The 122,295-nt window shown below is 34.0% G+C and overlaps 14 protein-coding genes, 1 non-coding gene and 2 pseudogenes across 18 annotated transcripts; 10 read left to right on the forward strand and 7 right to left on the reverse strand.

Moving 5' to 3' along the window:
- Positions 1–2,380: 2,380 nt before the first annotated feature.
- On the reverse strand, positions 2,381–5,600 carry LOC142542760 (protein HOMOLOG OF MAMMALIAN LYST-INTERACTING PROTEIN 5). The gene is made up of 6 exons (XM_075649581.1): positions 5,367–5,600; positions 5,112–5,212; positions 4,592–4,701; positions 3,876–3,951; positions 3,578–3,718; positions 2,381–3,268 (listed from the first exon to the last, which is right to left on the reverse strand). The coding sequence occupies exons 1-6, from the start codon at positions 5,458–5,460 to the stop codon at positions 2,534–2,536; spliced, it is 1,257 nt and encodes a 418-aa protein (XP_075505696.1). The 5' UTR covers positions 5,461–5,600; the 3' UTR covers positions 2,381–2,533.
- A 2,130-nt stretch (positions 5,601–7,730) lies between these two features.
- Positions 7,731–12,686, reverse strand: LOC142542761 (65-kDa microtubule-associated protein 1-like). The gene is made up of 9 exons (XM_075649582.1): positions 12,546–12,686; positions 12,217–12,420; positions 11,863–12,111; positions 11,541–11,756; positions 10,884–11,039; positions 10,478–10,789; positions 9,576–9,663; positions 8,309–8,457; positions 7,731–8,208 (listed from the first exon to the last, which is right to left on the reverse strand). The coding sequence occupies exons 1-9, from the start codon at positions 12,669–12,671 to the stop codon at positions 7,903–7,905; spliced, it is 1,806 nt and encodes a 601-aa protein (XP_075505697.1). The 5' UTR covers positions 12,672–12,686; the 3' UTR covers positions 7,731–7,902.
- An 8,478-nt stretch (positions 12,687–21,164) lies between these two features.
- LOC142542762 (ethylene-responsive transcription factor 3-like) lies at positions 21,165–22,414 on the reverse strand. The gene has a single exon (XM_075649583.1). It carries the CDS (start codon positions 22,299–22,301, stop codon positions 21,630–21,632), a length of 672 nt encoding a protein of 223 aa, XP_075505698.1. The 5' UTR covers positions 22,302–22,414; the 3' UTR covers positions 21,165–21,629.
- A 5,207-nt stretch (positions 22,415–27,621) lies between these two features.
- On the forward strand, positions 27,622–29,797 carry LOC142542763 (small ubiquitin-related modifier 1-like). Its single transcript, XM_075649584.1, has 3 exons — positions 27,622–27,827; positions 29,236–29,385; positions 29,464–29,797. The coding sequence occupies exons 1-3, from the start codon at positions 27,747–27,749 to the stop codon at positions 29,527–29,529; spliced, it is 297 nt and encodes a 98-aa protein (XP_075505699.1). The 5' UTR covers positions 27,622–27,746; the 3' UTR covers positions 29,530–29,797.
- Positions 29,798–31,796: 1,999 nt separating this feature from the next.
- On the forward strand, positions 31,797–35,461 carry LOC142542764 (endoglucanase 11-like; annotated as a pseudogene).
- Positions 35,462–43,153: 7,692 nt separating this feature from the next.
- LOC142541482 (alpha-1,3-arabinosyltransferase XAT3-like) lies at positions 43,154–44,933 on the forward strand. Its single transcript, XM_075648011.1, has 3 exons — positions 43,154–43,337; positions 43,430–43,540; positions 43,651–44,933. The coding sequence occupies exons 1-3, from the start codon at positions 43,232–43,234 to the stop codon at positions 44,847–44,849; spliced, it is 1,416 nt and encodes a 471-aa protein (XP_075504126.1). The 5' UTR covers positions 43,154–43,231; the 3' UTR covers positions 44,850–44,933.
- Positions 44,934–47,976: 3,043 nt separating this feature from the next.
- On the forward strand, positions 47,977–48,049 carry TRNAF-GAA (transfer RNA phenylalanine (anticodon GAA)). Its single transcript has one exon. It is a non-coding gene; the product is annotated as a tRNA-Phe (tRNA).
- A 1,939-nt stretch (positions 48,050–49,988) lies between these two features.
- Positions 49,989–51,735, reverse strand: LOC142542765 (autophagy-related protein 8C-like). The gene is made up of 6 exons (XM_075649585.1): positions 51,617–51,735; positions 51,381–51,583; positions 51,118–51,173; positions 50,866–50,918; positions 50,375–50,493; positions 49,989–50,254 (listed from the first exon to the last, which is right to left on the reverse strand). The coding sequence occupies exons 2-6, from the start codon at positions 51,415–51,417 to the stop codon at positions 50,160–50,162; spliced, it is 360 nt and encodes a 119-aa protein (XP_075505700.1). The 5' UTR covers positions 51,418–51,583; positions 51,617–51,735; the 3' UTR covers positions 49,989–50,159.
- Positions 51,736–62,955: 11,220 nt separating this feature from the next.
- On the forward strand, positions 62,956–66,764 carry LOC142542767 (NEP1-interacting protein 1-like). Its single transcript, XM_075649586.1, has 5 exons — positions 62,956–63,272; positions 63,595–63,746; positions 65,697–65,780; positions 65,942–66,106; positions 66,497–66,764. Exons 1-5 carry the CDS (start codon positions 63,125–63,127, stop codon positions 66,617–66,619), a joined length of 672 nt encoding a protein of 223 aa, XP_075505701.1. The 5' UTR covers positions 62,956–63,124; the 3' UTR covers positions 66,620–66,764.
- A 3,168-nt stretch (positions 66,765–69,932) lies between these two features.
- Positions 69,933–72,423, reverse strand: LOC142542768 (uncharacterized). 2 transcript variants are annotated; one of them, XM_075649587.1, is made up of 3 exons: positions 71,897–72,423; positions 71,569–71,670; positions 69,933–71,326 (listed from the first exon to the last, which is right to left on the reverse strand). In XM_075649587.1, the coding sequence occupies exons 1-3, from the start codon at positions 72,299–72,301 to the stop codon at positions 70,742–70,744; spliced, it is 1,092 nt and encodes a 363-aa protein (XP_075505702.1). In that variant the 5' UTR covers positions 72,302–72,423; the 3' UTR covers positions 69,933–70,741. The 2 variants fall into 2 exon arrangements, with proteins under 2 accessions (XP_075505702.1, XP_075505703.1); XM_075649588.1 differs by having other exon boundaries at positions 69,933–71,323; positions 71,897–72,422.
- A 4,422-nt stretch (positions 72,424–76,845) lies between these two features.
- On the forward strand, positions 76,846–80,458 carry LOC142542769 (uncharacterized). 2 transcript variants are annotated; one of them, XM_075649590.1, is made up of 5 exons: positions 76,846–77,330; positions 78,371–78,941; positions 79,038–79,260; positions 79,883–79,945; positions 80,112–80,189. In XM_075649590.1, the coding sequence occupies exons 1-5, from the start codon at positions 76,982–76,984 to the stop codon at positions 80,151–80,153; spliced, it is 1,248 nt and encodes a 415-aa protein (XP_075505705.1). In that variant the 5' UTR covers positions 76,846–76,981; the 3' UTR covers positions 80,154–80,189. The 2 variants fall into 2 exon arrangements, with proteins under 2 accessions (XP_075505705.1, XP_075505704.1); XM_075649589.1 differs by lacking the exon at positions 80,112–80,189 and adding an exon at positions 80,241–80,458 and having other exon boundaries at positions 76,847–77,330.
- Positions 80,459–82,021: 1,563 nt separating this feature from the next.
- Positions 82,022–84,983, forward strand: LOC142542770 (purple acid phosphatase 18-like). Its single transcript, XM_075649591.1, has 5 exons — positions 82,022–82,340; positions 82,780–83,448; positions 83,750–83,938; positions 84,015–84,103; positions 84,531–84,983. Exons 1-5 carry the CDS (start codon positions 82,047–82,049, stop codon positions 84,748–84,750), a joined length of 1,461 nt encoding a protein of 486 aa, XP_075505706.1. The 5' UTR covers positions 82,022–82,046; the 3' UTR covers positions 84,751–84,983.
- Positions 84,984–86,476: 1,493 nt separating this feature from the next.
- On the forward strand, positions 86,477–87,222 carry LOC142541759 (fatty acid desaturase 4-like 1, chloroplastic; annotated as a pseudogene).
- Positions 87,223–104,263: 17,041 nt separating this feature from the next.
- Positions 104,264–104,968, forward strand: LOC142541760 (fatty acid desaturase 4-like 2, chloroplastic). Its single transcript, XM_075648226.1, has one exon. It carries the CDS (start codon positions 104,264–104,266, stop codon positions 104,966–104,968), a length of 705 nt encoding a protein of 234 aa, XP_075504341.1.
- Positions 104,969–105,640: 672 nt separating this feature from the next.
- LOC142541483 (NAD(P)H-quinone oxidoreductase subunit L, chloroplastic) lies at positions 105,641–107,206 on the forward strand. 2 transcript variants are annotated; one of them, XM_075648012.1, is made up of 5 exons: positions 105,641–105,840; positions 105,974–106,078; positions 106,152–106,259; positions 106,554–106,648; positions 106,930–107,206. In XM_075648012.1, exons 1-5 carry the CDS (start codon positions 105,709–105,711, stop codon positions 107,075–107,077), a joined length of 588 nt encoding a protein of 195 aa, XP_075504127.1. In that variant the 5' UTR covers positions 105,641–105,708; the 3' UTR covers positions 107,078–107,206. The 2 variants fall into 2 exon arrangements, with proteins under 2 accessions (XP_075504127.1, XP_075504128.1); XM_075648013.1 differs by having other exon boundaries at positions 105,974–106,063.
- Positions 107,207–108,202: 996 nt separating this feature from the next.
- Positions 108,203–113,446, reverse strand: LOC142542771 (uncharacterized). The gene is made up of 10 exons (XM_075649592.1): positions 112,828–113,446; positions 112,583–112,720; positions 111,243–111,431; positions 110,286–110,423; positions 110,059–110,180; positions 109,816–109,948; positions 109,233–109,362; positions 109,066–109,145; positions 108,695–108,829; positions 108,203–108,598 (listed from the first exon to the last, which is right to left on the reverse strand). Exons 1-10 carry the CDS (start codon positions 113,269–113,271, stop codon positions 108,371–108,373), a joined length of 1,737 nt encoding a protein of 578 aa, XP_075505707.1. The 5' UTR covers positions 113,272–113,446; the 3' UTR covers positions 108,203–108,370.
- A 2,578-nt stretch (positions 113,447–116,024) lies between these two features.
- Positions 116,025–117,900, reverse strand: LOC142542772 (putative serine/threonine-protein kinase PBL19). Its single transcript, XM_075649593.1, has 2 exons — positions 116,954–117,900; positions 116,025–116,611 (listed from the first exon to the last, which is right to left on the reverse strand). Exons 1-2 carry the CDS (start codon positions 117,503–117,505, stop codon positions 116,099–116,101), a joined length of 1,065 nt encoding a protein of 354 aa, XP_075505708.1. The 5' UTR covers positions 117,506–117,900; the 3' UTR covers positions 116,025–116,098.
- Positions 117,901–122,295: the final 4,395 nt, after the last annotated feature.

Raw genomic sequence — 122,295 nt, forward strand, 5'->3', positions numbered from 1 at the left:
CCCTATAAATCGTGCTTTAAATAGGGTAGCCGTTTTTCCGGCTATCTCGCTCAGAGATTCTCCGGCCAGGACTGACTCCTTCATTTCTAATGAAGTCATGTCTCAAGCAATTTTCACTGATCCCATAAGACTCATTTCTAAGAGTTTAATGAATCCTTCTTTGTTGAGATCAAGTGTTCCTGCTGCGATTCTCATAGCAGACGTCCAATCATCTATGAGATCTTCTCTATTTTTAATATCTAATATATCAAGATTAAGCATAACCCCATAAGTATGTATTGGATCTAAAACAGTATTCCCGTAGGGTGTTTGGTGCAAGAAAATTTGACTTCTCCTTGTCCTTGTACCCGCTGGGTGTGATCCTCCACCAGTATGGAAATCAGATTGGGATTCTCTCATGTTAATATTCTGAGATCCCACACTTTCCCTCGGTGGTTCCTGGGTAGATGACCAGGTTATAGCAGGTATTTCACCTCCTGCTGTGTTCATCTTTAGATCTACTACTTTGAGATTTGCGAAAGATTCTGCAAGCTCTTGTAGATCCTCCAAACCAATCCTTTCTAAAGTTGTCATCAGATAAATTTTTTTTCTGAGACAGATTTAATTAGATTGATCATTTTTTCTTCTTCAGTCAATGGTTTTAACACCACTCGAGCCTTCCCTTGTTGTTGTAACAAAGGTTCGGTGCCAAATGATGGTGGTAACCAACCTCCTGAAGTTCTTTTACTAGAACCTGATTGTTGTTCTAGTTTTTGAATTCTTGTTTGAATATCCTTTAATATTCCAAGAATTTCTTCCTGGTTTTTAAGGATTTCTTCAACTCGTTGGGGTAAAAATATAGCATATTGCCATAATTTTGTACGGTTTTCTGGATTTCTCTAAGATTTAGAGAGAGCTTAGAGGAGTCTGGTACTATCTCCAGAAACTTATTTGCTTGAATCATAAGTTTACCTGAGAATTTACCTGAGGATGCTGTAGCGTCCCTTTCTGCTTCTGATATCTAGCAGTAGTTAGATGAACTTGTGTATATTCCAAAATATTGGAATAAATCTTGTCAATTGTTTCCTTCGAACATAAGTTCGGATTCGTACTTTTTCGAAATTCTCCTCCTCAAACATTTTAGTTTCTCTTGTAATAATAAATCTTGTGTTTGAAATAAATTAACTATGCTCTGATACTATTTTCGAAAGCGCAGGCATCAATTAAAATCAAATAGGAGACAAGGGTAGTTTTGGCATATATTTAAAAGTTTTCTCTTTCCAGGTACTAAAACCAAAGTTCTTATTCAAAATGTACTGATACACAATTTACCCAAAAAAAACTATTTTGTGAAACTATTCACGAGACGAAAAAATAATATTTTTATTCAAACAATCATATATTAAACAATATAATTTTAACATAAAAAATAACATTTTTAACTCAAATCAACATATATTATTCAATATTTCTTGATACCATATTTAATAAAAAATAATATTTTTACTTTGAAAAACAATATTTTGGACATAAAAAATAATATATCACGTGAATCGAAAATCAATGTTACAAAATTAACTCGTAAAAAAATCTTTGATAAATTTTTTAGAATAATTTTCCCGTCAATATCATAATTTTACCAATTTTGTTTATATATTTCACCTCTAAATATGCCCCCTGATTTGTTAGGTTCCATTTCCCCAAAACCATACGACCAAACTTATGTAGAAAATCCTTTGTTTAGTTTAATTAGTAGGTCGCTTGTGAGAAGTCTCATGAATCTTTATCTATGAGACAGGTCAATCTTACCGATATTCACAATAAAAAGTAATACTCTAAGCATAAAAAGTAATATTTTTTCATGGATGACTCAAATAAGATATTCGTCTCACAAAATACGTCTAATGAGACCGTCTCACACAAGTTTTTGCCTTGTTTAATTTAGTTATATTGTTCCCGAGTTCATTTCTTTTGCTCGAAAGTAGTATAAATTTTTTTCATTTGATTAGTTTCCAAGTCAAATTCGATATAGTTTATTAATTTAAAATGAATTTGATACATTCATTTCGAAAATTTAAAATTATTACAATGATTGCAACAATAAAACTGTGAACTCAATTTTACTGTGTGACATACCGTACTTATCAGTCTCGTGAAAATTTTAATACTCACGACTTCTATAAACCTGTTCACGCAATATAAACCCAAAAGAAAAATTTTTGGGAAGCAAAATTAATTTGAACCAATTTATTGAATTTCGAAAACAAATTCAAACTCACTTCTTAAAAAAATCACATATTCTATATGTCCATTGGCTTCTGGAAACAGATTATCAAACGGGTTTCAAACTTAAAAATCACTTTAAAAAAACCAATCGATTTTGAAAGCAGAAGAAACGACATCGTAACAACACTACTAATTGTGCAATCAAACAGAACTACTCTATGGTTTCACAAGTGTTTTGGCAGTTTTCAAATATATGTTCAATTCCAAGCATCTGGTTCACAGACAGAACAAGCAAACTTCAGTACTAGATCATAAAATGCAACATGATTCAGTTCCCAGATTGTGGATTTGTCAACAATTCAAGTGACTTCTTAAGGTGCTCAACGGCAGTAACGACGTCATCAAATGCCAATGCCCCAACTGCAAACCTTGCCGCTTTATGTGCCTCAGCAATTTTCTCTGGTGGAGGCTGGTAATTGCTGTCATATTGGTATTTATGTGGTGAAGTTTCTGAAATACTACCATTTCTCCCACTCGAATTGTATTGAGCATTTGAGTGATAGTTTGCCGTGCTAGAAGGTGGAGGCGAATTGGTATATGTAGCATCAGAACCTTGATAATAAGAAGGGACATGAGATGGAGCAGTAGGAAGGCTGCTCTCTGCAAAACTTGGGTATGACTGGAAGTTTGGATAAGAATACGAGGGGGCATCATGTGAGGGGTAGTGTTGTGGCAAGTGAGGTGGTGGTTCTTGCTGATACGGTTGATGGTGATATGTTTGAGGATAAATAGAATGATCGGGACCATTGTTTGAAGGTGGTTGATGAAAATTCTCTGATGGGTAAGTGTCAGTGGGATATTGAGGTGGTGGTGGTGGTGGTATGTTCGGGGATGGTTGAGTTGCAACATTAGAAGGTTGTGGTGAGATATTAGGAGAATGATTAAAATTATCTTGAAGGTGTTGGTGAGGTGATGAATCGGAATCTGGTGCAATGCTTGTACTGTGATCTCTTCTGATTGGGTCAGGTCTGATGATGGAATCACTCCTGTTTAATTCTAGATCCTGCGCCACAACAGAGCACTCAAAACAATTATAAAATAAATATTTTTAAAAATAAACGATTACATAATCAAACCAGATTGATATGTAGCTTATAAATGCTATAGTTTGAGAAATGGCAGACAATCTGATTAGAAACGAAAATGCAAAAGAACAACATTGCTGGAACAGAAAAAAGAAATTGTCATAAAACTGGCAGGTAAGTATCTTCAATTTTCTTTAGAATTGACGAAAGAAGAAAAATATCTTCATTTTGTGACGTGTTAGGAAAGAATGGGCGACAAAACTGAGAGGATATATAAATTCACATACGAATTCACTGCTGGATGCACCAGATGGCACTGATAGATCGTTATTCCCACCAGGAGGACCTGGCACAGGCTTCCTCCCTTCTTTTATAGCCTTCCTTATATCTGCTGCTTTCCATGCTGCATACTTCTGTTTCTGTTCGAGCTGGGGAAGAGGGGAATCATAAAGAACAAGAGAAGCTTGAAAGGTTAAAAAGTGAGAAACATGAAGTAGAAGAAATCTACGTAAATAAAGTGTCTGAAACCCCATGCTTCTCAATAACTAATAATGCAGATATTCAGAAATGCAGTGGAAAACTTACATCGGGCTGAAGTTCACCAAATTGATTCAGGATTTCAAAGAAAATGCTTGCAGCATAGAAAGTTTTTGCTGTATTCCTGCAACAAATGGAAGATAACAACTAAGAAGAAAAAGAAATATCCAAATCAATTGCATTTAATATGGAGATGGAGATTCAATAGAAAATAGTTCAAACAAACCAAAAATATGAAGTTAGGTAAACTACTAGTGAGCTAACTATTATATTTGATTTCATTGCTATATCTTGGTGCTTTGGTGTGCCAATTACATGTATGACACATTAGAGCAATCGCACGCGAGCGCGCGCACACACACACATGGATTCATCGTAATTATGTGAGATGTTTCAAGTGATTAAACTGCAATCACAGACCCCGACCAACATGAACTGATGGAGTGCAAAAATCATTGAACTGCACACCATTTTCTAATTTTTAACAGATGCAAACAAACTTTTATTTCAAAATCTAACTATGAACCCACAATATTGTGTATCCCAAAATAAATGATGATGAAGGAATCATCTATGCATTACTGTATACCAAGAGCATTGACTTGATGCTAGACCTGAACTCATCAAACAACACAGAATTGGGTACAAAGACAACACAATTTTGTCCATGGGAAAATGAGAAAAAAAATTTCAATCAATTTCCATAATAAATCCAAAATATAACAAACATATCACAAATTAAAATAAAAGTGGAGGTTTCATACAAATCAGCTCGGTTTGCTCTATCTTGCTTATCTGCCTTTGCAAAAACATTCAAGCCAAATCCCTCCAGATGTAGCTGATCATCAGGGCCCAGATCCAACGACTTCTTATCCTGAACAAGAACGTAGGTAAAAGATAACAAAGAATGAAATCCTTGAATGCATAGTTTCAAGCATCACTGAATTGATATTTCAGCGATGTATCATATTCATATATACCCCCTCAAGGCATAGTTTCAATCATCTAGCACGAAACAGGTTGAGAAAAAGCCAAGTCACAACAACCGAATGATATAAAACAAGCAGATGAAATCTGAATGGAAATTCTAAATCCTATAACACATACACAACACAACTACACCAACACCCAAATGCAAAAATATTAAAAATTGACTCTGTATCTCCATTTCGATCCATCACATATGATAGACAGGTCTTCCATAGCCACTGCAGTGATCAACCTCCAAAAACTATAACATAATCATTCGGCAACTAGCAAATTAGCTCAAACTAAGAATTGAACCTTTTCCAGCTGTTTCATGAGGGAAACAAGGAGAGCGTTGGTAGTCTTAGTACGCCCGCTCTGAGGAATCTTCAAACCTCGTTCCATCGCGTACAACCGACCTGTTCCAAAAACATTCAACCAGAAAAAGAAATCAACAAATTAACGAAATCCGATGTTATCAGGGAGGCACAATCGCTCAATCAAAACCTCGATCATAAACTAAATTAAGGTGGCTCAAAAGAGGAGAGCGTGAGAGGAATAGACAGAAGTTACAGTAGTAAGCGACGAGTGGTTCGTGTTTCTGCAACTCATCGGCCCGCTGTAGGTAAGGCAGCAGAAGCTTCGCCGGTTCGTTGTCGCTCTCCATCGGAAATTCAGTTCCCCGATCAGGCAATACGACGTCGATGGATTATCTGTTGTGTCGCAAAACAAATTGGGTATTTTCTTTGTTAGCTTAACTGTTAAGTAGGCATAATCTCGATTTTGCGTTGTACGAATTTTATCCTAAGATAATTTATAATACAAGCATAGTTGTTGACAATTGACAAAATATTTCTTGGGCCAAATTTGGATTGTTTGTGTCATTCAAAAAAACAAGTAAATCGAGAAAGTTTTATAAGTTAATTTTGTGATAGTATTTTTTATTTAAGTTATTCGAAAAAAATTATTTTTTATATTAAAATTGTAATAAATATTGCTTGACAGAGGTGAATGTATATATATCAGTAGTAATATAAGATTATAAATTTGTGTTTTATCATAATTAAGTGTTATGCTGAATGTTACAACATTTCAGATAACATGCAGTAGAATATTAAAGTTTGTAACACAAGTTGACTTTAAATAAATACAATGGACAAGATTAAATTTGAGTATAAATACTTGTGCGGTGCTTTAAGGGCAAAATAATCAATAAAAAACCAACGAGTTTACACGAAAACAATATCAATAGTGATCATTACTAAAATCAATTTTCTCAACAAGTTGAGAAAATAAATATTTTCTAAAATAAATAACCAGAATAAAACTTATTCAATAAAGTAATCAAAACGTGATGTCAAAAACATGATGTATATCTTGTTTTATTTTAGGAGATATTTGTACTGGGCACCAATGTCACGTTATATATATATTTTATTGCTATATTAATGGTATACGAGATTATTTGAAATTTTGCAATATATCGTTTATATTAAAACAATATAATAAAAGAATATTTTTGGAAACTAGAAAAAAATTGTATTAAATGTAATAATTATGGTGAAAAGTATAACCCTAGAAAATAGAGTTTTATATTAGTGTCTCGAAAATATGTTTACATTTGGCTTTATTTTAAGAAATTTTAAAAATAATATCAAATCTCCCCTCCGAATACTATGGAATATATACCCAGAAAATCACAACACAGGCGCACAAAATAAATTTCAGGTGGATTGTAGAAAAAATGGCTTTCCAAAAATGACAATTGGATTTTTATTTTATAGAGTAAAATTCATTTTGGTATAAGAATTATTGAAAATTGGATACATGAATTATTGTAAATTGCTTAATTGGTATATGAATTATAAATTGACAAATTGGTACATGATCAAACTAAAAAACCAATTTAACCCTCAACCTTTGTTGCATTTAAAGTCGGTTATCATTAATAAATTCAATTAGAAGTGCATTTTTATTTTCAAAATTATTAAATTTATTTTATTGATTAATTTTGTTAAAAATTTATATTATAATAAGTATTTATCAACTAAAATATACAAGTCAATTTTTTTATCATATTAATAAAAACATAATAAATAAATATTGATAACTAGAGCACGAAGATATTATTTTCAGACGATTGAAGCAAAAATAATCATCATTTTAGTTTTCCACAATCTGATAATATTGATCCGTTGGAAATTTGGACATGAAAGTTATAAATTGGAAATGAGTGAGATTTTTCTTGTTTTGTCATATCAGTGCTTTGGCCGTTTCACGCCATCGAAAAGCTTCGGAACTTAATTTAAATTTAACTTAAAGCATAGTAAAAAAAACCACAAAATTTAACATAAATGTCTAAATCAAATGCCGAAATTTTTCGATCATTGGAGTAACGTAAATCAGGAATGAATGAGATTTTTCATGCACTGTCGTAATAGTGCTTCGGTCTCCAAGTGCCATAGAGTTTACAAAAAATTGTCTTTTCATGAGTTATAACTGTCGTGTTGAACGTTTTCCCAAATTCCAACAGACTAATATAAGATTTTAAAAAACTAAAATAAGATTATTTTGTTTTTGTTATCCGAAAACAATGTATCTAGACTTTGGTGATAGATATCAAACTCTTTTATTTTTTATCAATATGATAAAAAAAAATTGTATACTCTAGTTGATAATTATTTATCAATCGTCATTTTCAATTAAATAATTTTTTAATAAATAAAATTTTTACCTAATTAAATTTATTAATGATATTTAGACATAATTGCAATTTAAATTAAAGATAAAATTAACTTTTAAATTTCGATTTATCAATTTATAAATAATTCATGATCAATCATTTTAGTTTTCAGAAAATTTTCGATATCAGATTTCTTGAATATTAGGCGTATGAACTAGCTACTACTAAGATGCAAAGGATCGGCTAGTAAAACGAGTCGAAAATGTCTGGTTGCATTACTCCTACATCACATCTTTAGACAATCTCAACCCAGAAATCATTCACTCGGCGTCGTGACCCAACCATAATCGGCCTACATCCAGAATCTCTAAGTGGTAAACAGGTTACAAAGATATACGATCTAACAAATCTCAGCTTCGAACGTTTTTAGGGTGTACTGGGAGTATGTTCGGTCCCAGAAACATTGGATGCTGCCGCGTCATCTTTTGATATTGCTACATAGTTCACAGGAGCTACTGGTCTTGTGTCTCTCTTCACATCTCTATTTATAGATCGCGAACCATTCTGGTGAGCATTGAGAGAGAGACGTCTGCCAGTTGAGCCATTGGCCCCGCCGTTAGCTTGTGGGCCAACCACTTTCTTGGTACTGATCTGTCTAGCTGGGCTCGGTGTTGAACCAAAGATGGGTTGTTCTTGTTCTTTGCTCACTTGTTCGCTGAACTTTTTCTGACCCTGTATGGTACGTTGAATTAAAATTTGAAACAGTTGAATTATATGTTCAATAATGGCAGCAAGGATGATGAGGTGAAGCATGCACAGATAATTAACTTACCCTTAACCTCTTTTTCTCCTCCTCTCTGTCTTGTCTAAGCAATGAATACTCATCTAACATGGCAAGGAGAGGAACACCATCATAGGTGAACGTTACACCACGATCTTTCTCCCATGCACGAGTTTTAGCAACCAAGCCGTCAACAAGGGCTGAGTGACCAAAAAAGTAAATATTCAATCAACAGTTACGAATTTACGAGGCTCGTAGAAGCAACTCCCACACGAATAATTAAAAATTCGAGAAAAAACAATCGATACAAATACTTCTGATGTCTAGATCACTCACAAGTGATGGGCTTTAGAAGTTTTATACTCTTAACAGCTCTACTGCTAAGTATCACATGCTCTCTATTAAGTATTCCACGTTTAACCAACTAATATATACCCTTTAATGAATTAGTTCGCTGCAAAAGTCGATTTATAAACTATCACAGATGAATTTCCTCCCGTGGCTTGCATTCTCCAACTTGAGTTCCGCTTGAGATCTCGAATATGAACTCAGGTTTTCTGTTCTACTTTTGATTTCTCAATTTACGCGGCTTATTTCTGAGTGCCCTGAAATATTCGAATTCCACGAAACTTTTTCATTCTTCAAAACTGAATTTTTGCCCATTTAGGTTACAGATTCAAGCAGTAATAAATGGAAATTATCTACAGTGGAATTGAATAAGAAACTAAACCATGAATTCAAGGGCATATTGGCCTTTTTTATGCCCTACCACTATCCACGGTGTTTTTAGCAGCCTACTGTAAAAAAAAACCTCTCTGGCTTTGCCTGATTCACAGACAACAGTATAATGTAACCCACATATGTGAACATTACGGTCGCTCAGGAACGAGGTTCCCTATTTTCATTTCAGTGTTGCCAACGGCAACCTTGTTGACAACTAATTTGAACGAAAACGATAACATTGATAAAATTGGTTATAGCAACAGAATATTGAATAGTGCATGCTGTCGTGGGATTTTTGTGGGCTTACATGTAGTAATGCACCAGATCTTCAAGGGTAGTAATGGTGACATAAGACCGATAAAAGGAGCAGGGAGAATCAGTTACGAGCACATGGAGAGGGAAGTTCAAAGTGAGTGCGGAGGGAATTAGGGAGGAATTTTGTGAGTTAATGGCTATCATTTGCTAGGGGAGAGGGGAATTTATTCTGTTAGGATATTTTCTGCCCTAGAGCTCATGCTGTAATTTTTCTCTTTCGATTAATGACATTACAGTTTTCATTATAATTGTGGTTCGAGTTTGAAACACATCCATATACCTGGAATTTTATTGACCAAGATACGTGCCTTTTCTGCCCTCTTCAGATTTAAGTGTGCACCTCTGCTCGCATTATACCTGTTGTCATCCTGTTTCACAAATGAAACATCGCTACCATTAGCAAAATAGCAAAGCCACCCCGACATACTAGTCAAAAGCTATACAAGAGGTCACGTCCATCAAAGTCTATGTAGCACATGAATGTACACTAGATACGTGTGAACGAATTCAACTATTAATAGTTGTTTGATGATGGAAGACCCAGACCTAGCTGCATATGGGTGATGTACTTATTAGGACATGAAAACGGATTTAAAAAAGATTATGTTACTTGTTCAAGCGCAACATATAAAAATTACGGGAATAAATTGTTTTCCGCCCAAAACTCACTGTGCCCAACCTCTGATTTATATGGAAATCTAGCAGCTAACTGATTTGTGAAATATAACCGAAAGACCCTACTGAAAAAGCAGCAAAGAAGTTAAAAACCATGTGGAAAATGCACAGCAGCTGGACTGTAAATTCTATTTGAAAGATTAACATGGGAGTTAAAAAAACTGAAAAAAAAAAAAAAAACAGAATTGGCAATTGTGGGTTTAAATCGATTTCATTGAACAACATGAATCCATGCATAGAGACTACAGCTAGCTCAATCCGGTATTCTATTCCGTCTGTGAGCCCAATTACTCGAGTCTTACATACTTTACACAACTATCATGACACTACACAAATCCTTAGTGACACCTAAACCAAATAAATGATGTAGCCTATTTGTCATTAAACGGAAATCATAAAGAATGTTTACGGAAAGGTGGGACTCGTGCGGAAGAAACTTCCAAGGGGGGAAGGGAGGGGCCGGAGGGGGGGTGTGTGTGTGGTGTTGAAGAAGTAAAAATCCAGCACCCGATTGTAATCTTCAAGCCAACTTTCTTCTTCGCAAGTCAACATCCATTTCTCAACCTTTTCCAAAATATCCTTCCTACTCAGCGCCTCTTCTTTTGCTTTTGCTATCTGATTATCCATGTCAGCCAATAACTCGACAGGCTCAACTTTCCCCGAATCAATTAGTGCCAATATGTTCTCTCTAACAGCCTCGGTATCAATCTCTATATGAGCACTAGTGAAAATATCCTCGAGTTCGGCCTGCCTCTTGAAAGCAATTTCTTTCATTCTGCTAGCTTTTAGCTGATCAAGTCTCTCAACTTCCACTTCAGCCTTGAAAATCAAATAAATGAGTAATTTAATTAATAACAAATGATGGTAACTATTAAAGCAAAATGACTTCCACAAAATGAAGTATTCAAGTTGCCTGTTCAATGAGATCCAAAGCAAGAGCCCCGGGAATAGTAACTTCATCCACTGATACCGAAATATTGCAAGTGACATGATCAAACAGGCTACGATCTTCTTCTGGTGTATCCATCAAATTCCAAAGATCAATTAGCTGGGTCGCAAGTTCTTGAAGCTATAGTGGTGGGCACAAGTCACAACACAGACAGTCAGTTAGCCTAATAAAGTCACAAATTATTCCAAAAGAAAATGCAAATCTCTGTGCTATAGAAAAAGATTTCACAAGAATAAAGCTCTTCGGGAAAAAGTAAGCACCCACGCAAAGCAAATTGTAATTACAAGAACTTCCTCGCTAACAGATATTTACCAACATGAAGAAACTTCTCAAAATGGGAATTAACAATACAAAATCGAGGGTAAAAGAGTTGAACTTGGTCGAGCATTTTCTGAATCTGTAAACAAAAAACTTAAGAACTAGTTTTCAAAAATCCTTCCTATGGATACTATCAGGAAGGATGCAAAAAAATTTGAAGAGTCATTTTAAGTGATTTGCACAATATTATGAAATAATATTCTCCTTAACAAAATAATGAGCATTTCATTAACATATACAGGTGAAAAGGTCAACATCGGTATCAATATCTCTGGAAAAATCAGCTTGGAACTAGCATAATACCTTCTTCAACCTCTGCTTCTTATCTTCCTTCAGTGCTAAGACAGTCTTAGCCAATCTAGATAATGTATCATTGCTTATGCTTTTCGACTGCATGCCCCTGGAGTCATTTAGGCTTGGGTGGACTTCACTGACAGTAGTAAAGAAGTCCATGCCAAGAACAGCACAAAGATCATGTATGGTGCTCACGAATTCAAGAACCTTGTGCAACCTCTCACTCTGCAAGAAACAAATGGACAAAACCATGCACTTTTCTAATTGCTGAATCAGCCAACAAGAAAAAGGTACCCAATAGTTAATTTAACAAAAAAGTTTAAGGCTCCACCTTTTCTTTCTGAAGATCTTGGAGCTGAGCCTGAAATCCATCCAATTTCCTCACAGAAAGATCAGATTCATCAACTGCTGGACTGTCCACCTGCTCACCAGATCCATTGATTTCTGCACTTATTTTCTGTATCTGAGATTGAACATCAGAAAACTCTTTTATTCTTTCATCCTTCTGTTTCCAAAGCTTTTTCAGCGCTGGATCTATAGCTGCAAGCTGTTCTTTAATTGTTCCCGATGTCTTATCAGGCTGCAAAAGAAAAAATACCATTATAACAACTCTCATTATCATCATCTCTAGATCCCTTCAAAATGTACAAGTTTGAATCCATATAATTGCATATCAACCACTCACAATTCCAATATAAGTCTTCTCTCCAAGTGATGACAAGAGGTTGGTGAGTTCAACTCTAGCATTTGCCAGTTTATGAAGAAGGTTGGCCCTAGATTTCACAGCTTGATCAACCTTTCTCTTATATACATCCAAGCACTCTTGCTCTAATTGAAGGAGCATCTGGTCCCGTTCCTCATCTCCTTCACCAACTTCATCCCAAATTTGCTGCATTAGAACAAGTATTGACATCTATCAGGCAGTGGACAGTTTCAGAAACATAACAATTAGCTGAAACCATAGGGTATAAAGGCTTTAGTGTCATAAAATTTTAAAAAATATATAAAAATTGCCTGCAACTGTTGTAGCAAGGATCCACAAGAAATTTGTCCATGAAGAGGATTTTCCGCTTCAACTGCTGCCATTTTGCTGTTGGTCCAAGCAAACCTGAGAAAGGCAAATTCTCCAACATTAACCATTATTTTCCGCAAACCACTCGTCGCTCAAATACAAGTCATGAACCAACCTTGATTCGTCAAATTAAAAAATAAATCGACTTCAGAGTTCAGAATACCAGATACTTCTTATGGAAGCAAGAAAGAAAATCATAATTTGAGGACCATCCCAAGATGTGATTCAATTTATATCATCACTAAGCAATCACAGGCAAAAAGAAAATGCAACTGCCAGATAACAACACAAACCAACTAAGGAAGAGCCTCATATCTGCTCATTGGCCTTCGACATATATTTGGTTCTCTGAAAAATTAGGACAACTCGAAACAACAGGACACACTCAATTTACGACCTACATGCCAAAATCTCATGAAAAAACACGCAGCAAACCACAATCAATTCCACACCAACAAGATCAATTCCCAACTAAGTACAATCAAGTCACGGATCTAATAAAAACCCGAAACTGAAATGAACCCACTAACTAAACAGAGCATTAACGGAACAGTGCAATCGATAATAAATTCAAAATGTAGCAAATGATAAACTATTTCAAGTACGAAACATTTAACTTCAAAGTTTACATCCTATAAACAGCATCCAAACCGAGGAATAACACCATCAAACAACAGCACGCAAACCCAACCCCAACGTTCACACAAATCCATAAACAACACTCACCACATTCACCGCAAATAATGGCTAATAAAAACTTCTACATACTCAGATCTCCACGGAAAGCCATTTTCGACAAGGAAAAGACAATTGCACAGCAAGGAATCAAAACGAACACGTACGAAAAAAAAATTCACATTACACAAATCGCTTCCACAAAAACCAGAGAAAATGCAGCCATGGAGATCAACGCTTACCGGACCGTACCGAACGGGTCGGGTCTCGATAACTTTCCAGACAGATCTAAAGAATTACTATATTAACTTTGCCGCAGTGTGTGTTGAAGTTTGAAATGACGGTGTGTATAAGTCAGTAAAAGGACAGAGAGAGCCGATAGCGTCAGGGTGGAAAATGTTTCGGGGAACGGGATATTGGGACCCACTCATTCGGCGTCGTTTTTGGAATTACACCATTATTATTTATTTATTTATTTATTTATTGTTATCTATACTATTTTGTTAAGGTTGAGACACTTGTAATAACTAATTTTGGTGTCATTATCTATTTTAATAATTATATATATTAATAAAATGTTAAAATTTTATTACAAGTTATATGTAGTTCATCGGATATAGTCATTGTTTCTTGGGAGTTTAAGTTATAGGTTCAATTTTTACTGAGATTAATTTTTTATTATTTTATTTTTCAATTTATTTTTTAATTTATATATCAAAATTACTGTGTACTTATTCACTATTTCTTATAATTATAATTTAATTTTATAAATCAAATAAATTATAAAAAAATATTTTACAAGCACGCAACGCGTATGTCGCACTAGTTATTATTATTATTGCTATGTGCAATGGGATAAGGAGAAAGTGGATTACATTCTTGTCGGGGTGAGATCCTGGCACGGGACTGAGCCAACTCAGCCAACTCCACAGCTCCAGCTTGATCTCAATTTTTTTTACTTAGTATATATAATTTTAACTCATTTTAAATATTTGATTCAACTCACAAAATAATTATCGAGAGTAATTCAGTTTATTAATTTTTTTTATAACTTAATTTTTACTTCGTCTTTGTTGGTAAAATCTCAAACTTTATATATGAACATGTTCTTATCTACAACAGCTTCTGAGAAAATGTATATTTCAGTTTTTTATATTATCGGTATAATTTTAATTTTTTTAGAACGATTTCATTTTATGCGGTTCCTCGAAATATAATCTATATTTATGAGTTTTGCTCATATATGTTCAAGCACACGAAAAGAAGAAGTCGTAATCAGTATGTCTTCTTCACTGCAGTTGTCTTTTATTATTTTTTATTGTTGATTAATTATTATTGTTGAAAATATGAAAAATATTTGTGTTGAAAATTATAATGTTGAAAATTAGGTAAAATTAGGTGTTGAATATTGAAAATTAGTGTGTGATGATGTATGTGATGATGAAATTGTTTTTGGATTGTTTTCCAAAGAAATCCTATAAATAGGTCTCTATTTGTAAAGATTTGATACAATTGAGTAGAGAGAAAAATATTATAAAGTGTATTGTTTGGTAAATTTTGAGAGTTTGAGATTTTTACTTTTTACCATAAATTTTTACTTTTTCACAACAATTATGACTCGTTTTTATAGTCAGAAATTTTTTTGGCTATTTCTTGAAAAATATATCGTTAAGTATTTATAGAACATCGATGTTCGACTTATAATGTAGATTTGATTAAATATATTATGGTTTTATATCTAAAAACTTTTCATAACTTATAATTTTTTCACATTTTTTTTTCTTGTTCTTTCAAACTTCTTTTATAACATTATAATTATTATAAGACTGTGTTGTAATAATTTTTGATATTTTAGTAAAAAAAATAAAACAAAATTTTTTCATATAAAAAATAAAAAAATTACTGTGTACCTCTTACTAATGTAGATCCTAAGGCCCATAACGCATACTGGAATTTATAAATAGTATCTAAATCCATAAAAATATAAATATTTAATATTATTTAAAATATATCAGTTAAATAGTTGAACTTATTTTTTAGAAGAAAAAAACAAAATCAAAACGAATCGATTTAATCGATATTTATTAAACCTAAAACCGAATTAACCGAACTAAAATTTCCCAGTTGATTAGGTTTAATCAAATTAATGCACATCCCTAACCATAGTTGGAATTTTAAACTCTAGTATTTTTTAATATTTTAAATTGATCTATCCGGGATAATATCGTATTATTCCAAAATTATACAAAATTTATATATACATTTAAAAAAAAAAAAGAATTGGGCCCGAGTAAACAAGTACATGCCTCCGCCCCTGACCATTAGAGCAAGACTGTTTGGTATAGATTATAAATGGATATTTCCTATCTGTTCTGTGCAATGGAAATTTGAAATCTTTGATTACATTTCCCCTAATCTTAAAATATTTTAATTAATCGAGTTAATTATTTGAGATGCTCTGTTTCTCTTTGTTTCCTGCAACTACAAGACAAATTAAAGTCGTTTTTTTTCATTTGGCCCATTTATTATTATTATTATTATCAACAACTCAGGTGGGACGGAGCTCCAAGCACAACGGTACCAAATACACCACTTTTATTGTGTGATTTATATCTGTTTAATTCAAAAAAAAGTTCGTATGAAATGGAATGGTGTCTCAATTTTTTATGAGAAAATTTTTATTAATATTATTATTAATCTCAAAAACATTATTTTTTTGTATGAAAATTTATGTGATACAGCCTCACGTGTCAATTTTGTGGGACAAATATTTTCTTTGGATCATCCATAGAAAAATATGATTTTTATATCAAAATTATTACTTTTTATTGTAAATATGAATATGGTTGATTTAGTTATTTTTATTAAAAAAATAATTTTTTTAATCCAAAGATATTATTTTTATGTCAATTATTCAACATCTTTTCCCAAAAAAAAAAAACACTTAAATGATCAAATGTTTTTAATATTCATATGAATTTAATTATAAAAAAATGAATTTTGATAACAAAACTAAAAACAATCATTTAATTCGAATCTAACGCAAAATTCAATATAGAATGACTTTTAAATATATAAATCTAGAATTCAGATATTTCATTTTGAAAATGAACATGGTGTCCTGAGGCTCTTGACTTGATGACAATGTCTCTCGTATTTAGACAGGCGTGTTATATTCAAATCTTCAACCCATTGTATAAAACAAGAAGTGATTTTAAATCTCGAGTTACATTATTTTATGAGTAGGTTTTTTGTGAGACTGTCTCACGAATTTTTATCGGTGAGACCGGTCAACTCTACCAATATTCACAATAAAAAGTAATATTTTTTGTATAAAAGATAATATTTTTTCACTGGTGACCCAAATAAGAGATCCATCTTAAAAAATACGACCATGTAGACCGTCTCGCACAAGTTTTTGTCTTATTTTACATATAATTACTAGGTAATTTTAATTTGGATGGATACGCAATTAAAGCATAAGCATATTTTAAAATTGAAAGTTGACATTTACATTTCATTTTGTTTTATCTATACTTCACTTCATATGTAAAACATGCGTCAAATATTGCAACGTACCTACTTTTTACTACTAAATTTGCGGAAGAATTAAAAATTTTTCTTAAAAAAAACGTGAGCATTCAAAATTCGATAAAATAAACTGTACGTCTCAACAAAGATCTAAAATAGAGTTTGACAAAAGTATTTGAACATTTTCATAAAGACTTAAAAACATGGCGGTCCACGGGTTTAGCCTCCCGCTCAGTCCAAGCCTGCTCCTTAGTCCCCACCTCATGTCTTCTCATAAACATCATCACCTGCATCGATCAAGTCTAGTGAGTCTAAAGACTCAACACGTATAAACTGGGAATAACGAATAATACATAATAAAACCACATGCAGCTTAAAAATAGAACATACCTACTTGAAACTTGAACTTGAAGTAAACTTGAACATTCATACATATCATAGACGTGTCATAACGTAAAAACTTTCATAAACATTCTTGCATACTTGTACATACATAAACACACATGAACTTCAATATTTTGCGTAGAGATATGTTTCAAAGCAAGTGACCCATAACATAATTCGCCTGATCAGACTAAACCACATACTGGGATGACAGGGGTGAACCCACTGCCACATACATGAGATCCCCGTTCATACTTTAACGGGTGGGTTGGTCCCCGTTCATGCTTTAACGGGGTGGAGAGGTCCTCGGCCACGTTCACCGACTTCCAAACTCATTCATAATTTGGTCACAAGACATTTAGCATACCTCAAAAACTTGAAATATTTTCTTTTGCACGTCGAACATACTTACTTGGAGTTGAGTGATTCGTTGGACTTCGATTGGGGCCGTTGCTGCACATACTAACATGAATTGAAATGCTTAACTTGCATAACTTAGACATAAATATCATGTTTACCTACGAGTTCATTCAATTCCTTAGGACGTTCTAAAATTCCCATGACTCGACCTTGTAAATCATTGCACTAAACCATGACATCAAACCTCAAAGCATACTATAATTTTTTCCCAAAATAACAAACACACGGATCCCCGTGCCCAGGTCCGGCTCCGGGTCCTTGTCCGTGCGGTGAAATGTGTCGTGAAGAAAAGGGAAGGCACGGACCCCGTGCCCTCGTCTGTGCGGGGGTCCGTGTGTGTACGCAAACTCGACCCCGAGAAGAAAACAAATGCACGGACCCCGTGCTCTGGTCCGTGTGGGGGTCCGTGTCAGCTCGAAAAAAAGGATAGTCAAGAAGAAACAAAGAGACGGACCCCGTTCCCTGGTCCGTGTACCTACGGGAAGAGCAGACTCACGAAAATTTCAATATACGCGATGCTTATCGTTCTAGACTCGATTGTACGGACCATGAACCGACACCCCGAGACCCATCCTAGCACGCCATAACATCGAACCAAATTCGTACAAGCACCCAAAGCAACGACGTCCACCCTACGACACATACAATTCAAAAACGTGGCAATTGACACCAAATCGATTCCTACGACTTCTAGTGTATTCAAGTGCCTATCGACACCAAACGACATATCAAATAACAATCCAACATCATACTAAGCATACCTAGACGCAGCAACGATCACCCGTCGATCTTCAACGAAGCCTGCAACAATAAAATCTCAAGAACACATCAATACATAATTTTCTGAAAAACGTCATAACTCACTCAATTTTCATCCAAAAATTTCGAATTTACTGTCAAATCGAAGGTATCGAAAAGTTCTACACTTTTCGTGTTGAAAGGTTTTCTCAAAAACACGACCGAAATTTAGATCTAAAATGGTTAGATCTAAAATGGTTTCAAAAGCGTTCTAAACATAATTGCTCAAACTTCTACGCATCACACATGTATTTTTACACCTAAATAACAACACACGCATAATATGACGAGATCGATGCAGCAATAACAAAATATACGTGCCTTTTGATGATAAAATATCGAAACGACGATACCGACGCAGGGAAGGAAGCGAGGTTGATCCGGGACGAACGTGGCGTTAAAATCCTTGAAGGAACCCAACGAAAAGGTGCTGGAAATTGAAGGGGATAGGGGCGGCTACTCTGAAATTAGAACCCTAGGTTTTCTCAAAGTAAAATTCTGAAATATGTGTTTGTGTGTGTGTCGTGTATTTTAGTATAATTAAGGGAAAAAATTGCTTAATTAGGAGTTAATATGGCTAGTTAAAAATTGCTAATCAAAATGCTAATAAAATGTTAATCAAAGACTAACTTAACAATTCCCCTAATTGAAGTAAAATGCACACTAATTTTTACAAAATTACTAATTAGCAAAATAGGATTCACAAAATGCGAATTTTAAAATTCTAAAGTCACTAGATAAACAATTAAGGACTTTTAAAAATATTGAAGCTTAGTAAATCCTTTAAAATGCCTCATCCTCAACTTAAAATAAAATACCACATTTGAAATCGCCAAAATCGTCACCGGGTCTTTTTTTCCTCGATCCTGCCTCGAATCATCGCCTGGAACATAAAACTTGAAAAGGAAAAAAACATTTTAACGTGCATCACATAAACATAATTAATTTAAAATAATGCATTTAAATAAATCATGCATGGCTAAAACTCAATTTAAACTTAAATAAATGCTTTAATAATTAAATAAATGCAAGGGTTATACGTATACTGAATTTGGGCACTACAAATATATTCACAAATAAACTACAAATAACAAGAAATAGAGTGTAAATATCAATTTCTTTTTAAATTATATTTTATTTAAATTGGATTAGCATTTAAGTTGTGTATAATTTTTTTAAAACAAATTAAAATAAGCAGAGTAATTAAATATGAGTAAATTACCGATATGAAAGACTTAAATAAATTTAACAAAAGTCACTTTCAAATTTATAATTATTTGGAATGTAATTAATCATTTATGATCAAATCAAGAAGCTGCCATTTGAATAGCTTCGAATGATTGATTTAGGTTTATTGACAAATATTGAAAATGAAACCTAAATCACTGATTCTTTCACACCAAAATTCGTCTGAATTTTATCATGGTATCATTAAAACTCCGCTGTCACTCGCTAAAATATTTCAAGAGGATCCTCCATGTACTGCAAACAACAGCAAATCAACTTGGGACAAAATCCGATCTAGCGTTTGGAGATTGAGAAGAACTGCATCAGATACACGGACGAAACGCATTCATGCTAAGCACTAATACTCAAGGGATTGGATCATTACCTCGAATGAATCGTTTTTCGGAGGTAATATTTCGCTATCTTGCGATGACTTACCCAAGTTTTGAAGAGATGAGAATATAATTCTGAGCAAGAAAATGAAGGAAAGGAAAACCCATCACAGAAAAGAGACAGAAGGCCCAAAATCCAGTGAATGGTAAAACAAACCTGCAGCAGCTTCATGAACAAGCCGCCAAGAAAGAAAGATGGGAGTCGGAGTCTGTACCACACAAAGTTAGCAAGGGGAAACAACGAAGCGACACAACCAAACACAAATAGGTAGAAGTAGCAAAATGCAACCGTACAAGTATTTCCCCATTCCAATGTGCATTTTTATAAATCTCGTCCGGGAGAATTAATCACCAGGTGATACAGCAACTAACCATAGATTGCGAAATTGCATGATTTCATGCATAGGTACATAAAACATGTTCAATGACTAAAAAAATTGGCACTCAATTTTCTAATTAAAAACATGAGAAGACAGTCAACAATTTACAACATGAAACTAACAGTAAATGTATTTCGATTACAACTCATTTCATTTTTGTTGGAGTACAGAAAACATCTATCACAAACAAGTTATTACAAACAAATCACTTAAAATATCTTACTAAAGTGATCAACCAGTAGTTCAGGTCTTCAGGAATCGGGGGGATCTCAAGTGAGGGTGCGATTCGTTACGGCTTATTTATGACAATATACAATAAAACTAGCTGTAGACTACATAAAAAGTGACATAAAACATTTAAAACAAACTACAAATGCCATCCATAATAATCACAGAGTGTAGAATTAAAAAGCAAAGTGAGAATCACTCGAGCAAGCGCAATGCTATACTAGGAAAAGAAATTATTTGCTAGCCAAATACATACGGAATTCTTGAAGCAATTTTGCACTTGAAACCTAACAAAAGACAGCATAAAAATTTTACGAGGTCCCACACCTTTCTATAATGCAAGTCTTTGAACAAATACAACGATCTCCGTGAAATTTAAGACATCATCCCACAGTATCGGAAGGCAGATATATATGATGAGATTAATTGTTTAAAACTAACAATGACAAACCATACAAAAATATCTCTAGTGCCGCAAAATTTATATACATATATAAAGCTTAGATTTTTAAATTAGAAACTGGAAAACAGTTTAAGGCAAAGCAAGATTATTCAAAACCAAGGAAGAGACGCTAGATAGCATATCCGAATTGATTTCCACCCAAGTCAAGTGCCACAAAAGTAGACTTTGACGAGAAGAGGGTTCTGTTTGTATACATTCCATAGAACAGCAAAACAAAAAAGTCAATAACACCAGAGAAGCACACGAAATAACATCATAATATCTTCTGTTATCCATATCAGTAAAGATTTTGAATCCAACCAAGTAAATCTCTTCAAACAACAGAAACCCGTAGACGCCGACACCTTAAGAATTCTCTCAGTTAACGTAACATCTCAGTCCTCGCCATCAGCCAAGGAGAAGGGTCTATCATCTAATCTTAATCTTTCTTTCTTCTTATCTTTTTCCGCCAAGTAATTAATTAAGGGAAAAAACCTCGAGGAAACCAAATAGATTCCATAAGAAACGATCCTAGTCGCCGGAAACTTCTCAGAGTCGGAGGTCAGTGCAAGTGAGCTCATTCAATTCGGCGGAGGAGGTGTCCTCTGGTGGCGGCATGTTGAGGTCAAAAGGCAGGGGCTTTTTACAAAAAGAGGAAGAAATGTCACATTCAGTATCATCAACCACCGAAGATGACGAACCGCAATCACTGCGACAGTCATTAGGAACTACGGGCCGCGAGAACGGATGTCTCATCTTCTGCACTAAGCGAGTACGCCGCGGTGGCAGCTGCCTAGGCCCGCTGCACGACTCGACGGTGTTGCTCGTGCAGCTGGACGTGGGCCTCAGCTGCGTAAATATTCCCGGATCCTGGGGATAAAACGGGGAACCCACAAACGGAACGTTGGGGCCATCATTAATTTGAAGTAAATTAGGAGTTCGAGGGCCGAAATCAGGAAAGGCGTCGCCGTCACGAGTCAATGCAAAGTTTGTTTTAGCCTTTGTCCCGCGGAGAGAGCGCGCAGCGGCGTCGAAAGCGCGAGCGGCTTCCTCGGCAGAGTCAAACGTACCAAGCCAGACACGTGTCTTCTTCCAAGGATCTCTAATCTCAGCGGCAAACCTTCCGCACGGCCTCTTTCTAACTCCTCGGAATGTGATCTCCTTGGGACCTCCAGATCCGTCAGCTTGGCCGTCTCCCGCCGCTGCTCTGCCTCTCCGCATGGCGCAAATCCCAAATACAAAATACTGAGAAGGGGAAAGGAACGGCTAGGAAAGCATAATTACAAATTTTTGACTTTGAAAATGGATAGATCCTAATTCCTGTTATTAATTTGTGGGAAAGGGAGAGGGAAACGCCCTCTCCATCTTTTACACCTAATTTGAAAGACTAAATTACCCTCACATATAATATTTCATATATTTTAATTCAGAAAAAAACTCATAAAATTTATCTTCACTTTCTATATACATCTTCACGTCACGATAATATTTTTATTTAAAATAATTTTTATTTTAAGATATACCATAGTAATTAAAATTAGCGGTGAACACAAGCGTTGCATGTATAACATAATATTTATGTATGATATATCATATTGTGTAACGCACATTTACTCGTCGCCATATACATATCGTTTGGATGACGATTATGTTTGAATATTATATCTTGTCGTGAAGATTCCAATATATTTACGATATTCAACAAAGTTAAATATGATTATTTATTAAAACTATAAAATATTAAAATTCAAGTATACTCTATAAAATTAAATATACACTACAGTTAAACATGTGAAATGACAGTTCTGGAATTATGTTTTATTATAATTTCTATCTATTTACATTTGAATTTGTAGTCAAACTTATGACTGTTGGAAAAATCTTAAATATGAGAAAAAAAAAAAGAGAAATGAATGGTATGGTTATGAGTAATGTCCTTTTGTATACCCAATTATTGGGTCGGACGTTGATCGAGCGTGATAGAGTTATTGCATGTCCATTTTATATTTAATAATAATTTAATAAACATTTTTAATTTTTCTATATTATATTTATATCCAACTTACTTTTAGTTTTTCCAAATGTGGAAATAATATTGTCGATGATTTGATAATGGTAGGCTTCTAGCATATGTATATGAATATGTCTATTGTAAGATGGTCTCATGAATTTTTATCTGCAAGACGGGTCAACACTACTGATATTCACAATAAAAAATAATATTTTTTCATGGATGATCCAAATAAGAGACCCGTCTCACAAAATACGACTCGTAAGACTGTCTTACGCAAGTTTTTACCTATATATATATTTTTATTCTGACTAAAATAATTAGAGTTCGAAGACATCGGGCATGGTGATGGGAGGTGTGATTTTTTTAATTAACAAATTATAAATAATAACATACCACCTTTAAAATAGTGAATATAATTTAATATTTACGAACAATTTAACATCAATCTTCGAAAAAATGCATACCATATATAATAAGATTACGGTATTAAAAATATTATTACGGATGTCGTTCGAAAATTTAGGTATATATATTTTAAAATTTTAGCTCTGTTATTTAAAATATATATATATTATTTCGGTATCTATAACAAAATTTTTAAATTTAATATCGTTACCATACATAATATTTCGATATCAATATCATATCGCTACTGAAAATTTCGATATTTCTGATACGATATCGTCGATATGTCGAAATTTTGATATATTTTTTTCAGTCCTAATTAATTACATAACATATTTTAAGAATAATATATGTATAAATAATTACGAATAATTTTTTTCAACTCATTTTTCCTTAGAATCTTTAAGTAAGTATATATATATATACACACAAAAATATATTTATGAGCAATTCAGCTACCAACAATTTTTTTTTATTAGAAAAATAAGGATGATTTAATGGATGAATTGGCGCCAGACAACTTGAATCACACAACGCACACATTAAATTTTATTGTTACGGAGATAAATGTCATCAAACTTACGGGGTGCATTCGTACTATTATATTAAATTATTAGCTCCTACTTTTTAAACAATAATAATCTATAAATGTTAATTGATATCGTACACCATTTTTAATACTAGTTATTCAGCACACGCGATGCATGTGTTTACAATATTTTTTATCATTATCGATGGACTAAAGTGAAATTTGACAAATTATGGAAGGACTGAATTGATATTTGAATTTTTTTAAATTAAAAAATAAAAATAAAAGTGTGTATTTAAATTTACAAAAAAAAACAAACAAACAAAAAACAAAAGTGTAATATTAGTATCCTATAAAGGTAAAAGTGGAAGAAAAAATTGGTGTCCTTCATAGGTGGTTACAATCATGCTCTCAATCTTAATAAAATGGAAGAATTAATATAATATATATATATTAAATTTTAGGATAATTCAAAATTAAGGATGACAACAGGACAATTCTGAAACGAGTTTGGCAAAACCGGGTTCCTCCCAAACTCACTCGTAGACCCCGTCCCAAAACCCGCTTGGTCCAATCCGGGTTGGACTCATAATATAATTTTTATTTTTAACAAAACTATAATTTTTTAATTAATCACTGCACAATAAAAAAACTTTTAAAAATAATAAAACGTGGAAGTATTTTTTTTTCGATTTTATAGTAATAATATTTAGAAAAAAATTTCACATGTTAAAATCTATTAACTTATATTATCATAATAAATTTATATTATTTCAAACTTAATATATCACTAATTAAGGTTAAGTTCTAAAATATTTGTTATTCAATATATATATATATATGAATTATTAATAATATATATATTATTATATATTTGATTAGATTGAATATGCTTAAAGCCCTATCGAACATGAAATATTTAGTGTTAAATCTTACTCATTGTCTTTATTATAAATGCACGCGATGAGTGAATTCGGAGAAGGCTCGTTAGATAGATAATGTCTCTTGTGATACCGATATTCAAAATAAAAGGTAACACTCTTAGCATAAAAAAGTATATTTTTTTATAGATGTCCCAAATAAGATATCCGTCTCACAAAAATACGACTCATGAGACCATCTCACAAAAGTTTTTGCTCATTAGATAATCTGAAAATTTTAAAAACAAAATACAAATGTATCATAAAATTTTAAAATCTGAATTTTATCTGCATATATATTTGTCTTTATCATTTTATGGCCAATGCTTGTACCATGTCTATCAAAATTATTAAATTTTATTTTTTCAGTATGAAAATATATATATATAATAAATAACGAAAAAAGACACAATAGAAAGCAAATTTGACCATTGACGGGTCAAATTTTTGACTCCTTTAATCTTAAAAAAGAAAATATTGATTATGTCATTTAATTTTGGATCATAAATAGTCGGTATTGGCTGAGACAATGTTGACCCATACTATAAATTTTCATAAATTTTGCCCTCGAACCCTATGTTGGTAATAAGTAATTGGCTTTATTTATGAATTGAGTCAATTTTACTAGTATTGACAATAAAAATAAAATATATATTTTTTTTATAAAAAATAATATTTTTTTACTGAGTAACTCAAATAAAATATATGTCTCACAAAATTGATCTTGTGAAACTGTCTCATACGAGTTTGTGTGTTTGAGTATTTAATCTGGGGATTAATTCTCTCTTGGCACATTTACTTAATGAGACGTGATTGATACTATTAAAGTAATTTTATAATATATGGTATAATGATGGATAAGTAATAATATGCTTATTTCGATTGATCGATTATATAATTGAAATTACGATGAAGTGACGAGTTAAAATTTTTTTTAAATAAATAATCTTATTACTAGTTTGTATATATAAAATTGAGATTTTTATTTTTATTGAAAAATGTAAATTATTATTAATTCATATTTAAGTAAACAAGAATGAGTTTTACCACTACATGCGGGTCTTAAAAAAAAGTAAACATGAGATTGACAAAATTTAATAGCAAACACAGCCTGTCTATATAAAACATAATTAGACTACCTGGGTTCTCGATTTTTAATGAAAGTCGACGTCTTGTGTTGAAAATCAAATGACTAAAATTTAATCATATTTATTAGAGAAATACTTCGAGTGTAGCACATAAAACTTTTTTTGGGGTCATATATTAGTCACTATATTGCATAAATTCATATTTAGTATTCAAAAGTTTGCCATAAAATTTATGTTTTTCTATAATTTAATTATTTCAACAAAAAATCTTGAATTTTTTAAAATAAAAATACATTTCAAAGTATCAGATAAAATTAAGACACAAAAACTCTTGTGAGATGGTTTCACAAGTTAATTTTTTGAGACATATATTTTATTTGGATAAACAATGTAAAAATATTAATTTTTATGCAAAAATTATTATTTTTTTTATAAATATAAACAAGATTAATCCGTATTACAAATAAAAACCTACAAAATATGATGTATTCAGATCAATCATTAAACGGGGAGATGCTACAATGGGAAAATTTTCGAATTACATGGCGAGTATCCATGGATTATAGAAACTTGTAAGGCCCGATCGTTGAACTGAGACGCAAATACATTTGTCGGGCTTGTACCCTTTTCCAGCCCATACTATATTTATCTCTAGTTCACGGATCATGAAGAACAATTTTAGCCAAAAAAAAAAAAAATGATGTGAGACGATCTCACGGGTCGTATTTTGTGAGTCGAATCTCTTATTTGAGTCATCCATGAAAAAATATTATTTTTTATGTTAAGAGTATTACTTTTTATTGTGAATATCGGTAGGGTTGACCCGTTTCACAGATAAAGATTCGTGAGACAGTTTCGCAAGCTACTCCACAATTTTATGTTGCAATCCAAATTTGACCGACTTATTTGAAATTTCTGATTTTAAATTTTTTTTATTGTTAAATAATTAAATGATGTAAACTTAATCAATAGTTAATACTAATTTTAATGGATTTCAAATTATTTCAATATTTTAAAATTTTGAAATTTATTTTGCTTAATATAATTATAGTATAAATAAATAAGTTGATGAATTTTATTTATTTTTATATAAACTGTTGGAAAAATTTAAAAATATTTAAATCCATGAATTTCAAATCATTCGATTCAAACACAACCTAGATATAAAAATCGGATAGGTCGAAAGGGTGGCTGTGGTTGGCTGGTATACAAAATATCTCAAATTTATTTTAATAAGCAAAATCAAAACAGTCGGTTTAATTATTAATTCGGATTTTTTATAATAATTTTGAATCGATCTATTTTATATGTCATTTTCATTTAACTCAAATTTCGTTCACCCCTATTTTTTTTATAATGGTATTATTTACAATTATAATTAAATTTAAAATTTTATCTTTATTACTATTATTAATTTATTTGTTGTTATTATTTTATCAATATTATTATATTTATACGAGGAAAAACAATAATATTTTATGAAAAAACTTAAAAATTTATAACTAATCTAAGTAGTCAAAGTGTCAAACCCAATATATTTATTCATATTTCGTATATTTAATTACATAAAAAGAAATTGGAAAAAAAAACCCTTCAAAAGTAAAAAAGACAAAACAGAGAACCAAAGGCGAACCACTCGAGCATACTATTTGACTTGGCGTGCGAGGCGAAGCGAGGGTTTGGGAAGATTGACAGGCGGCTGAATCGAACATGTCTGGCGTGGATCAAGGAGACACCAAGCCCACCGATCCATCGGGCGGTGGTCACATAAGTCTCAAAGTGAAAGGCCAGGTCTCACTCTGCTCTGCAATTCCGATATTTTGTTGTTGAATGTGTTTAGCTTGTCACTATCTACTTGTTTACATTCGTTGATGTGTTTGTGGGATGATGGCTGCTGATTGTTTCGTTTCTGGTGTAACTCTGTGTTTTTGTTTTTTTAGCTCTTTCGTTCAATTTTCCTATTGAAGGTTACATATTTAGATTTCGAGCTTGCCTTCCTTAGTCCCTACATCTGGTTTGGTTGATTGGAATGTTATTTTTGCGTTTAACTGTACCCGTGTTGAAGGTATTTTTGTTAATCACTCTATCATATGGTGGTGGTTGATGGTTTATTATTATAACTGGAAAATTTGTTTCGAAATTTCTCCGATCGAGGAATCCCGCTGTGGGGTGTGGTTTAATTTTATGTTGATGATCTGTATAGTTATCAAGTGCACAAGAAGGCACGTGGGTGGGTTGATTCTGAGTAGTAGGCGCAGGGTGATGCATGGTTCTCTATCAAGGTGAGGCTCACAGAGGAAAATGTCGCATATAAGTCAGTAACTCGTTACTTGGTGCCACAAGGCTTCAGTTGTTATTGTCTAGTTCCCTTCAGTAAATCGACGAGTTTTTGATTGGTTCAGTGCCATGGCACTCATGATCTTTTTTAAAGCACATGCGCCAGTCCTAGTGTGTTTACTTTAAACCAGAGGTTTGCCTCGGCATTTTGTCCATGCTTCGTGCACATGCTTTCCGAGTAATGAATCCGTGTATGGCTTGAAATTCAACTGACTAATGCTATCTGCATTATTTTGGGTTTCAGGGTTTTTGATTAACAAGTTCATTACGTTGATAAATCCAAGGAGATTGTGGGACAATATTTTGTTTCATTTTTTTTAATTTTTGTATCTTGTTTCTTTGAATGATGCTGCTTTTATTGAAGGACCTGTGGCATAATCTTTTCGTTTATTTTGCGGTCTTCTAGTATTATAGAACTTAGAGGAAGCGGTATATTCTGTGTTTTTTCTCATATTGTTGTTATTATTTTTTATATTAACGTACTTAGCTGCATGTTGCTTGGGTTGTTGAGTAGGAGCAGGTTCACTACTCTAGACATTTTTTATTAACGTGAATTTGGTAAACATGACTTTATGGTTCCCGTGGAAATGTGGGAGTATGTTGTTTCAAATGCTGACTCATCTTCTTCTCTCCAATTCCTGACCACAAACTGAGAAATCCTTGTGCTTTCTCAATACAGTTCTGCTTTAGTTGAGGCAAACATCTTCAGGGTCTCTCGCTATAATGCAGACCTGATTAATTCTTTCAAACTCATGCTATGTTTGTGAAATAACTACTTAACAATCAATTGGTAATTTTGTAGGTAGATTATTACCTGGAAGGTTTTTAAACACACAAAATTTAACATGCGGTCTTTTTCCAGGATGGAAATGAGGTAATTTTCAGGATTAAGAGAAGCACCCAACTGAAGAAACTCATGAATGCTTATTGTGAACGGCAATCAGTGGATTTCAACTCTATTGCCTTTCTGTTTGATGGCCGTCGCCTGCGAGGGGAGCAGACTCCAGATGAGGTAATGCACCCCCTCTCTCTGTATCTCACATGCTCTCACACAATTGCCAGTTGAACTCAAAGTAAGTTTTCTTTGCAGCTGGAAATGGAGGAAGGAGATGAAATAGACGCAATGCTGCACCAAACTGGAGGCACGCCTGCTTAGCAAGTACAAGAGAATTAAAAGGGCGTGGAGTTGTAATATAAATCACTCTTATTACTCTATCTTCTTTGACTCATAACTAGAAATTCCTTTCACTATTTTATTAACCCAACTTGATGTGTCGGACTTCTGTCAACTTGATGATGTACCCCATAAGCTTGTATCAGCAAGCATGGCGTTCTTTTTCTTTTTAGCTTTTGATTTGTTTCATCATGTCAGTCGCCTGCTCTTTCTTCCCACAATGTGATGGAAAAATCTGAATTTACGTGTCTCTGATTTCTTGAGGTGGCTACACGGTTTGAAAAGGTTCCTAACGAGGACTCGTTTATAAGCATGTTCTGTTGATGCCCCCTGTTTGTAGAATCTATTTCGAAAAATAAGTTTCCATGAATCGGGTTTCCATTATGTAAATTGGCTGCAAACTTTCCCTATTTTTTGCAAATCTCAACAGTTGAATCCCTTTTTTGTAAGATGAAATTTACCCGTATGAGGTTCCTGCATGATTCTAATTTAGGATCTTGGTCGAGGGATGAAGCTGCTGTTTGCTTGAATCAACAAGTAACAAATCAACTTCTATGACTTGTTGAATAGCTGATAGTTTGAGTAAACATCATACCCTTTAAAAACACTATATTTTCAAGTGATTGTATGATGTTATAACACTGCTCTAGTAAAGTTTCTGATCCTCCTAGATTGTATCATTAAAGCAAATGCATTTTCTAAATACATACGTACACTGGATGAGAATGAGTCCTTTGTCCGTTTTATAATTTGGCCTTTGTCATTCTCCTCTCGTTGTTTGTTTCATGAGTCGTGGAGTGGCCTGAAAGCCTAGCTAGTTCATTATTTGGTAACTGGTAAGGTAGTTTTTTTATCGATAAAATTCAATTAAATCGAATTTTCACTACATTGAATCCGCCCATATTTTTAAGAAGCTGAGATTATTTATGTATATATTGAATATATATAAATTATCTAATAAGTTAGCCACAACAATACAATAAAGATATTGAAAATGGTAATATTTAGTTGATGTCAAAGTAGAATAGTATAGAATTTTTTTAAAAAACATGTTGATTTCTAAAAGTTAAATCAGCTTTGCAAAAAGCAACCAAACTATTGAATTAATATTAATTAACAAAACAAATTATCAACCTTAAAATTAAATCAACCGGTCAAATATTGTTAGCATAAATGAAAAAGTTCCCACTTGTAGAATTAGCAGCTACCTAGAATTTATTCAAGAAGTATATTAATAGATAATTAAAATCACAACCCACATAATTTATTTTGAGATATAAATAGCTAATGATTGTGACATCCGCGACAAGTGAGTGTTGATATTTATTAATTATTATGTGCACGTTAATCGTTATGATTGTTTTCAATATATTGGGAGTAGAGTCTTTTATGAGACGATCTTACGAATTTTTATCTGTGAGACGAGTAAACTCTACTGATATTCACAATAAAAAGTAATATTTTTCATTGATAACCCAAATAAGAGATCCGTCTTATAAAACACGATCCGTGAAACCGTCTCACACAAGTTTTTGCCATATATTGGATAACACAAACCTGATTGCTGCCATTTACTTTACTTAAAGTCGAATATAATGAAAATTTAAAGGTTTGAATTAAGCTCGAATTAGATCTATTCGAGTTCGATTCGAAGATTTTAAAAACTTTTGACTTGAATTCGGTTAAAATTAAAGCCAGAGTTCGAGTTCGACTCGAAATATTCGAACATGTTCGCGAATTATTCGAATTATTGCTTGAAAATAATTACTCGAAAGATCTCGAAATTTATTTATTTAATATTTAATTATATTATATTAATAAACTATCAAGTTCGCGAGCTATCAAACAAAATAATTTAGTCTCGAGTTCGGCTCGAAAAGTTCGAATATGTTCGAGTTCGGCTCAAATTCAATAACTCGAATACGTATCAAATATTTTCGGAGTGAACTCGAAAATCTACTAATTTTGTAAAAGTTAGTTGTCATTAATTTATGTACTAATTTTTAGAGAGTTAGTATTTATTAATTTATCAAAAAATAATCGAATTTATAATATTAACAATAAGATATTATCCCATCGAATTACAAAATCATGCTTAATTTTTTTTTATTATTCAACATTGAAAAAATCTTTCTTAATTTAATCCAAAAGAAGTGCTCATTACGCAACAAATTTCTCATGAAAAACGGTCACATGGCTTGCCATGCTATATAAAGAGAGGGGACACGCACACACAGGGGAGTAAAGATGAGAAACAAAGAGATGTTGGTTGCAGAAAATATTACAAAATCAATGGGAAAGAAGACCCAATGCAAATTCCCCAAAAGCGGCCTTAACCATTTCTTTCTTCTCATGCTTTCCCTTCTCCCCGCGCTTCCCATCTCTCAATCCTTCGTCTATGGAGAAGCTCTGTCCAAGAGCCTCCTCTACTTCGAGGCCCAGCGCTCCGGACGCCTCCCATACAACCAGAGGGTGCTGTGGCGCCAGCATTCCGGCGTCACCGACGGACTTGAACAAGGGGTATGCGTCTATTGATTACTTTAGATTTTTACAAGTTTACAAGGCCAATGTGGTCTCTAGGCGGACTACTTTCTGTTGATCACACTTGTGATATATATGTTGGAACAGGTGGATTTGGTGGGAGGCTACTACGATGCAGGCGACAATGTAAAGTTTGGTTTGCCTATGGCTTTTACCGTGACGTTGCTGTCGTGGGGAGTGATCGAATTCCGGGAAGAAATCGCGGCGGCCGGTGAACTCCGACATGCATTGGAAGCTATCAAGTGGGGAACTGATTATTTCATAAAGGCACACACTCATCCTCATGTCTTGTGGGCACAGGTATATAACTAGTTTATAGATTCATAAATTCTATTCGATATATTTGATGAATTCATTTTGGTCTCATGTTTGTCAAATTATTTTGTTTTGTCTTTCCGAAATGGGATTTCGATCGATTCAAGAATCAAGACTAAATCAAACATTTATGCCAAATCCCCCAATCACGCTGCGAAATAGAACTCATCGGCCACTTGCAATCTGCCTAGATTTTGTGCGGGTTGGGTCCACAATTTCCGAATCTTGTTTCTTTTACTCTAAAGCAACTCTCTTTTGCCTTCGAATCTCAGACACAAATTCGGAAGTCTAACGTAAATCCACTAATCAAGTGCCCAATTTTTACCTCGAGCTCTGTGAAAGCAATCCACCAGCCGCTAAATCTGTGTTTTACTGTGTGTCAGCAAATGTAATATTATTGGAATACAAATATAAAACCATTTTAGAAAACATGATATGTTTTCAGGTCGGTGATGGTGACACCGACCACCTGTGCTGGCAGCGGCCGGAGGACATGACAACCTCGCGGCGAGCTTTCAAGGTGGATGAGGAAAATCCCGGCTCCGATGTGGCGGCAGAAACTGCAGCGGCCATGGCGGCAGCGTCCATCGTGTTTAGGAGAACGAACCCACATTACTCCCACCTTCTCTTGGAACATGCACAACAGGTAAGTTAAATTAAGTTAGTTAATGAGGTTGTTAGATAGATGGAACTAGATTTGGTCGTAATCTTGCTACATATTAATTACTAATATTACATTCTAAATTAATTATTAGGAACATCAGCAGTTCCATCAAACTCAATCAGACAAAAAACAAGCGACTGTTGTCTCGAAATAAATTATTTTAGCACATATTTTACACACAAAATATTTGTTTATCATGTAAAGAAAATTAAAAAACTAATAATTGATGTGCACAGCTGAGATCTCATTATATTCACTTCCATAAAACAAGAATTAATCCCATGTCTCTCTTCTTAGTTCTCTTTCCATCCTACATAGAATTTATAACCAATGAAATCAAGTTGTTGTGAAAAATTAATTTAAATTTTGATAAAAAATGTTTCGCAGCTGTTTGAGTTTAGTGAGAAATATCGAGGGAATTATGACAAGAGTATACAAGGAGCAAAGGGTTACTATGCGTCGGTGAGTGGATACATGGATGAATTGCTGTGGGCGGCATTCTGGCTATACAGAGCTACCGACAATAATAAGAACTACTATTTCAACTTTGGTATTCAAAACGCCTACTCTCTCGGTGGGATCACTTGGGCCTTGACTGAATTCAGCTGGGATGTTAAATATGCTGGCCTCCAAATTCTTGCTTCCATGGTATGTATCATCATTTTCAATTGTTTTTAATCTCATTTCCCCACCCCTTAGGCCCTTACCCTTATATATATGAAAGGAATTTTTTGCTAGTATGAGCCTAATATGGTGGGAAATAGCTATGCCAACCTAGTTTTTCGAGACAATTTACTTTTTTTAAGCTTGGATTGTTACAATTGAATCTTAGATTTGAAATCCTGTTTCATTAAACGAACTGTGAGTAATCAACGACAACATATATGTTTCAACTGTTAAAATTTTACCTTTCTCAACTTTATATGATGATTGATGATCGAACTTCATTTTCATTGGTTCCACGTTCTAGTTTTGGCAAAAACTTGTGTGAAACGACCTCACGGATCGTATTTTGTGAGACGAATATCTTATTTGGGTCATCCATGCAAATGTATTACTTTTTATTGTGAATATCGGTAGGATTGACCCGTCTCACAGATAAAAATTCACGAGAATGTCTTAAAGATAAAGATTCATGAGACCGTTTCACAAGAGACCTACTATCTAACTTTTAATGTTCATATTTTAAAAATATAATAAAATGTTCCAACAAATAGATCCTCAAGTCATGATCAATTATATGGGGCCACTTGGTACCCCAATATACCCAACCTCTCAATAAATTTGGTAACGGTTCTTCGACAACCTTTTGAGCTCAGCCCGTCACCATCCCTCATCCATTCTAAATCTAAATACCACTGTACCTTTTCCCTTTTATACCCCTTCTATATTTCTGATTCATATAAATTCTCTGTTTAAGATATATCAAATAGGTCCCATTCTTTGTAATAAATGAAATCCGTCTTTGCTGAAACATTAAAATTTAGTTACGTGAAATGAATTTTAAATCTTTTCATTATAAGATAAACATGAAATTTATTTTAATTACCATAAAAAATTATACAAACATGTGAGGTTGAATTTTAAGTTTACCCAAAATACATGGAATCATTGCATTGTACTGACTACTGCAGATACCAACAGAAGACAAAAGTGAAGACCAGAAGCAAATCCTCAAGCAGTACACTTCAAAATCGGAACATTACCTATGTGCCTGTCTGAACGCAAACAACGCCACCAACGTGCGACGCACCCCCGGAGGGCTCATGTACACCCGCCAATGGAACAATATGCAGTACGTCTCCACCGCGTTACTCTCCCTAACCATCGTCTCCCACCATCTCCAATCCACCAACCAGACCCTAAACTGCCCCACCGGATCGTTTTCCCCCGACAAAATCCTATCCTTCGTGAGATCGCAAGCGGGATACATCTTGGGATCCAATCCCATGGGGTTAAGCTACTTGGTTGGCTACTGGATACGCGTACCCCAAGAGGGTCCACCACCGGGGAGCTTCCATGGAGTTACAGAAGGGTAAAACTGGTGGGTTCTTGGGGTGTAAGCAGGGGTATGACAACTGGTATGGGCGACAGGATCCGAACCCGAACGTGCTTGTTGGAGCGCTTGTGGGTGGACCCGATAGCGAGGATGAGTATAGGGATAGAAGAGGGAACTTCATGCAGACAGAGGCGTGTACTTACAACTCAGCGCCCTTAGTTGGGGTTTTCGCGAAATTGGATTCACTGGAGAGGACTAGTAGTACTACAGGTTCCATTTCAAGTGGAGGGAATGTTTCTTTTGCATAATCAAGTGTATACAACTTGTTTTTCCATTCACAAATTATATGCCTCCGAAAGGATTTACTAATTAAAAATTTTAAATTTGAGACGAAATTCGATTATAGCAACAGTAAATTGACTTTAAATCCCCAACAGTCTTTATAACTTTGTGATCAGTCCCTGTGTCAGGAAACTTGTGTTCCAACTCCCTGACATGATTGATTTATTCTTTTGCACTCCCTAATACTTATAAAAATACTATAATACCCTTCTTTATTTGTGTAAACCCAAGAGAACTCCTTCTTTATTATTTTTTTCCCTTTCCCTCCATTTTTAATGTCTACCTATAATATCTTCTTTTATCAAACACATTTATGTTGCTGGTTTTTTATAAATCAATCGAAAAAAATTGTAAAATATATTGAAGTGGGAAGAAATATGACAATGATCAATGAAAAAATAAGAAAACTTGTTTGCATATTACATTTTGATTTTTGTTTAATTTGTAAAATAATTTGCTTTGTTATTTTGCTTTTGGTTTTTGTCGCTTGAATCATGTTTGAATGAATTTTTTTTTTATTTTTCCCATTTTATGGGCATTTGTTTTTAAAACAGAAAATAAATGAATTTGGTTCAATCTGCTTTATTTTTATATAAAGTTTGAAAATTTACTTCTATATTGAAAAAATCATCATCGATGTATTGTTCGACTTTCCATTTTGAGCTTCTTGATGAAATATTCTCTATGATGAAATGGACGATTTGTTCTGTTCATTATTGTGCAAGTAAGCTTTTACCTTTTGGAAAAATGAAATTATGTTTCTAAATCTCGGTTTTCTTGGTTCTTATATGTTCTTGATTAGTTCTTTGATCATATATCGTGGGATTAATCTATACTCTACCGGGAGTTTTTCTCCTTCTATTCTAATAGTATTAGATCACGTCAGTCTCTAACATTTTCATGGAAGTTGACATATATGTTGATGATCAAATGATTAACATTTGACCACATCATAATGAGAGAAATATTGTAGGTGTAGCATAGAATAATTTATATAATAGTGTTATGAAATCTTGTTATCATTGTTGAGTTATCACAACAAAAGAAAATTCTTTTTAGATAGTACTTGTAAAACCGATTTTCTTGTAACTTTGTGTTATTTTCTATTAAGAGTTTAAGGTGTTAGATTCAAGATTCCATCATTTTATTAGTTTAATTTTTACTTTGTTTCTTCTTCTCAAATAGTTTGGCTTCTGTTATTGACGTCGAGCTATGTCACTCATGGTTTCGTGAAACCAAAGTACAAATTTATCTACATTAGGTATCAATTAGTATAAATTGAGCATTGTAATACATTAATTGAGTATTTGAATGTACGAAACCATTTTATTGCAAATTCAATTAAAAAACGGAGTATTATTTTGTAAAATCAAATTACAAAATATCTAATTTAGGCATCTATTAAAATGAACTGAGCAATAGAACACATAAATTAGGTATTTTAATGCATGAGCTCATTTGATTTCAATATTCAATACAAAAATATGGGTATTGTCTCATGGAATCAAAATATAAAAATATTTAATTTTGGTAATAATTAGAGTATATGAGGATTATAACAAGTAAATTAGATATTCGAATTGATGATATCGTATTTTACGCCAAGGTTCATCGAAATAGTTCCAATAATGTATATAAATATATCTTAATTGGAGCTAATCAAGTCTGGTTTTTTTGATGCAACAAGAGCGGTCTAGATAGCCCCAAATTTCCATGATGCTGTAAAATAATGCTTATTTATATAAATGTGTATTTTAAATTGGATATTTTATACCTAATACTGTTTGTTTTTCACATCGAATTTTTTTGATTATTTATTAATATTGATTATATTTTTTTAGTTAATATATGGTTGGTAATATCATGAATATAATAGCAGCGTTAATTTGTTATATAAAATCTAATAGTGGTTAGGTATGTTTTTGTTGGTATTTGTTGATGTAATACTAATATATATCAACAACGTACGTCATTGATTATAAAGAATTTAAAACATGAAAAAAAATTTAGTTACAAAGAATCCAAGATTGAGTATAACTATTAGCTATAATAACTTGGGCTACTTTGGATGTGCACACATTCGTTTTTTGGAGTTTAAAATATGAAGAAAACCAAGTACAAATAATTCAAGACTGGGTATTGGGTATAACTATTAGAACTTGTAGCACATTTTCCATTATTTTGAGTATACTCTATAATTAATTTAGCACTAAATACAATAGATCGAGTATTATTTTAGAAGTGCTCCATTTATACTAGTATATGCTCAATTTATTATAAAAATACTCATTTTCAGGCAAAAATGTATCTAGTTCTAGGGGTGGAGCATATGTAGGATTGTTCACCATGGCACGAGCATTATTTGACATTTTTATTATGAAATTTTTATGACAAAATGCATGGTGCATTGTAGATTAATGCCTATTTGTGAAGTTCATACTGGAGAAAGTTTAAAATGATGTTGGGAATTTTAGGAGAATTGACCCTTGTTTTTATCTATCAAACAAAAAACGTTACATGAATTATTATTTACACAAAATTTTGTTAATTTCGGCATAATATATCGTAAATTCAGTATAATTTGTCCATAATTAAGTACATAACCTTGGATATTTGAGCATAAATTATTAGGAGTATCCAAGTCGTCTGGATCTAAACTCTCATGAAAACTTAAAAATTGAGATTCAGGAAAACAACATCTTACAATGATTATATTTATTAGATAAAATGAACTACATATACTATTATTGACACAAATATGTTCATTCAAGCATAATATATCGCAATTGCATTATTATTTGTTTGAACTTGGACAAATAACATGGATATTTGAGCATAAAATCGGAATCACATCTAAGTCATCTTGATCAAACATTATTTTTGGTTATAAAATATGATGAGACCATATCAAGAAATAAGATCAATGAAGTCACAACATTGATTGAGCAATAATCACAATTGCTTCAATCTTATAGTTTTGAGACATTTCTCAAGCAATGTATCAATTATAAATTGATGAATATAGTTCAGATTCCAGCAAAAAAAAAACCAACTAAACTTGATCCTTTTTTTTTTCAAGTTTCAATTTAATGATCGACATAGAGCAAATATATTAATAAAACATATCTAATATTATTTCCAAATTTTTAAAAATTAATACCGCAATCTACGCAACTTATTGAATACCTAAAAATGTATAACTCGTAGCTCCAATACAGATGTATAAATTCAATTTGTTCAACACGCTTTAGCTATTAACTAAAATTATTAATACATATAGCAATTTTGTGAATTTAAAGGATGAAACCCACAACCAATTAAGATAATCATCGAATCAACAAATTCTCACAAGCTTATAAATCACAAAACCTCAGAGGTTATTTTAATGGTTAGAATTCACATAAAGTTAGAAATCAGCTATTTATTCGTATTTTTTATTTTTTGTGAGCTCAAGCTCCAATCAATTCAAGCTGGCTCAAGCTCCACACGAATATGTATAGCTGAGACAAGCTAACTACCATACATGTATGAAAAAAATAACCTAACAAGGGAAATTAAACCAACAAAAAATATGAAGTTCTAGAGGTGCAATAAGTGCGAAAAAATGAAAATGAAAGTTGAGTGAAGATGGAAAAAATATTGGCAAGTGGAGACGACTGTGGCGGAGAAGCGCCTGGAATTTTTTTTGATCTTTGTACAACGAGCTTGAAGAATAAAGAGGACAAGAAATATAAATTGTTTAATTTAATTTGGAAAATGGAAAAAGGGCATTTTAGTCGATTTGTGTAGTTAGGAAGTTTAAACAAACGAATATTTGCACATGGGGATTGACAACAAACAACTTCTGACATAGGGAATGCAAAGGCAGTTCAATTTGGATTTAGGTATTTTAGAACATTTCACCTTCCGATTAAATTAAATATATTATAGACAAAAATATTAGATATGGGTTAATGGGTTACCTCTGCCGACACTGGAAGACGAAATAAAAAAGGATAAAAAATCGAAACACCTACACGTGTTTTTCAAGGATAAATGGTAATCCATCTTCGCGGGCCGAGCCATAAAATTCAAGGATTGGACCGTAGTCTATATATTCTAGGCTTTCTAAAGTATTTGCATTGGTTGAAGTTTTGAGTGCTGATATTTTAAATCAATATTTTTGGAAATAAGAGAAGAAATATTCAAAATTTCAACAACTTCAATGTTCTGATTTTGAATTTTCAACTTCTTTTTCAAAAACAATATAATTTGAACTATGTTACTCGGGAAAAAACTCACGTGTCTCTTTAAGATAATATATATATATATAGTTAAATAAAAATAAAGATGGATCGGTCAATAAAATTGCCAGGAGATTGACAACATTCATTTTTGCCTTGTATTTGCGGTATACTGCCTCAGCACGTCAAAGACCGTAAGAGTGAAATTATTTGGTTAAAAAAACTCCATATTTTTCAATTAGAACTAACTCTCAGACCCACAAAAGTCGCGGTTCGAGCGCGCTGCTTGAAGTAAGCTCGTAGAGATTGGAAAATCAAGGCGGGGATACACATGCTAGCATCACATCTTGTGATTACTTGCAACTGCTAGGATTCTCCCAGGACATTTTGAGCTTTATATTGCTTATGGGGTGTAGCCACAAGAGATGAGAGCAAAACTTGGAATGTAGAAACAGATATTTCAGGTCACTCAGGCTCTTAAACAACCACATCCGAGAGAGCACTGGAGGCTGTTTTAATTGACCAAATTCAAGCTGCATGCAGGGTACATCAAGGAATTGTAGTTCAACACTGTCCGAGATATGCGAATGGAGTAGCTCATGTATAGGCATGAATGTTATATATTTCGCAAAAAAAAAAAAAAAAAAAAAAAAAAACACAGACATTTGTCACCTGCCACTGCTAAGGGCCTGAATTCGACACAAGTCTCGATAATCTTTTGGCCAAAATCTACCTTAAACACTGCTAACAAGTACCTATGTTTCTCCAGAGTGAACCAAGAATCACAGCGACAATATGCAAAAGGCAACGCCACGCTCCAGCATCACCAGATCCCAAACAATGTGAGAGCCATTCTCAACAAATTCACTTCTCTTCACCTCCCTCTTCCTTCTGCCCATATCGACGCTTGAACTTGGCAATCTGCCCGATGCTCTGGGCCATCTGCCGCTTTGCTCGGAAATGGTACACCTTGCCAACCTGGTGAATCTTGGTCATCATAACGTTAATCAGCCTCCCGCTTTGGGTCACGTACGATATCCATTGCATCTGTGGATGGATTCCTTTCTTCATCTTTTCTTCCCCAAATCCCACGAACACAATATCAGTAGCTGGTTTTAGGACACTTCAAAAAGGAGAATTTTAACGTGGGCAGGACCAAATACTGAATTAGAGTAAAGCTGCAATAGATTTAATATATAATATGTCCCATTCGGAGCATGATTTCATCAAGCACATTTACAAAAGCCCGTGCCGCATTTTACCGAATACTTTCGTGATGTTTGGAACATTAGATTATCGGCACGATTACACGGTTCGACGATGGAATTGAAGCAACAACAATCTAAGATGCGAGTATAAAATTGGGAGAATAAAATACCTTCGATTTCGAGATCGCTGTGCTGCTGGCTGCTGCCCTGACAAAACCAATCGAACTAACTTTTACCCCTCGTGAGATCCAAAACAGTACTCTCTTAAGTTTTTCCTTCGAATTTTCGACCCTACAGTGGACCCCACGTGAGAGTCTAAATATAGGCCGTTGACCGTAACGAGAATGGGTCTGCCAAATCCCCGGGCATTTACGACGGGCGTCGATGAAGCGCGTCTTTGGCGCCGACTCTATTACTCGCTCCTCCAAGGGGTGAGGAAGAAGCACGCACAAGGATGCGCGTGCGATGATAAAATGTGGGCCTATGTGCGACTTTTCGGACGATGATGTTCTATTTAATTTTTTTTTAATAATAAAACCGATGGTCAGATAAATTTTGTCTTTAAAAAATAAATAAAAAAAAGATTGAGATCAATCTAGCCGTTGAAGATCAACGTACGGCTAGATGCTCTCAAAGTTAAACAAGCAATCATCGCTCGCATATCATTTTCAACTAAAGAAAATATTTACCCAATACGTTTTCACAGGGTCGTATTGAATGAGATAAATCTTTTATTTGAGTCATTTATGAAAAAATATAATTTTTTATGCTTAGAATATTAATTTTTATTATGAATATCAGTAGGGTTGACCCGTCTTACAGATAAAGATTCGTGAGACCGTCTCGTCTCACAAGAGATGCTCAAATCTCAGGAGACATACGTTCATCTTGCTCCTTTACACTAGAATTATCTTGCTCCTTTACACCAAAAACTTCTATAATTTATTGTCTTCGTAAAACAAACTTTGTGGATTATGGATTAGTGAGAAATAACATGATATTGAACAGAAATATAAGTTTTAGAATGATGTAATCCGAGATTTGGTTTAATAGTTATATTATTTAAAAAAAAAAACAATGAATGAATTAAAAACACATATACTTTTTTTTATTTAAGTAGATTTAGATTTCGATTTCAAATTTCAATTCAATTTACTTTTTATTTTCGGTGTATTTTCCAATTATTAAATTTAAAAATTTACATTTTTCTAAAATCAAATACTTTATTCTAAAACCACTGTAAATAAATATTTTTCTAGGTTACGTAAATTAAACTATGGTAAAAAAAATGGATTTTGTATTCATATATTTGGATCTTTAGCACCATTTTCCAATGAATTAAGAAAATTCCATGTGAATTATGAGTTTATCACCTCAAACGTATATTTTAATATAGGGAAATATTGCTTAAAAAAATAATATATTTATATATATATATATATAATATGAGTAGAGTACAACTAACCTATTATATTAATATATAATATAATATAATATGTAAAGTTGACTACCCATTTTAATATAATACAATATGTGGTCTTACAACTAATCTGGCATACTTTTGGGCAAATGCACGCGATATTTTTAATTTAATGGAAAACAGTGTTTTCAAAAATTAAAATTAAAAAAACAAGTATTTATTATAAAATGTTATTTTAGGAATAATAAAGTAAACATGGTCATGTGTAAAAAATATAAAATTATTAAAAGATTTAAAGACAATGTACTATAATACATATTCCAACGTTTCGTACCAATTCTCAAGAAAAAAAAGAGAGATTATTTTAGAAACTATAAATATATATATAAGAGATTTCAAACATTGAACAAATCCGAATATCGATCTGCCAGATAGTACACATAACACAACGAGGACAATTTAAAAAAGAGTAAGTCACTTGTGAGACGGTTTCACGAATCTTTATTTGTGAGATGGGTAAATCCTCCCGATATTCACAATAAAAAATAATACTCTTAGCATATAAAGTAATATTTTTTCATGGATGACCCAAATAAGAGATTCATCTCACAAAATACGATCCGTGAGACCGTCTCACACAAATTTTTGTCTTTTAAAAATTAGAAGAGTCACACCGAATAAACCAGCTGCTATACAATATATTACTTGATAATGATCAAAGTTCGATTTATTGTATAAACATTTTTTGGGACGAGTTTATACACATTACTTGTCCAGTGTGATTCACCCGACTGTTATTATCCACTAACTATTGGATTATTATAGAGATTTACCCGATTGGCAGCGATGACATCTGCTCTTGATTAATAGTGTAGATATAGCTACTGCATGAAATGCGTGCCTTTTTTTTATTATTATTATTGCGTATATGGACGGGTTCCAAGAGATGCATCCCAAAACTTGTTAACGGAGATGGGGAAGAGAAGACATCGCTTTGCTCTATATCCATTAATCTTCTTGCCTATCCTCCTCATAATATACAGTGATTTTCACGTGGGACATCTGAATCTCAATACATGTAACTATCGAACACTCTTGATTTGTTTTTCTTGTGATTCTTTTCTATTTCTTTGCATGTAATTTCACTGTTAAAATGGACTGAAATCACAGGGATACAGTCGGAATACGCCTTTCATAGCGGTCGAATTATCGGAATCAACATTACAGCTGAAGATGATCATCAAGAGTCGTTCAAAGTCCCTCTGTCAAGACTTGTTAGAGGTTGGTTAATCACGAGTTTCTTGGATCCAAATATTCATGTTATATATATATTACAAATTTTTAATTATTTTTGGAGTTTTCGTGGATTCATGTGTATGTTTATCGAGCAGGAGAAGAAGGAAGAAATCTTGAAACGAAAGGGTTCGCGTGTCATTCGTCTGAATTCTCTTTGCTGTGTGTGGCAAGTCAACCTGTAAGAATTGATACCAGAAGTAGTAATATTACAGTTCACATTCCCTCTGATCAGGCAGTTCATGAAACCAACATTAGGCCATACGGAAGACAAGAAAACAACTTCCTTCAACACATCAAACCTGTCAAGATCTTGCACGGGAATCACAATGCAGTTCCGGAGTGCGAAGTCAGCCACAGAGTCCCAGCTCTGATCTTCTCCTCGGCCTACATAGGAAACACGTTCCACGAATTCAGCGATTTGATCATCCCCTTGTTCCTTACTTCCAACCATCTCAAATCCCGGGTTCGGATCATCCTGGACGATTACAATTTTACGTTTCTGGACAAATTCAGACCGGTTTTGTCCAGATTGTCGGCTTACGAAGTCATGAATCCAGCCGAAAATAGAAGCATTCATTGCTTTACAGGATCGATCATTGGCCTGACGTATCACGATGTGCTGACCCTAGATCCCAAGAAAGTTCCAGGAGACTACACGATGACTGATTTCAAACAGTTTCTTAGAGAAACATTCAACCTGAAAAACGCCCATATTTCCCAGATAAGAAGCCCCACCCTACTGCTTTTGTCTCGCACAAAAACAAGGAGGTTTCTCAATGAAGACGAAATGGTTGCCATGATTAAAGAAATGGGATTTCGTGTCATCATCGGGAGAGATGCAATGGTCGCAAACATGACTACATTTTCCAGAATCGTTAACTCGTGCAGTGTACTAGTTGGAGTACATGGAGCTGGTCTGACGAACGAATTATTCCTGCCTTCCGGCGGGGTTATTGTGCAGTTGGAATTGCTGGGCTTGGAATTTGCGTCCTCGTATTGTTTCGGCAATCCAGCTCCAGCCATGGGCGTGCATTACGTACCGTATAGAATGGTGCCGGAAGAGAGCTCACTCGTGGAGCTATACGGGCGATATCATGCGGTGATCGTTAACTCCAGCTCCGTGTACGCGAAGGGGTATCAAGAAGTGCAAAAAGTGTATCTCGATCAACCAAATGTCAGGGTGAATATTGCGAGGTTTAGGGAGAGTAGTCTAGTTCAAGCACTTGAATTGGTAACGGACTCTCAAAGCCAACATCTTGTAGGTGGACAGAAAGTCATTCCCAGCTCTAATTGAAAATAGATGAAATTTGGCTACGGACAAGTTTTGTAAAAGAATATCTGTCTCAATCTGATTTTTATATTTAATACTATTTCTTTAATATATATATAGAAATTATATAAAAACTTCAAACAATATTGTTATTAACTGTGTAGGCTTTACATTTTGGATTGAGTCACACAATCACTGATTGATATTTTCTTCAAATATCTCAATATTTAAAAGAGAAATTGTAATTCGGTTTTATATACTGACATTTTGTGATTTTGGGTATTTGTGTCGTCAAATTTCATTTATAGTCTGTTATCTTGAATTATTTTGCTATATTGGTATGTTTTTAGACGTAATGATATCTTGATGTTGATGTGACATTCATAATAACGATGAAAAATGATTATGATCGGTAAAAATTGTACAGTACAAATCAAGATCAAAAGTTTGTGTACATCGCAAATTAAAAGAACCTTTGTATTTTTTTTAAGTAAATGGTTTTGTTTTTTTTTTTTAGTGTGGAGAATTGAATATTTTTAAAAGCTAGTAAAAATTCAAAATGTAGCATGGACCCGTATAGTTGAGCAAAAGCTTTCTCACAAACTCGCACATCATCTCTCTGTCCCACTCCCGGTTTATTTCTTCTTACCCATGTGGGTATTCTAATGATAGGATGGATGGCCAAGATTTGTCAATGCACATATGAGACCCACTTTTTTTTTGAAATTGTATGTGTGGCAAGATCTTACCCGTTGAAATTCTGATCACTACTGCCTCTGATCGAAAATTTGCCGTAGGAATGTCACCAACAATCGCTTACTAAGAAATCTGAAGTCTGATAACGATTATGGAGTATCCACAGGGAATATTTTTGCTCGATGCTCTGGAGATGTGAAATGCCTGAGTTGGAGTCATTATGTTTGCTAAAATTTCCATTTGTTTTCACTTGAATTCCAAACCTTGGTACATGAATAAAGAACGTTTAAATTTATATTCCAATAATTCAACCAGTAAAGGAAAACATCATCCAGTAACTTTATTAAAAGAATTGAGTGTGTAAAATATGTTCTATCAAGCATTAAACGATTGTTTCTGGTGGTCATACGTCTCTTTCTACCCTGCTTTCGTATGTAAGATTCATTAAAATTTTTAGCTGATCTAGCCTAGTAACAAGATTGCGACCTATCATTTCATCAAATGCATCAAGTACGATGATTTCATTGTTAGATTGGAGAACCCTAATCGGTTGCATAGAATACACATGGTTTAAAATCTCACAACTCCTCATATGGCATCTAGTTGGTTCCTTGACCAATAAGTATGGGAAAAATCAGGACATTGTGTTTTGTTAAAATGTTGTCTGATTTACATGCAGTCTGTGTGGTGATTCTTTGAAAGAATCCATTGGTATCTCTATATTCCTGTTTCAGAATTATCTAGATATGATATTTTTTTTTTCTGCGTAAAACAGACTAATGTACCTGCGAGTTACTGGAATTGAAGAAGGGCTGAATACCAAAGAAAGGGTCTCCTTTGTAAGTTGAACATTTTGTGTTGGAATCCCAAATCTTGTCCTTGTTTCATTTGAGTTGTCCTTGTCCTTTTTTCATTTGCGTTCCACTATGCCTCTATTTGAGTTGGTCTTTGTGTTATTTTATAGTTTCGTTTGCCAAGTGGAACACAAATGAACCAAGTCGCTCGCAAGCTGCTTATATTTCGGTTCGGTAAAAAGCTCGTTCGAGTTCGTTCGTAAGCTCGTTAGATTGTTTAGCTAGTTTATTGGGCTTTGAGTATTGGTCAACATCGATTAACATGGTAAAATGAAAGTGATTGAAAATTTTATATAATCACGCCTTTTAAATGTAAGAATGCTCGAACTCGAAAGCGAGCTTGTTTAACGAGCTCAAAAACGAGCTCGGACCTGACTCGTTAAACATGATAAACGAGCTTTTAAAGAACCGAGCTCGAGCTATTCATGAGCTCGAGCCTGCTACTCTCGACTTGGCTCGGCTTTTGAGTATTGTGCAACAACAATTAACTTAGTAAAATGAGACTGATTGAAAACTATAAAAGGATAATGACACCTCGAGCAAGAAAACGGGGTTGTTTAAAGAGCTCAAAACGAGCTTGTACTTGACACGTTAAACATGATAAACAAGTTATTAAGGAACCGAGCTCGAGCTATTCACAAACTTATTAATTTCAACACGAGCCGAGCTCGAGTTTGTTACTGTTCGATTTGGCTCGGTTTTTGAGGATTGTGCAACAACGATTAACTTAGTAAAATGAGAGTGATTGAAAACTATAAAATATTTATCGCACCCTTAAATGGATGTAAGAATACTTGAGCTCGAAAACGAGCTCGAACCTGATTTGTTAAAAATGGTAAACGAACTATTAAGAAACCGAACTCGAGCTGTTCACGAACTTAGTAATTTCAAAACGAGCCGAACTCGAGTTGGCTCGATTCATCTACATCTCTACCAGTACCATGTAGAGTATTCTATTAATTAAGATAAAGTTGTGAAAGGATGACATTGTATTGGACAATATGCTTTCAGATTAATTTTATCAGCTGTCAAATAAAATATTATATAGATTTTAATGAATATTATCAATCCTATCTTCTCCAAGTTCAAAGTGCTACAATAAAAATAAAGAAAAAAGTGCTTGAGAAACAATGCGAAGAAACTATTGATTCACCGAATTAACTAACGAAATCGTAGACATTTTGTGTTTTCCCATGCAATCTCTCTTTTCGTCGCCTCATTTGTAAACAAGAATTCGATGAATATCTAATATTGATGATTTTATTCTTTAAAAAAATATATTTATGCAATGAACCAAATGCGCGGTGCATATATTACGAGTTTCATAAAAGTGGCGATTGATTCCAACTAGTGTATTTTCATTTGTACAATCAATCGGCCTATCTACTTTAGTGAGTTTCTTTTTTACGGAGAAAGTTAATTAAATTGATTTGGAATAAAATCTTAAAATTGTATACGATAATTTGATTTATACAAAATTCGAAATCTAATATTTTTATAAATATATTCGTCCACTTGAGTACTCAACTTTTCCTTAGGTTTCGATCATTCATGTCATACTATATTAATTATAATTTACAATTATACCTAAAATAATACAAGCGGGGATAGCTCAGTTGGGAGAGCGTCAGACTGAAGATCTGAAGGTCACGTGTTCGATCCACGTTCACCGCAAATCCTTTTCAGTTCTTTTACGATTTGGGCCTATAGGTTTTTATTAACGGGCTTTGTTCGCTATTTACCGATATGGGCTTCGAGGTACTTTTTATGATTTTTTATACTTCCCATTTGAGCCTACAGTTTTCTATTAATGAGCTTTTCCCGCTATTGCTTACTTTCACAAACGGGCTTCAAGGTAAATTATGTATTTTTAAGTTCTACCTAAAATGAAGCAATTATTTTTAAATTTCTTATGAAATAAATGTTAATATTTATTTTTTTATTAAACTATTTAAAACAATTTATATATCTTTCTAATATATATGAAATTTAGTAATAATAATTTTTCTTATGTTTAGCTTAGTCTGTGAAATATAAAATATGAATTAAAATATTCAAATTTATATTGTATCCATTATTTTACACATTTTTTTAATGCAAAATACCAGGTGTTTTGCAGTTGAGATATCTTCACATTAATATCGTTTGAGACAAAGTTTCGTTGTTGTGGACTATAAGGACTTTTGTTTGTAAAATTTTATATTTGATGCAAAAATTATTTCATTTTTGACACAAAATTTGTTCTGAAATAGAAATTTTGAGGTGGAGATAGTCTAAGAGGAATGCAAAAAATGACTTCCTATTAAATATCAAGGCATGAATACTGACTTAATTATTTGATTTGATTTAATGTATCAATACCAAAGTTATAAATAACATATAAATTAATTTTTTACGGATTTTAAAATTTGTTTACATATTTATACAACATTGAAATTAAGGGTTTGAATTATTTTTTAAATACTAAACATAATTAAATAAACAAGGAAATAGCATTGCTCCAACATAAGCCGTTTTAATCATTTTTTTTTAGTTTTTAATTACAACTTATTGTTTTTGACAATTAACCGTAGCTTATTTTTTAACCAGAATTTATCCTCTTACTAGTTTTGGGGAAATTTAAAAATATAACTTTGATCAAACTAAGTTTTCTGAAAACTAACGAAGCTAAATGTATTTGAGTGTTTCCATATACTTGAAAATATTGGTTTTTTTGTTAAAAAAATAAAAAAAAAATTTAACCATGACAACTATCGATGAACATTCGTCGAGGTCCTTCCCAAATCAGAACAAACCTGTTGTGTATACCACAATGAAAAAAAAGGGGCGAAATTATTATGGGATGAAGAAATGATTAGCAACAGCCTCGTTCATCTTGCCTGAAAAGCTCCATCACGATCTTCTTGAAGCTATTTTCTGTCCTTCCGTGTACACGGCAGTATTTGCAAACGACGAAAAAGTACAAGTACTTCACATAGTTCAAGGTGTTCACGAGTTGACCTGATTCATATTTAAAATAAAATGTAATAATTTTTGATATACAAAGTAATATTTTTCATGTTTTTGTTCGGATAGAATATTCGTCTAAGACAATCTTACAGAAGTTTGTGTTTTTTTAAAAAAAATAGTTTGGTTTTCCTTCACCTTTTTGGAATTTTTGTATCATCTTGATCAAACATTGAATACCATGAAAACATACTTGTTCTTCCTCTAGTTTTTTATATTTATGTGTTGCTGCTGCTTCGGATGTCCATGGAATAAGCAAAAGCGTCGAAAATGGATTTGAGTGGTTTTTGAATCAATTTTGGAACATTCTTGCACTGATTTTGGGTGGCATATATATTTTCCACATTTTGACAAATTGGTATTTCGAGCAAAAACTAAAGTAGCTCGATTTTATTTTTAAAATGCTTGGTATCTCCACAAGTGGAGCTCAAAACAAGCCACTCAACTGAGCTCGGGTTCAATTCAAGCATTATAGGATGTTCGAGTAAACTCAAGCAATTTATTGGCATTGAGCTTCAGACATACATGACCTGCGGCGGTCACATTTACGGAGAACTTACACTTACCATTTACTTCAATAAGAGAAAATATGATTTGCACTGAAAAGTATGTTTAAAAAGTCACCATAATAACAAACTAAAATTCAAGTTCAAATTCAGCTTAGCAGAAATCATAATAACAAGAAGTTGGACGAGCCGAATGACACAAGATAGATGATAAAGAGAATATACAAGTTTTTCTTGGACTATACACATAACTCTGGATGTATTTCCATATTTCAGTTCGATCCGAACGTATTCTCACCGCTGTAAGTCATGTACAAGAAACCATCCTCATCTTTGTTTTCCTCATAAATTGCAGACATCATGGAAGCTGCAACATCTCATAACAAAAAAATATATATTTAATTAAAAGCGAAAACAAGAAAAGGCAAACAATGATATATAATTAAAGTTCATAAAAACCTTTGACATTGTCGAAGTTTCTCCTTACCAGTGGGAGGAAGAATGTTCTTGACAAACACAAAAATGGCTTCCTCAGCACTGAGCTTAATTCTTTTACGGATAACATAGACAAACTGCCCCACTGTCAGATCAGCAGGAACCAGATATCTGTGGTTTTTGCAATAAAAAATCGTTAAAATGTCATACATAATCCGTAAAAAACAAAAAGCAATCATCCAGATGCAGCACCAGGTAGAGAGAAACAGTGAAAACGGTGTTTTCCTTCTTCCTCCAACAAGACATGAAGATATAAAAGGGGATTATGGCATGTTCATCATTAGCAAAGAAACATTTTATAGCTGCTAAGTTTCCAAAATTTTAAAAATCCCATGACTCAATGCATGCCAAACTTCTGTAACCAAAAGAAAAAACTAAAACAGAAAAGAATCTCCAAAAGTAGATCAAATTTCTAACAGTAATATAAGCCAAACTAGACCCTAAAGAACAAAGTGTTGAAGAAAACGGATGAAAGAAACTTACTTTTTCTTGTCAATGTCCGGAATATCACTTCTTTCAGCCTTCTCCACAATAACCTACACCAAAATACCAACAGAAACAATACAATGACACAAGCGCACAGGCCGGACCCAAATATTTAAACAGGGAGTTCATGAATTTGGAGGCGAAAATTAAATTATGTGACTAATGAGATATGAAATCTCAAATTTATTTTGCCTATGATCGCGTGATCGGGAAATCCCCAAATTCCACAGAAAATTGTCCAATTCATACCGGCATTCTGTCAGGGTACTTCTCCCTGATACGAGAAGCCTCAGCCTGTCTCCTCTCTGCAAAATATTACACGTAAAAACAGCAGTCAGTGTGACAACACGTGCTAGATCAATGATAAAAACCATATAGGTCCGACTATACATGAAATCGAATACCCCATAATCGGTAAAACCTAGCTAGCTATATGGATACGACAAAATCACAACGCAACGCGACAAAATAGAATTTTCCAAAGATCAGAGCAGAGAGAGTATCGATATCACCGAGGGGGTGTTCCAATTTGAAGGAGCTTTTGGCCATGGCGTCCAGTGGAAGCGTAAATTGGCCCGGATGCGAGTCGAAGAGAGAGAAGAAAGCGAATTTAGGGATTGGTTCTTTGCTCTAAATTCGGCTATTTATTTGATGGAAAATTGCATATACTACCCGTGATGATATACCGAGTCAGCGTAGAACCAATTATCATAAACTCCCCGTGTCCAGCTCACACACGTAACCAAACAAAATTTTGTATTGTTGAAAGTGCCCCCTTCAATAACAAGCTCAAACTGAGCAAGCTTTTGCCCTAAGCTTCTCGAAACTAAGCATCGGAGCTGGTAGAGTGCATTCCGCGTCGCATTGTTAACGAAATGCTCATTACGACCTGTGCTGGGTTGTTTTTTTTAGATTATCTCAGTAAGTTATAGTTTTCCTGATAAATTTGTGCTTCAGATTTAAATTTTTTCTCTCGTTTGAGTCGGGAATTTATTATTATTTTTTTTTGTGAAGTGGGTAGGGTAGGGTCCTCTTTGTAAATCAATATTTTTCCTTTATAGTATAGAGAAATCACGGATTCGATAGTTAGGATTGAGTTGTGGCATGTTGAGAATTTTGATTAGCATCATAATAACTTCTATAGAAGTGGTAAGAAATTTGTGATTCCGGATGTTGATTTTCATAGGTTTTGCATCGATGAATTGTTTGATATGTTAAAAACAGCTGGAAGGCAATAAATGAATTTGCGTTTTTTCTTTCATTTGCCCAAAAATGCATTTACTACTGAAATGGTGAAGATTGTTGGTGACGCAGAGATTCGTACGATTTGTAATTGCTTTAGGAATCATAGTGCTATAACATTATGTTCACAAGAGAATAATTTCACCCCACTGTAAGATGCAATTATTGGTGTTGGATGTAATCCGAGTGATAATACAAAGGCTGGGCCACAAGTTATGAAGGCAACTGATGATAATGAAAGGGTGGACAAATGAGTCATTTGGGAGTGACCCGGTTGATGATGATGACATTGGACTTGATGATGTTTCAATTGGAGATGATGAAGACTCACTAGATGATAGTTTTCATCAATCTGATGAGGATGTTGGTTCGGAGTCTTCTACAGAGATTGATGCAGGAAATGATAGAAGAAGACAACCGGATCCACATAATGAAGAGGCCACAGAGTGTTGGTATAGGGACATTGAGTTAGAGGATGAAATAATTAGTTTGGCAAGTTCTGATGATGATGATTCTTGTCCAAAACATCATGTTTTCTCTGAGAGAATGAACATGAAAAGTTTTGAACTGGCAATGGGTGTGAACTCAAAGATATGCATGAATTTAGAAGTGTTCTTGCTGATTGGACGGTAAGATCCGGAGTGGAGCTGATATTTAGAAAGAGTGAGAAAAGAAGGGTTACTGTAATGTGCAAAGCAGGATGTGAATGTAGATTAGATGTCAGTTTGGTAATGGGAGGACCAACGTTTCAGATAAAAGCTCTTACTGGAAAACATACATGTGTTAGGGCGAGTATAAACAAGTTGACAACCTATAAATATTTGTCTAAAAGGATTGAAATGATTGTGTGTAAAAATCCTGCAATTCTAGTCGATAAGCTTGAAGGACTTATCAGAAGAAAATGTAATGTAGAGGTGAGCAAATATAAACCATACAGGGCCACGAAAACTGCTCTAGAAAAACTTAAAGGAAAGTTTAAGAATCAATATCTTAAACTTCGGGATTATTGTGAGACTGTCAAGAATTATAACCCATGTAGCAAGATTTTAGTGAAAAAGGATCATTCATTTTCTGTGCCTACATTTCAGAGAATGTATTTTAGTCTTCAGGCATTGAAGTCTGGGTTTTTAGCTGGTTGTCGACCTATTATAGGTCTTGATGGATTTTCTTGAAAACAAATTACGGAGGACAATTGACAAATATGGAAATGAGAATATTTTCCCAATCTCAATGGCAGTGATGCAAATGGAGAATTTTGATAATTGGAAATGGTTCATTAGTGAGTTGGAGGACATTGGATTCAGGAGATGGACATTCATCAGTGACCAACAAAAGGGGCTGTTAGAGGCGCTTAATGAGCTTGCACCAGAGTGTGAACATAGATTTTGTGTACGTCATTTATACCAAAATTTTGCAAGAAAGCATGCTGGTGTAGAATTGAAAGGAATGTAGTGGGCAGTCGCAAGCACAACAAACAAGAATGAGTTTGCTATGTGGATGAAAAGAATAGAAAGCAGCTGATAGAAAAACTTCTCCATATTATGAGACTGCAGCTGAATTGTTGAAAAAAATCCCACCTACTCATTGGGCCATGTCTCAATTTCCTTATTTCTTCATTTTCTGATGTTATTGTTAATACCGTGACTGAATCTTTTAATAGCTATATTTTGGATGCCAAGAGATATGCCCATAATCTCAATGTTTGAATGGACTAGAACCAAATTAATGACAAGAATTCAAGTGAAGAGGGAGGGAATAGAGAAATACGAGTGTGAGATTTGTCCTAACATTGTTAAAAGATTGAATGAGAATGAACAAAGGAGCAGAAATTGTGTTGTTTTCTTTTGTGGAACGAAGGAGTACTAGATTCAGACTTCGAATGGACAAAATGTTGTTGATTTAGCAAAAAAAAGAATGCAGATGTGGGATGTTTCAACTATGTGGATATCCACGTGCACATGCTTGTGCAGCAATCAGAGAACATCAGATGCAAATTTCTGAAATTTTCTCCAATACTACAAGGAGGCCTACTTAAGGACATATTCTTACATGCGTCATGCAAGTACCAGGTGGAGATGATAATTGTAAGACAGAATATGCGCCTCTAGGGCCATCCGAGGCGAAGAAAAGAGCTGGGAGGCTTAAGAAGAAAAGGAAAAAGGGAATAGATGAGGCACAAAAAACTTCTACAAAACAAGGTTTGACCCACACATGCTCTAATTGCTTGGAAACATGCCATAATAAATCTAGTTGCACAAATCCTACGCATGAAAGGTCTAGATGTTATAAGGTATGAAATTGTGTAATGCCCCGAAAATTTAAAGGTCGACACGAACCACATGTATTTGAATTATTAGATGCTCATGTATTTTAATTAAATGTTTTAATTGCATTAATTAATTATTTTGTGCATACTTACTTGTTTAAAATATATTTTTCTATATGGTTACATTAAAATGTATTTTTAAAGATTATTCGAGTTGCGATCGAAGAACGGAGACCGAAGGCTGAAAAACATAAAATGATTTTTGTTAAATAATTATTTTTAATTATTTGAAATATGGTTAAGGGTTTTTCATATTTTCGGAAATAAGGGGTTTCGAGGTAATTTTATACGCCGGGACGTAAATTTTATCGGTGTTGGTTTTTCAACAAAAATATGAACTTTTTAGCAACCATGCTATTTAATCTACAAACTATTTTACCAAAAAATTATTTTAATATTCTATCTAAATCCTAATTAAACTAATGGGCTTAATTTAGAGGCTTAATAGGCCTAAAGCCTAGTTAGTATTTAAATAAACTATATAACACATGATTAGCTCCCCAAAACCCTACAATCCCTACACAAACACATGCCTCACTTCTGAAAATTCACCCCAAGACACACGGCTCACACACACCATGAAATTGAAGAAGAAAAATCGAGATTTTTTGCAAGGAAGAGTCTAGCCAAGGTCTTGCTCCGTTCTTCGCAATCGTCAACGTAAAATCGTGCGTTAATTACGCAAAGGCACGCCTATTCTTTCTTTCAAAAACCATCATCACATCATAGTATTCTTTTATGCATGAAAAACATGAAAAACAAGTAACATATTATGTATTTTCGTTTTTGTATGTATCATGTAAGTTTCAAGTGGGATTTTTTTATCCAAATTGTGTTGTTTGTGTGCATAAAGGGGCTGCCATGTCTAGGGAAGGTTATGGTATGATTTTACATGAATTTCAGACTCCTAAACACCACCTAAACACCACACACTATTCAAACGCATGCTGGTGCAGCAACTCGCTGTCATGGGAAGCAAGGGGCTCGGTTTTTGTTCTTCACGGCTAGGCTGGGCGTTGGCTGGTTCCAGGGGCTAGCCAAGGTCGTGAGGGAGTCAAGGTAAGAGTCCTAGCCATGCTAGGACTCGAGCTAAGAGGCTGGGAGGAGTCCTTGACAGCAAGGACTCCTACCCGAGAAGAGTCATGGACGGCGCACAACTTCTGTGCTTGTTGCAGACATGTGGGCGCGGTCCAGGGGGCCTGGGCTGGGTTAGGTCTACTCCTTGGGGTCTTAAGTGAGTGCTCATCACGATGGTTCAGGGGTGGCTCGGTCGGCTAGAGTCCTGGAAGCTAGAACAAGAGTCCTTGTCAAGGTGTAACTCTCGGCCAGCTTAGGGTAGTTGTGTGAGGGCTTCGATTTTCTGTTTGGGGTGGTTTCCGTGTGTTCCTTAGGTCCAGTAGGGTACTCTAGGGTGTTGGTCAGGGTTTGGACCAACATGGCTCGGGGGTGACTCGATAAAATCAAGAGATGGCTCGGGGTCGAAGTTTATGTGTCATATTAGGGTTTCCTAAGCTTTAAAACTTGAACAACGGCTCACGGGGGTCGATTCATGGTTCATAAGGGCTGAAATATTATAAAAAGACTAAATTTAGAATTTAGGAATTTTATATTAAAGTTTGGAATTTTTCGGAATTAAAACGCCTTCAAAAACAGTCCATATACGAATTATTTAAAAAGCCTCTTTTTAAGCTAAATAAAATTATGAGAATTTTAATTTAAGCTTAAATAATTATTTTGGACATGATAGAGTCAAGAAAATCAAGAAAACATCAAAAACGTAAAACGTCGCGTCCAGAGGGTAAAACGATCATTTTACACCTAGAAATTAGTAAACGTCATGGCAGTGCCCTATTTGCTCTTTTATATGCTAACATGATTATTTTAAATGTTTATGGATGTTTTTACGATTTCATATGTCAAAATGCTAATTTAAAATGATTATGGAATTTAAAATGTCCATGGATTTTTATGATGAAACGATAACGTTAAAAGACATGTTGCATGCGTGGTTTAAAATGAAAAATGTTATATGCATGATTTTTATTAAGTGATGATAACATGTTGAAGGATGTGAAAGGATTGTGACTAACACGATGATATGTTGGAGATATCGTGAGGGTTATGGTCCCAGTGGGAGCCCGACGATCGTATTTCTCGGATACGGATATGTATATGTATATGATGATATGTTAATACGTAAGGTCAAGGCCCAGTTGACGGGTGAGAGTGTCGCTGGTGTCCCCGCTGCCCAGTACTATGGTTACATGTAGATGGATCCATCGCCTAACACGTATATGAAATTCACAATCAACGATCTGAATTCAACAAACACGAACATTAACACGATCATGAATATGAACACGAATATGGACATGAATATGAATATGTTTAAGTGATATGTTTATGTCTTTTGAAAATGTTTTTATGCATCATGAAAATGTTTACGAAAATGTTTAAGTTTAAGTTTATGCATTTTCAGGGAAATGATATTTTAAGTACAAATATTTTTCACTGTTATATGTTAACTGTATTACGTATTACTTGTTATCAAAGATTGGACGTGTTGAGTCTTTAGACTCACTAGGTGTGTTGATGCAGGGTGAGATTAATGGCAATGATATTGGAGGCCTTGACGAGTGACTTGCTGGACTGTCGGTGCACATAACCCGAGGACTAGCGCTTCTATTTCCGCATTTAAGTTTATGACTATTAAATTAAGGATTTTTACGACATTTTACTTTATGCTTTTGAGAGATTTTTGAGAGGTAGTATGGGCTACACTTTTCAAATATTTATTGCTTTTTAGGTTTGGTAAAACGATTTACGATTTCATGTTTGACTTCTCCCTTTGGATTTTCAAGTACTAGTAGGATGTTTTATTTTAAAATGGTGACAAGATATTTTAAAGTATTTATATATAAGTATATTTTTAATTACGAAGATTAAGGAAAAAAAAATTTCTAGTACTTTTTAAGAAAACGAATAAGCAGACGTTTCAGATTGTGTTTGTTGATGCTTGAGTAACGGATAACTGGCTGACTTTATCTTCATTTTTCAGGGCTCATCAAGAATTCAAAGCAGGGGAAGAAAAAAAAATGCATCCAAGAATCCCAGTAAATTATGGATTTACAACTCTCATTGTGCAAAATATTTTTAGGGCACAACTCCTACCGTGAGTCGGAGAGCAGCAACTTCAACTCCAGTGTCACGACATCAATCACCGTTTTCAATTCCATTTCATTCACAGTCCACTTTAGTCTCACAACGACCTCCATCATCCTCACAGAAAGAACGGTCCTCTAGTGCAACACAACCACCAAAGGCAAGGTCTTGTAGTGCTAATTCTACTATTGCTCGTGCTTGTGCAAGTTCAAGGAAAGGTCTTGTAGTGACAATTCTACTCCTACTCCTACTCCTACTCCTCCTCCTGCTATGAGGGACAACTAACAATGAGCATCCGACCTGAACACAAGTCGTGTGTGTCAGATTCGGCTAATATTAGTCAAATATGAGTCATACAAGGAATATTCAATTTTTGTAACGAAACAAATATCGGATGGACTGATATTAAACATATCCAACCCATTTAATTTTTGTATATTCATTTTTTTAAATCAATTTCCTCTCCTCTTCAAGATTGTTTTCTCTATGAATTTTGTTAAATAACATATTGTTGATAACTGATTAATATGTTGTGAGATTTGTATGAATTATTGGTTCTATACAATTGCTACATTTGATATTGGTTGGTTGAAAGTGTTGTAAACTTATATATAACAAAGGGCATGTTAACAAAAAATGATGTTTTATAAACTTTATTTGAATATTTTTCTATTTAATTAATTGTTTTATGATCATAATGTTTGACGGATGGGTGTGACGGATAAAATCGTTATGATGGATGTGACGGATAAAACCGTTAACTTTGCTTATGAATCAGACTAGATATGATTTTAGATTTAGACCGATGGAATGAGTCATGGATAATTCAAAATTGTAACATGCCGGATATCGTGTTTCAATGGACCCGAACTGACACAAACCCATCTACGGGATCGAGAAGGTAGAATCCAATTAGGGTGACAACTTTTCCCACAAGTTTGGGGTCCCACGGGAAAAACCTAAAACGAGGATGTGGATCTCCGATTTTTTCGGGTTCGGGTTCGGGGATTTTTTTAAATCTCGATGTAGTTCGTGGCGGGTATGAGATTATGAGATTCATGTCCCCATCCCCGAACCCGCCACGAAATTAATATCAATAATAAAATAATAGTAATATTAATTTCAATAATAATAATATTATTATTATTTTTATAAATATTCATAATAATATTATTATTAATTATTTATATTAATATTAATATTAATATTATCACTAATAATAATAGATAATAATAAATTTTGGTATGAGAAATTCTTCGAATCCGTCATCGTCTTGCCATATTAATATTTTTGAAACGAAGATGGGGCGTGAATGGGAAGTTGATCCCCGAAGTTTCGGATTTAGGGATTCCCCGAACCCGAAAAAGCGGGGATCGGGACATGTATGGAATGGAGATGACAAACCCGCCCCCGCCTCCCCCCACCCCATTGTCATCCCTATATTAAATTCATTAATAACTTGAAAAGGTAACATATATTTCTTAGAACTAAAAAATATATGTCGAGATTAAAAGATATTTAATTTGTTTTTGGGAAAAAAATACATTGATATACCTTACATATAATTATTGAAGGTCGACATTTTACCTTTTTATTTATTGGTTGAAATTGTTAAGAAAAACCTACTTTGATAGTTTTTTAGATGATTTTAGGTAAAAATTTGTGTGAGATGGTTTCACGGATCGTATTTTGTGAGACAGATCTCTTATTTGGGTCATCCATGAAGAGTATTACTTTTTATGCTAAGAGTATTACTTTTTATTATAAATATCGGTAGTTTTGACCCGTGTTACAAAATACGTGGTCCATAAACTTTTTAAATATTACTTTATATGAAATAAAGTATATTTATATTTTTTTAACGGATTGTAATTGTGATTTTAATAAAATGAATTAATAGTATTTTGATTCTATAATAAAAAACAGATGGTTAAATATATATTTTTTTAAAGAAAAATAAAGACGGTTGAATAAAATTATTAGGAAAAACAGATGAATTAAGTGAAATGAGTTGGTGCTTGATTAGATTGGTTTTCCAATTATATATTGGCTGAAATCTGAATACCAAACATTTATTTAATAACTATTATTACTATCGTGACACTCATCAGTGCCGTATTAAATATTTTTTGTGTTTTTTAATTTTTTTGTAAAAAAAAATATATTATTTTATTATTATATGATACTTAAAGAATATTAACTAAATAAAATTTACTAAAATATTTTGAACTTTTAAATAAATCAGGGGTAAATTGAATAAAAAAATCTAAAAAAAAGATAGTGAGACGTACAAAAATTGCTAATAAACACATATCAGCAAATTTAGACAACGAATATTATGAAGAGTAAAACTGTAACTAAACTTTGATGTCACATTGACATACTAAAATTTATTATAATAAGATGTTCAGATTTGATAATATGTTCACATTTAACAATATAATATATATTAATAATTGACGAAAACTTGTGTGAGACGGTCTCACATGTCGTATTTTGTGAAACAAATATCTTATTTGGGTCATCCATGAAAAAATATTACTTTTTATCGTGAATATCGATAGAATTGACTCATATCATATATAAATATTCATGAGACTGTATCACAATAGATCTACTCATAATAATTTTACCATAAGCTCGTATGCAGTCATTGCTTTCAGCTCCAGACCGTATGAATATCTGCAAAGTAGCTACATATGTAATTATGGCCGGTAATAAAACATAAATAACCTTAAAAAGTTGTTATTATGGCCGGTAATAAAACATAAATAAACTTAAAAGGTTGTAATTATGGCCGGTAAAATGTAGAAATAAAAAAATAAATAAACCTAAAAGATTTTGTTGGAGTAAATGAAATTACAACTGAAAGCACGAGATGAAAATAAATTGTCAAAAAGTACAAAAATTTTATACGAAATATAAAAAAATGGGCATCAACTTTTAAGCAGTGCTGCCCACACACAGTCAACAATACATGCTCCAAGAAAAGCTGACCTTTGGCGCTGCTGCTATCCGTTTACCTTTAATAGCCACTGAACTACCAACTTCATTTATTAAAGTCCATGTCCTTCTATTGGTTATAATTTTCTCCTATGGATAAACTACAAACTAACATGTCTCTTTTGATACGATTTTACGGATTTTTATCCATAAGACGAGTTAATATTTTTTATATTTACAATAATAAGTAATTTTTTGCACAAAAATAATATTTTTCATGGATGACCTGAGTATAATATAAATGTTGCATCACAAAATTGAATTGTGATATCGTATCGTAAATTTTTTGTGATTTCAAATTAATCATAATAAAATCATTGGTTTGTTTAGAAAAATATATTTGACAATGAATTTTTAAGATAAAATAGTTTATTTTTTGAGTCATTAAGTTGAATTTCAGATGTATCGTAACTCAAACTAATTTCAAACTTTTCCCTCAAATATTTCCGTAAATCTAAATCATTCAATCGAAACACAGCCTCATGGTGTACTTGGGGAGATGAATTTAAAATCAATGAGTTTCAATTATAGTTTTATTAATTACAATGAAACAATATATCAACATCTTGTTTATTTACACATTAGTAATATAAATTAAAATGTATTTCAAACGACACTATCGTTGGGTGAACTTCAAATACATTATAATTAATATGAAATATTTTGTATTTGAAATTTAAAAATCCAAAAACAACCTCAGTGATTTCTCTTTTTCAATTTATTTTACATGATGTTCGCAAAATTATAAAATAACATTTTTTTCCCACAAGTTCAATACGTTTGTAAATTATTGAATTTTTATCCATTTTTTTATACATACATTGACATATTCCACAATGAGTATATCTCTTGTGAGATGGTCTCACGAATCTTTATCTGTGAGATGGGTCAACCCTACCGATATTCATTATAAAAAGTAATACTCTTAAGGTACCGTTTGGTTTATGGTATGAGATATATATTATGGAGATAAGTAATATTTTGTAATAATAAAATAAATTAAAAATGATAGTTAATATAGTGTTTGATTTAATTGATTTGATTGATTAAATTTGAGATAATATGATATTACAATTTTGTCATTGTTGAAAATATTAATAGAATATTAATAATATTATTTATTAAGGGTAATATCGTAATTTTATATTATTGATTTGATTGATGTGAGATAAATTATTACGAATTTGATTGATGTGAAATAAATAATTAATAATTTGATTGATCGAGATAAGTAATACTTGTACAAAAACAAATGATATGATAGTACTATTTATATTAGTACTTACAAGTATTTGAACCAAACCGTACCTTAGCATAAAAAATTATATTTTTTCATGGATGACCCAAATAAAATATATGTCTCACAAAATATGACTCGTGAGACCGTCTCACACAAGTTTTTGCATTCCACAATTGGGAGAGATTTACGTCCCTTCTATCATGTAGGGTGACAACAATAATTCGTGCTTAATTGTATATGCATATTATTAACTTAATATTTATCAACAATTTTTTTTTCTCATTTGAACCACAAAATGCGTTATTAATCATTTTTATATAATTTAAACGACATAAATAAATATAAATTAAATAAATAGATTTCGAATCTTTACAAGTATTTATTTTCGAACAATAATTCAAATTGATCGCGAATATGTTCGAATTTTTCGTGTCGAACTTGACTTTAAGTTCTAATTTGAATCGAACTAAAACAAAAAATTTAAGTGTTTTAAGTCAATTTGAAACTTTTTTTTTGTATCATATTCAACTCAATTCGACCAACTTGTTTATTTCTCAACGAGTTTGGTCCAAATTTAATAGATTATATCACAAAGTAAATGGTAGTAAAGGACAAGGAGACCCCCAAATGGGCCGGAGATGGGGTAAACCATAAATGAAGAAGAAAAAAGTTTGCTCCTCATGTCGAATGAACCTTGTCCCATATTGGATGTGTAAATGAATGGAATTGGTTTCTCTGTTTTTTATTTATATTCATCGAATTCGAGCCCAGTTCGAAGGTATTCAAATTTTTTCCGAGTCAATTTTGAACTTAAATTATTTTATTCGATAGTTCGTTAGAATTCGAGCCCAGTTCGAAAGGTACTCGAACTTTTTTCGAGTCAATTATGAACTAAATTGTTTTATTCGATAATTCATCGGTCACTGAACAAACTTTAATATTTTATTAATATAATATAATTATATATTAAATAAATAAAACTCGAATTTTTTGAATATTTATTTTCGATAGTTCACAAAAATGTTCGAAATTATCTCCAATGATATTTAACTCGAGTTAAATTCGAACTGATGTTTCAATCGAATCAGCACGCCCCAACTCCCACACTCCTTAAATGCTCATCTTTCCCTTGCTCCTCCGCTCCTCTGCCTTCTATAAAAGCTGACACTTTTCCTACGACTTCTCAAGATTTTTCTTCCAGATTTACAAGTCACTTGCTTGTCGATATTTTGCACCTACATTTCCACTTACATAGACAAGCGGTCACTTCAGTTTCTGCAAGCATGTCGATCAGTTTTTCGGCGGTGAGACGTTGGTTTTCTCGCATTCTGTGGTGGGTTGCGGCTGAACTGCGTGGTTACGCATCTGGGCTGGTCTTTGTACTGGTGAAGAACTTTGCTGTGGCGATGCTTACTTGCATTTGTGCTTTGGGTACGTTCCTTTGGTGCCAAATTTAGAGTGTATTATTAGTTTTCACCTGCGGATTTTGCTGGTAAACACACTCGAGAGTAAGGTTGTGATTTCTACTCCGTGTCCTAGATAGAAATGGCTTAGCTTCATGAGGTTCAATATTCACACCATATGCTTGATGAATGTTTCTTGCCTTGTCGTCGTTTCAGAATTAATTTTTTTTTCCACTTTCTGGATTATTTGTTTCAAAATGCTACTTCGGATCAGCTGAATTTTCCATGAACTGTGTTACCGGTGTTGTTTTTTTTTTTTTTTGTCACTATTTTTATTGGATTTTGTTTAGGCGGAGCCAGTGTAGGTTCAATCACTGGAGCACTCAAAGGCCAGACTACTGAAACTGGTTTCTTACGTGGAGTGGGTGTTGGAGCAGTGACAGGTGCCTTTACTGGCGTTCAATTGATGGAAATTATACTCAATGGAGAGCCATTTTCCAAGGTAATACTTATGTGCTTGTTGCTGTGACTAATGCATAAGCAGTGGCTGATGCAGTATTTTAATCGAGGGGCTGTGTTAGAAATTATATAATCACAAAGGCTGAAATTTCTTTCATGTGAGACGGTGAGAGTAACGTGACTGTCAGGTGCAATGCCGTAGTTTCTTATTGTAAAATTTGAATTGGAGGAAGAAATAATATTTCTCATTAAAAATATGTATTTGTGTGGTTGATATAGATGATGAAAGTCCTAACATTGCTAAGTTTCAGAGACAGATTGCTTAATTTGAAAGACTTTTGGCACATTTGGTAGACTGAAAAGTTTGAAGATCAAGCCAACTCCACAAGCTGTGTCACAATACATGACACTTTTCCTATACCAATATTCTCAGTCTATAGAAAGTCTAGATCATCTTTTCCTAATAATGAGCATTCGAAGAAATTCTGGCATTATTTACTCAATTGATTGAAATTCCGACCCCCTCTTCAACTTCTGTCAAAAGCAAATTTTAGTATCATAAATTCTCCTCACAGTTGGCGCTTCAAGATCATGTACGTTCAGTGCTCCCTACTCTTATATGTTGGTTTATTTGGAACGAGAGGAATAATGAGGAACATAAGGATATGGAATTCCAAGAAAATAATGTTATTTGGAATGTGGAAAAATATCTTATTATCCTAAAAGAAGTAGGATTATTGAAATTTATGCAGCTGAGTGGTGATTGGTTTTTAGCCAGAGGATTGAAAATTCATGTTATCAAAACCTACAAAAAATGTGGTCACTGGGGAAAATGCCCAAGAATGGATGGCTAAAACTGAATGGATGGGTGTAGCAAAAGGAATGGGTGGTGTGGGGTGTGGGGCAGTGGAATTCTTAGAACAATGTCAATAAATTGATTTTTTTCCTATAAAGAGCGCTTAGACTGGGCCACCAATATGGAAGCAGAGCTAAATGGAATATGGAGAGGCCTTAAATCTTTATCGAGATACAGGTATCATAAAATTTGGTTGGAAGTGGATGCTAAAGCCGCGATAATTCATAAAATGGATTGTGGGGAAAGGAATCTTCTGTAGATCTCAAGGAAAATTCAACTACTTTGTCACAATATGGAAGCAAAAGTCTATCACATTTCTGGAGAAGGAAATTTTGATTGCAAATTTATCGTCCAACATTGTTCAACTTCTATCGCATCTTACATTTTGGTGGCCGATTTTAATCCAACCTTCATTAGAGAAGCTCCTTTGTGCTATATGCTTGGGCTTCCTGATTTTAAGTCTAGATAGATTGAAGTCTGGTATCAACATATTCTCTTTTATTGTAAACAATCTACTGTTGTACAATTTTCTGTGCTGTCTTTATCTCTCACTCTGTCTTTGAGGTTTTCCTTTCCATCACTTTTATTAATATGTTGGTTGTGTCTCCCCCTAGCATTTAAAACAATTTCATTCCAAACACAATGGAGGAAATGGTGTCGATAAGCCGCTTTCATGCTTAAAGCTTGAATTGCTTTCTACTATGAGGGTCTATTGGTGTGAGGGCGGTTTTATGTTGTCTAAATATCTGCTAGAAATAATTTTTTTGGGGGGGTTTACAAGATCATGCTCATTTATGTTATCACTTGAAGTCATGGCTGATGGTGAGACTTCCATAATTTGGCACCTGAATTCAATGCTAGAGCAGATCGGTGTCACTTGCGACAACGGGCACATATACTTGAATTAGCATGCAGATTTGAAATGTGGCACTTCGTTACCATGCACAAGACTGACCAAAAAGGATGTTTTACTTCGTTACCATGCACAAGATACTGACAAAAAAAGATGCTTTATTCTTCCCTGAACCCATTTAAGATTCAGTTTCTTGATTGTCAAATGCAAAGTGATCATTTCCTATTGATGAATTGAGGACAACGAATGGAGGCAATTTGTTTAACTCAAAACTTGTGTTTCAGGTTGCATTTATAAGTAGTCTGGTAAACGGGAAGATATTTATGGAATGGGTGAGTCCTGCTGTGCTAAAAGCTTATCAATGGCAGGCAAGTGATTACTTGATATGCAACATCTCTCATCTGTCAAAGTGATTTTTTCGTTCATTTTTTTTTTGTTTGTAAGCTCAATGCCAAACTGACAACTTGTACAATAATTAATATGAAACCTTCTTTTGTAAAGTAATTAATATGAACCTTCTTTGTTTCAGATTAGTACCATGGAGACGGGTCTGAGAGAAATATCAGACATTTTTGAGGTCAATACAATAAGAGGATTGGCTCAAGATACAATCAAGAAGTTGCCGATCTACAAATTCTATGCCATAGAGATGACTACGTCTTTTTCAGAGACTAGTTGTGCAATTTGCTTACAGGTTAGCTGTCTATTGAATTGAGTCTCGTCCACCATGAGCAAAGTTAAAAAAAATATCAACTGAAATATAATCAAATAAATGCTCCACTTGGTTTTTGGTTTATTTACAACAATATTCATTTTACAGAACCTAAGAAGGATAAAGTAGTGAGATAAACATAAAGTTAAGTTTCAACTTGAGCTTAGTACTTCTCCTTCATGTTCAAACTCTGTCGTAGGTTTTTTAAGGCAAACAATAGTCGTTATCCTCAATATTCAATAACCAAGAACCGTATAACGCCCCATGCATGATGATGTTAAAAAATGAACTGCTGGACTTGTGAAGTTCATCTTCGTCAATACATTGTCTTATATAATGTTCGAGAATATCATTTCTCTCATCTCATTCTAGGATTTGAAGGATGGGGAATATGCAAGAGTTCTGCCAAGCTGTAGGCATTTCTTCCACCCTCATTGCATAGATGAATGGCTTACTCGGCAAGGGAGTTGTCCGACATGCAGAAAAGACGTCTGATGGGATATGTTGGATGAGATAGTTTGAAAATTTTCCAGCTTAAAGAAAAATTATGAGAGCAGCAAATAGATACATACTATTTTGTACTCACAACTATTTTGACATGGGTTGTATCGTGGATTTTGTTGATAGTATCTTTACTATTTGTCTTTTCTTGTCTATGGAGAAAGGGTCTCTCTCTTTCTCTTCTACTAGCATAAACGTGTGTCCGCACGTGAATCCATATTCTAAATAACTAAAAATTAAATTAATAATAAAAATATTTTTACTCTTTGTATAACGTGATCCAATCCATCAAACAATATTTCGCTCAGGAAAAAATAGATCAAAACAAATTATAAGAATTTTGAATAATGATTTATCAAATCAAGTACTAAATTGAACTAACATAACAATACAAATACAATGATATGAATTCTGAATTTATTAAGCAATGTAAGAGTGTAAGTAGAATTATATGAATGCATTTTAATTAATTAAGCATTATAAGAGTGGAAGAAAATATTTTAGTATATGATGATGTTATTTATCTACTCATTATATCAATTAATTGATAAATATTCTCCTAAAATTTAAAAATTACATCTTAAAAATCCAAAATAGTACTTACTTATAATTTTTGAATGATTATGAACATATAACAACAATTTTCATTTTAAGTTATATTCTAAATTATAACCACGTAAATATCGTAAATTCTAAATCTTTCAAAAACTTACATTTTGTTAGTCAATGAGTGAGATAAAAAAATAATAAAACATTACATTAGCTAAAGAAAGCATATTGACACATTGTATTTTGAGAAAAAAATTAATATATTTAAACACAAGAATTGAAAATAAAGTAAATAAATACTCAATTCACCCCTTCTAGGTATGACAATGGAGGGGAGCGGGTTCGAAGATGGGGATAATAAGCTCATATCCGCCGCGAACTACTTCGGAGATTTTAAAAAATACCCGAACCCGAACCCGAACCAAACCCAAAAAATCGGGGATCTCATACCCGTTTCGAGTTTTCCCCGCGGGACCCCAAACCCGCGGGAAAAGTTGTCATCACTAACCCCTTCTATGCCCAATATATATTTACTTAAAATAGTGAATTAAGAAAACTTCATTTCCAAAATTTTTATTAAATGGAGATTCAATTCCTTACATTAATAATTGAAATATCATTATTCTATCTCAGAAAAGGGTAAAAAAAAAATACCATCACTCTAAATTAATATTCGGTGTTATGTATCATCATAATCATTATTCCGTCATTTTTTTAGAATTACATTTGCTAAATTCGAAGCTATTAACAGAAAATTCGAATTGGTTTTCAATGTATATTTATATTTTAAGATTTTCTTATTATCGTTTGAAAAGTAAAATCATGTACACTATTGATGAATTCTATATATATTGGACATTAAAAATTTACCAAATTTGAATTAGAATAAAATATAATTACTTAAGTATAATAATATTTTCCAATTCAATTGATTATTATTAGAATATTATCAATAAATTAGATTTATATCGTGTCTAACTTCTTCAAATTTTTCCTTTTTTTGTTAATTAAATATTTGAGATGTGTCAGATGAATGATGATAATGTCATATTTATAATGTTCTAATTTTTTTTTTCATATTTTAAAATTTAATATATCATATTATTTTAAGTGATATAATTGTCATAACTTAATTGTTTTACAATCGTAAATAGATAAAATTATATTTTCCTCTATATAAATTCAAAGGCATCACAAAGATAGAAATTTAGAATTTTAACATAAAATAGGAAAATTAATTTTAGACTATTTTCACTCTTTCACTTAAATTCTAATTTGTATATATTATTTGCACAACTGGTGATTCTCATTACACCAACATAACTTCCAATTTAGTGATGGTAACATTATACTAAGAATTATTTGTGCGAATATCTCGCTCTTACTTCTTTTTGACTCATTTGTATCATTTTTTAAAACAATTTCATAATAATTTTATCTATATACCATTTGACTCTATTTTTTTTTTGATAATATATAAATATAGGGAGACTTAAATAAAATAGAATCTATGAGAGTAATTAAAACAATTAATCATTCACTTTATTTTATTTATTATCAAAATTAGTGAGAAAAATTAATGAAAAAATTCATTGATTTTCTACATATTTCTTTCTCATTTTAGCAACTGTACAACAATATTTTTCTAGTACCATATCATCCAATCTATGTTCCAATGTATGTGGATGAACGATTCATTTGTCCACACTTTTATAGATATTTCTGATTCAAATTTATTAAATTTTTTATTAATAATATTTAAATTCATCATTAAATTTTGGTTTATAAAATATTATATTTGTTCACGCATTTAAAAATTAATAGTTTGACACAATAAATTTAAAAAATTTTGATTAAATATAATTTTATTTTCAGTTCAATTTTTTTATTTAATTCAAAAGTAATAATGATTATTTTAATTTTTTTGTTTTTTCATTTGTGAATATATTAATAATTAAATATTATAATGAAAGAAAGACAAGGAAAATAAGTCAAAAGCACAAAATCATAACCATAAAATGTGATTAATTAGTATTAATTAATAGACTAAATGTGAAATTACCACATATGTTATTTAATAATTGAAATAAGTGAATATGTGAAGGCTAATTATGTCCGTTCACAATTGAAAAACTTTTCCAACACCCACACTTTTATAGGTATATAGATAAGTGAATATGTGAAAGCTAATTATGTCCGTTCACAATTGAAAAACTTTTCCAACACCCACACTTTTATAGGTATATAGATACGCAAACGAGCTGTATTTAGGGAAAAAAGATTTTGGCTTTCGACCTTTTAAGCTATAGATTTCTTTTACTCAAAAGTTAAGTTTCTGTGCAGATCGATGCCTAATTTATTTACTTTTCAAAATGAAATTTCATTTAATTAAAAAAATCAACTCTTCGATCTATATCCATGTGATTCTGATTAAATACCAGTAGTCAATATGCACGTATTGCAACCACAAAATTTGTGGCCAATTCATAGCTTAATTATCATGCAATAATTTTTGAGACCTGAATTCGAGAGGGTGACAAAACTTATCCATGAGCAGGTTTCATTAGACGATATCACAGTTTAATTCGATTTATATTTGAAATGAAAAATAATATTCAACAAAATTGATCCGTGAGACATGACGAGTTTTTATGTTTCATCTGAAATGACCACACAAAACATCCAGTTTATCATTTCAAATGTCGTACAAATCCAAAGAAAAGTTTTTTTCAATTTAAAACAGTCAAGGGACACCATCTAGAACACTTAACGTATCCGTGCCTCAAAAATTAGAAATTTGTCTTGTTGAACACCTTGTAACACTAGTATCTTGTATGCTCGAATCAATCGTACATTCAAATTCTAAGGTCGTCTCAGGTATGAAGAGATATATTAATTATGTGAAGGATGACAAACTTACTTTTCAAATTCTTTACCAATTTTCTTTCGAGGCCTTTTTCGAATTTCGTGTTGGCACCCGAGCAACTTCACCGAAGTCCATGATTGGTGTCTCCTCTCGCTTCTTGAAATGTTTCTGGCTTGAAAATGCCTGCCGACAGAAGGATCACTTCCATCGGGGGAATTACTTAGCCCTGAAACTCAACATAGCTCGCAGTTTCCCACTCACTGGTATCTTCTTCTAGCTCGCCACTTTGACTCGTAAACACATTGGAAAGTGCGCAAGCATCATTTTTAACAAGAATTCCCACTCCAGGACTCACTGTGTGAATCTGGGAGTCACGGCAAGGACCGTATCCAAGACATGGCTCAGCCTCCCTTCTTTTTGGATTCTCCAAAATTATCTTCAAAGACAGAGAAGATCTCATCTGAACTTGGGGGCTCGTACCTTAATTCCCTGACATCTTGTATCTTGACAGAGCCAGCAGCCTGGGAGAGCAATTCTGCTTTTTTTATTTCCCCCATATCAGAAATTGTACTTCTCAAATTCAGAAGGGTCAGAAGATCGGCTACTAGCTTGTTCATTTGTGCGTACTTCTCTTCGACCATAACCTTTGCATCGACCAGCTTCATTGGCACTCGTTCCTCACGCCAAACCTCAGATATCTGCTACATCTTTATCTCTTCTTCCACATCCTCTTGAACTTTCATCGATTCTCTCTTTGCTGCTTCCACTTCATCCCTGTCATCTCCTATTTCTTTAGCAAGCTCATCACAGACCTCCTCGATCAGTTCCCTCGCCTTCCTCTCCTTTTCACTTTCTTGCATATAGCGCTTTGCAGATAACTTAGCTTCAGATAACTGATTTACCAACTTGGAATTGACCATCTCAAGCCGCTGCCTGGTTTTCTTTTCATTGCTTAATTCAACTTTCATATCAAGTAAAATTGCACGGATTTTTTCATGTTCTCTACTCCGCCAAGCAGCCTTTTCCTCACTGAGTTTCAGCAAGAACTGCTCGAGTTTCTTTTTAGAATATCGACGCTCAGTTTTGCGCTCGCTGATTCTGGCTCTAGCATGCTCAAGTTCTCTCTCAAGGGCAGATATCATCGATCCAGAAGTTTCCCATTGTTCAATGCGCTTTGGTTGCCCATATACCCGCTTCAACTCTTTGGAACTTTTCAAACCAACAGGATCCCACTTTGTTACTCCCTCGGTCGGAGAGTTGGGAAATTGAGACGACATGCCAAACTGCTAGAACCATATTTCTAAATTCATAAAAACAGAAGACAAGTTCTCTCAAAGCATTAAGGCAGTACACAATGAATCTTGCATTGCAACTCATGTAGACTATAATCAAAACTGGATGATGGATCCTAAAAACATTTCCATATCTATCTTTATTGAAACTAGAGTTGAAACAAATAAAAGACTATGAAAAACACAAATTAGAATAAACGAAAGCAAGCATCTGATACGATGGGATTAGGAAGGACCTTTCTAAGAGCAGAACCAGGACAAGAATGCTGACTGCGTACCAAATCCTTGCTGAAAGGACGATGCACTGCGTCCACGTGATGGACACCGCCACCTGTTGGCTGCAGGTATGAATCGAGGCAATTAAAAATCTCCCATTTTCATCATACAAACTCATGTAGATAGGTCTTTCAACATGTACGAATATAGTTGCAGGGACAGTTCAAGAAAATCAACTGTAAACCAAATTCAAATGCGAAAATAAGAAGTTAAAAAGTCGAATTTTTTAGACTCTTAAATCAGAACTTATGAATGAACTGCAGTAAAGAAACTCCTAAAACCGAATACCTGAACTCTCAAATTGTGGCCACCATGACTCGGAAACTCCGGCAAATGCAGCCTCCAAAGTCCCGTGGCTAGTTTACTCGCCGACACGGCGGCCCCAACATTCTGGAAACTTCTCGAGCCAGCATCTAGAGACGATTTATCCTCCACCACCGAATTATTCTCGTCATCAATTGCATCAAACTTCCATCTTCCCATAGGGGTTTCTGGGTGGCTGCCCCGTTTAGCAGACGGGGTACTAACTCCCCTTTTCAACAACACACCGACGCCGGAGTTCTTGATTCTCCGTCGGGGGCACTTGCGAGTAGAAGTGGACTTGTGGGAGAGATCAGATGGATGTGGGGAGTCCAGTGAAACTCTGGGAAACTGCATTTCCCGGCCGCTGGCTTCGTCGAAGGTTAGCTTCATTGTTTTCGCTGTTTTTCCTCCGCCATTACACCTTCCCAGGCAATGGGGTAGAGTCAGGAGCTTGGGAGGTAAAATTTTCAGTGTAGACTTGTGACATTATTGTCTCCAACGAAATTTACGATGTAAATGGAATTTATTACATTACTATAATACATACACTCTAAGTAGTAGTACATTTAGATTCTCTGTTGTGTTGAAAACTGCCGTGTAATTTTTATATGATATGATCACATGATCATCTCGTTTTTAAATTTATCTCATATGATATGATGTTCACAAGATGATCACGTGATCACTCGTATAAAAAATACACAACGTCAAGTGTTGTATTTTCAACATAGTAAATTATTCAAATCCCTGAGTACCCTTCTTTCAAAAATTGAAATTGAAAAATGTTAAATAAATATTTTTTAAAATTTTTAATAGCTTTTAATTAATTTTTTTACGTAATATTTAGTTTCTCATTAAAAAAAGACAAAAATTTATGTGAGACGATCTCACGGGTTGTATTTTGTGAGACGGTCTCACGGGTTGTATTTTGTGAGACGGTCTCACGGGTCGTATTTTGTGAGACGAATTTCTTATTTGGGTCATCCATGAAAAAATACCACTTTTTATGCTAAAAGTATTACATTTTATTGTGAATATCGGTAGAGTTGATCCTTCTCACATATAAAAATTCGTGAGAACGTCTCACAAGAGACCTACTCTAAAAAAAATAGGAAGGTAAAGAAAAAAGAAAGAGTTGTAGTTTGGAGATTTTAAAATTAAATCGATACACTATTTTATCTCTATTATGATTCAAATATTATATATAATATATCTCTTGTTATTTATAAATTAAGAGGGTTTACAAAAATTACTTTTGGTATGCTAATGTGAAAGCCGCAGTTTCATCCATCTTCTCCAATCTGCCCATTTCTCATCAGGCAAGATTCCATACTCAATTTTGATTTTTAATTCCAGAAATCTAACAACTTTTCTATAAATATAAAAATGTGGAAAGTATATCGGTAATTTTGCAATAGTTTGAGAAAAAAAAAAGTTAAATTGTTTTTACTATGCAAGAATTGCGTGCGTATATAAAGATTATATTAAATTATATCATCGACATTTGTTGCTAGAGCCGTCTTCTTTTATCATACAATGGCGAGACTTCCCATATATGATTGATTGAGTGTTTAGTGATATATATTAGATATCAAAATTAGTGATAATACAATAATTTGAATATTTTTAATTTTTGAATAATCCAATAAATTATATATAGCCACGATATTATCTTGTAATAGATTAATATATTTATGAAAAATAAATAAATATTAATTTGAAAACATTCGTGAATAAAATCCATAAACTGGTTGAAAATTACAAACCAAGTTTTGCATATTTTTAATCAATATAGTAAGCATGATTTTAATTTATTGAAAAATCAATTTCATCATGGATAAATACTTTATTCAGTCAATTCAATTCAACAAAGGATGGTAGGTACTTGGTAGAATTATGGGATTTTCAGGTAATTAACCTTGTTAAAAGTGTAATTAAAAACGATATTTAGTAGCTAAAATATCATTTTACAATAAAAAAAATCTCTTGTTTTTTATTGGAAAAATTGGAATTTTTTAACGATAAATATGTATGGATGTCTTGAATAAATATTTAAACGACCCAAATATATATATAAAAAAATATTGATTTTGAGACAAGCTCTTTCTATTTGATTAATCACATATATATTGCAATTGCCAGCAATTCCCTAAAATATGAAGCACCAAGCATTTATGTTTTATAGTTATATTTATGGGACATAACTATATGCATATGGTATGTTGATAAGGTACCATAATCTATTTGGAGTATGAATCTCCCACTTTTTCAGTTAAGTAGGTCTCACCTGTTCAAATATGAATTACTATTTTAGTGAGTAGGTCTCGTATACAACGATCTCATAAATTTTTATTGGTGAGAAGTGCAGATCCGTTCTATACGTATAGTGAAAAATAATACTTCTGATGTAAAAAGTAGTACTTTTAACTCAAATAATCATATATTACATCACATTTCTTCATAAAATAACTACAAAATGATAATTTTGCAGTGAAAATAATATTTTTGGATACTAAAAGTGAAATTTTTCGTATATTGGATCGAGTTAAAAATCCGTCACACAAAGTCGACTTATGATATGATTTTACAAGAGTTTTCATGAATATATTAATGTTGAGTATGGCATAAAAGCTCTTTTTGGTGTCGCGATGAATTTTATTTATTTTTTTCTTTTTGCTCTCTCTTGACGTTTGACTGACGTGTCTATAAATAAAATATAATTCACTTTCCCTTTAATGTTGGTAAATATTAATCTAACAGATTAATTAAGTTAAGAAGGAATGTTGATCGACATTATTTTCATTTGAATAAATATATAAACATTTCGAAAGTAACCTTGCAACCCTACCGAATGGTAACGATATCAAAAGATTTAAAAATAACATTTCATGCCCTTTTAATTTAAAAAGTATGTCTCTTGTGAGACGATCTTACGAATCTTTATCTATGAGACGGGTTAATCCTACCGATATTTTCAATAAAAAGTAATATTCTTAGCATAAAAAGTAATACTCTTTCATGGATGACCCAAATAATAGATCCGTCTCACAAAATATGACCCTTGAGATCGTCTCACACGAATTTTTGTCTAATTTAAAATAAAGTTCGAATTTGAATTTTGAAATACATTCTCACCACATGATTCTTTAAGGAAATATAATTAATTTATTTAGTCCTTTCTCCGCGTGAATTATTACATCTTACCGATGATTCCGGGGATATTTTATGTTTTAACCTCGGTCAACTCTTTTTTTAAGAAAAGGACTTCGTCAAGTGTATTTCATATACACTTGAGGAGGATCATTTTCTTAAAAAAAGTGTTGACCGAAGGTTATTTAACCAATTTTCCCCGATATTTATTCCGTATTTGCAATTAAGTTCCGACGTAGTAACCAATGGCATTTACTCCTTCGTTTGCCCCACATGCCAATTGTTTTCCGTGGGATTTTTGGGCCAACTTGCAAGATACATAAGTAATTTGGACCATTTCTGAATTTGTTGGGTTGGTCGTTAAAAAAAATTCAAGACCAATTATAATTTATACCAAGCCCATACCAGTTGCACTATGTGTCCGACAGGTAAATGCGATTGTGAATTTACGAAGAAGTTAATTAAATTATTTAAGTAATAAATAAAGGATAAAAGGATGAAAGCAGAAGTTGCACCAACTAGGATATAAACCATCCAAATCAAGCCAAATAATATCAAATTTCAGCTTGTTTCGTTTAAGATTCATAAGGTTCGAGCTCGTTCGAGATTTTATCATCTAGCTCGAGCTCAAATCGTTTTGAAATTATTAAGCTCGTGAAAAGTTCGAGCTCAACTCGTTAAAAGCTCGTTTATCATATTAATCAAGTCGGGATCGAGCTTGATTCATTAATAGCTCGTTTATCATGTTTAACAAGTCTGACTTGAGGTTGACTCGTTTTCCAAGCTCTTAAAACATACAATTGAGCTTGACATTGAGCTTGATTCAGGTTTTTTAAATATTAAATATATATTTTCGCATAAAAGTGTAAATTTTATCAGCACTAATTAGGGGTGAACGATATTTCAGTTAAACCGACCGAACCGAACCAATTCGAAAATTCGGTTTGGTTATTTTAGAAATCCGATTTTCAAATAAAAAAAATTCGGTTATATCGATTAATTCAGTTCGGTTACGGTTTTCAAAATTTTGAAATCGGTTAATCGAATTAACCGATATAATAAATACTATTATTTAATAAATTTTTATTATTTATCAAATTTTATATATATTTAAATTTTTAATTTTAAAATCAACCATAATTCTAATCTAATTCTAAACGTTTTGGCTTTCTCGTTCTCACTTCTCTGTTCTTCACTTTTGACTTCATCTGCTGCCCACCCATCTCTCGTTATACCGGTCAAGACGATGTCCGCTCATGTTATATTATTTCATAAAAAAACATGTATTAATTGTATTCAAACAAAACTTATACATTTGTAATGTCTGTGATTTTATATTTTTATGCATTTGTGTAGACTGTAGTGTTCAAGAAAACTTACATATATAATTAAAGTTAAATCACAATTTTTTTAAAGCTAATCGGTTAATTCGGTTACCAATTTTAATTCGGTTCGGTTTTCAGCGGTTATTAAAATTAATTCGACATGTTCAATATTGGATAATATTTTGGTTCGTTTATGGTTAATTCGATTCGGTCGGTAACGACCGAATGCTCACCCCTAGCACTAATATTTTTATTTGTCATCTCAACAAATGATCAAAGTTCAAACTTACGTGCCACCTAAACAAACCGAGCTCGAACTCACGAGCCTATTAATGAACATGTTTGCAAGTTCACAAGCCGAATATTTTTAAATTTGAACTCTTTGACTTGATATAATTAACAAGCGAATTAAATTAAATTTTTATTAACTGATCTTCCACTAACTCGTGAACGATTTCGTTTGTTTACCTCCCTGCTCGCGACCCAGCAGTCCAGCACCTAAGCGCGGGACCATTTTCATTTCCATCGAGCTGATGATATTCTCCCAGGATCCCTCCATTCTAGCCTTTACCCTTCAACAACTACCTTTCTTCCCATGGCGGATTTCGATTTGTTGCCTCCTTCGTTCTCTCTAGGGCTTGATTTGGACATAGAATCGGAACCGCCTTCCAACTCTTCAACCCCGCCAGCTGAACGGCCTCTAAGTTCAACCGCTGTAGGTTTTAGGACGATTGAAATAAGCGAAGATGAAGATTTTGAATCCCCAATGAGGATTTCTCTCCAACAGTTTTCTAACCCAACTCGGGTGCTCAAAAGGCTTCGAAAGGGGCCCATTGTACAGCTCAAATCAGTGGCCCGAAATGGAGAAGCCAATGATGCGCGGGGAAGATACGATGTGGATGATGATATCGAGGGTTTCTCTTCCGAGGAAGATTGCCCTAGAGGTAAAGTTTCATTCTTTTGCCTCTATCAAATATGGGTTTCTTTTGAATGCTGTACTTTTTCAGGCATCCATAGATGAACCCACTTCTGAAATTGGATATATATTTGTTTATGCTAGTGCTTTAGCTGAAATAGACTTGGATGTGACTGTAAATGTTCTTGCTTGGAGTCCTTTAAAAAATTTGGAAGAATTGTCACGACATATATAAAATGCAAATGTTTCGTTTTTCAGAATAAGTTTTGATATTTTGTTGTCCGAGTGCAAGATGGGAAAAACGTGGCTTCAGACTTATGGAGCTAACCGATTGTATTTTCTTTTTGGTTTTGTTGTAGCTGCAAAATATTTTTATGTTCTAAACATTGAATTGCAGTATTTGGTGTCTTGCCAGTAGAATCTACATGTTACGCATTCTTGGAATTGGAATGGCATCATTCGAAAATTTGTGTAGCTATTGTGTGAGTATCATCTGAGTTAAAGAAATCAATGAGGATATATGAAGTGAATTTGTCGAATGCGGTCATATTAGGGACAAGTGAAGATAGTCTGTTCAATGAATCAACCTTTCAAACTTATCAACTAATTCCACGATTGCTTTTAGAATTAACATAGAATAATGCTAGGTCATCATATACTTCAGTTAAAATAGTTTGATTCTTAGTTATACAAAGTGCTGCAAATCAAATTTTATCTGAAAATCAACGTAACTGGTTTAACTAAGCCGAAGACAGGAGTTGGCGCATAATTCTTTAGTGATTTTATGGGACATCAATTTCGGTTATTGCTTGATACATCAGTGTGCTATTTGAAGTTATTTACCCTCAAGACCTATGTTCCTTCGTTTTAATTTTTTTAGTGTTATTTACCCAAGCAATTACCTTAGTGCAGTTGCAATTCTCTTGGCATCAAAATACCATATGCCTGTTGTGACTGTCTTGGCTGTCTCACATTATCCTTTGATAGTAATTTCATTGTAGTGGCTCGAGACTCTGTGGTCGCCCTTACCTTTCATTTCCTCATAATCTTCATCTTTGTTTTATTTAGCTGGAAATCCTCCTAGTCATTCTATATGTAGCAGCTCGAATCCCTCGCTACATGGTCGGCAAGTTTTGACTACACAATCTGATAGTCTCTGGAAATCAACCAGGAGGAAAGAGGTTTTAGGTGCTTCGACATCTGTCAGTCCTCTCCGAAGATTCCAGCTGATCGATTCTAGTTCTGATTCTGACGACTCATCTAATGGTGAAAATGTGTGTAAAGTCGGTTGTTCAACTTCATATTCAAGGAAAGAATCAGTTGGCAATCACGAAACTGATTTGTGTAAAGATTTCTGCAAGGAGAAGAGTTTTCGCATCCCTACACCTGCTTTTGATGAGGTCTGTGATAAATTTTTCAGATCTGGGAAATCTAACAATGAAATGGTAATTAACGGTGAGGACTCTAAAAATGAGAAGAAATGGGACGTGGGTTCTGTTCCTCCAGCTCATCTCTACTTTTTCCATGACAATTCAAGAATTCAGAAACTGGTTCGTGATCGGTTGCCCAACTTCTTCCCCTTGGGAACAGCAAAAAATCAGGAACATAAGCAGCAGAAGGCATCAGTTATTGATTACATGTATTGCTATTTCAGAATCTTTTGCAATTCAACTGTTATTTTTCCTTCTTATGTTATACATGTTTTTTTTGTGTGAATCTGTGTATATGTTCATAGGCACCAATTCTGCCATGAAGAAAATTCGAAGATAACATATGAGACTAGCTCCACGAGGACCAAGAGAAATGTTTCAAAATCGAATGCCATCATGCCTGAAGATTCTGAGAACTGGGTGAATCCAAAAGGTTGTGGAATTCCTAAAAAGGCTGGCAAGAGAAAGGTGCATGCAGCTGCCAGTAAATCTAGTGGTCACTGGTACACCAACTCAAGTGGCCAAAGAGTAAGTGCAACTTCGTATATAGATGCCAATTTGTTCTCTTTTCAAACCTTTTGTTTCATTTTTATCTATGATCCAGTTGCACAACAAAATGTGGATGAGGTCATAGATATATCTCAATGTCTAACTTTACTACGTTAGTAGACATTTCTTAAACTTATCCTCTTTGTCGTTTCTTGTTCGGAAGTAAAGAATGGCTAAGATGCCAGTGTCTTTGTTGTGCTCCATTAAATATTCAAGCCAATTTTTTTTCTTTTATTAAATTAATTTTTTAGCAATTGATGGATTCTGTATCAAGACTAATATAGTAGTGGAAGACATTGTTTATCGTAGGGTTCAGCCATATATATCCTCGGTATATTTCGGCCATCGTTTTCTAGTTTTTTTGTCAATTATAAGAAGCAAAGAAGAAATCTAACGATATCTAAACATTTCACACTCAATCTTGATGCCAAGATGAGGTCGAAAATATATATTTAACTTTAATCAAGGTAACCTTGCCAGTGAAGCTGATATCTTCTTCTTGACCAGCCCTGCACCTCTGCACACACATACTCCGGTTTATGATTAATATCTTACATATATTTGATTTACAGTATTAATCAAACTACCAAATGATTTTCAGGTTTACGTTAGCAGAAATGGGCAGCAGTTAAGTGGTCAAAGTGCTTACAGGGGTTACAGGAAGGTACTTTTAGAAGATACATACAAGTATATTTCAAACGTGTTTATTAATGATATTTCAACGTTCTCCTGTATGTCTAGTGTCCATTAAATTTCAAGGAGTAAAACCTTTAGAAATTTACAATGTTTCTGCTAGTCATCATTCACCACCATTTACCATATCTCGCTAGGTTGCAACAAATTTCTGCACGTTGAAAGCGTCATGTTTATGATAAACTGGATTGTTACGGTGAGACATAAAAGAACAAGAATTCTGTTCCAATTCACGAATTAAACATGCATGTTGATTGTGCTGACAGGAAAGCGGAATGGGGTTAAAAAATCCAAAGAAGAAAGCAGCTGCGAAGAAGAAAACTGCTGCAAAGAAAAAAAGTGCTCCTAAGAAGAAATAAGCCTTGTCCATTTAGGAAAATTTGCTCAGGCATGTATTTGTGGTTAATGAGAACTCTATACAATCTTCTATCTACCGCACGATACTTCTTCAATCAAATTATACAAGACACCCTTTTTTCATTCATTCTTTGAGTTGTTTTGACTTCAAGCCATTTGCATAATTGCTTGCGTGTGGCCTGAGATTCTAGCCATCACCGTTGTCTTCACAATTTCTTGAAAACATAGGTTACATTTGCATTCAATTCTGGGAAGCACTTTCATCCTAGAAATTTAATCAAACACGTTACTAAGTCATGTTTTTTAAAATTGTTACAAGTGAGTTTAGAACCTATGGGTATTTTTAAATGATATATATATGGAAGTCGATATTTACGTTTTATTTCTTATTATTTTTACTTCTTATTATTTTTACTTCGTTTGTGAATAAATCTGAAACATAATTTACACATGAAGTGAAATGTAGATAATATAAAATGAAATGTAAATACCAATTCTCATTATGTATTTATGTTTGTATTTTTTAAAGAATATATTATATTTTATATTCTTGATTTTTCATTTAATCTTATAATTATTATCAAACAATACCTCTCCATATGTCTAATCTTTACTATTTTTTAATAGAATCTTTTATTTGGACCAAATTAATCAAGAAATTTTAAGTATCATCTAACTTTAATGGGAACTAGGAGAGCATTGCATGTATATAATACAACACATAAATATTATATATTGCCCCTGTGGAATATATTTTGTTTTTCAAAGTATTTCTTATAAATTTAACAATCTATAAATAATATTTTATAATTATGAAACAAATAATAATTTTTAGTTGAAATTTGTTATTAAACATAAAAAAATAAAATTAATATGCATAAATGTTATGAAATAAACATCTCGTGCAAGTTAACATTGCACCTGAGATGTAATTATGCAGAAATTATAATAAAATATAAAAAATCTTGGGTATTAATACATATACACACACCTAAGATTACGTGTAAATTATAATCTAAGGCCTAAGTGAATATGAAAATTAATATAATTATACTTATTACATAAAATTTGATGGTAAACTAATAATCAAAACATAATGATGTAGGGATGATCACGATGTGCCATTTTTTTTTTTCAAAAATTCAAACCAAATTGCCACATGCGATTGTTATTTTTTTTAAAAAAATTGCGGTTTTACGTGTGAAATTAGATTTGCAGCTTTGAGCGGTTTTGGGGAGGTTTGGATCGGTTTGTCATTTTTTTGGTGAATGCTCAATTATAATGCTAAAATATTAGAAGATATATTCAAATTGATTCGGAAATAATAACAATATAGCTTTTTTCAAATATAAAATATAGTTTAGATCATACAAAAATACAAGAGTGGGTCTTTTGTGAGACAGTCTCACGAATTTTTATCTGTGAGACATGTCAACCCTATCGATATTCTTAATAAAAAGTAATACTCTTACTATAAAAAGTAATACTTTTTCATAGATGACCCAAATAAGATATCCGTCTCATAAAATAGGACCCGTAAGACTATCTCACACAAGTTTTTGTCAAAATACAAATAGATAAACAATAATCAAGATTTAAATCAAAGTTAATAAATTCTAATAAAAAAATTGATGCATCCCTATAAATGAGTATCAAATTATTAAAATATTGCCTTAAAAAAGTATTATTGAAATATTGGCAGATTGAGGCCGAAGATGGCGGGGTGGTTCAGACAAAATGGTCCAATTATATATACACAGGCAAAATCATGTGTTGTCCCTCTGACTCCACTTTCCACATTCGAACATCAAAATCAAGATAACCACATAAAGCAGACAATTCACGTTAATTCTCGTCCATGTAAACTTCGCGAAGCCATGGATTTTAAATTGGTTGTCTTGATTCTGGTCGTGCTGACAATCGGCGCCGCGGCGGAGTACATTCGACCGCCGCCGCGCAAAATGATTCACTTCCCGTGGAATTCGAGTCCCTCTTCTCATCCTCAACAGGTGAAATTCTTTTCATTTTCCTTTTTATGGTAGTTTGTCGGTATTTACTTGATCAGGAAAGAGAGTGGCTTGATTGTATTTCGCTATTTCTAGGGTGTTCGGCTTTGCCAGATTTAGGTTTTGAAGTTATATTCTTTGTGTGTCTAGAGTATTTATTTGTAAAAACAAGAAAAATTAATGGATGCGTTTTTTTAGGGAAAATACATTGAATTCGGAGCTGGTGCTTTTTGCTAATATGTCGGAAGTTGGAACTTCTATTGGTCTCCTATAATTGACTTTATGGTTAAATTTATTTACACTTGATCTGATTCCTATTATCTTTTCTGAGAAGTAAAGAAAATTTTGAAAAGTTGCCCAATCCTAATATAATCTGCACTCTGTTTTTTTGTCAAGATTGACCGATTCTGTCACTGTGACTGTGTATTGGTTTCAATGGCAGGTTCACATCTCCTTGGCCGGAGACAAACACATGCGGATATCATGGATAACTAGCGACAAAAATGCTCCTTCAATAGTTGAATATGGAACATCATCCCAAAATTACAGTTTTAAAGCTGAAGGAGAGAGTACTAGTTATAGTTATATACTGTATAGATCTGGAAAGATTCACCATACGGTGATTGGTCCCCTGGAATATGGCACGTTGTATTTCTATAGATGTGGTGGGGAGGGCACTGAGTTCCAACTCAAAACTCCACCCTCTCAATTTCCTGTTACATTTGCTGTGGCAGGTGATTTAGGTCAGACTGGATGGACCAAGTCGACTTTGGACCACATAGACCAGTGCAGATATGATGTACATATGCTTCCTGGAGACCTTTCCTATGCGGATTATATACAACATAGGTGGGACACATTTGGGGAACTAGTGCAGCCACTTGCTAGTGCAAGACCGTGGATGGTGACCCAAGGGAATCATGAGAAGGAGAACATACCAATTTTCATAGACAGCTTCAAATCCTATAACTCAAGATGGAAGATGCCGTATGAAGAGAGTGGGTCCAGTTCGAATCTCTATTATTCGTTTGACGTGGCCGGAGTTCATGTCATAATGCTTGGTTCGTACACTGATTATGATCAGTACTCCGTTCAATATAGTTGGCTGAAGGTCCGTTTAACGCAGCGACATTAGATGCTTCATTTATTGATGTATATCTAGGAATTGCATTTACCTGCATATACGTATCACATGAACTGGCATGTAGATATAACAGCTACGGATGGAGTTATCTTAAGGAACTTTCTCATAAAGCGCCAGTATCAGGGGAAATAAATCTCTTTATTTATCTTGAAACAGAATGAGCTTATATGGTTACAAATGGGGCAATAATTAGGCTACCGATGAAGCATTATTTTATAAACTGTGTTTTTTGATCTTTATATCCTTTTCTACCTTAAAATTTTTGCAGACTGATCTTTCAATGGTGGACCGTGAAAGGACACCCTGGCTACTTGTGTTGTTTCATGCGCCATGGTATAACAGTAATGAGGCTCATCAAGGTGAAGGTGATGACATGATGGCAGCGATGGAGCCCTTGCTTCATGCAGCTAGTGTGGATGTTATTTTTGCTGGCCATGTGCATGCTTATGAGCGCTCGGTATGATTTCAACCTATTGCTTTTATCATCTTAATTATCTTTGAGCAGTTGAAGACTTAATTTTTGTTGTTAACAGAGGCGTGTGTACAATGGTAAAGTGGATCCCTGTGGAGCTGTTCACATTACAATTGGTGATGGCGGAAATGGTGAAGGTTTAGCTCACAAGTAAGTTCGTTTTTTAACATGGAAGAATTATCTTGAGTATCAATAAAAAATCTGTTAATTTAGCTAATTATTTAGGTGGAAGGCTTACCTTACATTCCTCTGTTTTTTTACACGATGTTCCATTTTTGGGTTACAACTTGACTCATATTCCCCCGCTACCTCCTTCCACTGGAAACGATGATGGAAAAGGAAAATTCGATGGCCTAGATCTATTAATGAACGCCTTCACTCATACTTAACGATCATTGCTCTGTCTGGCAAGTCCAATAGAGATTACTATTCTTGTTCTTAGATTACATTGTAGAATCCTTGAATTTAGTTATTTTACCCCATCATTTGCCACATCTTTTTTGAGTTATTATTATTGCATGAGATGGAGGATTAATTTGATTACTGAGCGTTTGAATTTTGGAAAATCAACTTATAGGTACCTGGATCCCCAGCCCGAGTGGTCTGTCTTCCGCGAAGCAAGTTTCGGTCATGGCGAGTTCAAGATAGTGAACTCTACCCATGCATTTTGGAGTTGGCACAGGAATGATGATGACGAACCAGTGAAGTCTGATGAAATATGGATTACTTCTCTACTTGGTTCTGGTTGTGTTGCTGAAAAGAGCCACGAGCTTAGAAAAATCCTACTGGAGCCTTGAAACTGGTGACTTGTTAGAACATTTTACATGTATATGTATATATATGTATATATACATGCTGCATGGAACTTGTTTGTTGTTCAATATCTTTATCCATATATATTAATATACAAATACCTGCCGGCTGCAATTTTGTATATGATGTAACTTTAAGATTTTTCTTTGTACTATGAAGTTTTATACACTTCAATTGATACTGAATATATTAATCAGCAGTTCACAGTTCTTTGTGCTATGAAGTTTTATACACTTAAATAAATTCTAATCCATCTGTAACATATATAAATAATCGACCTGTAATTTCTAATTAGTATAGTATAATGTAAGGGAAAATTTGTCAGCGTAGAATTTCTACAACCTTTGTAATCATCCCAGCCTTGTAATAACAAGTTGCACTGATTAATTAGGATTGTGTGTGTTTTTTTTTTTTTTTTTTGCTTTTTTGTTTTTTTGTTTTTTTTTTTCTGGATTTTCATCCCACTTCTATAAATTAAATCCCTTTGAATCACAAAATGTACATCAACCAGTAAATAGCTAGCTTAAAATGAAGAAGTGCATGAAAGTAGCTCTGTTAACTTTCCTTGTGCTTACTTCAGCTGCAGGTTAGCTGGCTTGGCTCTCTCTTCTATATGATCTTCATACGTATAAACCATAAATAATTTGATCGTCGACCTGAATATCGCATATTTCCGAGCTTTCTAACATCTAACTAGAGCGAGTTCATCGTTAGCGTTTTCATCGGTTGACATGGCTGATGGAGCGGAAGCGTTTCAAATTATGAAAAAAGCTCCAACAAATTATATGGTCGCGTTGCCTTTTCTCTTCAAGTACTATTTTTAAATTATTTGAATTTATTTATGCTAATTAGAGGACAATTGTTATGTTATTGTGGTCGTTGTAAATATTTCAATTGAATATATATATATATATTACATTTTTTAAAAAAATAAAAAAATTCAACACACACTTTTATTTTTATTTTTTTTATTTAAACAATTCAAATATCAATTTAGTTCCACCATAATTTGTCAACTTTCACTTTAGTTCATCGATAATGATAAAAAAGACTGTACACACGCATCGCGTGTGCAAAATAACTAGTATTAATTAAGCGTGCTTGACATATATAATTTTGTGGAAACTTAATTTCGTTAAATTTCTTGTATCATCGCCATCTTCCACCTGCATTATTTATTATTATTGAAAAATAAAATGTCCTTAATATCAACAGCTAACGAAGAAATACAAATTAAGGGATTATGCTGTAAGATGTTTCTTAAGTTTCATATTAATTTAATTTGTGTCCCATAAAAATCAATATAAATCAATATTCTTACGATAATGGATAAGTGCCACGTATTACTTGTTAGAAACGATAAATTTATTTTATTAAATTCATAATTTGTCAGAACTTTCGTACCGAACAATGTACATCAAAATCTCAATTACACGTGCATACATATATATATATATATATATATATTATGACAAAAATTTGTGTTAGACGGATCTCTTATTTGAGTCATCCATAAAAAATTATTACTTTTTATGTTAAAAATATTATTTTTTATTGTGAATATCGTTAAAATTAATCTACTCTACTCATATATTATATATGTATGCATGTGTTTCTTCCCATGAATATCGTTCCAGAATTTCCTTTCTCTGCATAAAACTTGGTATTTTTCATAGAATTTATTGTATCCATTTGCTCCGAAAACAATTAATGGCTGAATTTGTGCCTCAACAGAAGACTGCTTCCAAAACATCTCCAAAGCGCTTCTATGATGAAGAGAACTGGAAAACACCAACTAGCATTCAGCGTGCATGGTTATCAATTGGGTGCGCCACACTTGTGATTTCTGTAGCCAAATCCTTAGTATTAATTTCTCGACAATCAACCGGTCTGCGATGCTGGATCCATCCAATTTTCGCCGCCTTCATGGGCTACGTTCTAGGGGACCTCGGCACCGGGATATACCATTGGGCCATCGACAACTACGGCAGCACCAAAACTCCCGTTTTCGGGTCACAGATCGAAGGTTTCATCCGTCACCACGAGCATCCGTTGGCGATAACTAAATGCCACATCGCCACCAACCTCTACGTCGGGGCGGCGTGTTTCACCATTTTCGTATTACCAATGAACATATTCTGCACCAATCACGAGTTTGCTGACTTTTGCTGCCGCGTTCTTCGGTTGCGGTATGTCAGCAGCTTCATGCATGGTCTCACACACCAAAAGGGAAGCTTCCACGGTTCGTGGCGGCGATGCAAGATTTCGGGGTTATTCTGCCGAGGGCTGAGCACGCGGCGCACCACCACGAGCCTTTCGACAGCCATTACTGCATCGTGAGTGGGGTTTGGAACAGGTTTTTGGATAAATACAAGTTCTACTTGGCAATGGAGATGATTCTGATCTGTATTTTTGGAGTTAGGCCAAGATCATGGAGTGATTTCCGCTCCAAATAAGCTGAAGCATCATGAAGTTCAGGGATATAGATGTGAATTCGGCTGATCCTTTAAGAAAATATAATAATCGAAATATACGAAATATTTTGTACCATATACACTTAAAACGTAAAATATACTATTATATTATATCATTTCTTGTACTGTTATATCATTTATATTATTTGATTTTTTTTCCTACAATATACACTCCTTATCAGACCGGATTAAAGTTTAGATGAGTGAATAAACTCATTTAAACTTTTTCTTCTAAACCATGTCAAATAGTGCGACATCATGTTTTGATGTTCTTAAATGTCAAGACCAGATTTTCTCAACTCTTGAGGACGGCCGAACAATAAATTATGTGGAAACGGTCCGATGAATACTATGACTACTTTATACTCAAATAGGACAATTTAAACAAGATAACTAAATGCAGTAAGGAACTAACACAAGCGATGCTCATGGATGTTCGGAGACTCAAGCTCACACGTCATTCATTCTTCCATTTATGTAAGGATTTTACTAGAAGACTTTGGTTTTACAAAACTTGTAACGACTCGCTTACCTACTACTTAAATTAAAACTCCTAGTAACTCAAATGAGAGAGATACACAATCTAACAACCAATACAACAAGTAAAGAAGTGAATCTTAATATTCAAATTGTCGAACAGCTCTTCAAACGCTCTATACAGAAATGGTCGAGTGGTTTGACATGGGCTTTTTATGATCCTTGAAGATCTGATAAATGTTCTTTAATACTAGGGCTGAAGAGCAGCAGTGAATAATAATTAGGAGCACTCAGAAATCTTTTTAGAGAATGTAAGCTTGAATGTGTGTTTTTGTGAATTTTCGTATCTTCAACTCTTTTTGGCATTCTCTATTTATATTATCTTTTGAATTTTCCCGATCAACGATAACTTGTATTGTTTCCTGAGAATATGGACATGTCACCATCAATCATTGCAAGTATCATTTAATGCTAATTAATATCTTTCTTGTTTTTGCGATTTTAAGTCCATATTTTATCAAAAAGTTTTTTGGACTACAGATTTCTGTTATTCGAGAGTTGGTAGGATCTTTTTGCAATATTTTTATTTTAAGCTTTCATCAGTATTGTTGACTTGCCATATATCCTTATGAGAAACATCAAATCCGACCGTGTGAAGTGCTATTGGGAATCAATGGTTTGAACTTTGTGTACTACTTTAAATGCACTTTCGACCGGTCAATTGGAGTAAAATAAAACAACGGTTGGATGGCGTAGCCTTGAGACCGGTCGAACATGTATCTACTTAATGTTAAGTAGAACGATCGAGTACTTGTAGATTAGAGCAAAATAGTTTGATCTAACATAATAATTTATTATTTGTCATCATCAAATTTAAGGTATTTAACACTAATTAAAAAGTAAAATATGGAAACAATTTTAACTTTTTATTGATTTGAAAAAATTATTATATATTTCCTAAAAAATATTATTATATAGCGGCAGATATATATGATGTAAAGCCTTATGATCTTTCGTCCAAATAGTGTCTTATTGTTGTTTGTGACATATATTAGATATAATTCTCACGAGTTAGTAACCACTGGAATATTGAATTAAATGAGATATGAAGTTGTTCCACATTGAAAGTCAAACCAAATTTTATCTTATTTATTAGTTATAACTTTGAACTATGAGATTGGGCCTTTACGGACACTGAAGTTTTTAAAAGAGGAATGACGTTGATGGCCAGAGTCTTGGTGAAACACGCGCGCTTGTGGTCGGCTCGGTGCGGTGTCCTGACCGTAAAAAAATTTTTGGACAAAATTTATTTGGAAATAAGTGTCATTAACCGTATTAAACTTTTTGGACAAAATTATTTGGAAAATAAGTGTCCCTTGGCCTATTCTAGAAGGTTGCGTCTGGACCAGGTGCTTTTAGACCGAACATTGCATCCCTTGGCTTATCACATAATGTTACGTTCGTATCTAGAAGGTGATGTTCCTTCTCCGCAACTAGTGAACAAGTTACAAATAATCTCTCCTTCTGCATTGATCAGAATTTTTGACATCTTTACTGATTTTTTTTGTTCATTTAGTGTTTGGAAGTTTCTGTAAATTATCGTTCGCTTTTATCAAGAGTAGTTATGTAGTGTTGCATTATCTCGATTCGAAGTCGTCATATCATATGAACGCTTTCCATCAACGTAGAGCACTGTATACGGGTAATTTCGTCTCTGTAAGACCCGAGATTTTATCATTTTAATCCGAGATTATTTAATTTATGATTTTGGAATGTTGAGGATTGAATTGAATTAAAAAAATTGTGAGGACCAAATTGCAAATAGTGAAATTTCAGGGGCTAAAGTGCAATTAATTTGATTGAATGGGACACTTAGCTTTCTTATGCAACTTGATATGTCAAATATCATTTCCTTCTTCAGACTCCAGCAAGAACCGAACGAATTCCATAGCTATTCTTTCAAATTTCCTCAAAGCCTAGAAATTTATTGTGCAAGATCCGTTTATCAGAATTTGAATCCGAACACAGTTCTGTGCTCCTCTCATCGACAGCTACAACTGGACGTAAGTTTTATTAGGTTCTGTTATCATTTGAAATTATGATGTTGGAAGAATTATTATTTGATCATTATTATGTGTTCTGGAAATATTAGACATCGTAGAATCGAAGTCAGATCAAATAACATATTGATTATGAAATTGTTATAATTTTCTGATTATATTGATTGAAAATTGGACAGATTTGGATTATTGATTGATTATGGATTGTATCAGATATTGGTTTTGATTTGTAATTGATATCTGTTGATATTGTATTGACGGGGATATCGGGATTGTGCCGTTATGCCGTTGATTTTGAATTAGATTCAGATTGATCGGAGTTAGTATTGAATTGGGAATGGAATGTTGATATTGCTATTCTCGATATGTCATTTCAGATTGACAGAGACAGTCTTGAATTCAGAACTTCCCATTTCTTCAGACCGAGACTACGAACGAAAGGTATAAGTCAATGTGGTACTGGGAGAACGACTCGAGTAGGATATACTTGAGTTTCCCTAAATCACATACTTATTGTTATTATTTACAATTATTTGAATTGATATGCTTGTTCTATTGATTTATAGAAGCATGTATTAGATGAGTATTAGACGAATAATCTTGTGACATAAGTGCCGATGGTGATGGAATCGTCACTGGCACATTGCACCTTGTCACAAGATAGTGAATTGACGATAGTGCCACTTTGGGGCCCTTAGCTCCTAATCGTTATTACAATGCAATATGATTAGGGTTAACTAATTACAGCGGAAAACGAGTTTAAATTTTCTTTACAATGAGCCCAAATCATTTTATTTGAATATTAAAAATAGTATTTCATCTCACGTCATAAACATGCACACACGAAATCAAAAACCAATCACATACAAACAACTCACATTCTCGGGACATGCCCCGGTATATAGATACATATACATATATACTGGAACAAGACAAAACATAAAACCTCAGCCCAAGCTGTTGCTCCCTCCAGAAGTACCCTCTCCGGTCTCCTGAAGTACCTGCCATTGTCCACACACAAAGACAACAACAGCCCCCCTTGGGGGTGAGCAAAGCTCCGTATGGAACAACCAATCATATATACCACAGATATCTAAACAATGATATATGGTATGCAATGCATGTATGTCGTGGAGGTATCAGGTCAAATGCCCTTCCACTGAGCACATGTCAGAATCAATCGAATCGCTATCAAATCAATGCTCGAGCTGGTACACCGGCCAATATGGGATACTCGTATGATAGCGTCGGCAAAGCGCCATCAAATCCCAAATCTCATATCCAATCATATGGGGCCACAATTGTCTATGCTTTACGGGTCATATAATACCGGCATAGCGATTGTGTTCACAAACCCCGGAATCCAATCAAATCATATCAGGGTATCCAAGGATCATAGCTCAACTTGCATGTCATGTATTGATGTATGCATAAAATGATGTGTGTTAACAAAACATTTATTTTATACATCGATATCTCAATCTCAATGTCATGTATGCCACATCAGTCAACAAATAAGGCATATAGACACATAATCTCATTCCAATCAATCAAATCAATCCGACATATATCATATAATACAGATACCTGTCGTATGTTACCCGGTCGCAACATACCTCAATTCTTCGTTTCCAGTTGATGTAGCCTGAGGATATTGATATTACACTTTATCTACATCAATAACATACTCATTTCAATCAATAACATACTCCAAAATCATTAATATGAGTTTCAAATATCATTTGAAACTTCAAAAATTCATATCAAATCAAATTCATATCATAATTCAATTCCAACTTCGAATACAAGTTTCTTGTCGGTTATTCTACTACATATCAGAAATTCGACTTCAAATACATGCTATTCCAGCACTTTGATATTTCGAGCTGCTGGAACTAGAAGAAAATTACCTCAGTCAGAAGCTCTCGACGCGACGATCACAAATATATAATTTGTTTCGCGTTTGGACAGCGTTTCGAAGTCGATTTGGAAGAAAGATTTCGAAATCTCTAGAATTCCCTCGAAGTTATCGTATAAGAAATGAAGAAAGAAAGAACAAAATTCTCATTCTTATCCTCATCTCTCTCTCGCTCGGGCGGTAGAATTCTCGCGCCCGAGCGCGAGACATTCTGCCCCCGACTCAAATATGTACCGCGCTCGGGCGGTCACAAATTACCACTCGGGCGCGGCATGTTCTGCCCGAACATCCATTTCACATACTCTGGCGCTCGGGCGGTCACTTTCTACCGCCCGGGCGCCACACGTTCTGTACCATTATTTGATTTTTGTACTTATTGGCGTCCGGCTTTTCCAATCGAGCTCTTACAACGTCAATTCATATTCAATATTCATTTCTCAATTCCATTGTCATAATAACATCAAATGTATAATCACATATCAAATTCCTGAATTATCGATAATCATATAGGATTTACGATAATACGATACACGGTCCTTACAGCCACAGCCTGTGACGGATAGGTCAAGACACCGGATGTTTGGTTATATCGATTGAATAGAATTGGAGTTTCTTCTATTACTGAATTCGATATAGGAATGCCAACATCTGGAAACCGGGATCCCTAGACTAGGATTGAGTCTAGTCTGAGACGTGGAGTCACGAGTCTGATTGACAGTTTTATATTGATTATGTTTTCAGATTTGATACATATTACTGATAGTTGTTACATGCTTTTACATTGGTTATATGATTGCATGTTTCATTGATTTATACTGGGATTTTATTCTCACCGGAGTTATCCGGCTGTTGTCATGTTTGTATGTGTGCATGGCAACAGGTGGGATAGGATCGGAGTCGAGGAGATAAAGAGAGATCGGGATTAGAGTGGAGACTTCGGACCTTGACTAGAGATAGGGTTTGGACACCTGATATTTAGTTGTTAAACCTTAGTTTGAATGATTGTATATAAAACAAGACTTGTACTTTAATACTGACATGTATATTAGAATGTATTTCATTACGTTCCGCATATAATACTGTATTTTAAAAAGAAAAAAAGTGAGACCCTTGTTTATTATAATTGATTAAATTGTCCCAAATGATGATTAAGAGAATGATTAGCGTCTGGGTCCCCACAACAGGTGGTATCAGAGCGATATATCCTTTAGATTGAGATAGAAGCTAGTGAGCAGGGTAGATTGAGTTCTTCTTCCTTGCTTTTGATTGCTAGCATGTTCTACTGCCTTATAATGCATGTTTATCTGTTTATCTGACTTGAATTGGAAACATGTGTTATTGAGAATGAATCAGAACCGATTCTTGATCAGCAGTAAGATGATCGGAGGAGGACTGAAACAGATTTGTGGTATTTGGTTGCTAACCCTTTTGATAATCAGATATGCCTACTCGAAGAATACCAGAACAGGGTAGCACTTCGAATCCTCCAATGGATGTAATAGCAACACCGATGGAGACATTGTTGAAGAGATTTCAGTCGTTTCATCCACCTACACTGAAGGGTACTGAGACAGCAGTGGATTGTGAGAGTTGGCTGGATGACATTGAGATGCTGTTTGAGTCCTTGGATTACACTGATGAGCGGAGAGTGAAACTGATAGGGCACCAGTTGCATGATGTGGCAAAGAACTGGTGGATTAACACAAAGCGGGCATTGGAGCATCGAGGTACAGTTATTACCTGGAATGTGTTTAGAACTGAATTTTATCAGAGGTTCTTTCCAGTGTCGTACAGGAAGGATAAGGGAGCAGAGTTTGCGAACTTGAGACATGGTCAACTGAACATCGAAGAATATGTAGCCAAGTTCTCCACATTGCTACGATTTGCTCCACATGTGGTCGAAAATGACGAAGCTGTTGCGGGCCAGTTCATTAATGGCTTGAATCCGGAAATCTTTACCTTGGTGAATACCGGAAGACCGAATAATTTTACCGATGCCTTGAATAGAGCGAAGGGTGCCGAAGCCGTCTGATGAGACAGAGAGGAGATTCGTTTGTACCTCCAGCACCGAGACCACAGATGCCTCCACCCCCTTCCAGATTTGAGGGTGGCAGCAACAGTGGCGGAAAGAAGGAATTTCTGAAAGCCAGAGGAAAGCAATTTAAAAGATCTGGAAGCAGTTCATCCAGTTCTAGTGGCTCGAGACAGACCGATCAGGGCCAGAGTTATACAGGACCTTATTGCAACACTTGTGGAGGGAAGCATTCCACCGAGCAGTGCCGAGAAGTGTTTGGCAGTTGCTGTATCTGTAGACAGCAGGGACACTTTGCTAGAGTTTGTCCCCAGAGAGATACTCAGGGATCCCAGACAGCAGAGTCATCTAGATCAGTGGCTCAGACAGGGAGACGACCATCTGCCGTTAATTCTTTCCAGCCAGCACCATCTACCCAGTCACAGCAGAGGCCAGGAGGAAGCCAGACAGTGAGCCAGCCTCCTAGACAGAAGGCCAGAGTTTTTGCTTTGACTGAGGAGCAGGCTCAGGACGCACCTGATGATGTTGTTGCAGGTAACTGTTTTATTTCTGGTTATCCTGCTTATGTATTGATTGATACTGGTGCATAACATACATTTATTTCTGAGAGATTTGCATTGATGCATGCATTGCCTGTTGAGTCCCTAGCTGCTGTAGTATCTGTCTCTTCTCCGTTAAGGACATGTTTGATATCAGTGAAGTCTGTGAAACATTGTATGCTACAGTTGACGGGCATGAGATTGAGATAGATTGTATTGTGCTTGGGTTGTCTGATTTTTACTGTATTATCAGTATCGATATGTTAACCAAGTACAGATCTACTGTTGATTGTTTCCACAAGATTGTGAGATTCAGACCGGATATGGCTGATGAGTGGAAATTCTACGGTAAGAGTTCTCGATCTAGAATTCCTTTGATATCCGTATTATCTATGACTCGATTGTTACATAAAGGAGCGGAGGGATTCCTTGTCTATTAAGTTGATTTACTGAAATCGAGTCCATCATTGGCGGATTTGCCAGTGGTGTGTGAGTTTTCTGATGTCTTCCCAGATGAGATTCCTGGATTGCCTCCGATTCGAGAGATAGACTTCAGTATTGAGTTGATGCCAGGTACAGTTCCGATTTCGAGGGCTCCGTACAGAATGGCACCGATTGAGTTGAAAGAGTTGAAAGAACAGTTGGAGGATTTACTGGCCAAGGGGTATATCAGACCGAGTGTGTCTCCTTGGGGTGCTTCAGTACTGTTCGTGAGGAAGAAAGATGGTTCTATGAGACTCTGTATCGATTACCGGCAATTGAACAAAGCAACGGTAAAGAATAAATATCCCTTGCCTCGCATTGATGATTTGTTTGATCAGTTGCAGGGTTCTTCAGTATATTCCAAGATCGATCTGAGATCTGGATATCATCAGCTGAGAGTAAGAGATTTTGATATCTCGAAGACAACGTTTAGAACCAGGTATGGACATTATGAGTTTATTGTCATGCCTTTCGGTCTTACCAATGCTCCAGCTGTTTTTATGGGTCTGATGAACCGAGTATTTCAGAAATATCTCGATGATTTCGTGATTATTTTTATTGATGATATTTTGATATATTCGAAGAATATGATTGATCATGCTGAACATCTGAGAATTGTTTTGAAAACTCCGAGGGCTGAGAAATTGTATGCAAAACTGTCCAAATGTGAGTTTTGGTTGAGACAGGTTGTATTTCTGGGTCACATTATATCTGGAGATGGGATTTCTGTTGATCCTAGCAAGGTTGAAGCCGTGATCAGTTGGCCGAGACCGACATCGGTGCCAGAGATTCGCAGTTTTATAGGTTTGGCAGGATATTACCGTCGATTTATTAAAGATTTTTCGAGCATTGCTAAACCTATTACGAAATTGACTCAGAAGAATGCTCCATTTGTTTGGTCTGAGGAGTGTGAGTCCAGTTTTGTAGAGCTGAAAAAGAGATTGACCAGTGCTCCGGTGTTGACTATCCCGTCAGGTACTGGTGGATTTGTAGTTTATTGTGATGCTTCTCACAGAGGTTTGGGTTGTGTGTTGATGCAGCAAGGCCATGTCATTGTCTATGCTTCGAGACAGTTGAAGCCACACGAGACTCGCTACCCAATTCATGATCTTGAATTGGCAGCCATTGTATTTGCACTGAAAGTATGGCGACATTACCTCTATGGTGAGAAATTTGAGATTTATTCTGATCACAAAAGCCTGAAATATCTGTTTTCACAGTCAGAGCTGAATATGAGGCAGCGAAGATGGCTTGATTTATTAAAGGATTTCGATTGTGAAATCAAATATTATCCGGGGAAGTCCAATGCAGCAGCTGATGCACTGAGTCGAAAGGTATGTTCCTTATCCGTGTCGACGATTGGTGTTTCAAATTTGATAAAAGATTGCTGTTTGTCTGGATTAGTATTTGAGACACATAGTAGACCACTGAGATTGTATGATGTTCAAGCTGAACCAGAGCTGATTTTGAGAATTAAAGTGGCTCAGAAAGTTGATCAGAAAGTGCAAAAATCGATTGAGATGGTCAGATCAGGACATCAATCAGAATATCAGGTACGTGACAGTGTACTGTATGTGAATAATCGTATTGTTGTACCGAATGTTTCAGAATTGAGACAGCGGATACTGGCAGAAGCGCACAGCAGTCGTTTTAGCATTCATCCTGGTGGCAGAAAGATGTACAATGATTTGAAAGGACAGTGTTGGTGGAAACAGATGAAGACTGATGTTGCAGAATTTGTTTCTAAGTGTCTGAATTGCCAACAGGTGAAAGCGGAAAGAAAGAAACCAGGAAGTCTACTGCGCAGTTTATCGATTCCTGAATGGAAATGGGATCACATTTCCATGGACTTCATGACGCAATTATCACGTTCCTTCAGAGGTTGTGATGCGATTTGGGTCGTGATTGACAGATTGACCAAATCGGCATGCTTCATTCCGTATCACATGACGTACAGATATGACCAAATGGCAGAAATCTATGTTAGAGAAGTGGTCAGATTGCACGGAGTGCCGAAGTCGATTGTATCAGACCGTGATCCTCGGTTTATTTCGCACTTTTGGCAGAGTTTGCAGCAGGCTCTAGGTACGGAGTTACATTTGAGTACCGCATATCATCCACAGACCGACGGACAGTCAGAACGGACTATCCAGACACTGGAAGATATGCTGAGAGCTGTAGTGCTTGATTTTAGCACTAGTTGGCAAGATTCATTGCCACTTTGTGAGTTTTCGTACAACAACAGCTATCAGACGAGTATTGAGATGGCTCCGTTTGAAGCATTGTACGGTAAGAAGTGCAGATCTCCTCTATATTGGGATGATATCTCTGAGGTACCTGAGTTTGGACCTGATATGATTAGAGATATGACAGAAAAGTGAAACTGATTCAAAAGAGAATGAAGATAGCTTAAGATAGACAAGCCAAATATGCCAATGTTCGACGTAGATCATTGGTATTTGAGGTAGGAGACCGAGTATTTTTAAAGATTTCACCTTTCAGAGGAGTTGTCAGATTTGGCAAGAAAGGGAAGCTGTCTCCACGATATATTGGGTCGTACGAGATTCTCGAGAAGATAGGAGATCGTGCCTATCGACTCGCATTACCGTCTTCTCTATCTGGAATACATGATGATTTTCATGTATCTATGCTGCGGAAGTATCTCCCTGATGATTCTCACATTATTCAGCCATACGAGGCAGAACTTGATGAATCTCTGAGTTACATCGAGAAACCAATCCAGATTATTGATCGTAAAGAAAAACAGCTCAGAACGAAGACTATTTCGCTTATGAAAGTTCAGTGGACTCGTCATGGAATTGAAGAAGCTACTTGGGAGACTGAATCAGAAATGAGACAAGAGTTCCCAGAGTTATTTCATTGATGTGAGCATTCTGTTTAGCTTCTGTTATACCTTCTTATTGATATGATTTATTGCCTGCGATTTCGAGGACGAAATCATGTCTCAGAGGGAGAGAATTGTAAGACCCGATATTTTATCATTTTAATCCGAGATTATTTAATTTATGATTTTGGAATGTTGAGGATTGAAATTGAATTAAAAAAAATTGTGAGGACCAAATTGCAAATAGTGAAGTTTCAGGGGCTAAAGTGCAATTAATTGGATTGAATGGGACACTTGGCTTTCTTATGCAACTTGATATGTCAAATATCATTTCCTTCTTCAGAATCCAGCAAGAACCGAACAAATTCCATAGCTATTCTCTCAAATTTCCTCAAAGCCTAGAAATTTATTGTGCAAGATCCGTTTATCAGAATTTGAATCCGAACACAGTTCTGTGCTCCTCTCATCGACAGCTACAACTGGACGTAAGTTTTATTAGGTTCTGTTATCATTTGAAATTATGATGTTGGAAGAATTATTATTTGATCATTATTATGTGTTCTGGAAATATTAGACATCGTAGAATCGAAGTCAGATCAAATAACAGATTGATTATGAAATTGTTATAATTTTCTGATTATATTGATTGGAAATTGGACAGATTTGGATTATTGATTGATTATGGATTGTATCAGATATTGGTTTTGATTTGTAATTGATATCTGTTGATATTGTATTGACGGGGATATCGGGATTGTGCCGTTATGCCGTTGATTTTGAATTAGATTCAGATTGATCGGAGTTAGTATTGAATTGGGAATGGAATGTTGATATTGCTATTCTCGATATGTCATTTCAGATTGACAGAGACAGTCTTGAATTCAGAACTTCCCATTTCTTCAGACCGAGACTACGAACGAAAGGTATAAGTCAATGTGGTACTGGGAGAACGACTCGAGTAGGATATACTTGAGTTTCCCTAAATCACATACTTATTGTTATTATTTAAAATGATTTGAATTGATATGCTTGTTCTATTGATTTATAGAAGCATGTATTAGATGAGTATTAGACGAGTAATCTTGTGACATAAGTGCCGATGGTGATGGAATCGTCACTGGCACATTGCACCTTGTCACAAGATAGTGAATTGGCGATAGTGCCACAGTCTGTGACGGATAGGTCAAGACACCGGATGTTTGGTTATATCGATTGAATAGAATTGAAGTTTCTTCTATTACTGAATTCGATATAGGAATGCCAACATCTGAAAACCGGGATCCCTAGACTAGGATTGAGTCTAGTCTGAGACGTGGAGTCACGAGTCTGATTGACAGTTTTATATTGATTATGTTTTTAGATTTGATACATATTACTGATAGTTGTTACATGTTTTTACATTGGTAATATGATTGCATGTTTCATTGATTTATACTGGGATTTTATTCTCACCGGAGTTATCCGGCTGTTGTCATGTTTGTATGTGTGCATGGCAACAGGTGGGACAGGATCGGGGTCGAGGAGATAAAGAGAGATCGGGATTAGAGTGGAGACTTCGGACCTTGACTAGAGATAGGGTTTGGACACCTGATATTTAGTTGTTAAACCTTAGTTTGAATGATTGTATATAAAACAAGACTTGTACTTTAATACTGACATGTATATTAGAATGTATTTCATTACGTTCCGCATATAATACTGTATTTTAAAAAGAAAAAAATTGAGACCTATTTATTATAATTGATTAAATTATCCCAAATGATGATTAAGAGAATGATTAGCGTCCGGGTCCCCACAGTCTCGCGGATAAATAATCCATCTTTGAATCGACTTTACTGTTTTATGTTGCTGCAGTTGTTCCAGTGACATATATCCAGATACATAACATGAACCAACATCGATCAATGGATTGATTAACCAAATCTAGCTTCTTCTTTTTTATTTTTTTTAAAAAAACATCTCGATTGATTAATTTGGGTGATAAGAAACCCCGATAATTTCCATACAAAGATAATGTATCACTTGCAATTTTCAACATGTCCGAATGCAAGCAATTACATTCCATAAACTTATAAATTTCGCCAAATAATAAAACAAATGTAAAAAAAAAATCATTATTGAGTCGATAGAGTGAAAATACCAATTTCATCCATAAATTTTGCAACAAAAATTCATATATATATATATATATATATATATATCCTTCGAAAATTTATTTCTTTCAAGCAAGATATTTCAAAATTTAACTACCATGCATGCATGCATGACGCGGCTCGCCTTAATTTCAAAATATAAAATTGATACGTAGCTAGCCCAGCCATAGGGTGATGGCGGCGAATTTGGCATGGCCAGAAAATATTCAACTACCTCTGTGTGTGTGTCTATATATATAGCCGCGTCATGCATGGTAGTTAAATTTTGAAATAGCTTGCTTGAAATAAATAAATTTTCGAGGGATACGCGTCATGCATGACGCGGCTTGCCTTAATTTCAAAATATAAAATTGATATGTAGGTAGCCCCAACCATAGGGTGATGGCGGCCAATTTGGCATGGCCAGAAAATACTTAACTAGCTATGTATCTATATTATCTATACTAATTTATTAAGTTTGAGATACTTAAATTAAGTAATTTTGGTGTCATGGTCTGTTTTAAAATTTATTTATATTAATAAAATGTTAAAATTTTAAGTGCAAGTTATATGTATTTCAGCGGTTAGAATCATTGTTTCTTCGTGTTTAGGTTATATGTTCAATTCTTATCGAGGTCGTTTTTTTATTCTTTTATTTTCAATTTATTTTTTAATTTATATATAAAAATTACAGTGTAGTCTATCGCTATTCCTTATAATTATATTTTGATCCTCATTTAAATATAAATCAAATGAATTATAAAAAATATTATGCGTCAATACACTAGTATATATACATAGATACGGGCCTTAACTAACGAGGTATTCAAAAACCGCACAAGTAAAAAAAAGATGTATTTTCTTTTCAGTGATGGGGATATATATATAGATATATATATATATATATATATATATATAATTTAGATAATGTTTTTAAATGAAATTGTCATAATTTAGATAATTTAAATGGAAGAGCGATATGGGCACTATGTCCAAGTACATGCGCTAACAATATAAAAATTACTTGCAGACATCATTTTTTAATAATTGATTGTGTTTATTTATCTGCGATTCATGAAAATCGAGCAGCCTTTGGTTCTAATAACAAGTAGGAAATGTGTGTGTATATATATTTCTTTACTAATTTGTTGCATTTTGAGTTTTGGACAACAAAGTACGTTTGGTTTTAGTGTAGTATCTATTGACTTGCACTTTTTTTCCCAATTTTAGTCCTCTTTCGCCGATGTGTTGGCGTGGTATAAAACACGTCAGCAATGTCAGATGTCACGTCATCATTTCATGTAACATTTTTCAGTGTTCAATCAGCATTTTTCGGTACTACGTCAACATTCCGGTGAAAAAAGTAAAATTGAAAAAAATGCATGTCATATAGTATACATATTACATAAGATCATAAATTGACTAATAACTAGGCCAAAAATGAATAATGCGTAAGTTATGTGATTAATAGCCATTTTTCACAACAATTTATACATATTAGACATTAACTATTGTATTGAAACCTCTAATTGGTGGTGGTAATGTTCTGAAAAGGGCCCAACTCATCCTTGGATTTGGGCAGAAAGGGATGACTAAAGCAGGACCAGTCTGGAGTTGGTCTCGGGAAGTCAAGAGGAGATCTGATGGAAGTCAGCCCGGATAAAGAAAGAGTAACATGTTTAAACAAATCCGGGCATCTAACAACCCGGGAAACATATCAGACCAATATGGACTCATAAAAGCTCGTGATCATATATTCTTGGACGTGCAAGACAAGGTTGAATGATATTGCCCAAGTGAGAAAAGTGTCTGGCCAAGCTGGGAAGGCCTTAGCATCCCGGGCACTTGCAGCACTTTAGAGTTTTCTCTGACCAGGCAAGGTACTGGAGAAGATTAATTAAGTACTTATCGTCGACCATGTCCACGGGTAATCTAGAGGTATGTTCCCTGCCACATTTTTAGGTCATCCGACCCGGGCTCACCTTACCCGATCACCAGTAGAAACTGTCTAGGTCGGTTCTTTCATACTCAGACTGACCATGAGGAGACGGGAGTGGGGCCCATAAGTATAGGTCACCATACTTTGTAATCATTAACATGATAAATCAGTGCCAATGAGAAGACCTAGGATAGTATGGGTCGTTATGCCTATTGTCATAAGACATGACATTTTTTGCCGACTTGAGTGTCGAAGTGACCGCATCGGAAGAGTACTGGCAATTTATTATTGCGCGTGTGCAGATCATCTGACCCGAGCTCATCCTACCCAATCCACAATACTAATAATTCAGACAACCCGAGCTCATCCCACAGTAATCACATAGCAAGCCAGGCCACCGAAGCTCATCTTACCTGGTCCAGAGTACTCACAGTGCAGGTCAGGCCAGACCATCGGAGCTCATCCTACCTAGTCCACAGCACACAAGAATGCTAGACCACCCGAGCTCATCCCAGAGTACTCATAGTACAAACCAAGCCATGTCAGGTCAAGCCATCGTAGCTCATTTTACTCGATCTAAAGTAATCAGAGTCCAAGTCAGGTCATTCGAGCTCATCCAATATTTTATAAGGAAATTACGCATTTCTATACGGTAGATTGTCCACTCATATCTCCCTATCGACCTAGACATCAAGTGACAACTTTATTTTTAAACCTTACGATATTCTAGACGACCATGAGATTGTATTGTTTAATCTTTGCGCTATCACGTAAATGATATACTATGAATCTATTGAATGTGTCACACATAATTTACTATTTTTTATACTCTATCATATATATATATATATATATATATAGCTATTAGAAAGTACTGTAATATTTATGTGTATAATATTCGCATCTATTATACATACATATACATACATGCATCAACAATGATAACATGTGGTTTCTTGACGGCTACCAAGATTTGAGTATGGTATTCTGTTACAATATTAGTTTTTGGGCTAATGCAATGACTCATAGGTAAGGATGACAATGTGACGAGGTTGGAATGTGTTTGTTATCCTCATTTTTGTCCTTGAATTCCATCTCTATCATCATTCTCATCTCCATCCCCGCTACAAAAATATTAATAGGACAAGACGGGACATATATAAGGATTCTCTGAAACAAAACTTATTTTTATTCATTATTATTGTTGATAATATTAATATCAATATTAATATTAATAATATTTAAAAAATAATATTATCATTATATTATTAATATTAACAATATTATTATTTTTATTATTAATATTATTTTCGGGGCGGATTTGAGGATAAAGATAATACCTACCCTGAATTAAAAATCCCCGAACCCAAACCCCAACCCGAAAAAATCCGGGATTCTCATCCATGTTTTAGGGTTTTTCTCGCAGGTTTTCAAACCCGTAGAGAAATTTGTCATCGCCATGCATAGGCCACCAAACTGTAATCTGATCCAATTAAATAATGTATGTTTGTTTGGATTTTTTTATGTTATATTTGTATTATTTTTTAATTAAATATTAGTATCATATTATCAATATATATGTCAATTTTCATAAAAACGTAAAAAATCCATATGATCTGATGATAATGAAATATAATAGAATGACCCTACATGTATAAAAATAAAAAGGATTTTAAATTATATTTAAACACATAAATTTTAATTTTGAAATTTATATAATGATTATCACCAATGGGTGAATTAAAACATACAAAAATTAAGAAAAATTAACTTAACCCATTAAAAGAAATTGATATACAAAAAAACTACCAATTTATAAATTATACCATTAACTCATTCGATGATTTTCAATGTCGGAAACCCCAAAATGTTAAAACGCATTATATTGTTCCAAAAACATCAATAAATTATATATTTTTATATCAGCGGGTTTTTAGTTCGTCGACTATAATAAATTTATGCTATTTTAATAAAAAAATTTTAAAAAAATTAATAGAAAACCCAATAAAAAAATCCATATCCAAAGAACCTAGTACTTCTTATTTCTTGAAATCACATGTTCACATTCTACTATTTCCATACCCAAAAAAATTAAATCAGTTACATATATAATTTAAAAAGTATAAAATAAATTGTAATTTATTAAGAAACTTAATTTCGTAGTAAAATTTATTTTGGCATTACAAACAAGAACTTATTTTCTGATCATTAATTTTGGTTAGTTTAAGATTATATTATTATTTTTATTGATTAATGCAAAATAATTCAATGTAAAAATGTGTAAAATTCTTATAGTTAAATAATATATTATTAATTTGTTTTTTCATTAAGATTTTAGGACAAAGTAATGCGCCAAGATAAAATAAAAGCATCATCATAATAACTAATATATAAGTAAAACTCTAAATATTACTCAGTCCAAACATATTCTTATAGATATTTGAATTCTTGATTAGTTTATATTAATTTAAAAATGATTTTGTTTCTTGCACAAAAACAAAATCATTTTTATTTACTTATAAATATTGAGTCCCCTCGTATAGCCTCCATCTCCCAAAACTTCCATTAATATTCGTTTGGTTTTACGACTTCAAGAAAATGCCACCGCTACAATTCGAAGAGGAGAGTTGGCAATCGACGAGGGTTCAGCTTGCATGCTTTGCAAGTGGGTGCGCCACCGTGATGATTTCGGTAGCCAAGTTCATTTCAATGTTCTTAAGTAAATCAACCGGTTTAAGGAGCCGGATCGAGTCCATTTTCGCCGTGGTGGTGGGCTACGTACTGGCTGATTTCCTAACCGGAATCGTCCACTGGGCCATCGATAACTATGGCGACCCTAAACACCCAGTCTCGGGCCCGCAGATTGAAGCGATTCAATGCCACCATCAGCAGCCGTGGATTCTCGCGAAGCGCCACGTCGCCACTAATATTTACATTCAAGGGGTGGTGGCGACTCTTCTTTTCTCGCCGGTTAACATGTTCTGTGAAGACCTTAATCTGCTCGCTTTCACGTCTGTATTCGCATGTTGCGGGTTCTTTAGCCAGCAATTCCATGCGTGGGCTCACACCCCCAGGCGGAAGCTTCCGCCGGTGGTGGTGGTTCTTCAGGATTCGGGAATCATTCTGGGACCATCTCATCATGCGGGGCACCACCAGCCCCCGTTTGACAGAAGATATTGTATTGTCAGTGGGTTTTGTGATTGGTTCTTGGATAAGTCTAATTTTTTCGTGGGGATTGAGGTCGTTTTGTTTCACATGCTCGGAGTCGAGCCGGTATCGTGGGGGACGAAATCTTTGTTGTAATTGGTGTTGAAATTGTGCTACACTTGATTTAGATAATCCTTGTTCATATGAATTAATAAAAAAAATTAAGTAACCATGGTAAAATATTTTATTAATGTATTTTTTAGAAAAAATTTATAAATCATCGATATATTGTTTTAATTATTTATCGTACTTGATATAAAATTTACTAAAAAATAAAATAATCGGATCAATTATTTGTTTAAACCATTTAATTTTTAATACTTTGTACAAACAGAATTTATTTGAACAAAATTTTACACTTTTAAAGTATTAAATATAGCATAAAATTTCGTTCCATATCGTTACATTATCCAAATTCGAAGTGGACGATCGTTAGATTATCCAAAAACTTCAAGAAAGTTGCAATTAGTTCATGTCTTAATAGTAAGAGTGAGGTCTTCTAAATATTTTTTTTCGAGTTTCATCGATTGCATGAAATGTGTAGTTAGTTAGATAATTCTCGTCTCTTGTATTAAAAAAAAAAAAAGACACAGATGGGATATCCATTACACAGTTGAATTTGACATTTAATTTGGTATATATAGGTAAGTAGAAAATTAAACTAGTTTTAACATATTTTACTTATCTAAGTAATTATATAAAACAAAAGAAACGACAAGAAAAGATGGGATGTGGTTGTTTAGATAAATTCCACAATAATTTTGCACTGACAAATAATAAGAACGACTGAAAAATAAGCAGTAAAAGGATAAGGAGACGACACAATTGGCTAAAAAATGAACTCATTGAGCTCCCACATCCCCAAGGCTCTGCCATCTCTCTTCTATCCCTGTAATCCCAAATTCCGTTCTTCCTCCATTTCTTGTAAACAAACCCAATCCCATCTCTATCCCAACTCAGCTAATCAGGTTTCAACAATCTTTCAGGACATGACTTTATCAGTTTTTTTTAAAAAAAAATATTTAACTTTGGACATAAAAAAAGATTGAATTATCTTTGATATTATTCGAATTTGCGTGTTTCTTTCTGATGATATGACAGGGAAGAACCAGTTTCATCTTGAAGATGATCAAAGATTCGGTGGCTGAAATTCCTGCTTTGGCAATTCAAGTTGGAGCGCTTCTGGGGACTGTAGGATTGTGTTTCGTCAGTAAATTTTCAGGGTTTTTTTAAAAAAAAAACAAAGAAATTATTTATAATTTGATTGGTGCGGGTACAGGTTGCGGGGCCAGCTTTTGCGGTGACGGGAGTGAACGAAGAAGAAGATTGGGCCTCGGTTTTGATCCAGTCGGGAATTGCGGCTTTCCTGTATTTCATTGTCGCTCCGGTGAGTGAAATGTTGTAAATGTCAATCTTTTCAACCTGATAAATAATCAAGGAAGATGCCCAACGTACAAATCCGGTTACAAATTACATTTGAAATTACAAAATTATCCATACAGTTTGTTTGAAAGAAATTTTTTTCGTAAGTGCATTTAATATGATTTTATAATTTCAAATGCACTTTGTAAATTGACGTATAAGTCAATTTGTACATGTAGCATGACTCGATAATCATACTAGAATAAATAAAGCTGGGATATTGAGTATGTTGGTAATCAAAAGTACTTTGGTGGTGCAGCCCATCATAATGAATTGGCTTCGGATTAGATGGTACAGGAGGGGCTTATTGGAAATGTATCTGCAATTCATGTTCGTTTTCATCTTCTATGCGGGGTAAGTGTCCTCCCTAGCTAGAATTGGTATCTCTTGATTTGTTGTTGTGTCGCGCTATTCAATGTTGCGGCCCGGGCTAGACCTGCACAAGCACGACTGCACTATGAACTCGTATTCATCCTGAATTTACATTAGCTTACTAAATATATATAAATACACGTATCATTTGTTTTCAAGCATGAAACATGGTTGCTGAATAGAAGAGGTTGAGTGGAAAATGATATTCTTAAAAATTAGTCAGCTGAAAATGGCAATGTTTTTTTTTTTTTTTTAATGTGGAGGATATTGCTTTGGGCACCATTTCTCAACTTCAGAAAGTTCCCTAGAGATCCAAATATGAAGTATCCTTGGTCCACACCAGAAAATTCTTCCGAGATTAAAGGTGGATTCTTGAAGTACCCATGGGCTAAACCAGAAGACTATGACTAATATTACTACATTTTTGTGATCATCTGCAACATACAAGGACCTTTTTCTCATCTTGCTATATAGTTATGTAAAGCTATGTGTAGATTATTTTGGATGGATTTATTTATAATATGGTGGATTCAATTTACAGATTTGGATGAATTTAATTATGGTGGAGATTGTGATTACTCTCCAATACACCAAAAACTAATTTGCAATTTTTCACTTTTAATCGTGCTAAATATAAATTTGCAATTTTAATCTCATAAATTGCATGTTTTTTTTTTGGTTTTTTTTTTTTTTTGTTTTTGTTTTACTTGTTAACGCTATATTTGTGTTTTTAGTCGTATAACTTGTTCGATCTTTTTCCATTTTTGTTTCGATGAATTTGGATTTTTAGCCCGTTGACATACTTGTTTTTTTTATCCTTTGACCGGAATATATCATGTCTGTTGAAAATTGCTTATACGACAAACATGGATGCTGACTAGAATTTTGGAAATAAACTAACATAAATGTCGTGACTTTTTTAAAATATTATTTGAAAAATAAAACACGACAGGCTTTGATTAAAAAAATCACAAGACAAAAAATGTAAATTTACCTTTTGCAGAACCAAAAAACGTACAAGTTACTGAACTAAAAATGCAAATACATCACTAAAATGACCAAAAAAAAATAATAATAATAATAATAGTATAAGCTAAGAAACTAAAAATGCAAATTTATTTTAAACAGGACCAAAGCAAAAACATATAAACTACAGCATCAAACGTAATTATCATCACCAAATACATAAAGAAAGAAAAAATATCCATTTAAAATTATTTTTGGATGTCAAATTTCTTACCGAGAAGAAACCCATCCAGATAAAATCATTCCAATCGTCACTCGAATTTTAAACCTCGTCATCGATTTATATCAGAACATTGATGTATCTAAAGGACGACCCAACGCAAGGAAGGGTGGCAGCAGCTAAAATTTATCAGTAACAAACTAACACAACTAAACACTCTTACTTGAGGAAAATATATTCCTCTGTGTGGGCATATTGAAAAATAATAACAAAAAAGAATGAAACATTAGTGCTGCGTTGCGCCAAGTAGCTATACCTCTGAACGGCTGAATGTAGTAAAAGAAATAAGGGGAATAAAATTGGTTTCGATTTGATGGCTTCCATAATTTCTAGTTGAGTTTACACAGTATCACTTTATACTGCATAAAAACCTATAGCTCTTCCGCCACTTTATTTCAGGCAAATTATAGGATTAGTATTCCAGGGTTCGAAGGAGATCAGAAACTAAACTTCTTTTTTTAATCACCGGTCACCATTTTGTTCAATAGGACGGATAACTTCTTCCAATCCGACACATTCAGGCTTGGATAAAACAAGGCGGCTCCCACAGCTAGTATCACAACAGTAACTGCCATGGTTTTCACGCAACCACGGCCGCTTGATAGCCTTCCTAATATTGTGTTACAATATTTATCTGCATCCTTGAAGAAAGCTTGGTGAGCATCGTCACTCAATGCTTTTTCATTCTGTAAATTGAAACGATTAACTCATGAGTTCAGCCCAAATATAATATCATACTCATACATATCGAGAGGTAAGAATACAAGTAAAATCATGACAACCTTCTGTCTGAAACTTTTCAAGGTTTCAGTGAGTGCTTGAAGAGAAGATTGTTTAGAAGAAAAATTATTCCACTCCTCGTCAAGCTTTCTCAAGGCAGCTACACTGGCCTCTATGTTATCTACGTAAATCTTGTCCTGTCAAAATTAATTTTATACTGTGAATGATGGAGGTTCAAAGGTAGAACAAATACAGGAATGAATGAAAAAAGGAAGTCCTTTTCTTAAGCAAAAGGATACTGGACCATTGTCAGAAATGGAACAAACTTGCATGACATTTGTGATTAATATAACGATCAGTTTCACGTAGTTTTAAAAAGAAACTCAAACATATACTTTTTACCAAACCACTCATATGAAGCATAAAAGCTTACCCACTGCTTGTAGCAATCAAGATTCTGAGTTAAACACCATATGAAGATGCTTGTTGCTTCCAGAGATAGTGCTGGAATTCCTGAGGAGCATCATTTTTCAAAATTTCTTCAAGAATTCTCAATCACTTTAGAAAGAATCACATATACCACTTCCAGTTCAAAATTACCTTCTCCAGCTGCTTTCACAGAAAATGTTTGTATCTGCAGTGAGGTCTGTTTCATGGCTTTGCTTCCAGGAGAACCAGCAAGAGCAACCTCTTTGAGGATGGGGTAGATTGCCTCAAATCTTTCAGTAGCCTATTATACAGAATCAGCGATAAAAATGTGAATGATGGAAAACACAAGCACAAAGAAAACTTGTCAGAACTGCTCGACACCATGCAAATGTCCTTTGTAAAGGCTACCCATGGATTGAAATTTTTGTGCAGTGAGTTCCAGAAATAAATGTTAGACAACTTTTTCAAAACGTTCTGAATTTTCCTTAAAGTGCTTCAAAAACTTGTTTGATACTCTGCAAATTCAACAAACAAGAACATTTTACAAAGTTAAAACAAGCTATCCACTAATTTTTATCTTCAAATACAGAAATAAAATTAGCTTTAAATTTGTCGGTGAAAACTGAAGAAGTTTGGGTCTCCAATAAACTAATTAGTTTTTCAAACTACCCAGACTTTTGCTTTCACTCACCCAGAAGAAAGAAGTATCAGTCATTGAGGTGGAACACAAAGAAAGTTTAATCGATGCACCTACCTTAACTCGCGTGGGAGATGCAGGAAATGTTAAATGTAACAGAAAATCCAGGGATTCCGGTGGCATCAAACGCTCCCCTTTCCGAACAGCATTGTTAACTAATACAACGCGAGCTTTAGGTGCAGCCAGTATCCTAAGGCATGGATTAAACCATTTATTAATTCAAAGCAAAACATTATCAACCCAAAGCACACAGTTGAGCATCAATTGCAGCAAGTTTTGAAAAGAATCATGACATTAAACCTTTCAACTAGCTGCAAAACCAAGTCCCTTATCTGTGGGTTAGACCCCGATTTTCCTCCAAGTATTGGCAAAATATGATGTGCCCATAGGTACAATCCAACAGCCAGATCTCCTTGACAGGCCTATACAAAAGGGTTAAACTTTAGCATGGAATACAAAAGTCACAGGGAACAAGGAGCAGCTCTGATCAGAACTAATTTCAAAGAGGATAAACATGATTTACACACCTGAACTATCATCCATACAATAATTGGAAGCTTATCTTGTCCTTGATATTTCGAATTTTGCATGAATATCGGCAATACATTTATTAGTACATCAGGTTTCCGCCGTAATACCATTGCTAAGACTAAAAAGATGGCAACCTGCAATATCAACAATTAGTATGCACCAGAAGGCTAGATGAGATGGCAATGCTCAGAATAAACAATATGTTATGGTATGCTGTTATAGGAAGTAGTCCATGCGAATAAATTGAGAAAATAACAGGAATACTGCTTCCCAAGAAAAAACTATAAATAACATTTCGCTTGATATAACTTACGGATCTTGTACGAAACTGATCAATCGGATGTACAAAGCAATATTAGATAAAAATAGGAAAGTAGTCAATCATATGAAGTTCAACTACCTAGCAAAAAAATAAACCTTCTCGTGAGTTAAATTCCTTTTTAGTTCAGGAGGTAACACAACGGATAATGATGTAGCTACATCTTTCTGCATGCATGTGCAACCTGAGAAATGTAATGGCTCTCTCATAATCATCAATATAAATGCGCTTCAAGTAAATTTCAATATATCACGTCACATTCAGACAAATTTTGTTACAAATTTGGAACCTTTTAACGCAAAAGAACAAGTAGACTATTATCAAGCACCATCTAAAAGTTATTTATCAACAATAAATACTCCTTCAATAATCCATCCCATGTTGAATAAGCATATGTACCTCCAGATGAATGCCGGAAAATTGAAATCTTGGATATATTTGTTTTTGCATTAAAAGTAGTGGTTAATGATGTCACATACTGCAACTTTTAGTACAGATGGTACTTGCAGAAGAAATTGTCATGTAAAACAGTAGTTATTCAATGAATTTCCACAAAAGAGAGTTTTGTAACTGACATAAGAAGAGAAGAGTTCATTGACTAAAATACAGAAAAAGGAAAATCAATCATACATACCTGAGACTTCGAGGATGATGACTCTGCTCCTTTCCTTGAGCCCTTAGGCCCCAACAATTGGGTTACCAAGCCAGTAAGAAATCTGTCAAATGACCATAACACAAAGGTCCCTAATGCATCATAGGAGAAATGATTGATCCAGTCAACCGAGGTCTTGTAAACAGCTTCAGAAATGCAAGAAACAGGTACCTGCTTGTAAGAAATAAAATAAATCGTGGACTTAAATACAAATAAAAAAAACTTTAAAATAAAACCAAAACAATGCTATAAACGCCAATACCACACGGATCACATTGTAAAGTTTTCATCCATATAACCATGAAAAATAGTAGCAGGCAAATATGATCGGATACCACAATAAAGAAAGAATTTCGATTTTAGAGAACACCTTAAGTTTTGTCACCCTGAAAATTTGTTCCAAAATGCTTCTGTCAATTGCTTTTCCAACAAAGAACAAGGAATCTCATTGTTCATCAAAAGAATTAGAATCATCTACGACAATTTCGAAAGCTTATTTTACCTCTCATTAGTTCCCAAGAATTTACTAGTGATCCGTGTGAGAAAAAAAAACCATCTTTTAGCAAAGCAAGAGATATTAGCAAATGCAAGTGAATCATAGTAACTCATAGATTGTTATCTGGCTCTCGTAATCAAAATTTTCAATCAGGCATCCCAAATAACGTCACACAATCAGGTTTTGAGATACAGATATCATATTCATAAGCATGATGGGAACACAAAACCATCCAAATTTTACAATCAAATTTGAAAATTTTGGGGCATATATACTAATTCAGAAAGTCAAAATCTAGGATTTACAAGAGAAATACTAAAACTACATTATTCACCAAAGCACCAAAAAATACGAGAAAGGCTCCCCCTGAGAGAATGGAAATAAATACTGACACGTGCCATAAGTTGTTTCCATATTTTCATATAAAATATGGTAAAGAGGGACTAGAAAAGTGAAATGTCTCAAAATATTGTATTTTACTTCTCACCATTCTCACCAGAGAGGGTACAGGGCCATCGAGGTTTCAGACTTGAGTAAAAACAAGTTATTGTGGGATCATGAATGTAGCTTCATTTTGCAATTCAAAACAATTCAAGATTCTTGTAGTTAGTAGCATCCTAATACAAGCATTTCTTTCCCCTTTGACCAATTAGTAAAGCTTGCGAGATTTGAAAAATTATCCACAAAAAAGTTCTCAAATAATCGTCATATCACCAGTACGATACCATTCCACAAACTAGCGCATGATGAGATTTTAGTTAACTCACGGTACATAATATTGTAATGATCTAGTCACAGAGATAACATGAATTTCCGACTCACTCACATCAGCTAATTTAGCCACCGCCGATTCTCTAAACATCTTCAGCCACGGGAACTGTGATGCGCTGACCCCCGAAAATGCACGCCCAAAATAATCGGCAAATCTCATCAATTGTATGTCCTGCTGCCCTTCATACGATCCCTACACATAAAACATTCCAAATAACCAACTGAAATTATCCAATTCCACAAAGAGCGAGAAGAAAATAAGACGAAAAGGTGTTAACGAAACAATAAATTAAAAATTACCGAAATATCGGAAAGAAAAGCTGCGAGATCAGAATCGTCGATCTTGGCAGCGGCCTCCGCCACCGTCACCTTAGGCTTTTTAAGCTTCTTGAGCTTCTCCTTCTTGTTCGCCTCCGCAGCATTATTCTCTTTCGAATTGATATCAGTATCGCTGTTCTCCTCATCATCTTCATCTCCTCCAAAATCCTTCCTCGATCTCAACGGCAACTTATCGTCGTCATCGTAAATCGAGGCAGCAGCGCGCTGTGCGTCCAATTTCCGGCGCCGTTCCTCCGAGTGCTTCTCCAAGCCCTTAAAAACGCTACCTCTTTCAGGTAAATCAGCGGATCCGTTCTGTACAGCCTGCTTTTTCCGCTGTTTTTTGGCGTAGGTGACTTTCTGCCAGCCATGATTGTTTGCTTCTGCTGCTTCGTATGGGAGGGAAACCGATTTCTCTTCTTCCATAAATGCAAGAAAAATAAAAGTCGGGGCAAACTGAGAGGGAATCGGAGGAGAAAGAAAAGGATAGTTCGTCGGAGTGTGGCGTAGCAAAATGGAGATGGGTTTGACTGCGAAGGAAACTGGCCTCCTCGTTGGAGAAGAATTACGCGAATCCCAATTAGATACAATATACTACCACTAGCGGCTGCCACAATGCACGTTGCGAGTATTGTGTATAATATGTATTTCTTCTTACGTTTTGATTTAATAATGATATTTATAAAAATATAATATAATATAAATTTAAGTATACTTTAAATTAAAATATAAAACTAATAATTTTGAAAAATAAAATATATATTTAAAAAAAATTAAGAACAAAGTAATAAACATTATTGTATATAAATGTATGAGGTGTAAAATTTATTTTGAATAGGTCTCTTCTGATACGGTCTCGTGAATTTTTATCTTAGAGACGGGTCAACCCTACCGATATTTACAATAAAAAATAATACTGTTAGCATAAAAAGTAATAATAACCCAAATAAGATATCTGTCTCACAAAATATGATTCATCGAACAACTACTTTGACAATGGAGTGTGCAAACCATCAACCTCCTTATTGTTCACTCACATGAATAATAAGATTATAAACTCAATTTTGTGCTTAACATGTTAAATACAGTAATTTAATAAACCGCAAATTACATATACAACCCACACAAAAGACATACTCGATTTCATCATCACAAATTTGACATACAACCCGTAAATTCCAATGCATATAAACATGAGATCTTATGTCATACCCCAATAAACTAAAGAGTACAAAATAAACCCAAAAAAATTCACAAAACCTATTTGAAACAGAAATCTATTAATTTAACATTTTTTTACGTACAGATTAGAATTTAACACTATGAAACTATGATGTGATATCGGTCAAAATATATTTAACATTATTTTTTAAATAAATTTAGATGTATAAATAGTATACATAAAATTTATTTTTTTAAACATATTCAACCTCAAGTCAAGGACAAAAACTTATGTGAGACGGTCTCACGGATCATATTTTGTGTGACGAATCTCTTATTTGGGTCATCCATGAAAAAAATATTATTTTTTATACTAGAGTATTATTTTTTATTTTGAATATCGGTAGATTGATACGTCACAAAAGTCCTACTCTGAATCAAGAATAACAAAATAAATAAAACTAATTCCGGATTCGCTATTTCTCGAGAAGCCCAACTATGTCCCAAATTGGGGAGACAAATTATTGGAACACAGAGTCGGAACTTCACTACCTTCTGCCTCGTACCATTCCGAAAGGAACCTATTAATCGAAACCCATCTCTCATGTTCATTTGTTCTAATTCATTTCTCCATATCCTTTGGTCGCAAACCCGTGAAATCGATCTCCTAATTGAACATGGGCTTTCTGCTTTTGTTTGAGGCTTCTTCCATTTTGGTATGCTAAATATGTTGACAATTCATCGAAAAAATAAAATTGTTGGCGATTTTAAAAAAATTGATAAAATGAAAATAAATATACATACATAGAAATGTGTTAACTAAGTATTTTTCGTTATATGTGCTAGTTATTTTGTTTGGTTGGAAACACCGATATGTACCGGTGATCTTTTGAGTCTGTACTTTACTACTTTTAATTCTGAATGAATAGATGATTTATGTTTTAAAAACCATCAAACAAATGACGACATTTATTATATGTGCCAGATTCTTAATAAAATTGTATTAGACAGTATAACTATTTTAAAATAATTGTTTGATTACATTTTATTTTCCAGATTGCATATCACTAAAAGCTTTCCGAGGAGTCTACCGTGGTAACTTAGTGTTCAACAGGATGAAAGTTATGGCACTAGCAGATACAATTTATCATATTTGGAATGCAAGTAATATGGCAATATTTAAGAGGTGAAAGCCGGATGTGGAATATCAAGATTTTAGTTTTTCGTTGTATTCCTAGTGCGATTGATGTGATAGTGATTGTATAACATATTGATCAGCTGTAGAGTCTGCTTGTACTATCTTTTTTATCTTATTCAATAAAAATAATTTCATTAAAAAAAAATAATAAGAGAAATCCCTTGAACGCAATTGTAATTGCACCAACTGTTCAACTTATTTTTATGAATCTATTGAACTATCCTTCTCTCAAACCCCTTGTGAGGCTTTTATATCACGTCACTGGATGATTTTACATGGTTGTGGGTCCGTCATGGATTTCATCATGGCACCATTGCTCCACGAGTCACAAGGACTGATGACTAGTTGAACACATGATCCATCCACCGTACTACGTCGGAAGGATGAAAGCAAGTCGGTATACTAATTTCTCATCTACAATTCGGCCCCTTTCTTTACCATGAACAAAAATAACTTTCTGGGAAGTACCTGGATATGGACCAAAAACTGCTCGGCAACACAAAGCAATCTTTCTGTCGAGGCCTTAAAATATGGTCTGCCGTCCATGTAAAATTAATTTTTTATTTTTTTAAAAAAAATATGTGTCACCTTGTATATGTAATCTGAATTATGGGATACATAAAATATATACACATAATGAAGTTGTCAGTTGTGATTACTGTGTATCTCCAATGGAAGAACCTGCGTAACAAGAAACGAAAAATCTTCTCTGGACTCGGCATAAATATAGAGAGACCAATGCAAATTGGAATGTATTTTTCATTTGGTGGAATTACAAATTTCCCAAATACAGATTGCCCCGTCTTTCTGTGTACGAGAATTTATTAAAAAAATCAATACCTCGTCAAGTAATTTACATATTCATCCCAATAAAATATTATTTCAAAATTCTAATCAGTGATTTGAAAAATCATTTCTGGTGACTGATTCTTCTTGCATTATAACTTGATTCAAGATCTCCACCACTTGGCTCATCGCCGGACGATCTTTTGGGTTCTTGTTGAGACAGCTATCAGCCAATTTTGCAATGGTTCTAGCCGAATTCTGGGAATGCTGATTTTGCAGTCGTTGATCAATTATCATGCCAAACCTTTTGGTCTGGGGAGGAAACTGTCTCACCCATTCAATAAGCTTTTGCTCTGCCAGTGGAAGGTTTCTTTCCAATGTCCGCCTTCCTGTGATCATCTCATAAACCACGACTCCGAAGCTCCATACATCACTCTTGCTCGTCAGACGCCCCGTTTCTACATATTCTGGGGCCGCATACCCGCACGTCCCAATTGGCGCTGTGGACACGTGAGACCGGTCCCCTGTGGGGCCTTCTCTTGCGAGACCAAAGTCTGAAAGCTTGGCATTGAATTCCTTGTCCAACAGGACGTTTGAGGACTTGAAGTCCCTGTATATCACCTACATTACAGAGCACAACTATCATAAAAACAAATTTTGGACCAACAACAAACATTGCAATGAGTAAAAGGGTGATCAAAGTCAGATATATTGTGGTGATGGACTGGGGCATATCAAGAAAGTCCGTCTAAGGGGTAGCGAGTGAGTGCTGGGGGGTGACACCAGTTCGAATGATGTCTATCTGATTTTACAGTGAACCATAGGATTAAAATGCATTACAAACCGATCCTTGTTTTAATATTATGTACCAAATAGTGCTTCAAAATGCATATACATTTCTTAATTGCGCAGGGGCGACAACCCTCGCTCACGCATGCTCGGTCTGCCAGGATGAGTGAGTACCTGTACTTGCAAACCTTCGTGCAGATAAGCCATTCCTTGAGCTGCCCCGAGAATAATGCGTAGTCTAGTAATCCAGGGTATTGTGGGCATTGCCTTGTTGAAAAGAAGATCCTCCAAGCTTTTATTAGGCATATACTCGTAAACTAATAATCGTTGGATTCCTCTTTCTCCATCCGAGGAACAGTACCCGAAAAGCTTTACCAGATTAGGGTGATCTAGAACTCCAAGGAATTGGATCTCCGCAATCCACTGCTTGTGGCCCTGCCAACCTTGTGGATCGAGTTTCTTGATGGCAACAATAGTAGTGGGTTCTTCCCCGCCATTTTGTGGCTTAATCACACCTTTATACACAGTCCCAAAGCCACCCTCCCCGATCCTGCGCAATTTGTTGAAATTTTGGGTTGCTTCCCTCAGTTCAGGAACAGAAAATACCCTTAAATCTGCGACGCTCCGATTCGATGGCGCGGACGCAGTGGATTTTCTCAACTTTGAGGCTGATTTCCGAGTTCCACCATTGGTATTTTCTTTGAAGAATATGCAGAAACGCTTCATTTTTCAAGTAAGAAAACACGTGGAAAAGAGAAAAAAGCCAGATGGGTTGTCAGAAATTGGCTGCTAGGAGACCAAATAAACTCGATCCCAAACCAAAAAATGGAGCTTATGGTAATGGGAAAACGCACAGGGGATTAAAATAGCGGTAATTAAAGTGTCGCCTTTGACTGATTTGGAAGGCATTGAACTACTATCCTAATTAGTGCTGAATCAAAGAAAAAACCCAGATTAATTCATCGACGAAATTGTTTCGAGATAACGAAGATCACAGTAGCAATATTGATGATTGGCAGTGGGAAAAGAATGAATAAAGCGGACAACACAACCAACTCTTCTGCGCGGGCTGCATGTGAATAGGAATTCATGAACAAGATGCCGACGCTTGATAAATCTAAATCCTTATTAACGACGATACTCATTGCTTTTATATTATTATTTATGGAACTAAAATATACAAGTATTTTTCGTTTGATTCGTAGGATAGGATAATGAAATGATAAAAAAAAAATGATAAAAAGAATGATTGAAGTAGAAATATAATATATAATGATAAAATAATATTATGTTTGGTATGATGGATAAGAATGTGATAATTAATAATTTTTTGATGAATTGACAAAATTGCCCTTCTATTTGTGTGTTGGTGGGGGCGGCGGTCGGTCGGAAGTGGTGGTGGCGGTCGGCCAGACGCATTGGCGCCGGTGGTCGGTCGGTCGGAAGCGACGGCGGCGGTCGGCCGGAGGAGGCGGCGGCGGTCGACGGCGGTCGGCCGGCGACAGGGGTTGGCGGTGGGCGGTCGGTGGAAGGAAGTGGTGGTGAGTTTGGATTTAGGAGAAGGGTAAAATTGGAAAAATAGAATGAATTAAGAGTGGGATAAATAATCCTCGAGGGTGAGGAGATATTATTTTAACCTACCTAATATAACCTAATCATTTATAGGAGGGATTGAGTTGGTTAAATAAAAATCGTACCAAACGCTTGATTAGGTGGGTTTAATAATCATAAATCCACCTAATCCCATGAACCAAACACTGCCGTATAGTGTAGCAGTTTGGAGGGTTTTTTTTAAAATCATAATAAAATTTTAAAATTATTTAGTAAAATATCGCAAACTTGAAAGAGTTGTAAAAGTGGTGTAATCCGTGAAACTTGATCCCGGTTTCAAAATTTTAAAAAAAGTCACGATTACTGGCCTGTCACGGATTCTGAATCTGTGACCGTGTGTTACAGATTCTTAAGAATTCGTGACTCTCTTCCAACTTATAAATTGCGCCGAGTCCAAGTATGAATTCGGAATTTGGTAGTATAGAGGCCTAGTCTCAATCTGAATTCAGGAGTATAGCGTTATGAATGTTCGAAAGTAACATCGTTGATAATGTTATTCAAAGACATCTTAAGAGATAATGTTTTTATTTTGTTGATAATATTATAATCATGTATTAAAAGATAATATTATTATGCCTAAGGTATCTTTGTTTTTCTTTCTATATTGAAAATATTTTGTTCTGTGTAATATTTCTGATAATGTTTATCATTTATTTCAGGTATTAACTTCGTTCGTTGATTTTATTACAAATTCCGTACAACCACATTTGAAAAGGTAATTTAAGTAATTTTTTATAATTTAATTGCATTATTTATATTTTATTAATATAATTATAATTTTGTTCACTTGCATTGTACGAATAAGTATAATTTTGTAAAATATTATATTTTAAATATTAATCATGATATAAAAATAATAATAGGAATTCTAATAAGAAAATAATAATAAATATATTAGTGATATTTAAAAATATTTTTCAAGGTTAATATTTTAAATATAATTATATTATTTAAATATGAGAATGAATTAATATTAGTGTATTTAATAATGATGGAATTATAAAGTATTCTATTACATTAAAAAAAAATTATAAGTGTTTTAATATGAAATAGCGTATAGTTAGGCTATAACTTTAGTCACATTAACATAATTATAATATTGTAATTATATTTATGTTAATACAAAGTAATATAAGAAGTAATAATTCTAATTACCATATTTTTATTCAAGATATATTTTGAAATAATTTATTTAAAACTTTAATTTAATTAATTAATTAAATTTTAAAGGTCAAATTTTATCACATGTTATGTAAAAAATAATTTAAAAAATATATAACTTTATGTTGTAAATTAGAATTATTTGTCTATTTATTATGTTTTATTTTGTTTCAAAATTTATTGATACTCTTAATTGCTAAAATTGTTAATATAAAAAATAAATATCTCTAGAAATTATAATTACACAAGTTCAAAATCTTGATTTTTTTAATATAAATCATAACATATTTTTATTATTATAAATACAAACATGGATTTTATTAAATATATTTGATAATTAAATTGATTTGACAATGTATATTTTAATATAATAATAATAATAATAATAATATTTTTTAAGTGTTTATTGAAATTTAATCCAATATAAAATATATATTTTAATATATAAATAATAAACTCATAATTAAATTTTTTTATGATGGTATACATTATATTTTAGTTTTCGCTTAAGACATGCATACTGTAAGGGCCTTGCTATATGTAGGTGGCAATGTCATTATTGAATATGGTAGGGTTGGATATAGTATGCCAGTGACCAGGCCCATTGAAATCCCATGGTCTATTACATTTTCCTAACTGATGAATTATGTGTATCGCATGCTAGAAATCGATCCATCAAAATTCTGCATCAAACTGTCAACGAAATATTGTAATAGCTCGTTGTCTCATTACATTGAAGAGCATGTCTATATCACAGATGATGATTGTAACGTACCGTACTTTTACTACTTCAAAATTTGCGGAAAAATTAAAAATTTTCTTAAACATAAAATTTCATACGGTCGTCACTTGTCATTTAACTTAATAATATTAAAATCAACATTCCCAACTAATATTTTCCAACAAAGTACTTATTTCAAATCATCTCACATCCAACATAAAAACATAATATTTTAAAGTTTTCATAAAACATAAACATAGTGGTCCTCGGGTTTAGCCTTCCGCTCAGTCCAAGCCTGCCCCTTGGTCGCCACCTCCTGTCTCCTCCTCAACGTACTCACCTGCATCGTTCAAGTCTAGTGAGTCTAAAGACTCAACACGTATAAACTGGGAATAACGAGTATTACATAATAAAACCACATACAACTTCAAAATATAACATATATACTTGAAACTTAAACTTTCATAATAACTTTGAACTCTCATAAACTTCTTTGAACTTGAACATACATACTTTGAAACTTGAACTTGCATAATAACTTGAACTTTCATAAACTTGAGCTTTGCATAAACTTTGAACATACATGCATACATAATATGACGTGCCATCACATAAACTTTTCTTTAAACATGCTTTCATACTTCAACATACTTAACTTCATCATTTTGCGTAGAGGATGTTTCAAAGCAAGTGACCCATAACATAATAAATGCCTGATCAGACAAATCACAGTACTGGGCTGACAGGGACATATCCACTGCCACATACATGAGATCTCTGTTCATAATTTAACAGGCCAGTTGATCCACGTTCATAATTTAACGCTTCACAACCACGATCTAACCCGTTCATAATTTAACGGGCGGATTGGTCCCCGTTCATAATTTAACGCTTTCCAATCTTAACTTCAAACTCGTTCATAATTTAACGGGGTGGAGAGGTCCTCGGCCACGTTCACCGACTTCCAAACCCATTCACTTTTGGTCACAAGACATTTAGCATACCTCAAAAACTTCAAATATTTTCTTTGCACGTCATACATACTTACTTTGCATTGAGGGATTCGTTGGATGTCAATCGGGTCGTTGCTGCAACATACTAATATGAATACATAAACTTAACTTGTACAACTTAAACGTAAATGTCATGCTTAATCCCAAGCTAAATAAATTCTTAGAACATTCTATAATTTCCCATGACATAACCCTGTAAAACATCATATTAAACCATGGTATAAAACCTCAAATCAAACCTTAAATAATAAAAGAATATACCTAAAATCTGAAGGTACACGGACCCCGTCCCTAGGTCCGTATCATGGTCCGTGTCCGTGCGCTTAAAAATTGTTGTGATGAAATAAGAAGGCACGGACACCGTGCCTACCTCCGTGTCCGGGTCCGTGTCCGCTCTGTTCGACGAATTATTTTATGAAAATTTTGCGACATGTCTATTCTCCCAATTAACACATAAGGCATCAAGATTCATCACTATGAGACCGTTATAGGACACCATAACAATGAACTAAACTTTTATAATCACCCTACAATTCATACGACCCAAAATATTGTCATTTATATTAAAGTTTATTTCTTACGACATCTTAATAATTCAAGCTCTTAACGACATGAATCAAAACCTCAAAAATACTCTAAACATCATTACTAACTTTCTTATATGCAGCAACGATCACCCGTCGATCCCCAACAAAGCCTGCAACATAAAAACTTCAAGAACATATTAAAATTCATAACTTTCTTGAAACACGATTTGAGCAGTCATACTAAAAACTCCATAACTCACTCGTTTTTAATCCAAATAACTCGAATTTTATATCAAATCGAACGTATCAAAAAGATATACGTTTTGGTAATTAAAAGTTTTCTCAAAATATGTACCGAAAAATCGGAGTTTTCGAAAGAACAGCGAAACATGAGTTTTCGGATCTAAAAATAGCAGTCATACTAAAAACACCATAACTCACTCGTTTTTAATCCAAATAACTCGAATTTTATATCAAATCGAA

Source organism: Primulina tabacum, chromosome 4 (genome assembly GCF_025594145.1).
Source record: "Primulina tabacum isolate GXHZ01 chromosome 4, ASM2559414v2, whole genome shotgun sequence".
NCBI lineage: Eukaryota > Viridiplantae > Streptophyta > Magnoliopsida > Lamiales > Gesneriaceae > Primulina > Primulina tabacum.

Excerpts from the sequence above, each read along its gene's own strand:
- LOC142542760 (XM_075649581.1), bottom strand. The coding sequence starts at position 5,460 with ATGGAGAGCGACAACGAACCGGCGAAGCTTCTGCTGCCTTACCTACAG. Across the intron at positions 3,952-4,591 it reads AGAGCAAACCGAGCTGATTT|GAATACAGCAAAAACTTTCT; the intron begins GTATGAAACCTC and ends CATTTGTTGCAG. Across the intron at positions 3,719-3,875 it reads TTGGTGAACTTCAGCCCGAT|CTCGAACAGAAACAGAAGTA; the intron begins GTAAGTTTTCCA and ends CCTCTTCCCCAG.
- LOC142542761 (XM_075649582.1), bottom strand. The coding sequence starts at position 12,671 with ATGGTTAATGTTGGAGAATTTGCCTTTCTCAGGTTTGCTTGGACCAAC. Across the intron at positions 12,421-12,545 it reads CCTTGCTACAACAGTTGCAG|CAAATTTGGGATGAAGTTGG; the intron begins GCAATTTTTATA and ends GTTCTAATGCAG. Across the intron at positions 12,112-12,216 it reads AGAAGACTTATATTGGAATT|CCTGATAAGACATCGGGAAC; the intron begins GTGAGTGGTTGA and ends TTTCTTTTGCAG.
- LOC142542765 (XM_075649585.1), bottom strand. The coding sequence starts at position 51,417 with ATGGCCAAAAGCTCCTTCAAATTGGAACACCCCCTCG. Across the intron at positions 50,494-50,865 it reads CCGGACATTGACAAGAAAAA|ATATCTGGTTCCTGCTGATC; the intron begins GTAAGTTTCTTT and ends CAAAAACCACAG. Across the intron at positions 50,255-50,374 it reads GAACATTCTTCCTCCCACTG|CTTCCATGATGTCTGCAATT; the intron begins GTAAGGAGAAAC and ends GAGATGTTGCAG.
- LOC142542762 (XM_075649583.1), bottom strand. The coding sequence starts at position 22,301 with ATGCGGAGAGGCAGAGCAGCGGCGGGAGACGGCCAAGCTGACGGATCT.
- LOC142542769 (XM_075649589.1), top strand. The coding sequence starts at position 76,982 with ATGGCGGATTTCGATTTGTTGCCTCCTTCGTTCTCTCTAGGGCTTGAT. Across the intron at positions 77,331-78,370 it reads CGAGGAAGATTGCCCTAGAG|CTGGAAATCCTCCTAGTCAT; the intron begins GTAAAGTTTCAT and ends TGTTTTATTTAG. Across the intron at positions 78,942-79,037 it reads GCATCAGTTATTGATTACAT|GCACCAATTCTGCCATGAAG; the intron begins GTATTGCTATTT and ends ATATGTTCATAG.
- LOC142541760 (XM_075648226.1), top strand. The coding sequence starts at position 104,264 with ATGCCACCGCTACAATTCGAAGAGGAGAGTTGGCAATCGACGAGGGTT.
- LOC142542772 (XM_075649593.1), bottom strand. The coding sequence starts at position 117,505 with ATGAAGCGTTTCTGCATATTCTTCAAAGAAAATACCAATGGTGGAACT. Across the intron at positions 116,612-116,953 it reads ACGAAGGTTTGCAAGTACAG|GTGATATACAGGGACTTCAA; the intron begins GTACTCACTCAT and ends TCTGTAATGTAG.
- LOC142541482 (XM_075648011.1), top strand. The coding sequence starts at position 43,232 with ATGGGGAAGAGAAGACATCGCTTTGCTCTATATCCATTAATCTTCTTG. Across the intron at positions 43,338-43,429 it reads ACATCTGAATCTCAATACAT|GGATACAGTCGGAATACGCC; the intron begins GTAACTATCGAA and ends CTGAAATCACAG. Across the intron at positions 43,541-43,650 it reads TCTGTCAAGACTTGTTAGAG|GAGAAGAAGGAAGAAATCTT; the intron begins GTTGGTTAATCA and ends TTTATCGAGCAG.
- LOC142542770 (XM_075649591.1), top strand. The coding sequence starts at position 82,047 with ATGGCGGGGTGGTTCAGACAAAATGGTCCAATTATATATACACAGGCA. Across the intron at positions 83,449-83,749 it reads TTCAATATAGTTGGCTGAAG|ACTGATCTTTCAATGGTGGA; the intron begins GTCCGTTTAACG and ends AAATTTTTGCAG. Across the intron at positions 84,104-84,530 it reads GGTGAAGGTTTAGCTCACAA|GTACCTGGATCCCCAGCCCG; the intron begins GTAAGTTCGTTT and ends ATCAACTTATAG.
- LOC142542768 (XM_075649587.1), bottom strand. The coding sequence starts at position 72,301 with ATGAAGCTAACCTTCGACGAAGCCAGCGGCCGGGAAATGCAGTTTCCC. Across the intron at positions 71,671-71,896 it reads GCCACAATTTGAGAGTTCAG|CCAACAGGTGGCGGTGTCCA; the intron begins GTATTCGGTTTT and ends TCATACCTGCAG. Across the intron at positions 71,327-71,568 it reads CTGGTTCTGCTCTTAGAAAG|CAGTTTGGCATGTCGTCTCA; the intron begins GTCCTTCCTAAT and ends ATATGGTTCTAG.
- LOC142541483 (XM_075648012.1), top strand. The coding sequence starts at position 105,709 with ATGAACTCATTGAGCTCCCACATCCCCAAGGCTCTGCCATCTCTCTTC. Across the intron at positions 105,841-105,973 it reads ATCCCAACTCAGCTAATCAG|GGAAGAACCAGTTTCATCTT; the intron begins GTTTCAACAATC and ends ATGATATGACAG. Across the intron at positions 106,649-106,929 it reads GTTTTCATCTTCTATGCGGG|GATATTGCTTTGGGCACCAT; the intron begins GTAAGTGTCCTC and ends TTTAATGTGGAG.
- LOC142542767 (XM_075649586.1), top strand. The coding sequence starts at position 63,125 with ATGTCGATCAGTTTTTCGGCGGTGAGACGTTGGTTTTCTCGCATTCTG. Across the intron at positions 65,781-65,941 it reads TAAAAGCTTATCAATGGCAG|ATTAGTACCATGGAGACGGG; the intron begins GCAAGTGATTAC and ends TCTTTGTTTCAG. Across the intron at positions 66,107-66,496 it reads GTTGTGCAATTTGCTTACAG|GATTTGAAGGATGGGGAATA; the intron begins GTTAGCTGTCTA and ends ATCTCATTCTAG.
- LOC142542763 (XM_075649584.1), top strand. The coding sequence starts at position 27,747 with ATGTCTGGCGTGGATCAAGGAGACACCAAGCCCACCGATCCATCGGGC. Across the intron at positions 27,828-29,235 it reads GTCTCAAAGTGAAAGGCCAG|GATGGAAATGAGGTAATTTT; the intron begins GTCTCACTCTGC and ends GTCTTTTTCCAG. Across the intron at positions 29,386-29,463 it reads GGGAGCAGACTCCAGATGAG|CTGGAAATGGAGGAAGGAGA; the intron begins GTAATGCACCCC and ends TTTTCTTTGCAG.
- LOC142542771 (XM_075649592.1), bottom strand. The coding sequence starts at position 113,271 with ATGGAAGAAGAGAAATCGGTTTCCCTCCCATACGAAGCAGCAGAAGCA. Across the intron at positions 110,181-110,285 it reads TTGTATGGATGATAGTTCAG|GCCTGTCAAGGAGATCTGGC; the intron begins GTGTGTAAATCA and ends CCTTTTGTATAG. Across the intron at positions 109,363-109,815 it reads CATCTCCCACGCGAGTTAAG|GCTACTGAAAGATTTGAGGC; the intron begins GTAGGTGCATCG and ends TCTGTATAATAG.